The sequence below is a fragment of the Manis pentadactyla genome, chromosome 13 (assembly GCF_030020395.1).
Source record: "Manis pentadactyla isolate mManPen7 chromosome 13, mManPen7.hap1, whole genome shotgun sequence".
NCBI lineage: Eukaryota > Metazoa > Chordata > Mammalia > Pholidota > Manidae > Manis > Manis pentadactyla.
The window spans coordinates 102,353,669-102,475,564 of NC_080031.1; the positions used below are offsets into that span (position 1 = coordinate 102,353,669).

The window sequence follows — 121,896 nt, forward strand, 5'->3', positions numbered from 1 at the left end:
ACGGACTTGAGCTTTTTCAGCAGGAAAATATAACTGACAGCGGGAGAGAGAGGCCGTATTACTCTCTGTTCTCTCTGAATGGAAGCTGGTGTCTCTTGCGGAGGCGTCTGCAACCTCTGGAGTCTGGGAGCCGTTCATTGTTCCTCTGTGTCACCCTCAGGATGATGGGTTGGTGTGTGACCTTCTGAGCCCATCCCTCAAAGGAAGGCTAAGGGACCCAAGCATGCAACCCCATCCAACCTCACGGGAGATCTGCAGGGACACACCGCGTGTACATTCTCCCAGTCAGCTTCACCGAGGCTCAGCGCTGGGGGGACAGTGCTTTATCCCGGGGCCAGGTTGGATCTGTGCAGGAACCCCGCCACCCCCCCTCCTGTGCCTGCTCTGTGGAACAGGAGCCCTAAGAATCTGACAGTAGATAAGTTAAACAAGTAACTACAGTACCAAAGATTCTCCTGTCCTTTGTAGGCTCAGAATGAAGTTTCTTTTACTAGGAAAGCACCTTAATGTGTTTTGAGGATATGCCACGGTAGGCTCAAGAACCTGGTTGGAGGGAAGGTAGAAAGCTGAATACTTCTGCAGTAGAAAGTAACAGGGAATTTCAGAGTGCCTGCTGGGAGTTCTGGGGGGAGAGGCCAAGGAGGGAGGGAAACAACGTGGTATCCTTAGTCTGACGTTAAAGACAGAGGCTGTGAGAATCACTTCTGTGGGTGAAGCACAGGCTGGTCTTGTTCTGAGCCGGGGGTTACTCCCCATCTGCCACCCCCAGGCCTTCAGTAACACCTGCTGTGCCCAACAGCCAGAGTGAGTGGTGACATGGGGTCATGTGTGGGATGGGTGGCACTCCACATGAGGGTGACACAGATGGGGGGGCAGAGAAACCCCCAGAGCAGAGGAGGATCTCAAGTTGGGACTAAACTGGGCACTGACCATGAACTTATCTCTGAAACAGAAGTGAGACCATAAAAGTGTGAAAGTAAGGCTGGGCTGGTGAGGGTGGGGGAGTGGAGGGGCACCCCCAGATGGCCTCCCCTTGTAAGGGTGGACTGGGCCCTCAGATGCCTGCCCTCCCCGGCCACAGAGAGCTACACAGGAACTAGGGAGCCCCCTTGTTAGGACTCTGATCCTGTCCCTGGCCTTTGCTGGTTAGTCCCAGCCTGGGAGCGTCTGCCCTGGGCCAACGAGGCTCTGCCCTCAGACTGCTGGCCTTAGATGGGAGAATCCTTGAGGTCAGGCTGTCTTCCAGGACCCAGGCTGTGAAAAGTGAAATTCGTAGCATCTGTCAGCAGCCAATATCCTGCAAAAAAAAGTTGCACTGCCAGGGGACTGAAGGAGGTTGGAGGCCCGAGAGAGGGAAGGGATGGGGACAGAGTCCTGAATACCTTTGGGCCTCAGGGCCCTCCCTGCATGGCTGCCGGAGGAGCCCTTTTCCCTGAGTTTAGTCTCTGACACTTGCATCCAAACTTGCCCACTGGACATGAAACACCATCTCCTCCCTTTACGTGGACGCCCCTCCCTCTGTAAGTGGGGAGCTTAGACACGGACAGAGGAAAACGTCCACTGTTGGATCGGAGCTGCTCAGCTCCTTTATCTTCACTACACTTACCACCATCCCAAATTATATTTATTGGTTTGTTTACCTGTTTACTTTTATCACCCGTCTCCCCCAGGAAAAATGCAGTTCTATTTCATCCTCTTTATCATGGTATTCCTAGTGCCTGGAACATAGTAGGTGCGCATGAGTCAGTGAATGAAGAAATGGATAAACAAAGACATGAGGCTTGAAATCAGGCCACTGTAGACCCCCTACAAGGTCACAGTTGCAGCATAAAGATCTCGGTGCCAGACCCTAAGTCCTGGATGTTTGGAATATGTGTGTCCAAGTTATCTGCCCACTGGGGCATGCAGGCGTGCAGGGGCCAGGCTGGATTCACAACTGGTACTTCATAAAGCACAGAGAAAGAGCAGAGGCGCCGGCATGACAAAGGGCTTTTGGGGAAGAGAAGTTCAATGGAGATTACAAAGGTTCCCACAGGGTCACGGAATCGAAAGGCTGCTGTAATTAGAAAGCGTAGGCATTCAGAGCTGCCTGGAGGTCAGAGGGGCTGGGCTGGCAGGCTGGGGAGCGTGGGCAGGAAATGGACACGGAGGCACTGCAGTTCTGGGTGACACAGTTGGACAGGGATGGCAGCCAGTTGCCATGGTAGCAGCCAATCCACAGGGCCGCTTATGTGGCAAGGAGTCAGGGTTTCTAAAGAAGGGGCTAAAAACGCTGCCTTTGTTCTCACTCTGAGCAAGTTGCTGTCAGATCCCCGTAGGGGTCGCAAGGCATGGGGCCAGAGCCAACAACTGCTGGCCTCCGGGGCCAGGAGGGGGCCGCGTGAGGGCCCAGGGGCTGCCAGGGGCTGGGGAAGCTGCATGTGTCATTCCAGGTAGCTGTGTGTGCCTCTCAGCACAGAGTGGTGGCCAGTGGCTTGGGTTTCGTCTAAGAGAGCAATGTGCAGATTGAAACTTGGCCTCTTAGAACTGTGACCCCCATGAACGATCGAGCCTCAGTTTCCATACATGTAAAGAGAGACTGTGATACTTTTATCCAGGGCGGTTATGAGGATTGAGAGAACTGATGCGTGTCACACATTCACTTAGTGCGTGGTGAATACTATTGTCTGGTAATGACTATTTTCATTGTTTTAATAAATGGCACAAACTATTTTGCAGCAGGTGCTTCAAAAGTCTCATCTTTTGGGGAGGAAAAGCCAGGTTTTGCTTCTTTAGGGGGACCGAAAGGCAGCCAATAGAGACTTAACAACTCCAGGAGGTGACCAGTTAGACTGACAAAGTGATATTTAAAAAGATAACATTCTGAAGACAGTCTTGAGGGCTGTGAGCCGTCAGAGGATCCTTCTCCTTTGTTCTTCTGGCCGGTTTGCGGGCCTGGACTTGATTCACAGATGAGGCCTTCCACCGCGGGAGAGAGAAAACAGGGGAGAGGACCGACGGAAGGGAACCCTCCTTGGGGTGGGCCGCGGAGGCCAGGGCCGGGCCGCGCAGGGCGCCCGGCTTGGACGCCAGGATGCGGCAGCGGCCCCGGCTCCCCGGAAGCGCCAGGAGATGCAGATGTGCCTCGTTGGACTGCAGCGCAGCCCCCTGTTGCCATGGCAACTCAGTGGGCTCCCTGGTGGGTGGCAGAAGGCAGCGGCCGCGTGGAGCTCAGCCCTGGAGGCACCAGTTCTGCTCTTTTGCAGTCAAGGCATTTCTGAGCAATGGGGGGACACTCGCTCTCTCTTCTCAGGAGGCCGCAGGAGGCCCCTGAGACTTCAGGGCTTTCCCTCCCGGCTCCAGCCTGCACCTGCCTCACGGTGAGGGCCCAGGCTGCGTGGACGGGAGCGCCCTTGGGACCCCTCCCTTGGAGTGTCTCTTCCAACCACATTCCCCTGGAGGCTTCCCCTTCATTTTCCTCCACATTCCTTCAGATACTCCCTGGATATGTTCATGCATGCGTGTGTTCGCCCATTCAGCAAGTATGTACTGTGCGCCTCTGCCCAGGGTGTTGGGGGCGAACAGCGACGGGACAAGACCAGCGCCTGCCCGTGCGGAGCTCACCATTTTGTAGGGCACAGGCAGTGAGCAAGAATAGAGAGGCACTTGGAAGGTAATAAGCAACGCGGTGTGAGCCAGGGAAGCCGGAGGGGGTGGGCTGCTTCCAGTGGGTGGTCGGGGAGGGCCTTTCCGTGCAAAACTGGCCCGCTGAGAAGGAGCCCCTGATGCTGCCGAGGGCGTGGGGCGCATTCCCGGGATGGGCCAGTGCAAGAGCTCAGAGCCTCGGCGCGTTTAGAGGAGGAGAGAGGAGGGCAGTGGTGGGGGCAGCAGAAGGGGGCCTGGAGAAGCAGCAGCGGGCTCGGGTAGAGCAGTGCCAGCCTTGCCGTGGAGCCTGGTTTTCACGCTGAAGGCAACAGGCAGCAGTGGCGTGTGTTAAGCAGGGGAGGGAAGTGATGGGGTTGTAAGTGCCTCGCCAGACTGGTAACCATGGACTGCGGCAGGCGGGAGTGGAGGCAGGGGACCAGCGGAGGCTGCAGCAGTGGCCCGGGGGGAGGAGCTGGGGAAGCTAGGGAATCTGCAGGTAACCCCAACAGGGCTTGCCGGGGGACTGAGGGTGGGCAATAGGAAAATCGGGCGCAGGACTAACTCCCAGGTGCCTGCCCTGAGACCCCAGCAGGGTCGGGCGCCATCTGTGAGGGGAGGGCTGGTAGCAGAGCACAGAGCTGATGCACTGAGTCTCCGCGCTGCGGCCTGGATGAAGCACATTTAAATTGCCCAGGGGCCTCCCTTCGTGCTCACCATGAAGGCCCTGAGAACGAGTGCATTTCATAAGTGACATTTCTAAGGAGTTAAGCTGAAAGGAAGCTTCCTTACAACGCAGTAGTGGGGAAAAATAATTATTTAAAAAACCCACTGCTGGATGTCCTAGGGTGTAGCAGAACTTGCTTAGGGCACTAACTGCTCATTTGAGTCATTTCCCAGCGTGAAAGGTGATATCCTCACGGACATGATATGAACCAGTACACCAGGCACTGCGTAAGTGCTTTAAATACATTCGAATATGACAACCCACCAAAGCTACAGTGGATACTTCTGGGTAGAGTGGGTGGGTTTGGGGAGTAGAAAGGGGTTTTACTTCAACTGTATTGTGTGACCTTTTTTACAGCAGAAATACACTCATGTATTTCATGCGCAATTAAAAATTTTATTCAAAAGTTCTAAAAATAAACTAGTGTCCCTGAGTGATACGCAGAGAAAGGCCGGTGCTTATTGTCTGACCCCAGTTTGGTCCTGTTGCCCCCAGACTTGCCCTTCTCAAAGGATGAGCTTCAGGGTCAGCCTAAGAAATATAGGCCAAACTACCAGCTCCAAGTCAGACAGTTTTGGATTAGCTGGAACCAAATTCTTCATGCCCATGAAAAATCCCAAGGACGTGGCCCATCACAGGTCCTGATGGTCACAGGAACGAAGCTGGGCCTCAAGAGAAACGGAGTGAAAAAGCAAGACGGCGGGGAAGAGCAAGGCACAGGATGTGTGATTAGCATTCCAGTATTTGAATGAAAATAATAGGTGCAAATATTTAGAGTGATATATGCAGAGACTATTTCTAGAAACTAATAACAGCGATCACTTCTGGAGAGGGCATCAGGGTGGCTGAAAGACAGAGCTGGAAAGGTGCCTTATTTATAGGCACTTTTGTGCCTTTGGAATTTTGAAATGTTGTATGTTGCCTAATTTGAAATAAGTACTTTTCTTTTCTGGAAGTTTGTACCTTTTGACTCCCTTTACCCATTTCACCACCCCCACGCCCCCTCCCTCTAGCAATGACCATTCTATTCTCTATATCAATGAGCTTGTTTTTTTTGTTTTGTTTTGTTTAGATTCCACATGTAAGTGAGTTCATGTGGTATTTGTCTTTCTCTCTTGACTTATTTCACTTAGTGTAATGTATTTCACTACACTGCTATGGCAGTTTTCATTCCTTTCTAATGGCTGAATAGTATTCCAGTGTGTGTGTGTGTGTGTGTGTGTGTGTGTGTGTGTGTGTGTGAATGCATGCATATATGCACACATTTTCTTCTTTTTAAGTAGAGTTGATATACAGTCTTATATTAGTTTCAAGTACATACATAGTTAAATCTTCACCCTAACAATAGTGCAGTTACTGTCTGTCAACATAGAAAGATGTTACAGAATCCTTAGCTATACTCTCCATGCTGTACTACCATCCCTGTGACCAACTTATATTATGATTGAGAGTTTTTGTACCCCATTATCCACACTCCCTCTACTCCCCCCAGCCCAAAACCGTATTATCTTTATACATTCATCCATTGATGGACACTTAGGCTGTTTCCATTTCTTGGCTATTGTAAATAATGCTGTAATAACATAGGAATTGCATATGTCTTTTCAAACCAGTGATTTTGCTTTATTTAGGTAAATTCCCAGAACTGGAATTTCTGAGTCATATGGTATTTCTATTTTTAGTCTTTTGAGAAACCTCCATACTGTTGTCCACAGTGGCTGCAGCAATTTTACATTCCCACCAACAACAGGAGGGCTTCCTTTTCTCCACTTCCTTTCCAACAGTGATTACTTCTTGTCTCTGGATGGTGGCCATTCTGACCGGTGTGAGGTGATACCTTATCGTGGTTTTGATTTGCATTTCTTGATGATTAGTGATTTTGAGCATCTTTTCATGTGTCTGTTGGCCATCTGTTGTCTTCTTTGGAAAAATATCTATTCAGATCTTCTGCCCATTTATTTAAAATTTTGAGTTTTTTTTTTTTTACTATTGAGTTGTATGAGTTCTTTATATAATACGGGTATTAACTCCTTATCAGATAAATGATTCACAAATATTTTCTTGCATTCAGTAGGTTGCCTTTTCATTTTGTTGATGGTTTTCTTTGCTGTCAGAAGCTTTTCAGTTTGATGTCTTTCTGCTTGTTTATTTCTTTTTATTGCCTTTGCTTTTGGCATCAAATCTAAAAAATCATCACCAAGAATGATGTCAAGAAGCTTACTGCCTATGTTTTCTTCTAAGAGTTTTATGGTTCTAGGTCTTACGTTCAAAGTCTTTAGTCCATTTTGTGTTAATTTCTGTTGTTGTTAACAGCTTACTACAGTTATTCTCTCTCATATTTATCTACAACTTTTTAATGAAATTTCTGACAATCACAGTAGTGACACTTCACTCCCAATACTTCAGCACTATATCCTAAAAACAAAAATATTTTCTTTCCATAAAACCATAAAAATACCACTATACCCCTAAATTTACTAGTGATACAATAATATCTATAAAAGTGTGTTCAACAGTTCCCCAATGTCCCAGTAATTTATGGCCTTTAAAAAAATTATAGGATCCAATCAAGTATCACACATTGTATTTAGTAATCCTGCTCTTTAGCCTCTTTTAATCGAGAACAGTTCCCCCCTTAGAGAAGGGATTGTCTCATCAGAAATTCTATTGCGTATGTGTGTGTTTAAGTAATGCATGTGTGTGTGTGTGTGTGTGTGTGTGGTATGTGCTTGAATGTCTTGTGACCTTGTTAATCTGGTTTTGGCTGTTTCTCTTGTCTTTCATAACCTTGACATTTTTAAGGAATCCAGAACAGTTTGGTTTTGTTTCTTTGTTTTGGAATGTCCCACACTTTGAATTTGTCTGATTGTTTCCTCATAATTAGATTCTATTTCAACCATTGCGAGCTAATTTTTATATGATGTGTAAGACAGTGGTCCTGTTTCATTCTCTTGCATGTGGTTGTCCAGTTTTCCCAACACCTTCTATTACAGATACTGTCCTTTCTCCATTGCATATTCTTAGCTCCTTTGTTGTAAATTATTTGACCACGTGTGTGGGTTTATGTCTGGACTCTCTTCTGTTCCCTTGTCTATGCATCAGTTTAATTCCAATACCGTATTGTTTTGATGACTTTAGCCTTAAAATACAGTTTGAAATTGGAATGTGATGCCTCCACCTTTGTTCTTTCTCAAAAAAATTCAAAAAGAACTTAAAATAAATACATTTTATATGTATCATATGGGGCCACCAAAGGAAAAAGTATCAGAAGGGGGCTTTTGCTAAATTGTAAGGATATGGTTGCGGGCAGGACCCTTGACTTAGGGACACTGCTAGGATGATATTGACACCCAGGCTACTGCCTTAGGTGATGACTCAGTTCCTCAGAATGTACTTTGGAATGCCCATTGGGTGATCCGGAAATTGTCTTGATGCTGTAGACCTCTGCAACCATCTCATCCCTTAGTTTCCTTTCAGGGTGTTTAGGATAATAAAACACTAGCTTATTATTATTTTACACTGTATTTGATTCATACCACAGGACTGAAGTTTCCAGAACATAGCTGAGAAAGCTTCCTCTTGTTGCCTGCCCAGGAAACATATTGTATACACCCAGCCACTCCAGTTCCTTTATGGAATGAGGCAGGACCTAAATAAATATACATGAATTAATAAATATACCCTGCTGCATATCAAATGGAGCCTATACTAATGTCACGTTTCAGTTTAAATACCATAAACCACCCTCATTTGTGCAAGTGTACATGCACACACACACACACTTTCTCACAAGTTAATGCTCTTTCCACTGAGTAGACTAAGGAATGGGAAACTGTTAAGGCTTTTAAGCAGAGTGACCCGATCAGATTTGCATTATTAAAAGATCTCTGCCAGCCATGTGGAAGTGGAAGGGATCGTGGCGAGGCAAGTGGACAAGGGGAGCAGAGGTGGGAGGGAGGCTGCCACCGTGGTCCAGGCTGGAGGTGATAGTGGTGATGCTGAGCAGGGTGGGCATGGTGAGATAAGAAAAGTGCTTTCACAAAGACTTTTCACTTGTAAAATGCCTTCTGTGAGGACCCGCAACGACCACCCCGAGTCAGTCCCTTGCAGGCATCCCAGGCTCCAGTCCAGGCACAGATGCCAGGCCCTCCTTAGAAACGACTGAGGAAAGGCGGGGAGGAGGGCATGCTCAGGTTGCTGAAGCTCCTGCAGGTCACAGGAAGTGAGAAGGAAACCTGAGTCTGTCCGCGCTGGAGCTCGGAGCAGCTCAGGACTGCAGACCTCTAATGTGTCGGCAGCAACGGGCTTGTGGCAGTGATGTGTGGGTGAAGGCAGAGTGAGGCAGAATTTCAGACAGAGGGGCAGGACTGTCCTCTTTTCCTCGTGTTTATTTCAACCCAGCTCAGCTCTCTGCCTGTGAAGTCCCCCGTGTCCAGCCCACGGCACGCTCGGATGCAGCTGCCGAGGAGGAGACATTGGGCACCCTGTCCCAAGTCAGCAGGAGGAGGCCTGGCTTCTAGTTCTTGACTTTATCGCCAACCATCTGTTGAGAGCGTTGGGCTTATGATGTAACCTCTCTGTTCCTCAGTTTTTGCATCTATAAAAAATGTGTAGAATTATTATCATTCCTCTTGCGGAATTTAATATTAACCAAACAGATTATTAAACGCCATTCTCCTTGTAACACAAAAAGCAGCAGTCTCAGAAGGTGGGGATTTTTCTGGCTCTGCTGCAGTACCCCTAGTGTAGGTGAGCTGAGACTCCAGGCATCTCACTTCCCTGTTTCCACTCTTTAAAATATTGGAATTTTTAGTAAGATTTCATTTGAACAAAGAGTTTTACTGCTAAAATGGTTTTAAAACCACTATAGCAGAGCATTCCTCCCCGGGCAATTCAGACATCTGATCTTAACCCAGGGCTGGCAAACAAACCAATCAGAACATCTGATTCCTGTGCCTGTGGCAGACATCACTAATCGATCACAGGCCCTTTCCTGCCGAACCTTTAACGAAGTCTCAGAATTATTTGCAACGCCACACTTATAGCAGCCACTTCCAAGTGAGCATGTAAGATAAAACCAGTTTCCCACCCTTTTGACTTTTCACTGTAGGTTGACCTCGAGTGTTCAGTTGAACTGGGGACAATAGCTCCTTTAAACTTTATTTGGATAAAGAGGTTTTAAAGCAAAGTTGAAATCTTTGCTTTGGTCTTAGTTTGGGCTGCTACAACAAGATGCCAGAGACTGGGTGGCTTAAACAACAAAGGTATATTTCTCACAGTTCTGGAGGCTACAAGTGTGAGATCAGGGTGGCAACACAGCCAGCCCTCTTCCTGGTTTACAGATGATGCCTTCTTGCTATATCCTCACATGGCAGGTGGAGAGAAACTGCCCCCCTCCTGACTCTCCTTATAAGGGCACTAATCCCATCGTGAGGTTCTACCTTCATGACCTAATTCCTTCCCAAAGGCCCCACCTCCAAATACCCTGTCACTCGGGATTAAAGCTCAGTATATGAATTTTGGGGTGACACATTCAGTCTATAGCAGCTTTCAGAAGCTTGTTTTTCCAACAAGTATATATAGGAAAAAAGATGTTATTTTTGATCAGATATAGTCTGCCCCTTCATCCCAGTATGCCCTGCTGTCCTCTTATTTTACATGTGCAAATTATGCTCATCCTTTAAATCGTAATTCCAATACCACTTAGGTATCTGCTCCATGATGCTAAATTTTCTTTTCTGAGTTTTCGCAGCATTCTATCTGCTTTGCTCATGGTGTTTAATGCCTGGTAGTGTTGTATTGTTCTATAAATGCTGTGTGTTTGCATCTAGACAGCGAGCTCTGTCACGATCCCCATCTTGATAGATACAAGGGATATAGAAGTTAGTATTTGCTTAAAGAATGAACCAACCTAAGAAAATATGAGTACTAGCAGAAAAGGCTATTTTGTTTTGTTACAAACTGAAGCACACTTGTTTCCTGGTCAATTGAAAGGGGTTGCTGAAATGTAAATTCCCTAAGACAGGTGATCTTTTTTGTTTCATGCTTCACTGATGCCTAGAACAGTGCCTGGCCTACAGTTGATCCTCAGTTTACCCTAGTTGAATGAATAATAGAATGAATGAACAAATTATGCTTTGAGAAAAGACTGTAACTTTGCAATGACTTCTCTTGTGTTTGTCTCAAATGATGTAAGGTGTTAAATGATTAACAGGTTTAGTCACTTTTGAAACCAGCTGGACAATTGCCTGGTTCTTTCTATGGAAACTTACTCATTTCACATTTTTCCAAACAGGTAAGAATTAGAGAGAGGGTGCTATGTAATCTTTTTTATTGAAATATATTTGATGTACAATCTTATATTAGTTTCAAGGATACACCACAGTGGTTCAACAGTTACGCATATTATTAAATCCTCATCCCCACTAATGCATTTACTATCTGTCAACATAGGAAGATGTTACAGAATCATTGGCTATACTCTCCATGCTGTGCTACTATCCCTATAACCAACTTATATTATGTTTGAAAATTTTTGTGCCCCTTTAACCCCCTCATCCTCCCTGCACACCCACCTCAACCCCTCCTCCATGGTAACCACCAGTCACTTCTCAGTGTTCATGAGTCTACTGCTATTTTTTATTTTTTTATAAAGCTATCATTGATATACAGTCTTATGAAGGTTTCACATGAGCAACATTGTGGCTACTACATTCACCCGTATTATTGAGTCCCCCCCACACCCCATTGCAGTCACTGTCCATCAGTGTAGTAAGATGCCACAGAGTCACTACCTGTCTTTTCTGTGCTACACTGTCTTCCCCATGACCCCCCTCACACAATGTGTGCCAATCATAATGCCCCTCATTCCCCTTCTCCCTCCCTCCCCATCCGCCCTCCCCAACCCCTCCCCTTTGGTAACCACTAATCCCTACTTGGAGTCTGTGAGTCTGCTGCTGTTTTGTTCCTTCAGTTTTGCTTTGTTGTTATACTCCACAAATGAGGGAAATCATTTGGTGCTTGTCTTTCTCCACCTGGCTTATTTTGCTGAGCATAATATCCTCCAGCTCCATCCATGTTGTTGCAAATGGTAGGATTTGTTTTCTTCTTAGGGCTGAATAATATTCATTGTGTATATGTACCACATCTTCTTTATCCATTCATCTACTGATGGACATTTAGGTTGCTTCCATGTCTTGGCTATTGTAAATAGTGCTGCAGTAAACATAGGGGTGCATATGTCTTTTTGAATCTGGGATCTCATTTTCTTCTGGTAAATTCCTAGGAGTGAATTTCCTGGGTCAAATGGTATTTCTAATTTTAGTTTTTTGAGAAAACCTCCATAGTGCTTTCCACAATGATTGAACTAATTTACATTCGCACCAGCAGTGTAGAAGGGTTCTCCTTTCTCTGCATCCTTGCCATCATTTGTTGTTTCTTGTCTTTTTGATGTTGGCCATCCTCACTGCTGTGAGGTGATATCTCATTGTGGTTTTAATTTGCATTTTCCTGATAATTGGCGATGTGGAGCATCTTTTCATGTGCCTGTTGACCATCTGAATTTCTTCTTTGGAGAAGTGTCTGTTCAGATCCTCAGCCCATTTTGTAATTGGGTTATTTGCTCTTTGTGTGTTGAGGGGTGTGAGTTCTTTATATATTTTGGATGTTAACTCCTTGTCAGATATGTCATTTATGAATATATTCTCCCATACTGTAGGATTCCTTTTTGTTCTACTGATGGTGTTCTTTGCTGTACAGAAGCTTTTTAGTTTGATGTAGTCCCATTTGTTCATTTTTTTGCTTTTGTTTCCTTTGCCCAAGGAGATGTGTTCAGGAAGAAGCTGCTCATGTTTATATTCAAGAGATTTTTGCCTATGTTTTTATTCTAGGAGTTTTATGGTTTCATGACTTACATTCAGGTCTTTGATCCATTTTGAGTTTACTTTTGTGTATGGAGTTAGACAATAGTCCAGTTTCATTCTCTTGCATGTAGCTGTCCATTTTGCCAACACCAGTTGTTGAAAAGCTGTTATTTCCCCATTGTATGTCCATGGCTCCTTTATCATATATAAATTGACCATATATGCTTGGGTTTATACCTGGGCTCTCTATTCTGTTCCACTGATCTATGGGTCTGTTCTTGTTCTAGTGCCAAATTGTCTTGATTACTGTGGCTTTGTAGTAGAGCTTGAAGATGGGGAGCATAATCCCTTCAGCTTTATTCTTTCTTCTCAGGATTGCTTTGGCTATTAGGGGTCTTTTGTGGTTCCATATTAATTTTAGAACTACTTGTTCTAGTTCATTGAAGAATGCTGTTGGCATTTTGATATGGATTGCACTGAATCTTTAGGCTAGGATAGTCATTTTGACAGTATTAATTCTTCCTATCCATGAACATGGGATGTATTTCCATTTATTGATGTCTTCTTTAATTTCTCCCTTGAGTGTCTTGTAGTTTTCAGAGTATAGGTTTTTCACCTCCTTGATTAGGCTTATTCTTAGGTATTTTATTCTTTTTGTTGCAATTGTACATGGAATTGTTTTTCTGATTTCTGTTTCTGCTAGTTCATCATTAGTATATAGAAATGCAACAGATTTCTGTATATTGATTTTGAATCTTTCAACTTTGCTGAATTCAGTTATTAGTTCTAGTAGTTTTGGGTGGATTCTTTAGGGTTTTTATGTGCAATATCATGTCATCTGCAAACTGACAGTTTAACTTCTTTCTTACCAATCTGGATGCCTTTTATTTCTTTGTGTTGTCTGATTGCCATGGCTAGGACTTCCAGTACTATGTTGAATAAAAGTGGGAAGAGTGGGCATCCTTGTCTTGTTCCCAATCTTAAAGGAAAAGCTTTCAGCTTTTTGCTGTCTTGTATAATGTTGGCTGTGGGTTTATCATAGATGGCCTTTATTGTGTTGAGGTACTTGCCCTCTATACCCATTTTATTGAGAGTTTTTATCATGAATGGATGCTGAATTGTCAAATACTTTTTCAGCATCTATGGAGAGGATCATGTGATTTTTGTTCTTCTTTTTGTTGATGTGGTATATGATGTTGATGGATTTTTGAATATTGTACCATCCTGGAATAAATCCCACTTGATCATGATGGATGATCTCTTTTATGTATTTTTGAATTTGATTTGCTAATATTTTGTTGAGTATTTCTGCATCTATGTTGATCAGGGATATTGGTCTGTAATTTTCTTTTTTGGTGGGGTCTTTGCTTGGTTTTGGTATTAGAGTGATGCTGGCCTCATAGAATGAGTTTGGAAGTATTCCCTCCTCTTCTACTTTTTGGAAAACTTTAAGGAGTATGGGTATTAGGTCTTCACTAAATGTTTGATAAAATTCAGCAGTGAAGCCATCTGGTTCAGGAATTTTATTCTTAGGTAGTTTTTTTATTACCAATTCCATTTCGTTGCTGGTAATTGGTCTCTTCAGATTTTCTGTTTCTTCCTTGGTCAGTCTTGGAAGACTGTATTTTTCTAGAAAGTTGTCCATTTCTTCTAGATTATCAAATTTGTTAGCATACAATTTTTCATAGTATTCTCTAATAATTGTTTGTATTTCTGTGGTGTGTGTCATGATTTTTCCTTTCTCATTTCTGATTCTGTTTATGTGTGTAGACTCTCTTTTTTTATTGATAAGTTTGTCTAGGGGTTTATCTGTTTTGTTAATTTTCTTGAAGAACCTGCTTGTGCTTTCATTGATTCTTTCTATTGTTTTATTCTTCTCTATTTTATTTATTTCTGCTCTGATCTTTATTATGTCCCTCCTTCTACTGACTTTGGGTCTCATTTGTTCTTCTTTTTCTAGTTACATTAATTGTGAGTTTAGACTGTTCATATGGGATTGTTCTTCTTTCCTAGGGTAAGCCTGTATTGCAATATACTTCTTTCTTAGCATGGCCTTTACTGAATCCCAGATTTTTGTTGTGTTGAGTTATTGTTTTCATTTGTTGCCATATATTGCTTGATCTCTGTTTTTATTTGGTCATTGATCCATTGATTATTTAGGAACATGTTAAACCTCCATGTGTTTGTGGGCTTTTTTGTTTTCTTTGCATAATTTATTTCTAGTTTCATACCTTTGTGGTCTGAGAAGCTGGTTGGTACAATTTCAATCCGGAATTTACTGAGGCTCTTTTTGTGGCCTAGTATATGATCTATTCTTGAAAATGTTCCATGTGCACTTGAGATGAATGTGTATATTACTGCTTTTGGTTGGAGTGTTCTCCAGTATTAGGTCCATCTGTTCTAATATGTTGTTCAGTGCCTCTGTCTCCTTACTTATTTTCTGTCTGGTTCATCTGTCCTTTGGAGTGAGTGATATGCTGAAGTCTCCTAAAATGAATGCATTGCATTCTATTTCCCTCTTTAATTCTGTTAGTATTTGTTTCACATATGTAGGTCCTCCTATGTTGGGTTTATAGATACTTATAATGGTTATATCCTCTTGTTGGACTGACCTCTTTATCATTATGTAATATCCTTCTTTATCTCTTGTTACTTTCTTTGTTTTCAAGTCTGTTTTGTCTGATACAAGTACTGCAATGCCTGCTTTTTTTTCCCCTATTAGTTGCATGAAATATTGTTTTCCATCCCTTCACTTTTAGTCTTTATATGTCTTTGGGTTTGAAGTGACTCTCTTGTAGGCAGCATATAGATGGGTCTTGTTGTTTTATCCATTCAGTAACTCTTTGTCTTTTGATTGGTGTCTTCAACTCATTTACATTTAGGGTAATTATTGGTAGATATGCACTCATTTGCCATTGCAGGCTTTAGATTCATGTTCAAGGGTAGCTTCTTTACTGTATAACAGTCTAACTTAACTCACTTTGTACACTATTTCCTACACAATCTAAAGGTTCTTTTTTTCCCCCTCCCTTCTTTTTCTTCCTCCTCCACTCTTTATGTATTAGGTGTCATACTCTTTGTGTATCTCTTGAGTGACTTTGGGAGTAGTTGATTTAATTTTTCATTCTTAGTAATCAATTGGTGTACTTATTTACTGTGGTTTTATTTTCTATGGTGATAGCTAATTAACCTTAGGAGCACTTCCATCTAGAGCAGTCTCTCCAAAATACACTGTAGAGACAGTTTGTGAGAGGTAAATTCCCTCAACTTTCACTTATCTGGAAATTGTTTAATCTCTGCTTCAAATTTAAATGATAATTTTGCTAGGTAGAATATTCTTGGTCCCAGGCCCTTCTGTTTCATTTCATTAAATACATCATGCCACTCCCTTCTGGCTGGTAAAGTTTCTGCTGAGAAGTCTGATGATAGCCTGATGGATTTTCCTTTGTTTGTGATCTTTTTTCTCTCTTTGGCTGCTTTTAATGCTCTGTCCTTGTCCTTAATCTTTGCCACTTTAATTATTATATGTCTTAGTGATGTGTTCCTTGGGTTCCTTGTGTTGGGAGATCTGTGCACTTCCATGGCCTGAGAGACTATTTCCTTCCCCAGACTGGGGGAGTTTTCAGCAATTATTTCCTCAAAGACACTTTCTATCCCCTTTTCTCTCTCTTCTTCTGGTACCCCTGTAATGTGAATATTGTTCCATTTGGATTGGTCACACAGTTCTCTTACTATTCTTTCATTCCTTGAGATCCTTTTGTCTCTCTGTGCTTCAGTTTCTTTGTATTCTTGTTCTCTAATTTCTATTACATTTACCGCCTCCTGTACCTCATCTAGTCTGCCTTTAAATCCCTCCATTGTATGTTTCATTTCAGATACATTTTTCAAAGTTTCTCTCTCTTTCTTGAAGTCCTCCCTGAGGTCTTGAGTATTTTCTGTAGCTCTGTGGCCATGTTTCTTTTTATTTTGAAATCTGTATCAGGAAGATTGGTGATCTCAGTTTCACTTGGCCCTCTTTCTGGTGTTAATGGGATTTTGGTTTGTGCCAGGTTCTTTTGCCATTTCGTGTTTGTAATGAATAACATGGAATAATAACTTTGTGTAGACTGCACCTTACACAAAGGTTTCTGTATCACTTCTAACATTGCCATCTTTAATCCTCTCTCTTGTTTTATTTTTATATTCCACAAATGAGTGAAATCATATGGTATTTGTCTTTCTCCACCTGGTTTATTTCACTGATGCCCAGAAGCTCTACTCTCTGGAGCTGCCTAGTACCTGGAGCAATGGCGGGGGTCATAGGCGAGCATTGCTGGTCCCTGCCAGGAGGAAAGAGCCCTTTTCTGCTTCCTGGCTGCCTTGCCTGCCCCCACTGCCAGGGCCAGTGGGCCATGCACACAGATAGGAGCCGCTGTGTCACAGCCCTGTAGCTGTCATAGGTAAGGCCACCCTCTGGCTGGACTGTTGCAATGGTAAGGGCAGCAGATTTGTGAACCAATGCCAGTTTGGAGGAAGGAGCGGCAGGCTGTGTATCATGGTGGGTGCCTTGGTAGGTGTCACCAGGCAGGAGGATGCAGCACCTGAAGCTCCTGAATGTTCCTAACCTGCTGGGCTGAGTGTGCTGGGATAATTTTGTCCACTTGTCCTTTCTCCTGAGCAGCAAGTTCTGTGTAATCCTTGCCACTTTAGCAGCCCTCTTGCTGTTGGGAAGTCTTTCAAAGTGCCCGCCTTTCTTTTGTCCCAGCACAGCTGTTGGTGGGTACCTGTTCTCCACAAGCAGGTGGCATCTCAGTCGCTCCAAGTATCCTGCCTATCTTTGCTTTCCAACCCCACTCATCTCCAGAGCACCATGTAATGTAGGTTTGTGCTCCCAGAGCAGGTCTCCAGGGCTGGGTGTTCAGCAGTCCTAGGCCTCCACCCACTCCCTGCTCTGTTTCTCTTCCTTCCACAGGTGAGCTGTGGTGGGGGGAGGCCTCGGGTCCCGCTGGATCGTGGCTTTGCTACTTTACCCTTTGTGGTGAGATCTTCTCTTTTCCTGAGATGTAGGCCGTCTGTTGCAGTCTTCTCTCTAGTTATTCTCTCAGGATTAGTTTTATTAAATATTTTCATATTATATGTAGTTTTGGGAGAAGGTTTCTGTCTCACTTCTCATATTGCCATCTTTAAGCCTCTCTCTTGTTTTATTTTTATATTCTACAAATAAGTGAAATCATATGGTATTTGTCTTTCTCTGCCTGGCTTATTTCACTGAGCATAATACACTCTAGGTCCTTCCATGTTGTTGAAAGTGGCAGGATTTCTTTTTTTTATGGCTGAATAATATTCCATTGTGTATATGTACCACATCTTCTTTTTCCATTCATCTACTGATGGACACTTAGGTTGCTTCCATAACTTGGCTATTGTAAATAATGCAGCGATAAACATAGGGGTGCATATATCTTTTCAAATCAGGGATTTTGTTTACTTCAGGTAAATTCCTAGAAGTAGAATACTGGGTTGAATAGTATTTCTATTTTTAGTATTTTGAGGAACCTCCGTACTGCTTTCCACAATGGCTGCACCAATTGATTCCCACCAATAGTGTAGGAGGGTTCGGGGTGCTATGTAGTTAGATACGGCTTTCACCTGTAACTGGGCATTTATTTATTCTTACCTAGTGGAAATCTGAATATATGTGGTCTTTTAAAGGATGAAAATATTCTGCATATTTTCAATTTATATTTGTTATCAAAATAGCTTCTGAAAATTCTGCTATTTACATTGTGTTTGGCAAGTGAAGATTTCTGTCTTCCAGGACCATTGTGCCAAGAGAGCTGTTGTCTGATTTTCAATTTCTCTTTGCTATGAAAAATTGTTTGATAGCTTGCTATCAAGCAGTTATTGAACAGTTTGCTAGTTTGCTTTATTGCTGGTTGTACACTTACTGATGGAGAAATCCACATTCACAGTGGTGTGGTAACATTCCCAGTCTCCAGATGAAATACTGACATTGGAGAGGTGGCTTTTCAAGGCCTGCTACTTGTAATACATTGTCTGGTACATAGTAGGTTGAGTAAGCACTGAATTCTTGCAGTTAGTTATTCAACAAATATTTATTCCTGCCTGCCCTCCACCTATCTGCAGTTACCAACATTAAAGTCAGGTTGTAAGAACATTACTGGTGTTATCTCTGCGAGTCACATTGACTAATTAATGTGGGCATGCTATTATTTCCTTGTTTAGGCTAGTACTGCCAAATGCCTCAATTAAAGCAATAAAACTGAAGAGGGCTTGATTTTCTTTGAATATTTATCATGAACAGGGGCTCAGTTCTGTGCTAAAAGCTCTGCGTAAAGATTTTATTGGGACTTTTGCTTATTTAAACCAGTATATAACCATTAACTAGTTAATCCAAATAGGCCCTCTGAGAGGCCTGGCAGAGCCATTATCTTTACATTACTGAAAGCCAGGTGGCTTATTCAAGGCTGCTGAGTAAGGTCAGGGCTGGTTTCGATGGTGGCAGACCGGAGTTCCCTCCCCGGTTTCTGCACATCTAGTTTTATTTTTCCCACATAAGAGGAGCTCCGTTTTGCTGCATTCCAGCCCTGCCCACTGGTGACTTCATTTAGACTATCCTTTCTTCTCCAACACCCTGCCCCAAGAAGCCCTCTGGTGAAAGTGGTGGGTCCTGGAAGAGAGATATATGGCCTCTATTTCAGAAATTATCCTGAACTGTTGTGCAGACCTCAGCAACTAAAGCTTTAGAGTCAGGCAACTAGAGTTCAAATCTTGATTTTATTGCTTAGTAACCATGTGACTTTGGGTAAGTCAATTAACCTTTCTCACATCTCACTTTCTTCCTCTGTAAAATGGGGTGTTAATAATAGTACTTACTGTGGTGGTGTTGCAAAAATTAAATGACACAGTGTCTGTGAGTGCTTAGCACACTGCCTGTCACAACAAGTGCTTGATGCATAATAGCTACCAAATTGCTGGGCAGCTGTTACAAATTGCCTCCAGACAGAAAAATAAGACCCTTCTAAGCCAATTATGTCTGGGCTTTTGAACAAAACTCACTTAAAAAATCTGTATCCCAAATAGAAGCTAGCCTTTCAAAATGAGATGGAGCAGATCTGACTTAGATGCATCTGTGTTGGCTAAAACTTGAGCGAAAATGTATATGTGTAGTGAAAAAGGAATATACCTTGTAGAACCTATTTGCTTGGATGCAGCATATTGAAGAAATGGCAGACACACTTTGGTGAGATGCACTTATTATGTTTGGGAGGCTGAGCTGAAGTGCAGCTGAGCAACCAGGATTTTGACATTTATCTATTTTCCTGATGATTTATGGACTCTATATAATAAACAGTCTAAAACCTTCCTATCAAGGCTGAACAATTTGCTAATAGAGCTGTGGGTTTCTGTGGGCCGTGTGTGTGTGTGTGTGTGTGTGTGTGTGTGTGTGTGTGTGTGTGTGTGTGTGATAAAGAGAGAGAGAGAGAGAGAGAGAGAGGGAGGGAGAAAGAAAGAGGCTTTAATTTCATTTCTGGAATAGAGGAAGTACGAAGACATTAACTCTGAATCGCTCAAAGAAAGAACTCTGTAATTGCAATTTGGCAGCACATGTGCTTGTGGTCTGTGCACTCTAAAACCCAATGATGATTAATCCTGCACATGTTTCTGAGCCCAAAAGCAAATGCACAATAATGACAACTGCATCAGGCAGGAGAATGGTGTTTTCAATCATTACAGACTTGGTCTGCTGGGAGGTGCATGAGTAGCAGAATCAACCAGATCTCAGCCAAGATATGTAGACGTGCACGTCCATTATGGTAGCTACTAGCCACGTGTAGCTCTTGAGAAGTTGAACTGTGGCTCGTCTGAATTGAGATGTGCCATATGTGTAACACACACTGGATTTCAAAGACTTTATATGTAAAAAAGAATGTAAATATTTTTGTATTACGTCTGTTAAAGTAATATTTTGGATATGTTGGGTTAAATAGAAAATACCACTAAAATTAATTGCATCTGCGTCTTTGCACTTCTTCAGTGTCTCTGCTAGAAAAATTTAAGTGGCATATGTGGCTCACATATTTCTGTTGGCTGGTGCTACTCTGAAGTCAGTGACCAGGAGGTGAGGCTCATAACTCTTGGGTTTGCTCTGCAGCTCACAGTGATTCCTCTTTTTCACACCGCGTGTGTCCTGATCTCAGGGTTGAGCGGCCTCCTAGTTGCCATGGTGCTGGTTTTTGACCTGAGGGCAGACACCTGACGCAAGTCTGTTGGCGTGCTTCCCTGGGAAGTGGACTAGAAACTGGTAGTCAGGGCTGTACCATGGAACGTGGATAGCCATGGTTTTCTGCTCCATGGGCCAGAGAAGCACATGGAGCTGGTCTTCAGAGATAATGATAAGAATGAAGCACACGTATAGGTTTTGAAAAGAAGAGGTGAAGCAACAGGGAGTCCTGCTGGTGTCTGAGTCCCAGGTTGCCATCAGCATTTGGCTCCGCTAGATTTTCATCCTTGATTCCTGTCAGATATCCTGGGTCCTTCTCATAAATGTCATCTTATTTCACTCCATGTAACCTAAAGGGGTTTCTGACTACCAAAAGAGCCTGAATAATTTGTACTCGAAATCTACTTTTTTAAATCACTTCAAGTCTAAGTAGGAATAGATCTTCCATGAAGTTCATGAAGCTTAAACTTCAGAGCCATTCACTGGCAAAGGCCTCTTTCAGAGTCCCGAACTGTATTTGTACTTTTTGTATTCTTTTTCCTAAAGACAGTCCCCCAAACTCTTATGTTTCAGGCAGCATAAAATGTGCATTTGCCCTGCATACGCATTCCTCTCTGTGGTTGCAAAAGCAAATGTTCGGTGATTTAAGGAATCACCTTTAACAACAAAGTCATAACTACCCCTAATAGGGCCTTTGACAAGCCTCCCTCTGCCTGCAATGTTCTTCCCCCTGCAGAGCCGGCTCCTTCTTCTGGACTAGGTCTTACCTTCAATGTCACTGCCTCCCACAGGCCTTCCCTGTTTAACCTACCCAAGGAGCTGTTGTGTCTCCATCACACCATCCTCTTATATTTTCATGGCAAATTCTTATATTCATTTATCTGTTTATTGTTCATCTCCTCGTGCTCTTTCTAAAAAGAAAGTACCCTACAAGTAGGAACACTGTCTTGTTCACTGCCGAATTGCTGGCATCTAGAACAGTGCCTGGTGCATTGTAGGCATTCAGTAAACATCTGTTAGGATTATATTTATATATCAAATGTGTGTAAAATGCTTCTTATATACAGGCATGACTCTAAGAACTTTACAAATGAATAAATAAATAAAGTTCCTGACTTTCTATTATTGTCTATGCTGGGACAGATTTTCAATTCCTAATTCCCTCTTACTAGGAAGAAAATTGGAACTCATCAGCAAATATGTCTGGTTATGCCTATGCTCCAGGCACTAGGCTAAGTGCATGACAAATATTATCGTATTTGAATCCTCACAGCAACCATATAAAATAGTATATTTGCTTGGGATGCATTAAGCTGCATGGAACTGAATCCTGCCAACAGTGGCTTACCCCAGGCAAAGTTTAGTTTATTTTTCTCATGTAATATGCAGGATTTGTGTAGCATCTCCATGAAGTCATCAAGGACCTGGTTTCTTCTGCTTTCTTGCTCTGTCATTCGTAGTTGTGAAGGTGCTACTGATCCTTTAAGTGTCGTTTTCTTGCTTTAGGAAGGAACAGGGAAGAGTTAGGTGGCAACGACTATATATCAGCTGAATATCTGTCTTCTGATCATGGACACAGCAGTCTTCTTGGAAGCCCCTTGTAGTGTGTAAGAATACTGCCTATATCTCATTGGTCAAACTGGGTCACATGGCCCTAAGACTTGAGTATTTTTAACTGGGCACATTGGGAAAGATAAAGGGGAGAATAGATACTGTGTAGGGAAATAGCTGTGTTGGCCATGACTAGTTGCATTATTGTGTCCAGGGTCCTAAAGTGTGACAAAGTCTACAAGTACCGTAGGAATTCCATGCATCTGGGAATTCCATGCTTCAATGGAAACACTGAAAGCTGAAACACTGAAGATTGTGTAGGATTTCAGTGATTGGAGAGAGGAAAACACTTTATTTTACAGTTGGAGGAATCAAAACTATAATTGGTGAAGTGTTTTGTTCAAGATAAAGCATTTAAAAGATTGAGAGGGGAACAAAAAGATATAGAACTGAGATTTAAACCCAGGAGTGTCTGAGTCCAAAGCCCATTTCCTTAAGGATTAGGCTTTGTGGACCTTAAATGTAGCTAACTAGTGATTTTCTGGGGCTGAACAAGCCATGTTTTCATGATAGGTTTTCACAGGAATAACATCTACCATCGACTGAGCACTTTCTGTGTGTGACTTTTTATGTGAATTATTTCATTTTAAAAATGGCTTTATGTTTTTTGTAAAAATCATTCCTGTTCATTGTAAAAAAGAAAAAAAAATGGATCCCCCAAATAAACAAACCCAAGCAGTATGGGAAAAAAACTAAGAAAAAAAAATTTCCTGAAACCCCACCCCCAGAGAAAACCAAAATTAACATTTTGGTAAACATCTTTCCAGACACCTCTCTTTGCAGATTAACATCTTAGATATGTGTTGAAATACACAAGTGGGAACGTGCCATATGTTTTCCTGTAGACATAAATTGTTTGGGCTAATCATCCCAACAATTCTATGGGACAGGCATCATTATCTTCATTTTATAGGCTCAGAATGGTTAGGTGACGTGCCTAGGACACACAGTTATCAAGTGGTCCATGGGGCTGGTTTCAATTTTACCTCCACTGATCATCCAATTTCCCTGGCAGAATTGGAATTGGACAAAGCAAAGGTCTCTTGGAGAACTAAAAAAAAAAATCAAAATTCAACTAAGTACATTTGAGAATCTGATTGATTTCATTAAGTGATTCATGAATTGGGCAGCATCCCATCTAGCAAATAGAGAAATGCTCCAAGGAGTTGTACAAAATGGAAGGTTTTTATAGACAGGAGGGTTGGGGGAAGCGTTACTAGCAAAAGAAGAGATTGGGGATCGTTTCAGGCACGGTCCCTGTCCCTTAGGAGGAGCAGGGGGTCCTACGCAGATTACCTCACTAGTGATCAGGAAATTCCAGACTGATGGGCTTACAATTCCACCCCTGGGAGAGGCTGAAGCTGCAATTAAGTTAGGCGCTAAGCCCCAATTTGGTGACTTGGTCCAGCAAAAGTGATCCCATGTTGGGCCCATGTTTTTCTTTTTAACAATAAATAGATATCATTAACATATTATTACATATTAATATGTTAACAATATAATTAACAATATATTAATACGAATTAATATATAATATAATATATATAAATTAAGATGGTCCTAATATTAAGGCACCTTGGTGATAGGAAAGCATGGCTGGCTCAGTGGACTCAGCAACTGTACTGAAAATACCCATTATGAATAAAATAAAGCATTTTCAGTGCTCTAAGTGTCTGAAGCATTGTTAGTCTGAAGTGTGTTTGAAGCAGTGCTGCCCTGATGTCATCTCGGGTGACACCACCTGGCCTTGTCACGTGACTGAGTCTTCCAGCACAGTCGGCGTTACCACGTGTGATCCTTGCAGGTGATCTCCGTTCTGGTGCAGGTGACTTTTCACACCACACCCAGACCCCCGGCTTCGCTCTGTAGCTGTATTTGCCAGGTGTTGTGGACCAGGCTGAACAATCTTTGGAGCTGTAGGATTTTGAATGAATGAAATAGGGATCCTTCCTCTCTTACTGATGAAAAGCATACAAGCTGCCAAGGAGCCCACTGAAGTCTTTAAAAGATGTTTTCCCATTAAGAAGGTACTGGCTAAATAAACGAGGGCACATCCTATGTTGAAAAACCATGCGCTGGTAAAATGAACCACGTGGATGGAGAAAGAACGCCAGGATGTATTAGTAAGAAGAAAAGCAAGGTGCAGAACATGACATACAGCATGATCTCTCTCTCCTGTTTTTTGATTAATTTTTTAAAAACGTATATATATATACACCACATATACTTTTTCTTGAAGGACCCATAAAAAAATATTAATAAATAATAGTTGTTACCATTAGAAAGGGCAGGAATGGGAGTTATCACTTGTGATTTTATACTTTACCCTTTAAAATTTCAAACCTTATAAATGTATTACTATTCTAAAGTTATAATTTTTATCTAATATCAACAGGAGTGATCTGGACAGTGAGAACATGGGCCATTAAATGTTTCCTTCTCTGTAGGCAGATAGTGATTCTGTGGCATCTTGCTGCACTGATGGACAGTGACTGCACTGGGGTGTGGGTGGGGACTTGATAATATGGGTAAATGTAGTAAGCACATTGTTTTTTCATATGAAACCTTCATAAGAGTGTATATCAATAATACCTTAATAAAAAATTAAAAAAAAATGTTTCCTTCTCTGTGATTCTCTGTGGTTAAGAAACATTACAACTTAATTTTAAAAGAGGCTTTCAGAGAGATTTCCTTCCTCCCTGAAAGAACGAGGGCCCTCTCTCCGTATACGCTTCTGATGTGGGGAAATTCGTGAAACAGCCCGAGCAGGGGACATGAGCCGGGCAGCAGTGTGAATGAATTCACTTTGGGAGACAGATTTATTTTTTCTTTTTCAATTATTAAAATATATCAAGCAGGACTGCCAAGTCGTGCCATTTAAGTTCCACTGGTGGGGGCTGCCTGGAGGGCTGAGGAGGGGACCCCAGAGGCCATTCCACAGGTGGGAGTCCGGAGGGCAAGCTCCATGCTGGTGGGTACTGCTCCCCAGGTCAGCCCAGCTCCCCCCAGCCCCAGCCCATCACCTCGTGCTCCCCAGAATGGGCCAGCATCCCAGAGGGGGAAACAAAGTTTAATAGAAACAGGAGAGGACACGAAACCTGATGGTGCAAGAAAATAGCAATGAACGCTGGGAATTGTGCGTCACAGCTCTGTTTGTTCTGGGACAGGGTGAAAATTACAGTAATTTCTTCAGAATTTAATGGGAGCTAATACCAGAGAAAAACTGAGTACACAACTAATGAAAAGGCTCCCCCACCCTTTTAGGTGGTGGCCCTGCCACCCCTCACCCACAGTGAGCTTCTGGGGCCCAGGACAGCTAGAGCGCCCGGCAGGCTGAGAGTGGCAGTAATTCACCTTTGGGGTCTCAAGGTCTCTGTGAGGCGCCAGGGCGGCCCCCACGAGGAGGTGACAAGGGAACTGATGACCAGCAGTACAAAGGAGCTAGCCAGCAGCACATCCCCCAAACGCGGCCTCCAGTCCGGCCGACGCTCTGTTTCTGGGGTTTTTCAGGCACTTGCAGGTAGAACGTGTCACCTCTGGCCTGGCACGTCCACCAAAGTTTAACTAATGAGGGGCAAAGAGGCCTTTCCCTGAAAGGGGCTTTTAAACTTGCCTGCAGTTTGTCTTTGATGTGTCACATGGCTGTCTGGTCCATGAAGGTGCTTCTTGCACAAATCTGCTGCCAGCATCGCCCAGCTGGACTTGGTGCTTAAAATAGCAGCGGCATTGACCAGTCTGCTCATTCCGTTGCTCCCGAAGCGGCCATGAGATGACCCTGAGGAGGCCCGGGAGGAGGGTTAGAGGCTTATCGTTGCTGTGTCTGTTCACCCGCCCAGCCACCTTCGGGACTTGGTCAATTTGATGTAGTATTTAAACTCTTTTATGTTTGTTTGTGTTTCTCAGTAGAAACTCCAAAGTGTGAAGAAATAACTTTGCTTTCAAAATTGGCAGATGAAGGACATGGCCAGGCAGGCTCATTAGGTTTCCTGCCATGGATGCTGCCCTCTCCCTTTCCCCACACGCCAAAGACAGGCTTCCAGCTCTGCCTGCCCTATGTAAGTCATGATCTGTCCTGTACAGCGAGGCGAGGTCTCTGGGGAGGGTGAACAAATGGGTGGGATTAAGTAGGGCCAGGAGGGGAGCAAAGGCTGGGAATCTGAATCTGTACACACCTTCCCTCATCTTTGTTTAATGAAAACAGTTTATTTATGGTGTGCCTACCACAAAGATGTGGTCCTTGCTCTCAAGAACTTGGAGTCTAGTGGGAGAATTGGGTCTGTTAAACTATTGCCTGTTTTGCTGCTGTGATTTTTTTCATTGAACCTTGTCTGTGGCCATCCTATCAATGACAGGATTAATAGGCCAAACCTATTAAATGTTTAAGCTACTTTAAAAACTAAGCCTCTACTACATGAATAAATGAATGAAATTAACCTGGATCCTATTCTTGCAAAGAAAAGAACTTAAGAAGTATAGTGTTAGTGATTTTGGACCTTGCTTTTCAGCATCCCCTCCCCCTGATTGCTGGATCCTTTTGAGCACCCACCTTTGGCTTAATTAATTGAATGTACTTCACTTCATGGTGTTCAAACTGGCGCAGGCTGACAGGATGAAGGCCTCCCCTGATAAAATTACATTTGGCTACAAGGAAAAAACTTTTTAATCTTCCTGAAAAGACTGCTCACAGGACTAGTATTGCGAAGAAGTATGTGACTTCGTGCAAAAAAGGAATGCTCCTTTTAAAAGTGTACATGAGTGTTCATAGCAGTATTATTCATAGTAGCCAAAGAGTGGAAGTGACCAAAATGTCTATCAGCTGCTGAGTGGATATATGAAGTATGGTGTATCCATACTATGGAATATTCAACAGTAAAAGAAATAGAAGTATGGATACATATACTATAATATGGGTGAATTTAAAAAACATTATGCTAAATGAAAGAAGCCAGACACAAAAGGTCACATACTGTATGGTTCTGTTTATATGAAATGCCCAGGCAAGGTAAACCCACAGAGACAGAAAGCTCATTAGTGGTTGCCAAGGTGGGGGTGGGGGTGGAAGGGCAGTTTGGGGAGGAAACAGGGAGTCCTGGCTAATGGAGACAGGGTTTCTTTTTGTTCTAAAATTGATTGTGGCACACGCAAGTATACTGAAAACCACTGAATTGTACATTTTAAATGGATAGATTGTATAGTATGAGAGTTACATGTCAATAAAGCTGTAATATAAGAAAAGGTGTATACATTTAAGTTTTCAAAAAATTAAGTCATTTCAGGGGCAGTTAGGACAGCTTGCTCTAGTCCGAAGAATCCTATGTCCTTAGTTTAACTAGTTAGTTGAGTTTTCTGAAGAGCAGGATCGCAATAAACATATGAACAGAAGAGTGAAAGAAGAGTCAGGGGTCTAGAAATAAGAATACATATATAAGGGAATTTTATATATAATAAAGGAGAGTTTTTAAGTGATTATTCAACAAATGGGATGAGATCTAGCTAGTCATTAAAAAAGAAAAGAGCTGAATTCCTACCATACTCCTTACCCCAAAGTGAACTGAACTTGATCTGATATGTCCATGTAAAAAAGAAAACCATAAAAGTGCTAGGAAAAAAATGTAAGTGAATGTTTTCATGATCTCGGGGGTGAGGAAGATCTTCCTAAATTAAAGCCAGATGTCCTTAAAAAGAAAAAAGAGAGAGACATAGATTTGACTACATTCAAAATAATGCAGACAACTTCAGTACAGCAAATATTCTTCCTCTCTTTTTCTCTCTTCACCCACTCTGCCCAAACTGAATCGATCCTTCAGGGTAAAGCTGGAACTGCCCTGACCTGTGGCATCTTTCCCAACCAATCCAGCACATATGACCATTTCTTCCTTTCCTGAACTTCTGTTGAACTTGGTCAAACACATGGACAGAAAGAGGTGGATGGATTGTATGTTACCCACCAACTCCAGACAACCAGCAGTGACTTCTCTGAGCCCTGCGCTGAGAGCACCCCATAAATACACTGAGGTCCGCAGCTGACCTCAGGGGGAGTGTTGTGATGATGGCTGCTGTCTGTCCTGGGCCTGGGAAAGGGAGCATGAGCCACACGCATTTCCCCTGCCTTTGGGCATCCCATTCTAAGTACCCGAAGCCCAGGCACCACGTCTTAACACTTCTTGTTCTTCTTAAAGTTATGTGTTTGTGTTGTTGTTATTGCTTTTATATTCACTCAGAGTCTGCCACGGAGCTATGCACAAAAGTGCCCAATGAATACTGGAAAAAAAATACTATATAAAGAGTACAATGGCATTCTGAAACTAGTGCTTTCCAAGAGCACAGTGGTTCCCAGGAATAGAAAACATTCCAAAGTGACTTCTACTTCATGGTTTTAGGCAAGGGGAATGGCAGGGAGTGGACGCAATGGAAATATGCGCTTTTCTTTTTTGTATTTAAACAAAATCTGTTTACTTTCAAAGTAAACTCACAGTATGTGGGTGGGAAACAGGAGTTTTTTTAAGCAGAGGAAGTTGCCCATGGAGTAAGAATTAAATACCGATTTGCTGGATGAATGCATGCATGAATAAAACAAAAGAACTGAAAATACCTTTAACATGACAAGGTGTTCTGTGGAACTCAAGCATTGCATGCCCCTATGCAAGCTGGAAAACATGTCTTTGTATTAAGAGCAACTCCAGGTTAGAACAGTGGCAAAGATTCATTTGGGAGGTCCTCCCACCGCTGAACAAGGCTCTCTCCCAGTCTCCTCAATTCTGTTAGCTGACTGAAACTCATTCTAACTTATTCTAACACCCTACATCCCATTTTAGCCAGCATGAGTCCAGCCTCAGAACTGTCTTTTGCAGAGGTCCTAGCTTCTTGCCAGGCAATCCAGAGCGAGGAGATTCCCTGCGTGCTACCTGAGATCTCAACTCTGGAGAGGGTTCTAGACTCTGATTGAGAAAGAATTCATGTGCAGGTCGAGCAGGTAAAAGCAGAGAGTAGTTTAATAAAACGAAGTACACCCTCCAGGAGGGAGTTGCAGGCACGCTCCAGAGATGAGAAGCTCAGGTTGGGAGGTGGGTGGAGGAATGGGCAGTGGGGGAGGGTGTTTCAAGTTGGGTTATCTTATAGCTGGAGTTTAAGCAGGGGCTGGAATATTCATCAGGATAGGTGGGGTTTTCTTGGAATAGGGAGGAGATTTCTGGGGAATAGGGTGACACCCTTTTTTTGTTCTAAGGTGGTCTGCCTCGGAACTGTGAGGGCACCAAAGGGTGTGATTTTTAGTATGCTAATGAGCATAAACTTATTTGAGGCGAAGTCAGGGTCAGTTTCTCCAAGTTGCATCCAGTCAGTTTGGGCAAGTCTGTTATCTATACCCTCACTCCCCACATCCCATGAGAAGAGTTTACGTGGGATGATTAGAATATAAACGAGCATCTAGCCGAATGTAAACATCAGCCACAGTCCCCAGCCCCCTCTCTGCTCCTGTCTGGCTCTACCTACTATAACAATCTCATCTCAGTACCAAGGAGTTACCCACGGAAAGCCCAGGCCAGCAAAACTCTCTGGGTCTCTGCGGCTGGAAAATCTGTGTCACTAGCGGTATCATTAGAGAATTCATCCCTTCCACTCACTCATTTTCAAGGTGCAGGGAACGCGTGCAGAGGCATGTGATGATTCTGGTATTTGCAGTTTACCAAGTACTTTTACATACATTGTTCCATTCAGGAGGTAAAAAAAGGTAGCCAGAGATCCACAGGTTTCCTCCTTGAAGTCAGTGTGCTTTAAAAGAGCAATTTTTGCCAAAGTTCACATAAAGGGTCTTTTTTTTTCCCTGCGGGCTAGGGACACTTCTCTCCCTTCCCCAAGACGGAAGTTTAGTCTCCACGTGTGAGAAAGGCTTATCCTTAGGCAGTTCCTGGGTTGAGAAGGAAGAGCCACACCTGGATAGTGACGTCTGTGTTTTGGAAGGGAAAAGGGAGTGACATTTCTAGGCTGCAAACCTCTTCTGGGAGAGCTGGGGGCAGACCTATTTTTAGATGCATTCTCTGCCACCCACCAAGAACTCAAAAGATAACCAAGCGCCTGGCGGGTTTCTTGTGGGGAAAGTTATTAAGACCAGAGAGCTTCTGCATGTTCTGAGTCACGAAGTTTGACTTCATTATCAATCCGGTGCAGAGAGCACGATGCCCCCACCTCCTTTTCTGAATCATAGTTGGGTTGCATGATGACAGGACACTTGGGAATGGCACAAATCCTCACATCACAAGAGGTTGGGCCACCAACTCACAGAGAACAAGAGGCCAGGGTGATATATATTAACCCCAATTGGTCAATCGGATGGCTCAAGGGTGGAAGGAACCTTGAGTTAGGTGTCGTCTCTGCACTTCCTGGCTAGGTGATCATGGGCATGTGATTTAACCTTTCTGAGCAGTTTTCTCATCTGTAAAATGAAGGATCAAACCAAATGATTTCTAAAGCCCTTTGACTCTAACCTATGACACACACACACACACACACACACACACACACACACACACACACAGAGGCAAGATAACTAACCTCCATGTGACTTGTTCCCTCATCCATAGGAGATAGAAATAGACTCTACCTCATGTATTTACTATGAGTGGTAAAACAGATAATAAATGTAAATTGCTTGTCACAGTCCCCAGCATAAAATAAGTGCTCAATACGTCTGAATTATTGAAGAAGTGTTCTTGGGCCAGTGATATCAATTAAAAATATGCCCTAAACCTTTTTATGGTGAACAGTTTATCATCAGTGAGAATTTAAGCTGGTATTCTGGATGACTTGAAGACTGGTACACTGACCGTGCTTGCATGGGGAGTGACACTGGCTTAACAGGTAAAGGAAAGACAAGGCAAGAGGTCATTTGGTGTTTTCAGAGCCAAGAAGACAACTGCCATACAGTCACTCAGAAGAGGGGCCAAATCACACCACTCAAATTGACATCTGAGGTTTTGTGACCTGTTTTGTCACAATCAACTCCAGAAGGGGTTCCCTGGGCCAGGGCGCCATCCCCCCTTGTACCACAGCCTTCTGGTAGCACTGCGAATCCAGGGGAGGAATCTGGCAAGGAAGGAGGCTTGTCTTTGCTCTGTTAGTTACTGAAGATGTTGTGATGAGCGACAGCCCCACAGGGAAATAATGTTAGAAAGGATCCTGTTCCCCCATAATTTGGCCAGGATTTCAACACTGCATAAATTCCTGGTCTCAAGCTGTACTTTTGCATGAGGCCAGCCCTAAGGCATCAGGGCAGCTCCCTGAAGACCTGTGGCGACCAGCGTGTTTGCGCACAAACTGCTGCTGAGTTTAAGCCAGTACCAGCTTCTGCCAGTGGGAGCTTCCTGGGGGTCGCTTCTCGTCTGTGTCATTATTAGTGCACATTGGTTCTCCCCTGACACACCGAAGGCAGCGCCAGGCTCCCGGCTTTAGGATGCTCCTGGTGTAATTGTGTTTCTTATGATACTCCCAAAACACAGGAAGAAAACTACTGGCCCGGGAAATGAGAGAATCCCTTTTCTTATTTTACTATTCATCTTGAGGGTTGGAGAGTTAAATACTTTTCCTACTTACCTTGTTCTTTCTTCCAAGACACTTAGTTAACACAGTTAGTTGGTACATTGTGTCCAAAGATGAGGATCAGACACTTGATTTCCTTTGCTGGATACTTTGTGCTGTTTCTCCTTCCTTTGATGCTCACAATATCCCTAAATATATTGCGAGCCACTTGTCACGGGAGGGATCACTTACAGACTTTATGGGGTCGCCACCCATGGTTGTGCACACTGTACAACACCCAAATGCAAGTTGGGAGGTGTCGTCTGCATAGACTACAGTGGGATGGTTATCCCTGGAGTGGGACAGTGTGCAATTTGCACAATCAAATGTGGCCATCAATACATGGACCAGCCATAACATCAGTCCTGGCAGGGGGATTCCCAAAACTTAAAGCATATATTCTATTTAGGCCAAAGAGGTTAGTTTAATATCTTTAAAATTAGATGTTAGCCAAGACTCTTGAAAGAAACTTCTCTTTTGGTTTTTGGTATCTTCTTTTATTTAGTTCAGTTTAACTGTCAATTATATAACCAGTCAGGTCCCCACTTTAATTGGGTGCCAAATACATGCTGTGCTTGTAACAGGTATAGCTTCATTTTTGTGTTAACCTGATTTCCGATGCTATTTCAATCCTACACGGGCCTGTTATGTGCCAGGCTCTGTTCACATGGAGACAATGATGAACAAGAAAAGGCAAAGTCTATTTCATGTTGCTATTCTTGTTTTGCTTTTTCTTTCTCATCTACTTCTAATCTGTGATTTCTTTCTATACTATAACCACTTAAATCCTTTTTTTTGGATCAAGACAGTATAAAATAAGCAAGTACTATAAACATACATGTACTTAACAAAGAACACTAAAATATATGAGGCAAAACTGATATGACTGAAGGGATAAATAGACAGTTCAACAATAATAGCTGGTGACTTCAACAATTCACCTTCAGTAATGGCCAGAACAACTAGGCAGAAGATCAACAGGGAAAGAGAAGACTTGAACTATAGCATAAGGCAACCAGACCTAAGAGGCACCTATAGAACACTCTACCCACCAACAGCAGAATATACATTCTCCTCAAGTGGACATGCACCATTCTCCAGGATAGACCACAGACTAGGGCATAAGGCAAACCTCAGTACATTCAAAAGATTGAAATAATAGCAAGGTGTGTTCTACAATGGAATGAAATTAGCAATTAGTAACAGAAGGAAAATTGGGAAATGCACAGATATGTGGAAATTAAACCACACACTACTAAATAACCAATAAGTCCAACAAATCTCCTGGGAAAATAGGTAATCTCAGATAAATGAAATAAAGATATAATGTACCAAAACTTATGATCTGTTAAATAACCACCTGTAGCATTTCTTAATTTCATTTTGGAGAAGAGAAATGAGAAACTGTTTTTTTCACAGTTTTAGGTTCTAGGCAGAAAGCTACAGTGCTTGCCTATATTGGTGCTAAATGAATACTTGTTGAATGAGTGAATCAGTTGCATTCCTGTGGCAAGAAGGTGAACCAAGAAGTTGGTAGTCTCATGTTGGATTCCTATTTGACTAACCCTTTTTCTCTTAGTCTTTTTTTACAAACCACTTATGTTTTAAGATTTTTAATACATGTCCATCCTCTTCTCTGTTTCTTATTCCTCTCCATTAGGTCTTTTCCATTGCTCCATAGTCTAAACTTCCTACTCAAGCTCTTAGCACATAAACTTTTTTGCCCTGCTGGGAAGCTAGGTGTTGGAAAACGGTTGCCTGGGAGCCAAATACAGCCCACCACCTGTTTTTGTACAATCTGAGAGTTAAGAAAAATTTAAAAATTTTTAAATAGTTGCAAAAAATCAAAAGAAGAATATTTCATGACATGTGAAAATGATGCAAAATTCAAATTTCAGAGTCCATAAATAAAATTTTATTGAAACACAGTCCTGCCAGTTTGGGACTATCTATGGCTATGCTCAGGGTACAATAACAAAGTGGAGTCACTGTGCCAGAGCTTGCGGCCCACAAAGCCCCAGGTATTTACTATCTATCCCTTAGGGATGAACGTTTGCCAGCGCCTGTTTTAAGCTTCTGTCGTTACTCATGACTTGGTGCGTCTTCCCCTCTTCCTGTCATGACAAAGCCTTCTTCTCATTCAAAATTCCTTCTTCTCAGGCCTTACCTGATTAGTTAATATAGCCCAACACAGCTGTAGTTAACTTGCAATTTCTATGGTTTAAAAACTATCTTGAATATGTGTATACTATTATCTCTGCTTCATTGTGAAGCCCCTGAGGGTGGGACTGGCCATTCTGTGTCCTGTATTTCCCTCCACACACACAGCAGTCCTCAAGTTTTGTTGTCAGGTATGAATTTCCACTTGATTCCACCACTCACTAGCTGAACAAATGCTGTACGTTTCCTGAACCTCTTCGTCTGCAGAATGGGTTTGTTATGAGGATTAAGGAGTCCAGGAGGTTCTCCACAAACAGTAGTAATTATCAGTGGATAATTTCTTTATTTGTAGTGGGAAGATATTGACTTTGCCCTTAATAAAACTCATGGTGATGCAGTGGGAATTCAAAGAAGTGGGAAGTCCGTAGAAATGGAACTGTATCGTTCAGTTGGAACCCTGTAAAGATTAGCTGGAGACATTCAAGGCCTGAAATTAGATAGTAGACCAATGAGGCTTTGTTTAAAATTTAACAAACCCTTCTTAGTTACTTACCGAGGCTCAGTACTGCCTAGGACAGGCCTCAGGTGAATGTGAAAGACAGAAGATCACATCTGTCCTTCAGATTTTTATCTAAATGTGGGGGGTGGGGAGGGGGACACAGACGTGAGCTATGCTCTTACTTGTGCATAATATTTTCCTCCTCTCTCAGGATAGGTGATTCAGAGTCAGCAATTCACATAAAAACTACCGCACATGGAAAGTATTAACTGTTATTCTGTAGGGAAATAAGTTTCTAAGTGCAGCAATCTGAAATTAATAACTTTCTCTGTGGAAACTCTCTTGACAACATCTCGGGAGGAAGCCAAAGACTGCAATTTTTATAGCCTTGGATTATATTCTCCGTCTGCCTGGCTTGCAGCAGGCACGGATCCGTGAGCCAGAAATTTAGTTTTCCTCTTCACCGTACAATTTACTTGCCAACTGGAGACTGAATACAGCAGTGACTCAGTTTCTCAATTCCTTAATTTACCCATCCATTGATCAACACAAATCATCTCAATTTACTTAATTAAAGGCTTTGGGGAACTCGAAGAAGAAAAAGACCCAAGTCTTTACTGTTAACACAAAACATAGGACATCAGCGAAGGAGTAGGGAAGGGAGATTGGAAGCTGGAGGTCACCTTTTTATTTTTTCTTTTGAGAGAAAATACTCCTGTGCGAAAGCCCAGTATCTTCATAAATATTTATGTCCACATGCAGGGAATGTATAACTATTGAGAGGAAAGTGATTTAAGAAAGAAATAGATGGGAAGGGTAGCAACTTCTTTTCCACAAAAATCACAGGGCTACAGACATGCATACAGGTGGCAGCTGTGGTTCCGTAGCACATGTGACAGCACAGACATGTCTTTTATTCCTTCTTACGTGTAAATTTAGGTAATCTGGGCAAAGAAGTCTGGATTTCTACTTCCCATTAATGAGATTTAAAAAAAATTTCAATTTAGACCTTTTCCCCCTTACGTAAGACCACAAGGTAGGATGTTATGTTTGGTTCACTGCACCTTATTACATTTAAAGGTTGTTTTTCTGGATTAAAAACAACAACTGAGGGACGGAGTAAGGACCATACTACTTTGAGACTCTCGGACTGGCATGTTGCTGGATTTGTTCACTTTCCCAGAAGATGGGTATGTGAGGCTAGCTCTTGGAAATGGGGACAGACATGTAGGAGTTTCTATGCTAGCAGAGAACTCAAAGTGAGGAAGATATATATCAAGAATTTTTGTTGATTACAATTGGTTCCTAAATACAGAAACCTCAGGGTAGGTTCAAAACATAGCTGTGTTTTAAGATATGTAGTTTAACTTAAAAATTAGAAGCTGAAACAAAAATCATATTAATGTCAACCCTAGACTACCAACTTGGAAAGGCAATCAAGAAGAAATGGAAATTGCAACAAGCTTCAAAGATCAAGTTCTTTTTTCTGTGTTAGATCTGTAAAAGCAACTCCAGGTGGCTGACGGTGATAGAAACATCAGACCTCAAATTCCTGCTATATGCTATGGGAAATACCAAATATTTTAAAGACAAATAATTCTCCTCTTCACAAAATTTGTAATTTAGTTGCATGATAATGGTTAAGAAAGCCAGCTTAATATGTTTACATTCCAGCTTTATCCCTTACTAGCTCTGTGTTCTTGGGTTAAGGTCCTTCATCTCTTCAGGCATAATACTCATCTGGGAAACACTGATAACTGTGTCTCCTACGTGGCAGTTAGGCCTGCGTCCTCCCGTTCTCCCACAAGACAAGCTCTCACCTCCCTCGCCACCTTTACATGTGTTCCCACTACTGGAAAGCTCTTAGCATGGCTAAATCTTTGAAGTTTTGCCTGTCATGTCACCTCCTCAAGGATCTTTGGTTCAGAAAATATCTGCTCTGTATCTGCAGATGAGGCTGTTGAAAACACCAAAGGACTGCATAAAATGAGGATTTATTCTTATCACCCAGCCTGAATAGGATCTGAGATCTAAAGAGTCCTGGAGGGTTTAAGTTCAGCAAACTATTTCCGTAAAGGGCCAGGTAGCAAGTCATTTAGGGTTTGCAGGCCATACTAGCCAAATGAGAGCGGCGTGTTCCAATATTAATTTATGGACACTGAAAGGTTAATTTCATATACTTTCCACGGCCACTGGACCGGATTTGGCTTCTACACTTGGTCGACTGACCCCTGATCTCTGAGGATGGCTGACAAGAAAGGAGAGCGTAAGAATAGAGATTGTGCAGCCAGATACCAGGGATCAGACCGCTGCCACGTAAGGCTGTGAACCTCCCCGGGCATCACGACCTCTAAAATGGGGCGCTGGCCCGTGTCCTGGGTGTGGGACGAGGTTTAAATGAAAACATGGAGGGGAGCGCAGGGCTTGGGGCGAGGTGCCCGTCACCGGCGTCGCCCTCCATTTGTGGCCTGTGAGTGGCTCGTCTGCAGTGGGAGCAAACCCGAGCCTCCAGGGCCGGGCGGGGCGCGGGCGGGGGAGGAGGCGCGCTCAGGCCGGGCCGGGGGCGGGGCGGCGGCGCAGCGCCGTCACGTCGTTCCCGCCTCCTCCCCGGGGGCCGCGTCGGAGCGTCGGCGCGTCGGCGGCCGCGGCGGCGCTCACAGCCCGAGCGGACCGGAGCGGCTGGCGCGGAGTCGCGCGGACGTCGGCACCCACCCGAGGCGCCCCCCGGCCTCCCCGCGCGCCCGGGCCGCACGCCCGCCGCCCTACAGCCCGCTCGCTCGCCCCGCTTCCCTGCGGCCGGCTGCGCCATGGCGTTGGCGTTGGCGGCGCTCGCGGCGGTCGAGCCGGCCTGCGGCAGCCGCTACCAGCAGGTGAGCCACGCGGATCCCGCCCCGGAGCCCGGGCCCTCGCCCTGCGCGCCCCGCCGGCCGCCTGCGGCCCCTCCGGGCCCGCCAGTGGCCAGCTCGCCGCCGCGGCTCGGCAGGCCGCGCTGGGCCTGGGCGGGCCCCGGGCTCGTAGTCGAGGCCGCCGCGCGGGCCGGGCCCATCCTTCCGCGGCCTGGGGCGGGACTCGGGCGGTGGAAAAACCTCCGCCCGGCGGCGTTTCCTGCGGTTCCCGAGGCGGGCGGGTTCCCGAGCCAGAACCCGCGACCCTCGGGAGGATCGACCAGGGGGCATTCGGTTTATCATTTTCCGCCTTTGGTTTGATGTCGTCGGAAAGGAAAATAAATAAATAAAAAACAAAGAAGGCAGGCGTGAAATGGAAAAGGAGGCCAGGTAGAGAAGATTAAGATCTCTGCTCCTGCCGCCGACAGCTCCCCGCAGCAGGGCGCGATTCCCCAGGGGTTCAGAGGCTGGTCCGTTTGTCGAAGCCCGTCCCCCTCGCCTCCGCTCTAAGACAGAAGCCAGAATGGGACCAGGGACGGGCCCGCAGTTTGCAAATCTGGAAAAGGCGACATTAAACTGTGATGATGCCCTAAAATGTCGAGCTGCGCCGAAGGCTGCAGGGCGTGTGCCTGCGTGTGTGTTTTAAAAGCTTGGAAATGACGTTTAAAGAGATTTAATAACATAGCTGGGGAGGAATGTCCGGGATGCTTGGATTATTTCAGGTATGATTTATAAATTGAGGCCCAAGGGAAAAGAGCTGCTTGTTTTACTCGCCCCTATTTGTAGCCGGGTTTCTCCTGGAAATTCAGACATTCTGTTGGGCTTTTGGAGGTACTTAATCTATGGAATTGTGGGAATTGAGCCAGGTAGTAAGTAACTGATGTTGATTGGAAACGCAAATAACTTGCTACGTTTTGTCAGGTTTCAAATGCTCTCGGTATCATTTGCATATAGATGTAAATCGTGCTTTTATGAAACTACCCTATCATAGATGATCTACAGATAAATATTTTAGAAATAAGAAAAACCAATACGATTAAAACATCTAGATTAACCCTGGTATATTCGTTACCGGTTTGTTTTGCTGTCATCAGCCCTATGTTGTAATTTCCTCCCTCCACCAGCTGGACTCCAGAAGTGACTGCTAAAGAATTTAGCTTCTTGGTTTCATAAACACGCCCAAATTGTGGCAATGCAGTGTAGTCCTTAGATCTGTCACAGCCTGGGGTCCGCCACATGCTTTTCTCCATGACCTTGGGCAAGACTCTGGGCTCTTTCCTGCTGTAATAAATACAAATGACAGGTGTCACTTAAGTGCCAGTAAGGTGTTGCCAAACCACATGTACCCTTTAGTGTGATCTAATTCATTCTTTTCATCCTGCCTTGGAAGGCAAACAAGCAAAAAGCTGTGGCTTTTCTTTGTACTGCCATCTTCTTGAGCTCTTAGGTAATGCTGACATACTGCTAGAATACAAAATATTTGATGGAATATCAGAATTAATGTATTCCTTGCTGTAGTATTTAATAGCTTTAAATATGCAGAATTGAGGTATGTCAGGCACAGGCCATCTTTATTTTATTTTTAAGATAGTTGTTTTGAAGAAACTATCCTTCAAAAAAGGAGGAAAAAAGCAATCTTTTTAGAAAAATTGCAAGATAAGAAAGCCAAAAAGAAAAGGAAAACCCCCAAAACTCCACAGCAAAAACCTATCACTCATAGATAACAAAGTCAATATTTTGATATGTATCTTTGTGGACTTACAGCTATGTAAATATGCACAAGTATAGATCATGTGTACAGATAAAGAAAAGTATACATGTGTACAGATTAGGAAAGCTAATATTGGTTGAGCTTGTACTATTTGCCTATTATGGTACTAAGTGCTTTACACCCATTATTTCACTAATCCTCACAACACTCTTATGAGGCAAGGTTTGGTACTGTATAGGTGACCAAATCAAGACTCCAAGAGGCTCAGTAACTTGTCAAGGTCACAGCTTCTAAACAGTGATTACTTAGGATAAATACACACCTACTTAAAACACAGGCTCATGGTCCAAATATAGGCATCTGCATTAGCAGATAAAACATTTGAATATGTCTTTGCTTTTGCAGAGGCACATCTTAGTACACACATGTACAATTCCATAGGCCCCTGATTAGATTTGCACACACTTTGTGCATATATGCACAAGTATATGTTTACATATCCCCGTGTGCCCATGTGTATCATGTTCTCAGACACATGTATAGTCACAAATTTGCATATATGTGTGTCACTGCACAGGGATATACAGAGGCACACAATATAGCTATATAATAAGATGGACTCAGACTTGAATGTTTGCATGTAACTACAGGTGAACCATAATTTCAGTTGCCTATTGTAGGTCACTAAGGACATTCATAATTTTTTCATTCACTGAAGTTTATTTTACATACATCCTCAACTATTTCTAGATGTGGAAATACTTGGTGAGAAAATACATATTTAAAGGGCTTTTGAATTATAGAATGTTGGTGAATTTTCCAGGCAACTTGATAAGAGTATGATACTCTGGTTCCAGTCACAAAAGGCCATTCTGACTTCTATTTCAGCTGGTTAATCACATTGAGCCGGTCATCTAGAAAAGTAAATATAATGGAAAGCTGTATGATTCATTCATAAATGCAAACAGTTTTGCCTTTATGGTCTTTTTATTGGTGGTTGAGTATGTGCACAACTTGAATTTAGCATCATGACAGCTACACAGAAAGGCTGGGCTCATAGGGTCCCTGGGCATTATTTTTTCTCCTTGCCTTTGCATTTTGAAACTAAGATTATGTGTCCAAACATTCAGAAGCACTATTTTAGAAAGGCCTAGATAGAATCAGTGTTAGAGAAGTTACGTGTTACGTGTTTCTGTCTGTGGACAGTTAGTCCTGTTTATCCATCCCATTCTCTCTTTACCTCCCTGGAATAGATATTTACCTGTATCGTGAATTTTGCCAAATGCTTCCTGAAGTGTTTTGAAATGTTTGGATCTCATGTAAGTGGGCAGTGATGACATTGCCATAGAGGCTTAATAATAGACGGCAGAGTGTTTAGTTTTAGACTTATCTCGCTGCCTGCTAAAGGAGCTGTTCGCTTGTGAGTGTCAGTAACAAGTTTGTATTGTAGTCTGATGACATTGTAGAGCAGCTTTGGCAATGATAACCTTTTTGGGTAAGTTCTCTCAGGACTATGGAGAAAGATTTTCATAAATCAGGGAAAGAATTTTACATTTGGCAGACCAAACCATATTTATGTACAAGTGTTAGATGTAAAAGTCATGATCCTGGAGGAAGGAGTGAATAGTGCCCATGTGATTTTATTTTTTTAGTTGGCAAAAGTCACTATATATCATGGAATGACCATAGAATGTTATGTCATGATTTTTAGGTTATTTTGCTTTATTTGTGGCCTTTATTGCCAGTGATCAAAGAAAACTTTTATGAAAGTATTGAAATGGGTGTAATGATTTCTTTTTGAAAAGTTTTTAAAAATTGTAAACTAATGTAAAATTTACCATTTTAACCATTTTTGAGTGTACAGTTGGTTCAATGGCAGTGAAGGTATTCACATTGTTGGCAACCATCACCACCATCTGTTTCCAGGATTTTTCATCTTCTCCAGCTGAAACTCCATATTCATTAAACAATAACCCCCCTTTTCTCTCTTCCCCAACCCCTGAGAGCCACAATTCTACTTTCTATGAATTTGCCTACTCTAAGTACCTCATATAAGTGGAATCATAGAGTATTTGTCCTTTTGTGAGTGGTTTATTTCACTTAGAATAATGTTCTCAGGGTTCATCTGTGTTGTAGCATGTCAGAATTTCCTTCCTTTTTAAGGCTGAATAATATTCCATTGTATGTATAGTCCGTGTTTTGCTTATCCACTCATCTGTAATGGACACTTGGGGTGCTTCCACGTTTTGACCACTGTTAATGTGCTGCTGTGAACATGCATGTATCTTTTGAGTTTCAACTTTAAATTCTTTATTTACCCAGAGGTGAAATTGCTGGTTTATATGGTAGTGCTATTTTTAATTTTTTAATTAAAATACTGTTTTAAACTGGTGGTTATCAGAGGAGAGGGATGTTTGGGGGATGGGTAAATTAGGTGAAGGGGGTAAGGAAGTACAAACATATAAATAAGTTAGTCACAGGGATGAAAGTACAGCATTAGAAATACAGTCAATAAATAATATTGTAGTATCTTTGCTGATGGAAAGCAACTACACTTAACTGTGGGGAACATTTAATAATGTATGTAATTATCAAATCACTATGTTATATACACCTGAAACCAATATAATACAGCGTATCAACTAAATTTCAATTGGAAAAAAAAGCTCTTTTCCATAGTGGCTGCACCATTTTACATTCCCACCAGCAATGCATAAGGGTTGCAGTTTATCATATACTAATCAACACTTGTTATTTTCTGTTTGTTTTGATAAAGCCATCCTAATGGATATGAAGTGATACCTCATGGTGGTGTTGATTTGCATTTCCCTAATGATTACTGACATTGAGCATCTTTTTTTATGTGCTTATTGGCCATTTGTCTATCTTTGGAGAAGTGTATATTCAAGTCCTTTGCCCATTTTTGAATTATTCTTTTTTTTGTGTGGTTTAGTTACAGAAGTAGAGCAATTTCTTAATAATGTTTATTCACATTTTCAACCTTTTTACTATGAAAATTTCAAACATGGAAAAAGTATAGTATGATAAACTTTATGTACTCTTCACTCAACCTCAACAGTTATCAACAGATGGCTAATCTGTTGCAGTTAAAGTCCCCACCATTATTTTGAAGCAAACCCTGAAACTTATAATTTCATCCATAAATATTTCTGTGTGTAACTAAAAGATACGATGTTTTAAGCAGGTACTATCACATGAGAAATATAAGAGCACTTCTGTAATCTGTTATGAATATGAAAACAGGATTTCTCAGTGTCAGGCACTGCACATCTGCAGGTGTCATTTGTATTGACTCATTCCTGGTAAGCTTGTGTTGTATACTTCGTGTTGCTTTGTAGCAGTAATGGATTCCTGTTGATCCATTCTTATTTTTTTGCCTGGTTCTACTGGTGACTATTTGTTAGGGAAGATTTAGTTGGTTTAATCGTTCTGTCTTTGCCCTGCAAACATGGCAGAACTCCCTGGTTTGAGAAGAGACCAGGCCCAGTTGACCCTGTTCTAGGAAAAACTAGCATCTACATTTGAGGCCACCTGCTGGTTTACCTGCATATAACTTCAAATTACTTTATCCTGCACACCAATTGTATTTCATTACTTTACATTAAATTACAAACTAAATCTACCATGAGAGTGATTTTGTATTCATATTAATAAAATTTTTTTTAAAAGGCTTGAAGAGACTCAGGTGACATCCTGTGATTTGTTGTTATTTATTTATTAAAATAATTAGTTTCTTAATCATTTATTTTTATGTTGTCTCTGAAGAAGTACAGCTGTTTAGTGGAACCATATTCTTGTAGTGGATGATGGCCATTTAGATGAAGTAACTTTAACACTTTCATTAGAGACTAGTGGTGAAAACCAGCTTGATGTTTTTATCTTTATCCTCCAGTCATTTCTGCCTCTATAGGCAACTGGTAAATAGCATGTATCAAAATTGAGCTTTACATACTCCCATTTTAATTGTTTCTGGTGGCTGTCTGGATAGAAGTGCAGTATATATGTTATTGCCTTTACCAAGTGTGGCAATAAAGCAAATGTTACCAGACATCACTTAGCACATCCTGCTGTTAACGATTAGGCTGACTCATTGTTTCGAATAACATAATTTATATTAAAGGTTCTAAATACTAGCTCTAAATACTGATCAAATTTAAGAACATTTCTAGTGAAATATTTTCTTACTGATTAAAAGCAGTTTTTTTCCACAGGTAAGTTTTTTATAGCCTCCCTCTGCCCCCAGCAATTTAGTATAATCTTTGACAGTTTTTCTTTTAAATTTGTGTATTATGGTAATATCAGTTAGTAGTTAATCAGAGGCTTGAATATGGTTTGGAGGTCTTTCTGGAGATTGGATAATTTATGAATGGAAATATAAGGGTTTAGGGAGTGGCTCCTGTTTAGTAAACAGTTTTATTTTATTTATCAGTGATCAAATGTGGCACTTAAAATTAGACATTTCTTCTTACACAATAATACACATCTATTCTGCATATGCCAGAGTCAAACAGTAGCTTTTAAAGGAAAGCTTGATTTTCCTTTCCTCCCAATCTCTCCTGGGAGGTGTAACTGCACCTCAGCTTTGGTGTGTATCTCCATGCTCTTTAGTTATTTTAACTTTGCCTGTTAAAAAAATTATTAATTTTTAATTTTTAAATTTAATATTTTAAAGTAAACTTGATTTTTTCTAGCACTTTTAGATTTTTGGGGACATTGAGAAGATAGTGTAGTTTCCATAGACCCCAGATCCAGTTTCCCTCATTAACATCTATATTAGTATGGTACATTGTGAGAGTATATGAACCAATACTGATACATTATTATTAACTATAAAGTCCATGCTTTTTTCTGATTTTCATTTTTCACCTTATGTTTTTTGTTCCATGATTCCGTGTAAGTTACCACATTTCATTTGGTAGTCATGTCTCCTCAGACTCCTCTCAGCTGTGACAGTTCTTTCCATTTTCCTTGTTTTTGAAGACCTTTACAATTTTGAGGATTGTTGGTCAGTATTTGTGGAATGGCCCCCAATTGTGACTTTTTCCCTCAGTTTTATTGAGAAACAATTGACATATATCACTGTAAGTACAGCATGATACTTTGATTTACATATACAGTTGACCCTTGAGCAGCACAAGTGTTGGGGCACCAACCCCCTCTGCAGTTGAAAATATGCCTGTAACTTGATTTCCTAAAAATGTAACTACTGATAGCCTGCTGCTGACCAGTAGCCTTACTGATAATGTAAATAGTCAATTAACATATTTTGTATGTTTATCTGTATTATATACTATGTTACAATAAAGTAAGCTAGAGAAAAGAAAATGTTTTTTCAAATTGGGGCAAATCTCCAAAAAATTTTTCAATATATTTATTGAAAAAAATCCATGCATAAGTGGATCTGTGCAGTTCAAAAACCTGTGTTGTTCAAGGGTTAGGTGTATTATGAAATGATTACCACAGTAGGCTCAGCTAACATCCGTCTTCTCACATAATCAATTGGGATTTGTCTGATGCCTTTCTCATGGTTAGACTGGGATTGTGGGTTTTTGGGGAGGAAGACCACAAGAGATCAAGTACCTTTTATCATACTAATAATGCATACTATCAACATAACATCACTGTTGACATTGACCTTGATTACCTGGCTGAAGTAGTGTTTGTCAAGTTTCTCTATTGTAAAATTCATCTTATTTCCTCCCCGTTTCATACTGTTGTTCTCTTTGGAACAGGTCACTGTGTGTAATCCACACTTAAGGATTGGGGAATTGTGCACCACCTTGTTGAGGGCCTAGTATCTGTTAAATTATTTGGAGTTTTTCTGCATGGGACATTGGTCTTTTCTCAATTTATTTATTCATTGATATCAGATTGCACTCATTTATTTTATTCTCTGAGTTATAATCCAATACTAGTTAATTTTGTTGCTCAAAGTATTCCAGTTTTGTCCTTTGATACTCCATTGGCACCTTGTCCCTTTGCCATAACTTCACCATTTTGGTTTTCTTAAGCACTTCCTTACTTTTTGACACCAGGCTCTTTGTGTATATTTCCTGCACCATCCTAGAGTCAGCCATTCCTCCCAGGGGTCCTGGTTCCCCAGAAACCAAGATCTGTGCTCATTGCCAGTAGGGTGTCACTGCATTTAGGCCTTCCAAGCTGACAGAGTAAAGAAATACAGGTGGACACGTATCTGTAAACATTTCTTTGTGTAACCATCTGTATCTATATTAAACTAACCGACTCTAATCATCACTGCATGGATCACTCCCCTTGCTTATCTATAAACTCCCACTCCAACGGGGAGAAACTGGGCTCTCACCACATGCCGTCTATTTACTTAATTCTTCAGTTAGAATACACACGTGTAGTGGTGCCAGCATTGTTAATCCACACCCTTGTGGGAGACCGTTGCACACCTAGAGGACAGCTCACATGTACAGTTTCTTTTGCCTTCAGTGTTGCAGCCTTATATCATAGGTACTTAGGTCAGCACCTTTCCCCCCCACCCTCTTCAGCGGGGTTGTTTCATACATTTATAATATATTTAGATTGTTTGTTTCATTCTGCTTACCATCTTGGGAACTGCCAACCACCTAAATGTTTATTCTTAATTTTACATACATTAAAATTCACTCTTTGCTATAAGCTTCCAAAGGTTTTGACAAATATGTGGGGTCTTTTTTTTTTTTAGGAGCTGCTTTTTTGGCTCCAGTGGTCTTACATTTCACTATGTTGTACCTTAGTATAGACTTTTAAAAAAAATCTATTGTGCTAGGCACACAGTGGGCCCTTTTGGTTTGGAAGCTCATTTGTCAGTTCTGGGAAATTTAAAAAAATATTTGTTTGATTTTTTTTTTTTCCTTCTCTCTCTGCATCTTGGACCCCCTATACTAAATCTTTAATTTTTTTAAGGCTCTTCTCATATTTTTCATCTCTGCCTTTTTGTCTACATTCTATGAGGTTTTCTCAGTTGTATATTTCTTTGGTAAAATTTTTATTTCTGTTACCATTTTTAATTTTCAAAAACTGCTAATTGTTCTTCCTTTTTAAAAGAACTGCACTCTGTAATCATTTTATGGTTCTAATTTATTCTCTTTGATATTATTGAAAGTTTTTTTCTTAAGTTTTCATCTTTCTGTATAATTTGTTTACTCTGCATTGCATTTACTCTCTTTGCTTTGGTCTTTTATGACCTTTCACGCTAGAAGTTTTTGTTAGGTGCGTGGTGATCTTTGCCTACTTGGTTAAGTGCACAATGAGTAAAGCAGTTTGGAAGCTCAGCAAGCGTAAGGGAGCTTCTTGTGAAGGCCTCCGCCAGAGCGTGAACTGAGTAGGCTGTTCATTGGAGTGACAGTGTCTTTAGATCTTTTTCCTTGGGCCGGTCAGTTTCCTCAGAGGACAGTTATGGCCGAGAGATCTCAGCATTCAGTTCATACATCTCACATTTAATCATTCTTTTCAGATAAGCTACCCTTTTTCCTAAACTGTGGTGTCTCCAGCTTAGAACCCTCTGGTTTACTCTCTCCAGAGAATAAACCTCCAGTAAGTTTCTTGGTATCTATGTGTGTTTTAACTGTGTCTCCAACTTTTCTTTCTGCTTTTAAATCTCATTTTCACTCCTACTTCCCTTGGTACCTGATGCCACCAATTCTTAAGGCTTTGGAGGTATAGTTAGGCAGGTTGCTTTCCTGCCTTCTGGTTTAGGGTTCGGTTTTCTTGGGTCTGCTGTGTTAGTTTCCACCCCTCATCCTGCTTCCCGCTTTCATGATTTCATTGCTGCTGCTTTTCCTGGTAATTGTCTTTGTAGTTTTTGGCCTTCAAATTAAGAAAACTTGGCTAAGATTTACATTTAAGAGGGTTTTAGAAGAGATAAGAGCAAATGTGTATGTTTAATCTTTTAAGTGGAACATTATAATTACAGTTACTTCTTTTTATTGTCTTTTCTTTGCTAAACTTACTGAGGTCAGAACACCAGTCGTACTCACTGTTGTGTCCTCAGACAGCACAGATTCACACAGCCTGGCATGTTCATTGAGTGGTATTAAATTAATCTAGCAGTCAATTTAATCTTGTACAGCGGAACATTCTGTGGTGATGGGGTGGAAGGAAAGCTATGAAATGTTGAATGCATCTCCCTGTTTCATAGTTTCTGCACAAGAAGGGGACCACATGGCCGGGCCTAAGTTAAGGCAGACTCTTGAACAGAATTCCTTGTCCCATCCATAGTCTCTGTCCTAGTATGCTGTACTCCAGGCATAATAATAATAATAATAATAATTAATAATAATAATAATAATATAGTAATAAGCAAGCAGAGCTTTTGGAACTTCTCAGCCTGAAAGAGTTCTGGTAGCTCTTGGGGCTAACAGAGCCAGGCAGGCTGCAGTCAGCATGCGTCCCTGGGTTCTAGGCATAGCTCTGTCACTTTCAGTGTCTGTATATTTGACTTTACTACCTTTTAAATGTAAAATACTCCATTTTTTGGATATGCTAATTGTTGTTTCTATAAGGAAAAAAACCTCCTTGGAATTAGTGTGATCAGAATACCAGTTTTCCTTCATATGTGCCGTAAACATTTCTTTTTTATTTTGGTATCATTAATCTACAATTACATGAAAGACATTATGTTTACTAGGCTCCCCCCTTCACTAAGTCCCCCGTAAACATTTCCTGAACACCCATTTGTACCCAGTACACTGTGCTATTATAGGTCAAATACTAAATGCTTATTTCTAAAGAAATAAAGCTGGAGATGTCTGTGTCTCCTGTGTTTCTTACATTTTTGTTTTCATTTCTTTTTAAAATTGGTGACTATAGAACCATAATGTTCTTTTCATTTTTGTTATGCAATATTTGATATACAAATGGCATACATGTGATGCATGTGTACCTTATGAAACATGAAAATAAGTCGAATATTTGTGAGTTTACAACTCAGGTCAGGGCAGTCTTCCTTTGAAAGTTTTTTGTTTTTCATACTTCCTTGCTTTTAGGCCAGTCAGTGAGAGAGCTTACTGTGGTGACTTTGTAAAGCCCGGTCTCTTTTCAGTTCTCTCTGTGGTTTGTGCACTTTTTGTGTTAAGTAGTGAGGGGGATGCCACCTGCTGCTACTTCTTCATGGAGCCATCATTACTGTCCCTTCCACAGATACGGCAGTCACTCCCATGTGGCTACATGCCTAGCCTGTGCATTTATTTGGTGATCTGTAATATGAATACTTTAGAGCAGTGTGAACTGGCAAGTTAAGATGGTATTAAGATGAGCTGCCGAGAGAGGGGCGGAAGATGGCGGCGTGAATAGAGCAGCGGAAATCTCCTCCCAAAACAACATATATCTATGAAAATATAACAAAGACAACCCTTCCTAGAATAAAGACCAGAGGACACAGGACAATATCCAGACCACATCCGCACCTGAGAGAACCCAGCGCCTCGCGAAGGGGGTAAGATACAAGCCCCGGCCCCGCGGGAGCCGAGCGCCCCTCCCCCAAGCTCCCGGCGGGAGAAGAGCAGGCAGAGCGGGAGGGAGACGGAGCCCAGGACTGCCGAGCACCCAGCCCCCGCCATCCGGGCCAGAGTGCAGGGCCCTCGATACTAGGAAAACAGGGCAGCAAGAACAGTGAGCAGGCACTGGAGGCTGGGCGACTGAGGGCATAAGAAAAGCGCGCGACCATTTTTTTTTTTTTTTTGCTTTTTTGCTGTTTTGTTTTGGCGAGTGCTTTTTGGAAGTCTTAAAGGGACAGGGACCCCAATACTAGGGAAACAGGGCAGAAAGACGGGTGAGCAGAGGCCTGAGGCTGGCACCGGAGAATAAAGAAAAACGAACGACCACCTTTTTTTTTTTTTTTTAATTAAAAAAAAAATTTTTTTTTTTTTTTTAATTAAAAAAATTTTTTTTCTTGTTTTTTTTTGTGGTCGTTGTTTTGTTTTGGCGGGTGCTTTTTGGAAGTCTTAAAGGGGCAGGGCGGGTCACTTAATCCAGAGGTAGGGAATCCGGGATCTCTGGGCACCCTAACCCCTGGGCTGCAGGGAGCAGGGAGGCCCCTTACGGAGATAAATAGCCTCCCAGCCGCTCCTGCTCCAACGCGACTCCACCACTTTGGAGCAGCTGCCCGAGCCAGGCCACGCCCACAGCAACAGCGGAGATTAACTCCATAGCAGCCGGGCAGGAAGCAGAAGCCCTGTCTGCGCGCAGCTGCGCAGCACAAGCCACTAGAGGCCGCTGTTCTCCCAGGAGAGGAGGGCCACAAACCAACAAGAAAGGAAGTCCTTCCAGCCGTCACTCGTCCCAGCTCTGCAAACTATTCCTATCACCATGAAAAGGCAAAGCTACAGGCAGACAAAGATCACAGAGACAACACCAGAGATGGAGACAGACCTAACCAGTCTTCCTGACAAAGAATTCAAAATAAGAATCATAAACATGCTGACAGAGATGCAGAGAAATACGCAAGAGAAATGGGATGAAGTCCAGAGGGAGATCACAGATGCCAGAAAGGAGATCGCAGAAATGAAACAAACTCTGGAAGGGTTTATAAGCAGAATGGATAGAATGCAAGAGGCCATTGATGGAATTGAAATCAGAGAACAGGAACGCATAGAAGCTGACATAGAGAGAGACAAAAGGATCTCCAGAAATGAAACAATGTTAAGAGAACTGTGTGACCAATCCAAAAGGAACAATATCCGTATTATAGGGGTCCCAGAAGAAGAAGAGAGAGGAAAAGAGATGGAAAGTATCTTAGAAGAAATAATTGCTGAAAACTTCCCCAAACTGGGGAAGGAAATAATCGAACAGACCACGGAAATACACAGAACCCCCAACAGAAAGGATCCAAGAAGGGCAACACCAAGACACATAATAATTAAAATGGCAAAGATCAAGGACAAGGAAAGAGTGTTAAAGGCAGCTAGAGAGAAAAAGGTCACCTATAAAGGGAAACCCATCAGGCTAACGTCAGATTTCTCAACAGAAACCCTACAGGCCAGAAGAGAATGGCATGATATATTTAATACAATGAAACAGAAGGGCCTTGAACCAAGGATACTGTATCCAGCACGACTATCATTCAAATATGACGGTGGGATTAAACAATTCCCAGACAAACAAAAGCTGAGGGAATTTGTTTTCCACAAACCACCTCTACAGAACATCTTACAGGGACTGCTCTAGATGGGAGCACTCCTAGAAGGAGCACAGCACAAAACACCCAACATATGAAGAATCGAGGAGGAGGAACAAGAAGGGAGAGAAGAAAAGAATCTCCAGACAGTGTATATAACAGCTCAATAAGCGAGCTAAGTTAGGCAGTAAGATACTAAAGAGGCTAACCTTGAACCTTTGGTAACCACGAATTTAAAGCCTGCAATGGCAATAAGTACATATCTTTCAATAGTCACCCTAAATGTTAATGGGTTGAATGCACCAATCAAAAGACACAGAGTAACAGAATGGATAAAAAAGCAAGACCCATCTATATGCTGCTTACAAGAAACTCACCTCAAACCCAAAGACATGTACAGACTAAAAGTCAAGGGATGGAAAAACATATTTCAAGCAAACAACAGTGAGAAGAAAGCAGGGGTTGCAGTACTAATATCAGACAAAATAGACTTCAAAACAAAGAAAGTAACAAGAGATAAAGGACACTACATAATGATAAAGGGCTCAGTCAAACAAGAGGATATAACCATTCTAAATATATATGCACCCAACACAGGAGGACCAGCATATGTGAAACAAATACTAACAGAACTAAAGGGGGATATAGACTGCAATGCATTCATTCTAGGAGACTTCAACACACCACTCACCCCAAAGGATAGATCCACTGGGCAGAAAATAAGTAAGGACACGGAAGCACTGAACAACACAGTAGAGCAGATGGACCTAATAGACATCTATAGAACTCTACATCCAAAAGCAGCGGGATATACATTCTTCTCAAGTGCACATGGAACATTCTCCAGAATAGACCACATACTAGGCCACAAAAAGAGCCTCAGAAAATTCCAAAAAATTGAAATCCTACCAACCAACTTTTCAGACCACAAAGGCATAAAACTAGAAATAAACTGTACAAAGAAAGCAAAGAGGCTCACAAACACATGGAGGCTTAACAACACGCTCCTAAATAACCAATGGATCAATGACCAAATCAAAATGGAGATCCAGCAATATATGGAAACAAATGACAACAACAACACTAAGCCCCAACTTCTGTGGGACACAGCAAAAGCAGTCTTAAGAGGAAAGTATATAGCATTCCAAGCATATTTAAAAAAGGAAGAGCAATCCCAAATGAACGGTCTAATGTCACAATTATCGAAATTGGAAAAAGAAGAACAGATGAGGCCTAAGGTCAGCAGAAGGAGGGACATAATAAAGATCAGAGAAGAAATAAATAAAATTGAGAAGAATAAAACAATAGCAAAAATCAATGAAACCAAGAGCTGGTTCTTCGAGAAAATAAACAAAATAGATAAGCCTCTAGCCAGACTTATTAAGAAGAAAAGAGAGTCAACACAAATCAACAGTATCAGAAACGAGAAAGGAAAAATCACGACGGACCCCACGGAAATGCAAAGAATTATTGGAGAATACTATGAAAACCTATATGCTAACAAGCTGGGAAACCTAGGAGAAATGGACAACTTCCTAGAAAAATATAACCTTCCAAGATTGACCCAGGAAGAAACAGAAAATCTAAACAGACCAATTACCAGCAACGAAATTGAAGAGGTAATCAAAAAACTACCAAAGAACAAAACCCCCGGGCCAGATGGATTTACCTCGGAATTTTATCAGACATACAGGGAAGACATAATACCCATTCTCCTTAAAGTTTTCCAAAAAATAGAGGAGGAGGGGATACTCCCAAACTCATTCTATGAAGCTAACATCACCCTAATACCAAAACCAGGCAAAGACCCCACCAAAAAAGAAAACTACAGACCAATATCCCTGATGAACGTAGATGCAAAAATACTCAACAAAATATTAGCAAACCGAATTCAAAAATACATCAAAAGGATCATACACCATGACCAAGTGGGATTCATCCCAGGGATGCAAGGATGGTACAACATTCGAAAGTCCATCAACATCATCCACCACATCAACAAAAAGAAAGACAAAAACCACATGATCATCTCCATAGATGCTGAAAAAGCATTTGACAAAGTTCAACATCCATTCATGTTAAAAACTCTCAGCAAAATGGGAATAGAGGGCAAGTACCTCAACATAATAAAGGCCATCTATGATAAACCCACAGCCAACATTATATTGAACAGCGAGAAGCTGAAAGCATTTCCTCTGAGATCGGGAACTAGACAGGGATGCCCACTCTCTCCACTGTTATTTAACATAGTACTGGAGGTCCTAGCCACGGCAATCAGACAAAACAAAGAAATACAAGGAATCCAGATTGGTAAAGAAGAAGTTAAACTGTCACTATTTGCAGATGACATGATACTGTACATAAAAAACCCTAAAGACTCCACCCCAAAACTACTAGAACTGATATCGGAATACAGCAAAGTTGCAGGATACAAAATCAACACACAGAAATCTGTGGCTTTCCTATATACTAACAATGAACCAAAAGAAAGAGAAATCAGGAAAACAACTCCATTCACAATTGCATCAAAAAAAATAAAATATCTAGGAATAAACCTAACCAAAGAAGTGAAAGACTTATACTCTGAAAACTACAAGTCACTCTTAAGAGAAATTAAAGGGGACACTAACAGATGGAAACTCATCCCATGCTCGTGGCTAGGAAGAATTAATATCGTTAAAATGGCCATCCTGCCCAAAGCAATATACAGATTTGATGCAATCCCTATGAAACTACCAGCAACATTCTTCAATGAACTGGAACAAATAATTCAAAAATTCATATGGAAACACCAAAGACCCCGAATAGCCAAAGCAATCCTGAGAAAGAAGAATAAAGTAGGGGGGATCTCACTCCCCAACTTCAAGCTCTACTATAAAGCCATAGTAATCAAGACAATTTGGTACTGGCACATGAGCAGAGCCACAGACCAATGGAACAGACTAGAGAATCCAGACATTAACCCAGACATATATGGTCAATTAATATTTGATAAAGGAGCTATGGACATACAATGGCAAAATGACAGTCTCTTCAACAGGTGGTGCTGGCAAAACTGGACAGCTACATGTAGGAGAATGAAACTGGACCATTGTCTAACCCCATATACAAAAGTAAACTCAAAATGGATCAAAGACCTGAATGTAAGCCATGAAACCATTAAACTCTTGGAAGAAAACATAGGCACAAACCTCTTAGACATAAACATGAGTGACCTCTTCTTGAACATATCTCCCTGGGCAAGGAAAACAACAGCAAAAATGAGTAAGTGGGACTATATTAAGCTGAAAAGCTTCTGTACAGCAAAAGACACCATCAATAGGACAAGAAGGATCCCTACAGTATGGGAGAATATATTTGAAAATGACACATCCGATAAAGGCTTGACGTCCAGAATATATAAGGAGCTCTCACGCCTCAACAAACAAAAAACAAATAACCCAATTAAAAAATGGGCAGAGGAACTGAAGAGACAGTTCTCCAAAAAAGAAATACAGATGGCCAACAGACACATGAAAAGATGCTCCACATCGCTAATTATCAGAGAAATGCAAATTAAAACTACAATGAGGTATCACCTCACACCAGTAAGGATGGCTGCCATCCAAAAGACAAACAACAACAAATGTTGGCGAGGCTGTGGAGAAAGGGGAACCCTCCTACACTGCTGGTGGGAATGTAAGTTAGTTCAACCATTGTGGAAAGCAGTATGGAGGTACATCAAAATGCTCAAAACAGACTTACCATTTGACCCAGGAATTCCACTCCTAGGAATTTACCCTAAGAACGCAGCAATCAAGTTTGAGAAAGACAGATGCACCCCTATGTTTATTGCAGCACTATTTACAATAGCCAAGAATTGGAAGCAACCTAAATGTCCATCAATAGATGAATGGATAAAGAAGATGTGGTACATATACACAATGGAATACTACTCAGCCATAAGAAAAGGGCAAATCCAATCATTTGCAGCAACATGGATGGAGCTGGAGGGTATTATGCTCAGTGAAACAAGCCAAGCGGAGAAAGAGAAATACCAAATGATTTCACTTATCTGTGGAATATAAGAACAAAGGAAAAACTGAAGGAACAAAACAGCAGCAGAATCACAGAACTCAAGAATGGACTAACAGGTACCAAAGGGAAAGGGACTGGGGAGGATGGGTGGGTAGGGAGGGATAAGGGGGGGAGAAGTAGGGGGGTATTAAGATTAACATGCATGGGGGGGTAGGAGAAAAGGGAGGGCTGTACAACACAGAGAAGGCAAGTAGTGATTCTACAACATTTTGCTATGCTGATGGACAGTGACTGTAAAGGGGTTTATAGGGGAGAGCCTAGTAAACATAATATTCGTCATGTAAGTGTAGATTAGTGATAGAAAAAAAAAAAAAAAAGGGCAGTTTCTGTGTGGTAACCTCCAACGAGTTCTACACAAGGGTATAAAGGGCATATAAAAGTGTAGGCAAAGGGTCTGTTTGTGTTTATACAGAGGATCAAAGCCTAATTGGGCTACCCCGAAAATGAACTAAGATATGATATGAAAAAGAACTTCCAACATCTGCACTCTCTGGAAGACTCATGCCGGAAGATGATCATCAAAAAACCCCAACAAAGATCTACGCACTGCTACAGCTGTAGATGCACTCATCCCACCAGTTCCTGGACTTGCCATGGGAATGAGGAAGGAGATATCTAAGCTGGCCTGTGCATACAGTAAAACAACAAAATTGGACTGGATCTATACTGTTGGAACTCAACCAAGAATTTGGAGAAGTGCAAATTGTAGCGCTCCAAAGTCTTACAACTACAAACTATTTACTGTTAAAAGAACATATGGCATATGAACAATCCCCAGGAATGGGTTGTTTTAATTTGTCTGATTTCTCTCAGACTGTTCAAGTTCAGTTGGACAATATCCACCATATCATAGATTTCACAAATCATTCACAAATGCCTAAGGTGCCTAACTGGTTTTCTTGGTTTCACTGCAGATGGCTGGTAATCACAGATATGCTTTGGTTATGTAACTATACTCCTATTATGTTAATGTGTGTGTGCAATTTAAGTAGTAGCTTAAAACCTGTACATGCTGAAGTTACTCTACAAGAAGATATATCAAAGAAATAATCAATCTTCCCATGTTTTCTTCCGCCTGCTACTTCTATAGCTTTTCTTCTTCCTTCCTAATTACAACCCTTAAATAGAATTCGTGCCTCATATCAAATTTACCGAGTATCATAATTCTTCCAAGTGGTAAAGATACCTCAAGACAAATGCTGGGCATAGAAGCCACAGGGCATAAATATGCAAAGAAGTAAAAAGCTAACTTTTTCAAACAATAAGGCTTCTCTCTCACTTACCAACTTCACATTTCCCTGTATGGCCCCGGAAGATGACTGGTTAGCCAGAGACGGGTAAGATTCCTCAAGGGAGGAACAACCTAAGACAGGCACAGTCGCAGGGGGGCCATCAGGTGAGAAATTGGGGATCAACAGAGGTGAGGCTTAGAACCTCACCCCCCCGTTGTGAGAGAAATGTTCTGCATACGTGGATGTTTTATTGCCCTGGTCTAGCTTGGATTAACACATAGTCTACAGGCACACACCTGATCATCTACATGTGCTCTCTTACAACACTAAACTATGTTTTCTACCTTTATCTTGTATCTACCTACCACTTCAGCATTTTATTAAAAATCATAATAATAAAGAGAGAAAAGTGGTATCCACATATAAATCAAGTATAAAAACCAAATGAGTATTCATATTTGAACTGACTGTTTAGAGTTCATAATGCATGAGCAAAACCGAAAGTTTCTGTGATGACTGCCCTTGTACTGTTCACTATGTAACTTATTCATTATGTAAGAATTTGTTCTACATGTAAAAACTTGTTTGTTATGCCTCAGAAGATTGGAGACTGACAAAAATTAGGCTTGGGGTGGATTAATGATTGTGCATTGAGCATTGACTCCCCTATACAGAATTTTATTGTCGTTAACAACCATTTGATCAATAAATATGAGAGATGCCCTCACAAAAAAAAAAAAAAAAAAAAAAGGACAGACTTCCAATGGTAAAATAAATAAGTAACCGGGATGTAATGTATAGCATAAGGAATATAGTCAAGATATTGTAACAGCCTGGTAGGGTGATAGCTGGAACCTAGAATTATGTATATAAATGTTCTACCACTGTGTTGTACACTTGAAACTCATGTAATGTAATACTGTGTGTCAACTACCCTTCAATAAAAAATAATTATTTTAAAATAATAATAATAATAATAATTAAAAAAAAAAAAAAAAAGATGAGCTGCCATTTCTTCAGGTAGGTTTCTGTTAAAGCTACACCTCCATGCCTGCATAAGTCAATGTGCACTGACATGGTATCCACAGTGGGCCACTCACTGTTAGGTGCTAGGGTGAGTACAGTGATAAACCATGCTAAGGATCCCAACCTGCAGAGACTCACAGTCTATGTTATGAATCCTCTGCCAGTTCCCTTTTCTCCCCTTCTGAATTGTTAGCGAAGCGTGGTTTATATACAGAAACAAGCACAGATCATAGATCAGGGATTCGCAAGCTGAACATGCACACTTAACTAGTACCCAGATCAAGAACCAGCATTGCGAGCACTCTAGAAGCTCCTGTCAAATGTATTTACAGTTGTCCCCCTTCCCAGGGTAAAAGCTTCTGGGCCTGTTAGGTTTGCCTGGTTTTGATCTTTATATAAATATAAATCACAGTAAATGCTCTTGTGTCTGTGTGATGATGTGCTTAACCCCTTTTGGTTCCCAGACCCAATTCCAGTGTGTGTGTGGAGAGGAGGGATGTCTTCCCACATACACAACACCAAGCAATTCTCCAACACCAGCAGAGAACTCAACTAGATGGTGATGCTGTCTGCCCAGAGACAGCACCAGATTCCCTAGGTTAAGGGCTCAGTCCTACAGGACTGCCTTCTACTGCCACTCCAGACTCCAGTCACAAGCGCCAGGTTGTTAACGTGTGCTTCTGACCTACTGGCTGCAGATTGGAGATTCCCACGACTTCCCCCTTAGGTTTTATTTTGCTAGAACGGCTCACAGAACTCAGAAAAACACTTAGTTTACCAGTTTAATAAAGGATATCCTAAAAGACACAAATTAACAGCCAAATGAAGAGACAGACACACAAGGCAAGGTCCCAAATAAAGGAGCTTCTATCCTCGTGGAGCTTGGGGCCCAGCTTGATGGCACGGGGATGCAGTCCGGTTCCCCAAGCACAGAGCTCTCTCTGGCAAAGCTGCAGGATCCAAGAGAGCAGAGATGGGTATGCTTTTCTCAGGGTGTTTTGGGAAGGCTTCAGTGCATAGTCATGGTTGACTAGATTATTGGCCATTGGCTGATTGAACTTCCAGCCCCTGCCTTTGGGTCAGGGGTCCAGAAGTCTCTTATTAACATGAAAAGATACCCATTTCACCTTTAAAACTGCAGTGTCTTCAAGAACCATGGATGAAGACCCAATTTACCTGGGAAATATATATTTGGTTATATGAATGACCAAATATGTATCTCAAATGACTCATATATCACAGTCTGGCTTCTTTTTCTCAACATTATGTTTGTGAGATTCACCCAAGCTGTTGTGTGTTGTTTGCAGTTTATTCTCTAATGTGGCTGTATAGTTTACCATTTTGTGAAGATATCACAATTTAGTTACCCATACTGCTGTTGATGGGCATTTGGGTAGTTTCGAATTTTATGAATAATATTGCTTGAACATCCTGATATGTCTTTTGGTGAACTTAATGTTTCTGTTCAATATGTAACTAGAGTGGAATTGCTTGGCAGAGTATGTATAAATTCATCTTTACTAGATATTGCCAGTTTTCCAAAAGTGGTTGTATAAATTTATACTCCCAGTTTGAGAGTTCTGGTTGTTATATACCCTCAACACCATTTGGTATTTTCTGCTTTTTTAACTGTCATTATATGTTCTTAATTTGCATCTCTGTGATGACTAATGAAATGGAGCACCTTTTTTGAAAGTTTATTGGCAATTTGGATTATCTTCTTTTGTGAAGTGTCTATTCAAGTATTTTGCCCATTTTTTTCAGTTAGGTGGATTCCTTATTTATTTTTAGACGTTCTTTATATATACTGGATATGAGTCCTTTGAAAAATGTATCTTCTCCAGTTCAGGGTTGTTATTTCATTCTCTTAATGGTGTATTTTAAATGAATAAAAATTATTAATTTGAGACACAAAAATGGGTGAATATCTTCATGTCCTGAAACACAAAAAAAGCCAACCATTTTAAGGAAGAAATTGATAGTCCACTTTTGAAGAACAACAGTAAGATGGATATGTACTACTTCAGGAAATTGCTGGTAAAAATATGCCATCCTCTGTGGTGAACCAAACACTAATCTAACCACAGGGTAGAGAATATTGACATGAAAAACAACTAGAGCTTGGAAGAAACCAGTTACTGTACCTAAGAAACTACTTCCTTTGGTATTTTAGCATAAAGGGTATAGAAATAGTACTTCTGTTAATAGGTTTATTGAAAAACTTATTTTGTCCTTGTTGACAAACTTGTGATTTTAATAATTGCATATAAAGCTTCATTTAACGAATCTTATCAAATTAACTTTTTAACATCCAAAATTATCAGCATAAATAATACTACAGCTTAAAGTACCAACCAATATTTCTAGTAAATCAATGAAAAAATGAAAGTGTTCTTTCAGGAACATTAAGGGAGAACAGTCAAAAACTGGTGGATCCTGGAACTATCTAACTCCATACACAAAAATAAGCTCAAAATGGGTCAAAGGCCTGAATGTAAGATGTGAAACCATAAAAACTCTTAGAAGAAAACATAGGCAAAGCTTTCTTGAACATAAGTATGAGCAATTTTTTCCTGGACTCATCTCCTCAGCAAGGGAAACAAAAAGATGAAAAATGAACAAGTGGGACTACATCAAACTAAAAAGCTTCTGTATAGTAAAGGACACCAGCAGCAGAACAAAAGGGAACCTTCAGTATGAAAGAATATATTTGTAAATGATTTATCTGATAAGGGGTTAACATCCAAAACACATAAAGAACATATTTATATATTCATATGCCTCAACACCTAAAAAACAAATAACCTGATTAATAAATGGGTAGATGACCTGAACAGACATTTCTCCAAAGAAGAAATATGATGGCCAACAGACATATGAAAAGATGCTCCACATTGCTCATCATCAGGGAGGGAAAAGCAAATCAAAACCCCAATGAGATATCACCTCACACCAGTCAAAATGGCCACTGTCCAAAAGAAAAGAAATAACAAGTGTTGGTGATTAAGTGGAGAAATGGGAACCCTCCCACACTGTTGGTGGGAACATCAACTGGTGCAGACACTGTGGAAAGCAGTATGGAGGTTCCTCAAAAAACGAAAAATAGAAATACCTTTTGACCAGTAATTCCACTTCCAGGAATTTATCTGAAGAAAACAAAATCCCTGATTTGAAAAGATATATGCACCCCTATGTTTATTGCCATATTATTACAATAGCCAAGATTATGGGCACAAACTAAGTGTCCATCAATAAATGAATGAATAAAGAAGAGGTGGTGCATATGCAATGGAATATTATTCAACCACACAAAAAAAGAAATCCTACCATTTGCAACAAGGTGGATGTATCTAGAGGGTATTATGCTCAGTGAAATAAGCCAGGTGGAGAAAGACAAATACCATATGATTTCACTTATTTGTGGAGTATAAAAACAAAACAGAATGAACAAAATAACAGTAGACTCATAAACACTGAGAAGTGCCTGGAGGTTACCATAGGGGAGGAGGAGGAGGATAAAGGGGCACAAAAATTCTCAGTCACAATATGAGGTGGTGACAGGGATGGTAGTGCACATGGAGAATACACTCAACGAGTGTAACATCTTCCTAGGTTAACAGACAGCAACCGCGCTAGTGGGAGTGAGGACTGAATAATATGGTAACTGCGGAACCACTGTGGTGTATGTTTGAAACCAGTGAGGTTTTACGTCAACAGTACTTGAAAAAAAAAAAAGGGTAGATCCTGGCATGTATTGTTAGTGCCTGGCAAAATTTCAGTACCCAAATTTGAGACTGTCCATGAGGAAGGAGGTTGTGGGCTGTGGCAGAAGAAAAGGCAGTGGAGAGAATGGAAAGCTTGAATCACAACATACTTATATTTGGTTCTAGGTTACATATTTACATCAGCAGCATTTTCATTTGAAGTCAGTACAGTTCTTTCAGTTACACAAATCAAACGAAATATATTGCTAGATGGGCATACCTTTGCACTGGACTGATTTAAAAGGGTTGACTTTTTTTGTAATTTTAATATTACGTAATTGTTTTACAGGTTAGAATTTTAGAGGAAATAGATGAATGTGAGTTATACACCAACTCCTTTTGGGTTCCCGGACCTAATTCCAGTGTGTGTGTGCGTGTGTGTGTGAAGGGGGGGGGTCTTCCCACACACAATGCCAAGCAATTCTCGAACACCAGCAGGGTGTCCAAGAATTCAACCCAGTTCTGATGCTATCTGCCTGGAGACGGCACCAGATTCCCAGGTTAAGGGCTGTGTCTTACAGGACTTTCCTCCAACCCCCTACTCCAGATGTCTGTCACAAGCCCCAGGCTGTTGTTACCTGTGCTTCTGACCAACGGGCTTCACAGGCTTCAGATGGCAGGTTTCCAACAACCTTCCTCTTAGGTTCCATTAATTTGCTAGAGTGGCACATGGAATGAAATAAAACACTCACATTTACGATTTTAATGAATGGTATCGTAAAGGATACAATTAAATAACCAGATGAACAGATACATAGGACAAGGAGCTTCTATCCTTGTGGAGCTTGGGTAGTGACAGGTGGAAACTCTCCAACCAAGCAGCCAGGATGTAAAAGAGAGATAGGCTCTTCTCTTAAGTTCTTGTGAGGACTTCATTACATAGTCGTGATTGATTGAATCCTTGGCCATTGGCTGATTCAACCTCCAGCCCCCGCCCTTGTGTGGGATCTAACAGTCTCATTAACACGGTAAGACGCCCATTCCAACCTTTAAGGCTCTGAAGTGTTTTCAGGAACTGTGTATGAAGACCAAATATACCTGAGATGCATAACTCATATCACAGTATGTATACTATATGTATCCTTATATAGAAATCTTTCTATATATAAATACATATGTGTATGCATATGTATAAAATCTTAATGGAAGTTAGAAATATTCTCTAAGCCAAATCTAGAATTCTTCCAGTTCTTTTGTGAGTTTATAAATAGGAACAATGATTTTTAAAAATTACTACTGAAATCTAAAAGGGTCTGAATAGATGCGAGTTATAGTCTGTTCTGTTGGGATAACCTCTATATTTTTAGAGAGAGCTTAATGTGTAATTATGCATGGCGAATAATTAGGATTTTGGTTTTGGTTCCATGTTAATATTTTAGAGCCAATATATCTGAGGTGAACACAACATCCTTTTTTTTAAAAATACAAACAGTATTTTAACACTCTTCATTTAAATTATGGACTAGATTTGATATAAATTATTTTAAAATGAATCTGGTCTAGCTACCATTTTCATATTGCTTATTTTAATAACAAAAGATGAGCAGTTTCTGCCGTACTGTCAAAGGCAAGGGAAATAAGCCAGGTGCTTAGTCTCCATTTGAGTTTGTCTTTGCCAGGAGTTTTAATTCCTTCTCGCAGTACTGAACTAAGCCCAAGTTTTCTTATGAAACCAAGAAGTAGAGAAGAGGTAGGATTCGGGATGTGACTGGGGACATGGATTGGTTAATGTAGTCATTTGGATGTACTTCCTAAAAGATATTGCAAACATGGGGCAGAGACTTGCTGTTGCCTATTTGAGAATGTTGTGTGATTGTCCCTCCGTGTTTCCCCAATCTTTATAAAATCATGAAGCATGTGGGTTAGTATCATTAACCCGGAGGCCCTTGGCTATAGATTTTGCTGAAGCTAAGTACCAGAAAACACTGGGAACCATTTACTTGATGGTGTTTTGGGCGAAGCCATCAGTTGTGGAAATACTCGTACCTAAGGCATGGATTCCAGGGGTTGGCAGGTTGGTGACAATTTTATGGTGCCACCCAAAAATCTCACAGTGCCACTGTCACAGCTGTGGTTGGCTAGTATAGTGCCTCCCCACTGGTGAGGAGTGATTTCTCATAATGCCTCGGCTTCTTAGGAAAGTTGAAGTTGGAGGTGGATGGCTTCTATTTTCTGTCTTGCTGCCTTTTCTGGGTGGTACACCTTCTCACGTGTTTCTTGAACCGCAGGTGAAGAATAGAAAGGAGAGCCCTCAAATTGGTGACACAGTTCATAGCATTTGCTGTCATTTCTAAGGATTAAAAAATACTAAGGACTAACTAATATTTTCTCTCCTTCCAAACCAAGTTTGATTCATCTGTTACACAGTTGACCTTTGAACAACACGGGGGTTGGGGAGCTGACCACCTGCGTAATTGAAAATCCATGTTTAACTTTGACTTCCCCAAAATTTAACTAAGCTTGCTGTTGACCAGAAGCCTTGCCAATAACATAAACAGTGGATTAGCACATATTTTGTATATGTATTATATATATATAGTCTTCTTACAATAAAGCTAGAGAAAAAGTTATTAAGAAAATCATGAAGAGAAAATACACTTAAAGTACTGTACAATATTAACTGAAAAAAGAAACGTATAAGTGGACCCCTGCAATTCAAACCTGTGTTGTTCAAGGATCAACTATATGTACATATGTTAACAGTGAGTACCACAAAAATCTTTAAATAGAAAGCTTTACAAACTGATGGCCTTTCTAAGGGGATTTGCTGTAGTATTAGAGTATTATTTTCATCTGTTATTCTGTTAACTTTTTAAAGCATTATTCTGACTACTTTTCCTTTGCTTTGGTGAATTTTTAAAATTGTTCTAATTTTGGTATTAGGAGTTTTATTAATCTTTTTCTTCTGACATGAGACATGTGGGGATAATCTAAACCTGGTGGTTTGTTTATTTTTAAAGTTATCTTTAAGGTAAACTCTTGATGTAGAACACAGACATTCTTTAGCAAGACAATAATGATTTGAAGTGGTTAATTTTCAGTTTTCTTTTAAATAAAATTTATATATGTTTGTATTTTCAAAATTAAGTATACTTAGTTTTTTTGAGATATAATTCATATGCCATAAAATTCGTCCTTTTAAAGTGTGTAATTCAGTGATTTTTGCTGTATTCCCAGGGTTTTGCAACCATTACCACTGCCTAATTCCAAAAATTCTAATTTTCATTACCCCTAAAAAGAAACCTGGCCCTATTAGCAGTTAGTCACTCCCCCTTCTTCCTTTCCCCAGCACCAGGTAACCTTTCTGTCTCTATTAGATTTACCTTTTCTGGACATTTTATATAAATGGAATCATGTTAATATATGGTGTTTTGTGACAGGTTTCTTTTGCTTAGCATAATGTTTTCAAGAGTCATCCATGTAGCTTGTATCAGTATTCATCCATTTTTTGGGGATGGGATGAATTATTCCTTCCATCCTTTTGTATGAACACACATCTCGTTTTTCCATTCATCAGTTGGATAAACATTTTGGCTGTTATAAATAATGCTGCTGTGAACATTCATGCACAAGTTTGTGAAAATATGTTTTCAGTTCTCTTATATACTTACATACTTGGGAGTGGAATTATGGATCTTTTCATAACTTTGTGTTTAACTTTATTTTTGAGGAACTGCCAAACTGTTTTCTTTAGTGGCTACACCACTTTACATTCCTACTGACAGTGTATGAGGCTCCCAGTTTCCCCGCATATTCAACAGCACTTGTTATTTAACTTTATTATTTTTTTTACGGCCATAGTAGTGGTAGCAAATGGTATCTCACAGTTTTGATTTGTATTTCTCTGATAGCTAATGATGTTGAGCATCTTGTGTATACTGGCCAGTTGTATGTCTTCTTTGGAAATAAGTCTTAAAATTCTGTGTCCGTTTCAAAGTTAAATTAGATTGTTTTTTATTTCTGAGTTTCTCTTTGTAAGAATTAACTTATTTTAAATGTCATCTCCTAATTAATAGAAATTTAATAGAGAACTGTTCTTGAATGTAAACAGTTTGGTGATGTTGGAACAACACAATTTACAGTCAATATTCAATGTACCATTAAAAATCTACAGTCTGTATACAGTAGAAAATTTATAGTCCTGCACAAACATTGGCTGTTTATGAACAGCAAAGTAAAATAGCATACTTGGTTGTTTACCTAAAGAAATTTTGCTTGTTTACTTTTTGGTAATTACACTGTCTGATTTGCAAGGCTTTAAAGAGGTAGTGGATTGGTAATGAGAAGTTTAAAAATTGCATTTTAAGGTAGAAGTTTTAGAAATTATCTCTAAAACTAGAAGTAAATAACATTTAAAGCTAGAGTTTAGGCATTGAGACAGGGTTTTTTGAGACTTACTGTTAATAACTTAAGAGATTTAAAACTGACAAGAACTTTTCTACTGTTTAAAAAGGACTCAACTAAGAAAAAAATAAGTGGTATAAATACTTTTAACTTTATGGATTTAATGGATAACTCACCATTATTTTCCACATGCTGATTATTATGTTTGTGTGAATTATGAGGTATATTCTGATAGCTCTTCTGGTGTATAAGGATTTATGGGTGGTTTGTTTTTTTCTTTGTTGCTTAGTAGGGTTTTTTGGTGGCTGCTGTTGTTCTCTCGTTCTTAGTAAGTAGAGAGAAGCAAATGCCTTTAGGGTATTGCCATCTGGTACCGTTGAAAATACCGCCCCTTACTTTGGCCTAATCCTAGCCCTGGCTCTGCTGCTGCTTAAAAACACCTCATTTTAAGTCGAAGATCATCTTTAGAACTACTTAAGTGAATGTAGTGACAAAGCCTTGCTCTGGGGTGAGAACACAAACAAGAATTTAATGCTGTAGTGTATAAGTATCTTTAAATTTGTTAAATTCAAGTTTGCTTCCATTAGAACTAGAGCTATACATGATTTCTATGTGGGAAAGTCTTTAAACTGTTTAGCTAAAATATCGTAATTTCTTTCTAATAGCATTAGTATAGATAGGAGACAGAGGAATGTAGTGAGGTTTATTTTAGATGTGCTGTATTTCCCAGGCTAAATCTAGCGGACAAAACATTATTAGCATGTATTTGTAGGTATATACTGAACAAATAAATTGAGGTGATCAAGGCTAAGAGGCACCACAGCAGATTGTGATGCATCTAAAGTGGCAACATTCAAGAATTTTAGGGTTCTTTTGGGGAGCCATTACAGAGTCTGCTCAGAGTATAGAGAGGAGGATGGAATCAGGAAAGTGAGGGTGAGGGCACAGTTTGGGGTGTGGTACAGAAAAAGGCCATCTGAATTTTCAGAGGATTGGATTATTCCTATCTCAGTGATGGAGACATAGGTAGGTAGTTGTAGGTAGTTCGTACTAAACTTAGTACTTTATATGGCATGCATAGGTAATTGTATAATTTTATTTGGAAAAAATGGGATTTAAACCTCATTTGGAGTTAAGTAAAGTTGATCAGAATTGCTAAAAAAAATTACATGACAGAAAAGAATCCAGTCCCCAGGAGGTATTTATCTGTCAGTTGACACAGAGGATTCCTGCTTCCACCTGCCCGGCAGCACAGTTCAGGGAAAGAGCAGAAGGTCCTACCCCTTTTCGTACCTGCCTCGCACAGTGTCTGTGGCACGTAGGCTGACTAAGGCTCCTGCTGACGCAGTTGATAGAAGAGGCTAGGCATCTTTCCAGTGCCAGCCCTAGAGTGAGAGTGATGCCTATTCTGTGAGAAAGGCCCAGGAGAGAGCCTGCAGATTTCCTGAGCCCTGGGGATGTGGCAGGGAGGGCTGCACAGGAAAGGGGAACCTTAAAACTACCCTGGAGCCAGGTAACCAATTTCATAGCCTTATAGATAAACCCCAGTGCTAGGGTGCATGCAGCCGTCCCCTCCCCCCGCCAGCACCCTTGTCGTGAGTGCCCGATGTGTTTGGCTGGCAGACCCAAATCAGTAGACTTAGATACCTGCAAAGTGCAAAAATGTATACTTAGGGATTCTGTTGTTTTAGCAAATTATTTATTGTTCATTGCAGGTGGTGGTCACTAAGTACTTTTTGAAGGTGTTGCCTCTTTTCTCCCACATTGTAGTATCTTTATTTTAAACACCTTTCTTGTTTGGAGCCTAAATTTATCACCAGCATTATAGAAAACAAGCCAGTTCTAACCCTGAACAGTGAGGTCCTTGGATCTCATTCCAGTGTGTTGAGCCTCCGTAGTCATAGTGGGTGTTTTTGTTGTTTTTGTTTGCAGTTCAAAATAATATTTGTATATGATCTTAGGTGGTGAATTTTAATAGAGCAGAAAACTTGACCTGCAACTGTTTTTTTCCCCTCAGCAAAGAGGAAAATGGAGTGTCTGGAAAGGTTGGAATGTCTTTGCTGTTATATGTTACACTGCTGTGGGATAATGAGATTTCACATTTCCGCGTTGCTGGAGCAGGCTGCCTATCTTGTAGATACTGGCATATAAGGCCTCTTTATTCTTTGGACTTCTGTATTTCTTAGAATTGTCATGCTTCCTTTCGAACTAAATTATGCAGAGGTAACATGATTATTTGACCAAGCTCAGGAAATATAAAACAGGTAAAAAATATCAAGCTAGATTAAATAAAGAGTTACTGGCTATAGTATATTAAGTATACGGTATATTAAGTATATTCTTCAGAAGTCTGTATTTGCCTGTTTTTGCTGCTAACTCTCCTACTTCTTTTTTGCAGCCTTACCAGGGCACAAGAGTGGGAGGCTAAGAATACCCTGTCTAGAGCTTCAGATAATGTTAAAAGTATTCCAAGGGAACTATGGCCCCAAGAACTCTTTTTAAATAAGTTACTGATTTGGTGCCTTGGGAACATTTGGTTTTACTCTAGCTATTTTTCCCATATGCCTTCCTTTAAAAGGAAAGTTCATCTTGGGTTACATGGGAGCATCTTAGGTTTAGTGTTAGATTACCAGCGTTCAAAAATATGTGCCCAGATGGTAGATGTTGACGAAAGTTAGGCACAAGAATTCATTTGAAGTTGAATGGTTTGCAGTATTAGTCAGAAAAGTTTTGTTCACTTCTAATTTTGAACAGCATAGGGATTGGAGACTGAGATGGTTGGTTAAAATTTAAAGAATTAGGGAGCTCTACTTCATGTGACAGCAGGTCAGGCTCTGTTTTCCCATCTCAACTCAAGGTAGGGTTCCTTGTAGCAGGTGGTTTAGAGGCGTGTGTATTTACGAATGGCTCCATTGGCTCTGTGTATCATGGTGGTGTACAGCAGGGACCCCAGACCCCCACGTCAGTTACACTGATAAATACTCTTATTACAGATTGACACTCATTCTTACCCAGTTCATCTTTTAAATGAGCTGTAGCCTATTGTCACACTGGAAAACTTAACTCAAATGTCTTTGTTCTATGAAGTTGAGTCAGGTAACTACCCAGACTGGCAAAGGTAGGAAGACACCCTTTTCCGTGTGAGTTATTTAGTGCAACTGGAGCTGAAGATTTGACCAGCAAGGAGATAGGGAAGAGGGAGATGTATTGATAGAGGTTATGTGTAGAATTAGGTAGAATTTTATGTTTTCATAAATGTCTCAGTTATTTAAGATAAAATTTATATGAGCAAATGGAATGTAATGGTAAACATTGGTTTCCTCTGATTTGCCTTTGGCTTAATAGATAATTATTATTGCATTATTTTTATAACTTAAAAATTGTATGAGTGATAAATATTCATTACAAGAAATTAGAACATATATATAAACAGCAAAAAGGAAAAATTCCCCTACGACTGTATCACCTAGACATAAAAAGGGTAAACTTTAGATGTTTATCATTCTAGACCTTCTTTCCATCACATATTTGTCTTTCAAAACCAAATTAAATGATACATGCAGTTTGGTAAATTAAGCTTTTTCAATGTAACAATACAGCATGCATATCTGTCTGTTTAAGTCATAAAATTTACTTCATTTTCATTTTTATGACTGTTTAGTAGTTCTTTGTGAGATGAACTGTAATTTAATTAATAAGTCCCCTGTGATCGGAATTTAGGTTGTTTCTAATTCTTGCTGCAGTAACTTTTGTATCTGCCTTTTTACCTCTTTGATTATTTCCTTAAGATCAATTCCCGGGACTAGAATGCTTTGTAAAGGATTTGCACATCTTAAGACTTTTGAAACACATAATCAAATAGCTTTCCAGAAAGGCTGTTCCAGTTTTCAGGTTCTCCTCTTGTCTAATTGGCTTTGTACTTGCATTAAAGTGTTAAATTTTTATTTAGTTGCAGAATGAGGAGGAGCCTGGGGAGCCAGAACAGACTGCCAGTGACGCGCCTCCGCCTTACAGCAGCATCTCTGCAGAGGGTGCAGGTAGGTGATGGCGAGGTGATTCCTGAAATCTTGAAGTGCGCTTAGCCATAGACTTTTTTTTTTTTTTTTTGAGAGGGCATCTCTCATATTTATTGATCAAATGGTTGTTAACAACAATAAAATTCTGTATAGGGGCCTCAATGCACAATCATTAATGAACCCCAAGTCTAATTCTCAACAGTCTCCAATCTTCTGAAGCATAACGAACAAGTTCTTACATGGTGAACAAGTTCTTACGTAGTGAATAAGTTCTTACGTGGTGAACAGTGCAAGGGCAGTCATCACAGAAACTTTTGGTTTTGATCACGCATCATGAACTATAAACAATCAAGTCAGATATGATTATCCATTTGATTTTTATACTTGATTTATATGTGAATCCCACATCTCTCCCTTATTTTTTTTTAAAAATAAAGTGCTGAAGTGGTAGGTAGATGGAAGATAAAGGTAGAAAACATGATTTAGCGCTGTAAGAGGGCAAGTGTAGATGATCAGGTCTGTGCCTATAGACTAAGTATTAATCCAAGCTAGACAAGGGCAACAAAACATCCATGGATGCAGAAGATTTCTCTCAAAACAGGGGGGTGAGGTTCTAAGCCTCACCTCTGTTGATCCCCAATTTCTCACCTGATGGCCCCCCTGCGACTGTGCCTGTCTTAGGTTGTTCCTCCCTTGAGGAATCTTACCCGTCTCTGTTAGCCATAGACTTTTGTCTTGGATGTGTTCATTGATGTTTGCTTTGCTTCAGCTTTCCTTAAGAAGTCTTTGACATTATTTTTAGTTTGTAGTCTGAGGTGAAAAAAACTTCTCAGAAACAAATAAGACCCCATTTCAGTGTGATTTTCTAATGGAACTCGAACTCATTCCAACAGTCGTAAAGGAAGTAAAAATTCAGGAACTAGGTGATCACCTGATTTTTGTTCTTTCTGTAGTTTCCTCATCAGTTGTTTTGCTCTTTGTGATTCTAGTAACTGTGACCTAAAATACAGTCTGTTAGATTTATTTTATTCTAGTGAATTCTTAATTTAAAAAACTACAAATCTATCAACTCACCCTCTTCCACATAGTTTAAATGTTCATTGTAGTTAAAACCCTCCTTAATCAACATTTTGTCTTACCCTCATAAGCCAGATTATCTTTTTAATTTTCATCTACATCTATAAAAGGGATGGGGAGAAGAAAATCTCAGTGGTACAGGATTTAGTGACTAGAGCTTCCTGATAATCTTCTTTAATTGCTGAAAGTTGACCAGCTTTAATGGAACCTCTTTCCTTATTCTCTTAAAACAGAACTGTGGCAGAGTAGTGAGTACACAGCCCATGGTCCCCCCCCACTGAACCCAGCCTGCTCCTAGGGTGGGCAAATGGAAGACCATATTCATTGCAAGCAAGCCTCAGAATCCTTTTCAGTACAGCATGTAGGGCAGCTATTGTCAGTTGATGTGAGATTCAATCTCTGGGTGTTCTCTGTGGCCCTGAGACTGCCATTATAATTAAGAGGAATTCAGGTCAGAAAGTGCCTCACCTCCACTCTGGCTTCAAATGCTGAACCCTGTCTCCTTGTATTAAGATTTTTATTTGTAAGCATGTGAAACTAACAATGCTAAATTAAGGTTTTGGAAGAATTCTAGGGTGTCTCATGGAATCAAAAGATGAGAACCCCAAGACTTGGGAAAGAATCACAATTTCATGCCTTATTCACTCTTTTCTACTCAGAATGTAGTACAGGTCTTCCTTTAAATAAATCCCTTCAGTGAAAAGTCCAACTGATTAATAAGAAATTGCATTCCTGTTTTATTAATGATAAAAATCCTTTCTATTTAGCTACCCAGAGTCATTAGGAGGTAATTTTTTTCCCCTGAATATCTGAATTTCTATTTTCTGTAATTGTAAAAACTTTAGAACCATTTTAGAGAGAAATCTTTCTCAAACACTTCTCTCCCTTATTCACTTCATCTCTTATTCTTTGTTTAAATTTTTCCTTATGATTTAGAAGTTACTCAGAAGCATTCTCTGGTAGGTGTTCTGTTTTGTACTGTAGTGATGCCTTTATTTATTGTCACTGCAGAACTTTTTGATTCAAGAATCACATTCCCTGCTTGCTGTCAGATGTCATCTCCTATTGCTGTCAACATGAGGTCCATTTATCCCTTTCTCTTTCATTTTTGTTTATCTTGCTGTGGGCCTCAACAGCAAATGCCAAAACTTCTCAAGATTGGGTATAAGTAAAGGGAAACTTTTTAGAATAAGGTCTAGAAGAACTCTCTCTTGAATAAAGTCTTTTATCTGTGGTATTTCATCTGACTATGCAGAGGCCTTTAAAAAACAAAAACAAAAACATTTAACTTCTGGGTCTCTACTGGGCCTCTTGAGTCCCAGGTAAGTAAAGTGTCAGGGAAATATGTTTTTAGAGATCATAAGTTACTGAGAACATTGGTTTTATATTATTATTAGCTGGGTTTTTTTTCCATTTTTGCTTTTTAAAAATGGAAACCTCTAAAATGGCTTAAGTGGACTTTGCCCCCTTTGTTGTTAAATTTACAATGCTTACTTTGTTAGATAAATGTTGACTTGTGTACCTATTAATCCATTTATGAAAAGAATGATTAGAAACAGAATGGTACATGTCAGCTGGGAATAAAAGAAGCACGAATCATTATTAAAATACTCAATTTACCTATTTTAATTCATGGTATGTAAATTTGAACAGTCTAACAACTACTGAATATTTTTTGTTTTGAATATACTAAGTAAACTTGAAAAGATTGTTATTAAACCTTTCATGGAAACTTAAATTATATGACGTATCATATTGATGGATCCTATTTTAAAACAATCTTTGAAATAAGAAATAAAAGTGTTCTTGATTTCCTTCAACTTAAGGTAGTTGGTGTCAGTTTTATTCATGTATTGAGAATTATTATGATAGTAGGCTAATTCAAATTGTACATGTCAATTTATAATAATGACTTTTAGTATGATTTGAAACGTTAAAAATTTTGTAGGAAGTTGTACAATGTTTTATAAGGTATATATGTACACATGTATACATACATGTGTATGTATATGTGTGTGTGTGTGTGTGTGCACATGCATATATGTTAAATAGTTATTTTGACATGGAGAAAACCAAGTTCCCTCAGTTCAATTAGGTGGTAGCTTTAGTTTCAATAACACATTTTTCTATATTTTTTTCTAAAAGCTCTGATACTTTATTTTTCCCGTTTAGATCTGCATTCCATGTGGGGTTGGGTTTTCTATGCAGTGTGAGATAGTGGTCAAGATTAATTTGTTTTCCTTGTGGATGTCCAGTTGGTTCAGCACCATTTATTGAGAGGACCATTCTTTCTTCACTACGCTGTTTTGTCATAAACCAGGCGACCATGTGTGTGGATCTGTTTCTGGACTCAGTATTCTGTTCTTTGGTCTATTTATCTTCATGCCTGTACTATACTGCCTTAATTCTGGAGCTTTATAATCTTGACATCTGATAATGTAGGTCCTTCAGCTTTTTTGTTCTTCAGTATTGCTTTGATTCTTCTCAAGCTTTTACGTTTCTGTGTACATTTTAGAATCAGTTTGTCAATTTCCATAAAATTAAAACAAAAACCCTGCTTGAGTTTTAGTTGGGATTGCACTAAATCTGTGTATCAGTTTGAATAGAATTAACATCTTTATAATACTGTATCTTCCAGTCCATAAACATGATACATCTTTCCATTTATTAAGATCTTTACTTTTTCTCAATAATAGTTTATAAGTTTCAATATAGAGATCCTGCACATTTCTTATTAGATTTATTGCTAGTTATTTGGTATATTTTGGTGCTATTGTAAATAGTTCTGTATAATTTTATTTTCTATTGCTGGTATATGGAAGTAAAATTGATGGTTTATTTATTGTGTATACAGAGACTTTGCTAAAATTTGTATATTAATTCTAATAGCTTATCTCTAGATACTCTTGGATTTTCTATAGATATACATGTAATCATGTTATCCATGAATAACAATAGTTGTTTCTTCCTTTCCGATCCTTATATCTTCCATTTCCTTTTCTTGCCATATTCCATCAACTAATAGGACCTCTGAGACTGTTTGACTGGCAGTGGTGGCGGTGGGCATTTTTGTTTAATTCTCTAACCTTAGGAGGAGAAAGCTTTTTAATAATTTACTATTAATTATGACTTTTATTCTAAGTTTTTCATAGGGATTTGTGATCAGATTAAGGAAGTTTTATTCCTAATTTGCTAAGTGTTTTTATTATTAGTAGGTGTTCAATTTTATCAGATGCTTTTCACGTGCAAGTGAAGACAATAGAATTTTTCTCCTTTTTCTTGTTAATTAGGTAGATGGTATTAATTGACAGTTTCAGTAATACATTACAGTAAAATTGGAAGTTAATTGCAGTTAACAACCAAAGAGGGAAAAAAGAAATTTAAAAAATGTTAATCTTGATGACTATAAGAATTTTTTCAAAATTCTTAGATTTTTCAAAAATTGTATAGGAATTTAATCCATTTGTAAATAGATCTTTTCTAATAAACATTGAATCTTGAAGTAAATGAGAATAAGTTGCAACACTAAAAAGAGAAATAAAAGATTTAATACAGACAAATAATGGTTCTGTAACTGAATTAGTTACCTTAACTATGTCATAAAAAATAATACATGGCAAAATAATGTCAAAGAATCAAAGTGCTCAAACCTGTGAGAAATTAATTTTAAGGTTTTTTTTTAAGTTGATTTTCATGTTTGCAAGTGGGAAGAAACGATGGTATAGATTTACAAATACACAGATGAAGTATTTTTAGCTTTAATGTTTTCCTTATGCATCTATTAATATTAAATGCCTCTTGGGAACACACCCCGAAACAAAACAATCAAAAAAAGTGTTTGAAAAGTATTTTTTATAACAGTGGAAAAAGTGTTCAAAAGCACTTGGAAGGAAGGGCAAAATGAGTCTGGGACTTAAGTAATTGGGAAATGAGTAAATTTAAAAATCATTCCTAGTTTCTAATATTCATCTAGAACCACTTTTGATTCAGTTATTCTGTATATACGTACTGCCAGAGGAATGGTTGGTTTTTGTTTGCCAGAGTTAGTGGAAATACTCTTTCCTCGGCTTAGCTAGTCATCAGATAATTGTGACTTCTGTTTCATTCTGCAGCATATTTTGACTACAAAGATGAGTCTGGGTTTCCAAAGCCTCCGTCTTACAATGTGGCCACGACACTGCCCACTTACGATGAAGCTGAGAGAACCAAGGCCGAGGCTACTATCCCTTTGGTTCCTGGAAGAGTAAGTCCAGTTCACCATGTTCCTTGGTGGCTGCTTTATGGGAATCTAGCTCTTTTCAGTAGGCACTTATGATTTATTACTTGTGATCATAGTGATCCGTAAAAATACAGCTAATTGTAAACCACTAGGTCGTTTCCTTTTGGGTTAATAGATTCTTACCTCTTCCTGACAATGATAAAAGGTACAAATGAGCAGCAAACCACTAGTTGAGTGAGCGCATTTCCCTGTCTCTACTACTACCACCGCTTTCTCAAGTCTCCTGCGTGGCTGAAATGTCTCGGAGCAGGAGCTGATTTAGGAAATACACTGACTTTGCCTTAATTCTGCAGACTTACATTTTGGTGTTAGGTAGATAGCTGCTAGGAAGATCTATGGAGAGAATAAATAAGTGCAACTTCATAGAATTAAACTTATCAAAGGGTGCTCTCATTATCTAGGTGAACACCATGCCACCAGCAGTCCAGATCATGCCATCTGTGGGGGCATAGTGATTTCACATCCCACCTGGCCTGATGTTCATTCACGGCAGTAGGGTAGGGTGTGATGAAAGCCAGCTGGAGACTTTTGGGTACTCTTTGTCTCTGATGTCAGACCCGTAAGTGATGCAGATGTTGTTTCATAAATATTTATCCAGGTGACTGATGCAGGCAGGGCATTGGACCAGACACTGGGAGAATGAAGAGCAGGGTGCAGTCCCTAGGAATGTGGAGCAGGCAGGGCTCCAGGCCCTAGTCCTATTCAGATAAGGAATCTAGAGTAAAAGATAAGGACAGGAACAGAAGCTCCGCCTGGGTAGTACAATGGCATAGGCCCCAGAATTTCAGGCCTTAAGAGTAGTGGACTGTTCACAGACCATACCTGCTATGAAGGGAAGAGCTCCTAAAACAGCTGTTTGGTAGAAATAGTAGTTTATAAGCCCAGTCCAGGGTGATTCTACATGGGGATGTGCATTGAGTTTTTGTAGATGCCAGAGAGGACCTAAGAACCCTCGTGGAGCTTAGTGTCTAAGGGTAAAACAGCCTTGTTATAATTACCATTGGATGCAAATGACATGCTCAGCACTGTGCTCTGTGCCTTATGTATTTTGTATGTTGTTTCCAGTCCTCACAATAACCTCACAAGACAAAGATGATATTATCTCCATTTTACAGATGCAAAAGTTGAGGTCCAGAGAGATTAATTTGCCCAAAGTCATACAGATAATAAGTATCACTGGTGAGTGTCAAACCCAGATATTTTAGACTCCAAAGTCCTTGTACTCTATAGACCTCTTGGAATATGTGGTAAGTGTCCCATAGAAATAGACCAGGTGATTAGCTCTGATTAATTACAGAACTCTTCAGAATACTTTTATTTGAGAAGTATACTTTTTTAGGAACCTCTTAATGGGTTCTATTATTCAGCATTCATGTATAGAAAACTGTTTTATACAATGTACTATTATGTATTTTCTAGTGGATTAGTAGAAAGCTTTGTCTAAAGCAATGTTCCTGCCATACAAGAGCTTGAAGCCCAGCTGGGGAGAAGGTGCACAAGTACCCATATCTCAGGGGCAGCACTAGAGCAGCAAGGATTAAGACCTGTGGCTTCTTACCATGTGATTGTGGGGAGGATGGAATTTGAAATGGGCCCTGGATTTTAATGGATAAGAACATTCTAGAAGGCAAGTCCAGAAAGGAGATGTGAATTCAGCCAGGTGCAGGGCAGGTTCTGGGGATGTAGTAATTGGTTTTGCTTGAGCAAAGAGTTTGTGACCAGACTTAGGTTGTAGAATTTTGTGAATACTAAGCTGAGGCATTTAGACTTATATGTAGGTCACATAGACTCCTTCAAAGGTCTTGAGCAGGGGTGTGATAAGACAAGTATGGTTTTAGAAACATTAACATGGCAATAACTTGGAGAAGGAAATCATGGTGGTAGGGATACCATGGACAGAACAGATAGAAGGCATTTGCAATACTGTTAGAAAATAATTCCATGTATTTTTATAGAGTATCTTTGAGAAGTTATGCAAAAAACTGAATTGGTTTCTAATTTGGAGAAGCCTTATTTAAACTTCTAATATGAAGTCAGAATATTAGGTATTTAGTATTTTTAGAAACTTAAAACAAACACATTCTTCTAAAAATTTCACACAATAGAGGAAATGTGTTGTTAGAAATGGAAGCCGCCATCACACTTCCCGTTTCTCTAGTTTCCATTCCACAGGGTAACCACTGTTAACAGCTTGTTATGGACTTCTCGGCCCCCTTTCTGTGTAGGGCAAGTTTTGATTGCCCCTAAATTTTTTTTCTTCATTTAAGGAACCCTCATTATATTGTATACAAGCCTATTGCTTTTAAGCATGTATTTATTTATTTTCTAATATCTCAACATATACCCACATTAGTTGAAAAGATAGGCTGCATATGTTGATGTCCATATTGGTCAAGATACGTTCCATCTAGACTTGCAATATTATGTTTCAAATTAGGATAGAAAGGGCTCCTATCTGCCAATAATATTGGAAGTAAGGTTGTTTCAGACCAATATATCAATATAAACAAACGGTAATGGAGTAGAGCAATGGGCAGCCCTATGGACTTTTCATGTATGATCACTCTATTCTTTGTTCTTCCATGATAGGCTCATAAAGCATGTGAGCTAGTCAGTTGTGTTTCCTTAGCAGGCTCTGAATTACTAACACTCTGGGCCCTTAACAGGCCCTGGATTACTGATAATTCTGGAATTTAAGCCAAATGTGTAAGTAAATTTTCTTCTTTTTTCTTTAGATATATGTAAGAGTGAATAGTTCTTCTTAAACTTTGTAATTTTGAAGTGTATCGTTAAAGAATTTGGATTATAAAATGAAAAATTCCTTTCATATAGAAAACTATGGAGATAGGAGAAAGCTATGTATTTTTCTATAATTACATCTTATGAGACAAAATAACATTTTAACACATACTTAGCCTTAATGCTTATAGTTTTGAATTGAGTCAAAGAAGTACATTTTCTTCTTGGTACTCACTTTTGTCTCTTTCTCTGTTTTCCTTGATGTCTTTCCTTTGCTTAGAAATAGTTCCCTGTGAACTTACCTTACTCTTTTTCTTTTCATTTAGGATGAGGATTTTGTGGGTCGGGATGATTTTGATGATGCTGACCAGCTGAGGATAGGAAATGATGGGATTTTCATGTTAACTTTTTTCAGTAAGTATAGACACACAGCAGAACTGCTTCCCACAAACCTGAGTGCTTAAGATTATGACTGAATTATAATTACTAGTTGAGCTAATATTTTAATACGTTGTATTTATTTGATTCCTTATACTGAGATGCTCAGAACTTAATACCCACTTACCTGATACCATTTCTACTCATCTGTTTCTTTGGATGTCTATGGAAAACGTAATTAAAGCAGTTATGGGAATTCTGTAGTTTTACATGAGCTAAGCCTCATCTTTCAGGTCTACAGGGCCCCTTAGTATTGCTCCTACTCATATCTGGCCTCTATGGTAGGAATTAAATGCCTTTGATGAATTTTGTAAGTTTCTATTTTTTAAGTGAGCCTGAGTTTTTTCCTTCTTGATGTTAGTTTCCATTTATCTTTCAATGTGCCTCACTTAGAAGTGAGCAACCACTTCTTTTATTTGCTATATTAAAAAGATCATAAAGGAAATGCAGTGCCTTTAGAGGTGATGTTGTTATGTAAGCCATCAAAATTCATGGAAGCAGGGGGAATGAATGACTTAAATCAGATTATTTGAGGGCATTAATTTCATGTTCAAGGCATTTACTTTATTAGCTGAAGTTAACACATACAGCAAAGGGCAGAGGTCCTAAGTATATATTATATACTGGTTAATGTTAAGGCATTTTTGAGAGCAATAGCAGTAGACATAATGCAGGCATATCTCAGAGATACTTCAGATCCAGTTCCAGATCACAACAATAGTGAACATTGCAATAAAGCAAATAAAATCAATTTTTTAGTTTCCCAGTGCTTATAAAAGTCATATTTATATTATAGTCTGTTAAGTGTACAATAGCATTATGTCTTAAAAAACAATGTACTTACCCTAATTTAAAAATGCTTCACTGCTCAAAAATGCTAAGCATCATCTGAGCTTTTAGTGAGTTGTCATCTTTTTGCTGGTGGAGGGTCTTACCTTGATCTTGCCTGCTGACTGATCATGTTAATGGTTGCTGAAGGTCGGGGTGGCTGTGGCAATTGCTTAAAATAAAGACAACAATGAAGTTTGTCACATCAGTGGACTCTTTCTTTTACAAACAGTTTCTCTTGTTCATGTGATGCTGTTTGATAGCATTTTACGTACAGTAGAACTTCTTTCAAGATTGGAGTTAGTCCTCTCAAATCCTGCCGCTGCTTTACCAACTAAGTTTATGTCATATTCTAAATCCTTTGTTGTCATTTCAACAATCTTCACAGCATCTTTACTAGGAGTAGATTCCATCTCAAGAAACCACTTTCTTTGCTCATCCGTAAGAAGTGCCTTCTCATCTGTTAACATTTTATCATGAGGTGCGGCCTTTCAGCCCCGTCTTCAGGCTCCACTTCTGACTCCAGTTCTCTTGTGTTTCTACTACCTCTGCGGTTACTCCCCCTTGGGCCGCTCCACGTCATCCACGAGGGTTGGAAACAGTTTCTTCCCAACTCCTGCTTATGCTGACATTTGACCTCTTCCCATGAATCATGGATGTTCTTACCGGCACCTAGAATGGTGAATCCTTTCCAGAAGGTTTGCAGTTTAGTTCTCCCAAATCCACCAGAAGAATCACTCTGTGGCAGTTTAGCCTTACGAAATGTATTTCTTTTTTTTTTTTTTTTTTTATTGAAGGGTAGTTGACACACAGTATTACATTAGTTTCAGGTGTACAACACAGTGATTCAACATTTATATACATGATAATTCTAGGTACCAGCTATCACCATACCAAGTTGTTCCAATATTTTGACTATATTCCTTATGCTATACATTACATCCCGGTTACTTACTTATTTTACAATTGGAAGTGCGTGTATGTATATATATATATATATATATATATATATATATTTTTTTTTTTTTTGTGAGGGCATCTCTCATATTTATTGATCAAATGGTTGTTGACAACAATAAAATTCTCTATAGGGGGGTCAGTGCTCAATGCACAATCATTAATCCACCCCAAGCCTAATTACGAAATGTATTTCTTAAATAATAAAACTTGAAAGTTGAAATTGTTCCCTTGATCCGTGGGCTATACAATGGGTGTCATGTTGCAGATATGGAAATGACTTTAATCTTTATATCTCCATCAGAACGTTTGGGTGATCAGGTGCATTGTCAGTGAGCAGTAATGTTTTAAAAGGAATTTTTTTATGAGCAGTAGGTCTAATGATGGGTTTAAAGTATTCAGTAAACCATGTTGTGAATAGATGTGATATCATCCAGGCTTTGTTGTTCCATTTATGGAACACACACATAGTAGATTTAGCATAATTCTTAAGGGCTCTGGGATTTTCAGAATGGTCAATGAACATTGACTTCAACGTAAAGTCACCAGCTACCTTAACCCCTAACAAGAGATTGAGCCTGTCCTTTGAAGCTGTGAAGCTAGGCGTTGACTTCTCTCTAGCTGTAGCAGGCCTAGGTGACATCCTCTGACATAAGGCTGCTTCCTCTAATGGGAAGTCTGTTGTTGAGTGTAGCCACCTTCCTGAATTACCTGAGCTGGATCTCCCACATAACTTGCAGCTTCTGCATCAGCGCTTGCCGCCCCACTTTGCACTGTTATGTTACGGAGACAGCTTCTTTCTTACACCTCATGAACCCGCCTCTCATAGCTTCAGACTCTTCTTCTGCAGCGTCCTCACCTCTCCCGGCCTTCACAGAATTGAAGAAGGTTAGGGTCTTGCTCTGGTTTAGGCTTTGGCTTAAGGGACTGCTGTGGCTGGTTTGATCTTCCATTGTGACCTCTAAAACTTTCTCCATATAAGCAGGAAGTCTTTTTTGCTTTCTGGTCATTCATGGGTTGTTGGAGTAGTGCTTCTCATTTCTTTCAAGAACCTTTCCCTGGCATTCACAGCTTATGGCTAGCTAATACAAGGGGCCTAGCTTTTAGCCTACCGGCTTTTGACTTTCATGCCTTCTTCACTAAGGCAAATCATTTCTGGCTTTTGATTTAAAGGGAGAGATGTGCAGCTCTTCCTTTCACATGAACACTCAGAGGCTATGATGGGGTCATTAATTGGCTTATTTCAGTATAGTTGTGTCTCAGGGAATAGGGAGGCCCAAAGAGAGGTTGAGAGACAGGAATGGCCAGTCTGTGCAACAGTCAGAATGCTAACATCCATCAGTTAAGTTTGCCGTCTTATATGGGCATGGCTTGTGGCACCCCAAAACAATTACAATAGTAACATTAAAGATCACTGATCACAGATCACCATAAGAAATGTAATAATAATAATAAAAGTTTGAAATATTGTTAGAATTACCAAAATGTGACACGGAGACATAAAGTGAGCAAATGCTGTTGGAAACATGTGGCTGCACAGTGTGTTGCCACAAATTTTTAATTTGTAAAAAAAAGCAACACAATATCTGCCAAGTGCAATAAAGGGAAGCACAGTCAAATGAGGTATGCGGCAGTGTAACACCTGATACTCAGGGAGGGTGCTCTTGTTTGCCCTTGGGAGGAAGAGGCTGGGTATCTTGGAGAAGTGGATGGAGAGAGGTGTGGGGGTGTCTGGGCTTTTATCCTTGGGAGAGCCATGTAAGCAGAAGCAAGTGTCGGGAACACCCTTGCTCTTTAGGTACCAGGACATGTCTGACATCTTTTTTCTCTCTGCTTTTACAGTGGCATTCCTTTTTAACTGGATTGGGTTTTTCCTCTCTTTTTGCCTGACTACTTCAGCTGCTGGAAGGTACGGGGCCATTTCAGGATTTGGTCTTTCTCTGATTAAGTGGATCCTGATTGTCAGGGTAAGTTGTATACCAGCTAGACAGACTCTGTAGAGAAACAATAAATAGAATAACTTTTGGATATTTGATTTAAAAATTTATTATTATTTTATTATTATTTTTGCATTATCTGAACATTTAAAGAATTCTTGGTTTGTCTTTCTTCTGGTTTCATGAAGTTGGACCTAAATTGGTTGCAATTGATGAATGCACACAAGTTTTGTAGTCAAATCCAGTGAATATTGGTGGTCTGAGGATATCTACAATTGTTCACCAGCTGCTCTCTTTGTTTTTAATGTTTGTACTATGGTAATATATCTGTTCTAAAATTAGTTGCTTTTATAATAAAAGGAAGAATATCACCTCTCTGCTGTCTCTTTCTTCTTCCCTCTCCCTCGTTTCTTTTCTCCCTTCCTCCTCCTCCTTGTCCTGCTCCCTTCCTCCCTCCCCTGCAGATGGGTCATGAGCAGCGTCATCAGTCATGCAGAACGTTTGGGGGGCCAGACCTGTTTAAGGAGTGCTCTTCCTTAGGGGCTTTATCTCCGAAGTGAATTAGAGATCTTCAGGGAGTTACCAGTTAGTCAGAATTGCATGAAGTAATTTAAATTAAAATTATAAAAGATCTGGCCTCCTAGAGTGTCCTCTGATTTCAGATGAGTTCATTGCTGTTGTCAGCTTCATAGATAAAACCAGTGTTTTCATCATAAGTTGGCATTATTAAGTAATTAATGGGTGTTGACTGGCCACTGGAGTTTGCAAATTTAAGTATTCTAAAGCATTTGTTAACATTTTTAGGATTCCAAGTTCCTTTAAGAATCTGATAATGGGTTTTCCCCCAGACAGATAATATATACTTAACCTAAAACATGGACTTTAGGTTAAGAACCCAAGCTCTAAAGAGGTTTTTCATTCCTTCTCTGAATCTTAATTATTTTGTTATGAAATGAAATACTCCATTTTAGTGCTCAAAGTGTGTTAAACTCTTAGACACCACAGCCCTCAATAGAAGATATAAAATTAGTTACTAATTTTTTAATCTTAATGGTTAACTAAATTGACTAAAATGTTTAACTGCATTGAATGAATCGACTTGTATCAGTTAGGATGGCTGTGTCTGCACGTAACAGAAAAAGAAACAGTGGGAAAATGTATACAAGTCCTGCCCTGTAGGGTAAGTCGGTGTCTCACTGACGTCATCAAGGACAGCTGACGTTTCTGCCCATTGCGCTGGTGTGGCTGCCCCTCCCTCGGGGCTGCCGCCTCCTCAGGCATTACAGCAGAAACACAGTAGGGGGCGACGGAAGAAAGGGACTATTCCTGCTCTTCCCCGGCTCTTCAAGAGCCAGGAAACCTTTCAGCACCCTCGCTTCTGTTGGCCATCCTCGCGTTCCGTGCCCGGCCCAGGAATGGGATGATCACGATGTGCGTGATAAAGCTCCAAAGTCAAGGCCTGGCTGGAGGAGCAGGAACAGAAACAGGGCTCATTAGAAAGGAGGCCGAATAGTTGGTTTTGGCACGGGATAAGCAAAGTAAAATTATCATTAAAACATATTCTAGAAGGACAAATATATGGACCCAAAAAAAAGATTGTTTAAAAAAAAATTGTTTTTGAGCACTTTCAAAACAAGGAGTCTGTGAAGATGAAAGCTGTCATATTTCAAGATTGCTCTTCCTTGGGAGGAAATATATTTGCATATATCATAACCACTGCAAATAAATAATATAGAAAATGCTTTCACTTAAAAAAAAAATTACTGTAAGAGCTAATGACAGCATTTGTATACAAAACAATTTTGTGTGTTCTGGGTCCTTTAAGCTAAAATGTGAAATTTTATCTGCTAAGCTTCTATAAAATGTTCTGCTTTATATTTCAGTTTTCCACCTATTTCCCTGGATATTTTGATGGTCAGTACTGGCTCTGGTGGGTGTTCCTGGTTTTAGGTAAGTGCTTTTAACACTTAACCTAAAGAGAAAAGGTTACGTTAAATTTTAAAATAAAATTACTTTTTGTAAACCCTCATCTTGCTTACTCTACAGTAATATAATATTCAGAAATAATAACTATAATTTTCAAAATACTCCTCTGAAAGCTTAGGCTGTTGTCACCATCAGAATTACATGCATGCTAATAAAATGTCTCTTAGGTCTTTCCTAATGCATTCAGGTACTCAGGTACCCCATGCGTCCAGTGGAGCATGCTGATATGGGGACTTGAGGGTCTAGATTTTTTTTTTCTCCTTGTGAGTTGTTGCCGCAAAGGGTTCCCAAACTCAGCCCCAATTGTTTATAGGCGTATTGTAACCAGTTGAACTACTCATTGAGTGTATGTGGCCCATCTTCGTTGCATCTGTAGGTAGAAAACAGAAAATGTATAACCTTGCTAGATATAACTTCTGGAAGAACCACTATTAAGTTTCCAGAATTCTTAAGTTCACTACTGATGAGAATAAGAACTAATTGGGAGAAGGCCTTTTTTTTTTTTAATATGCCAGGCATTTCAGGTTGTTGGTCTTAAGATTGTATTTTTATATTTTAAAATCTTTTTGAGACATTTTAAAGCAAAGAAGTGAACGTTGGAATGAGTACTTGTTAGCTTCTTCAGTCTTTGTAAGAAAAAAATATATGCTACAATGACAGACCACTCTCACTGCTGTCATTTCTCCAGACAGTGGCAGGGCCATCCTGTAGTCATTAAAGATGGCATGATTGCCTCACTCTGCTTTCTCTGATACCATCTTCTCCTGTCTCTTGTTTTGGGCAGCTTGTTGCCTCCTTATTATGCTCCTAGGTGGTCGTGCTACTAATGGATCTGGCTAGCGGGGCAGCACCCATGTCCAACGGAGGCTTAATACTCATGACCTTCCTGCTTAGCCTTTGGTGACAGAGCCATGCATTGCTGACCTTAATTTTACTTAGGAAGTACAAGTCATCCATCATACCATCTTCCGTTTCCCCCAAAGCATCATCTATTCTATTATTAGTCACTGGAATCCAGGGAAAGGGTAATGATCCTCTATCCCTTGATTACTGAGAAGCTGATAATAACAAGCACACCGGAGAGTTACTTGGGAGGAATAGTTCCTTGGCTTGCCTACTGTGTAAGCTGTGTCTTTAAGAGAAGACCGCCTGCCCCCCTTCCCCCACGCCTAAAGTCCAGGCAGATCCTAAGTGGACCAAAGGAGAGCCATTAAGTATATGTTTAGGTTGATTGGTGGTGGTATGGGTGACTTGAAGTTAATGGATTGATTTCCTCCCTATATTAAAGTTTCATGGGAGATGAATTTATAATACGTTACCACTGATCGTTCTTGATATCTTACTGATTCCTAGTAAGCAAAAAGTGGCAAGAATTTTAATGTATGGAGTGCATTTGGACCCAATGTTTGGGTCATTTTTGGAACTTCTCTTTCAGACAGAAACGATTTGGGGGGAGTTTTTCCTGCAAGGACCAGGTCTACACAGAGCTTTCAAGCTGGCAATTTATAAACTACATCTCACCTATAGTTGTTCCATAGTTGTTTTGAGACATTTTATAAAATGTCTGAATTCCTTTACTTTTCTTAAAAATTAGAATATGCAGCAAAGCTGGCCTGTTCCCACCCTTTGACTGCCGCTGAGTCTTAGCTGTCCCCTCCCTTCAGGTTAGGTGCTCTCTGGTTCACTGGGGTCCCCCCACCCAGCATTTGAGGAGGTGGGTGACTCCTGCTCTATAGTCCCTTGTTGCTTTCGGTGCCAGACAGAATGGTGTTCACTGAGCTCAGCGCTGATGACTCCTGCTTACTGCCAAAAGTCAGTTCTGAATACAGAGTTTTGTACTTAAGTATGTTTTAAAATATATCCAAAAGAAAGTGGTTGCCTAAGACTGGGGAGAAGGAAAGAAGGAGCAGATGAAGGGAGGGGGGATAGGAAACTGTTAATGGGCACAGATTTTTGTTTTAAAGTGTTCTAAAATTAAATTATGGTTTTGGTTGTACAATTTTGTAACTGTACCAAAAACCAGTGAATTGTACATGGACTTAACGGTGAACTGTGAGTTTAGGGGAGTGTAAGAGTTGTTGTAATAGGTAAGGGAATCCTGACATCTAGTGGACAACGTTATGTACTGTCAACAGGAAAAAAAATCCTGTGACGAGACAGGATGAAATGTTTTTTTGAGAAAAAGCTTTTAATCTCTTTATTTTATTTATTAGTTAATTACATTGGGATACTTTTTTAGAACTTGGAAGATACGTTTTGACAATGCTTCAAAATGAAGCTTCCAAATACACATGTTTGGGCTCCATCTTATTTTCTATTTCATTTTTAGATCAATTAGATTCTGATTGTGCAAAAGAGGTTTTTATTTGGCCCTGAGATTATGTATCCTTATTGAGACATGGAAAATTTGGTGTGAAAATCCTTTGGAAATTTTGGAGGAAATTGCTCATGTTTTGATAGCTTTTAGCAGAAAAACGATGCCATGCTATCGAAAGGGATATTTCTGGGGAGAGGACTAATGGGGAAATTATAAATTCATTCTTGACTTTTCTTTTTAAATTAGGTTTTCTCCTGTTTCTCAGAGGATTTATCAATTATGCAAAAGTTCGGAAGATGCCAGAAACTTTTTCGAATCTCCCCAGGACCAGAGTTCTCTTCATTTATTAAAGGTATTAAAGGAAAAGAACCTTAATTCTAGTCCCAGTGTAATTGTGTGATGCATTGCAGATTTCCGCTGTGGTTTAGAGTGTATCCCCTGTGGTGGGAGTATAGAGAAGGTAAAGAAGCTACAGTCTTTGCCTTTTAGCTGTTTCTAGTTTAGTAAGGAGTGTTTCTATAAAAAGCTGTTGAAAAGGCAAGTTAGAAAAACTGCCATAGGAGGAAATGTTATCTCATGTTCTGACGATGCCGAGGAGGCAGAGGATTAGTAGTCATCAGGGAGCTAGGATATTTGGCTGGGACTTAGGGGCCTAGATCTTTGATCTTGAATCCCAAAGTCCTTGCTTACTGTTGTTCCGGTTCCAGAGGACAGTACTGAGAAGGAGCCCTTCAGGCCTAATCACTCCACCTTAATTACACAGGCCCCTGAAACCGAGAACTGGGAAGAGACCACTGGGGAACTTGGGGATCTCCTTTTGCCCGGGCCACTGACAAGCCCCCCGTGGCCTTTGTGTCTCACAATCCATCAGGGAGGTGTTCCTGGTGCCTTCGTTCCGGTTCATACCCTGACGTGCCTATTCCGGTGGTGAGGAGGTCCCAACCCAAGGGAAAGGAGGGGAGAAAGGACCTTTCCCCCCGCTTAGAACAGGAGGACTAAGCCGTGCTGAGACTTGTCTTTGCTTCACAAGTGTTTTTCCTCAGAGGCTATCTCCCTCTTCTGTCAGTAGCTGCAGAAAGGAAAAGATAGGGGGTCTTGGGAAAGAGAATACTGTAGAGGCCTCTCTAGAAACCAGATCCAACAGGCCTTCTGGGGCTTCGCTCCTTACGTAAGAGTATTGAGGATGGGGGGATCGTGGAGGGGCACGTTGAGATACACCATAAATAATAGGTAGAATTTCTGCTAGTGGAAATTTGGGATATGTGGAGAAGAGTTTCAGGATCATCTAGCGCAGAGCGAGAGCAGAGATAGAGGAAAGGAAGCAAGGAGCTTACTCGAGGGGCAGCAGTTTGTGCATAAAGTGGTGCTGAAGGCCAAGGCTGGAAAGTCAGGTCGAGACAGTAATTCTCAAAAGTTTGAGAAGCACATTTGCAGTGGAACCATAGAATTCAAGAGCAGCCCTTTAAACCTAGTGACATGCTGGCTTAATGCAAAGCTAGTCCTATGTGAACATTAATTTGTTCTGTACTTGCTGTTGGGTTATCATAGTTTATATAGGTAATCATACGCTAAGAATGGAGTTCGCTTTTGAACGTACATTCTTCTAGAAAGGAAAGTATCCACCATATTTAATTTGCTCTGTGTTGGGACAGCATTGAAAGTTTTTAAGCAACAGAATAATTTGATGATAACTTCTTGAATGTAACAATTATTTTTAAGTGTAGTATCATGATCATAACAACTAGCATCATCAACTTTTCCATATTTAGATACTATATTAATCACTTTATTTGTATAATTAATTTATTATGTAGCTAACAGGAGATTATAGTGATAGATAAGCTCAAATAAATGTATGGTGGAGTACAATTGAACCTTAATGCAGGTTTTAAGCTGCATAGGTCTACTTATATGCAGTCTAATTTAAATATATTAGACAGTTTTTTCTGAGATCTGTGATAATTTGAAAAAACATTCTTCTCTCGCTGCTTTATTATAAGAATACAGCATTTAATACATATAACAGACAAAATATGCATTAATTGACTGTTCAGGTTATTGGTCAAGTTGTCAGTCAAGAGTAGGCTATTAGAAGGTAAGTTTTGGGGAAGTCAAAAGTTATATGAGGATTTTTGACTGTAAGGGGGTCAGCTCCCCTCAGCACTGTGGTGTTCAAAGGCCATCTTATAAAAGTTGAAGCATACAAAGAACTTAGGCTTGTGTTGGTTAAAGTCAGTTTCTTTCTTCAAGAGACATGTACGTCTATTTGAAAGAAAATTTTAAGAGTACCACTTTTGTTTATGATTTTTTTTTTTAAGAAGGAGAATGGTTTAATTGCATGTTAAAAAATGTGTGGCATGTCCTGAATTTGAATTAGGTGCAAAGTCTGGGCACAGATGGACGTGGACACCGCTGGCCGAGGCTCTGCGCCTGTGTTTGTGTCTAGGACATCCTAACCTCTAGAGGCTTATCAGATGTTCTGTGCAGTTAGGTGCAATTCCATTGTCATCTTTTTCTTTCCTCTACATGTCTGATTGTAATTTATAATTCCTTCTGAGCCTTAGGTTTAACTCTTGCCTACCAAAGATTCAGAAGTTTAATTCTTTTGGTTGCCATAGTTCTTCTTAGAAAAGGCAGTGAAATCACCTACAGATTTCCCTAATCCACTGGAGCCCCAAATGCCCTGAGGGCACAGATTTCTTTTTTTAAATAATAGATTCTGTACACTTAGTCTAATGGTAGCTTTGAATTTCTAAATGGACTGGGATCACACCTCTGTCTATTCTGTTCATCAGTTAGAGGGAAATTTTGATCTTTTTAAAGAGATTGTATACTTCCCTTTTCTTGCTCCTAATACATAACAACAACCAGGTTGGGAGAAAGCCTGAACTCAGAATTATCTACATTGTTAGGAACTTTATTGAGAGGTTTAGTTTACAAAATTTGTTTTGCTTTTTTTTAACTTCTGGAATGTTTTATGGGAATATTCTAAATGTAAAACAAAGCATCTTTTAGGGTTATGTAGGCAGTCCTTAGTAATAATGCTGTTGAACTTGTGAAGGGAGGTTTTGGGCTGCTGTTCTCTGTATTTTGGAGTCAGAAGCCTTATAGTGCTGCAGGATTGTCAGAAACTTAAGGTAGGGTTTCCTTCCTTTTCTAACTTTGATATTCTAGTTGATTTATAGTCATTCCAGACATGCCCAGAGGATCAGAGCTCTAAATTAAGGGTTCAGGGACTTAGAGCAGCATTTAGAATTCTGATGACTTCCTTACTAATTTTCAGTGTCCCTATAGGTGACCTGAAAACCCATAATATCCCGTGGGGCTGAATTCCCTTTGTCCCTTGATGGGGGTAGGAACTGTCCGTTTCGATCCAAATGTAGAGTGTTTTACTTCTCTGGCTCAGAGGAAATTTAGTTTAGTTTGAAGTTGTGTTAGAAAATCATTGTGTAAAGTATGAAGATCTTACTTTCTTTCATTGAGACTTCTTAACTTTTTAAATCAAGATGTCACTAGTTAAAAGCTAGCTAGCTACCACAATGAGATACCACCTCACACCAGTTAGGATGGCCACCATCCAAAAGACAAACAACAACAAATGTTGACGAGGTTGTGGAGAAAGGGGAACCCTCCTACACTGCTGGTGGGAATGTAAACTAGTTCAACCATTGTGGAAAGCAGTATGGAGGTTCCTCAAAAAACTCAAAATAGAAATAACATTTGACCCAGGAATTCCACTTCTAGGAATTTACCCTAAGAATGCAGCAGCCCAGTTTGAAAAAGACAGATGCACCCCTATGTTTATTGCAGCACTATTTACAATAGCCGAGAAATGGAAGCGACCTAAGTGTCCATCAGCAGATGAATGGATAAAGAAGATGTGGTACATAAACACAATGGAGTATTTTTCAGCCAAAGAAGAAAACAAATCCTACCATTTGCAACAACATGGATGGAGCTAGAGGGTATTATGCTCAGTGAAATAAGCCAGGTGGAGAAAGACAAGTACCAAATGATACCCCTCATCTGTGGAGTATAAGAACAAAGCAAAAACTGAAGGAACAAAACAGCAGCAGACTCACAGAACCCAAGAATGGACTAACAGTTACCAAAGGGAAAGGGACTGGGGAGGGTGGGTGGGAAGGGAGGGATAAGTGGGGGGTAAGAAAGGGGGCCTTATGATTAGCATGTGTAGTGTGTGGGGCACGGGGAGGGCTGTGCAGCACAGAGAAGACAAGTAGTGATTCTACAGCATCTTACTACGCTGATGGACAGTGACTGTAATGGGGTTTTGGCGGGGGCTTGGTGATGGGGGGAGTCTAGTAAACATAATGTTCCTCATGTAACTGTAGATTAACGATACCAAAAAAAAAAAAAAAAGCTAGCTAGCTAGGCTTACGTTTTGTCAGAAAGGTACAGGTAGAGAATTTAAAAAATAACTTTGCCATACAGAAAAATAACTCAATTCCTATGCTACTAAGATCTGGCATTTTACTAGCAAAAGTTATTAAGAACAGTGACTTTCTCTTTAGGCTGCCCAAAGTATATAGTACACACAAACCAACAAACTTTGGAATGACCCTAAAAACCCTTTTTCTAATCAGCCAGAGTAGATGTTACAAAAGCCAAACCCTTAAAGCTCATATGCTATTATCAGGGGAGGCAGCTCTCAGGTCCCCCTTCGGAGCACATTTACGCTTGAAAAAGGAAGTCTGGTTTCCTACCCCACAGCAAGAAAAGCCAGAAGAAACTGCTAGAGGTGGGCAGTGACATAAAGTATGTGACTGAGGAAGCAGAGACAAACAAAATGTTCTCTCTGTGTTGTTTAAAAAGAAACAGATGTCTTTTAGAAACATCTTTATCTGAAATGGTAAAAAATGTATTTATACATTTTCTTATCAGTTAACTGGAGAATAGATCCTTATGGAGGACCACTTCTCTGACGCTGCCGTGCAGCTGAGGGGTCAGCTACAGTAGTTGTGAAGTGGTAACTCAGGCAGCCGATAGCCTCGCGTTACTGCAAAGGCACTTGTATATATGAAGCGTAATAGATTTTAAATTCTGTTATTGTAGCCACATCTGAAATAGGAGCGGAGAAAGTTTGTGAGTCCTGGCTTCAACGAGATAGGGCCCTTCATAATCAGGTAGGGATTGCTGTGACCTGGTGCGCTGTACCTTTTAGGCATCAGATATGTTGACTTTTTCCCTGTGATGGTAAGTGGTTTTATTTGTCCCTTTCTATAATCTGCCCCCTCCTCCTTTTTAGCTATTTTTTTTTTCCAGCTATTCTATTTCATTAAAGGAAATCCATCTCAAGTTAAAGTTTGATGTATTGATTTGTGTTATAAGTAGCAGGACAGTAGAAATGTTGGCAGTGGAAGTTTTGCTAAAAAAAATTCATATGTTTAAGAAGAAATGGTTGTCATCCTCTTGAAATTAAATGATCTGTAGGCTGTTGGGTTCCTTTTGTTTCCGAGGCAATCTGATCTACAGTTGATTAATGATGTCCACAGTCCTGTCCTTAAAAGCTGTCTATCCTCTAGCCCGAGTTCATCGTTGTTCTTGAACAACCTGTGAGGCAAGTGGATCTGAACAGGCCTCGAGGTCTTAGCAGGGAGGATCTCTCTGGCAGTCTTTTTCATCTGGACTTTGTATAGTGATTGAGATCACCCATTAGAAACCAATCTAGATCTTGCTCATGGATCTTTAATGTTTGTTGGGAGGTGTCTGACTTAGGGGCCTATTAAAGCTGGTTTACCAGTGTGGAAGCGGCATCAACTAAGGATAGTGGCCAGGCAGTTATCTGGACTGTAGCATGCATTCTTGCAAACTCTGGTGTTTCAGCCTAATAGTAATTATTTCATCAGTTTTCATCTGATAAATGGAAACTGATAAAACTGAGGGTACTTAGGTTTGAAATGAGTGTAGCATCATTGCAAAAATATCCGTTTGATAATGGGTTTACCAGTTTTGTTTTCTTCTGCTTGGCTTTTAGAGCTCCTTATATTCCTGGATCTTTCTATCCCTGCACATTCTGAGGTCTTTGAATTTGAGAAAAAGTTTCTCTTGTGTCAGTATCATTAGTTTACTTCAAATCAGAATACGAAATAAATTTGGAGTTTAGGGAAGTATTTGCAGTTTTAAAAGGACATACTGATTTCCTTCATTGTTGTAGCTCTTCTGCAGTTTGTCAGCCTTCTAAGGATTTGTGCAGTAGTCTAAAAAGAAAAGATATAAAAGGGCTGCTTGTGACTTTTATAGTCATTTGGAAAGATGGCAAAATAAGCTGAGGGCCTGTATATGAGCCCACCCGACCCTCACTGGTGCGGGTGTCACAGAGAAGTTTCTCGTTGAATATTCATTAAGTTTAATGTGTCTCGTTAGTGTTTCTTTTAGCATTAATATAGGGAGTTACTTGTAGTTTTTCCTGTTATTTCTGTGAGAACCAAAATAATTAGTTATGCCAGAGCAGAAATGCCTCAAAAGGATTGGATGAAAATTGCATTTAAAATACAAAATATATGGACATTATCTTGAGAGCATTTATTTCAGTCATGTATGTGTGTATGTATATATATAATGTATGTATATTTTTAAACGTTAGTTTGGGGCTACATATTTTTTCTCCAGAGATATATGCCCAAAATAACATTGCCTTTTTTTCTAACTGATTTTTAAAAAGTATTTGTGATACTGTGAGTTTATAGTCTTTTTTTTTTTGTAACTTTGACAGTTTTAACTGTAGTATGACATAATTGGCAGTCTTCCTTGCATGAGATCTGGCAGAACTGGCAGGATGAACAGTAGCTTCAAGTGTATTTGGAGATTACCAGGGCGCTTAGATTCTACTCTCTTTTTGTCCCCAAGTTTCAGTCACTGCTGTTGAGGTTAAGTGTGGGATGAAGGAACTGTTACCTTCTGGCAGGTATTCTGTTAGGTTTGGAGAGAGACCCCTGACTTCATGGGTTGTATAGAAAGCATTCAAGTTCTTTCTAGTTTGGGAGTCCTTGATAACTTTAAGAATTGAAATTTTAATGTTTATTGAATACTATGATGTCAGTGTATAGTAATCTTAAAGCTATGTTGAAATGTACTTCTTGTGTCTCCAAACATCCTGCCTTCTTTTGTGACTACATCCTTCTCTTAGCCAAAACAACAAGCTAACTAGAGTTTCAATATTCAATATCCTTCTCTGGCAGATGTTTTCTGGCAAAGGCCTTCCTGCGTTTATGAATTCTCTCTCAAGAAGCAAGAGAACACCTGCAGGAAGTGAATCAAGATGCAGAACACAGAGGAATAATCACCTGCTTTAAAAAAATTAAGTACTGTTGAAAAATATCATTTCTCTCTGTTCCTAGGTGTAAAATTTTAATAGTTAATGCAGAATTCTGTAATCATTGAATCATTAGTGGTTAATGTTTGAAAAAGCTCTTGCAATCAAGTCTGTGATGTATTAATAATGCCTTATCTATTGTTTGTAGTCATTTTGAATAGCATGAGCCTTGTCCCTGTAGTCAGTAGGGGGCAATCTTGCTTTATTCATCCTCCATCTCAAAATGAATTTGGAATTAAATATTTCAGTGTAAGATATGTATAATGCTGGCCATTTTAAAGGGGTTTTCTCAAAAGTTAAAACTTTTGTTATCACTGCATTTCTGCACATAATCCATAGTTGCTGTTAAAATTAATCTAGAAATTTATTCAGTCATACTGTGACACCTGGAAGCAAAATCATAGTGCAAAGTACGTTTAAGGTGTGGTCAAGAATATGTTCTTAATTGGTAAAAAGCACTAATTTTTTATAGTCTGTATTCTAAATTTTGCAGTACATTATTGTTCTGTGTTGGGTACCTAAGGGATTGTAAAGATGGTTGTCACTATAAAATAGAGCAAGGACAAATGCAGCTTAATTACTAAAATGCAATTCTTGACATTTTCTTATGATTAGAGTCCCTACCACTTTTTTCTTTTCCTTTTGTCTCCTGATGATTAGGCCAGGGGCTGGGAGGAGGGGGTGGGGGCTAGGTATTAGGAGCAAAGAAAGAATTAGCTTGGAACTTTTGAGATGATCCCTCACGTACTATACTACTAGCTTTTACAGTGTGTTGCAGAAACTGATGTGTTATAAATGTTAGAATGGTGTGCTTTCTGCCAAGTGGTAATTCACCTTGGTCTGCTATGTCGAAACTGTAAATAAAACAGAACATTAATAAACGTCTCTTGTGTAGCAACTTTTGCTGTAGATTAGTGTTTAATTTCTTGTTCTGCATTTGTTGATCGCAAAGCAATTTTTCTGAATTTTCATTCATACAGAATCATTGAGTAAATACAAAAGAATTGATCTTGCGCCAATTTTTTCATCTCTTTCAGCACAGGCAGTTCCCTTCTTTCATATAGTTCTCAATACGTTCCTAAAAATGTGTGTGAAAATTGGTTCTGCAAAAGAGAATGAATTAAAACAGAGAGGAGTTGTAAGTCATTCTGGAATTCCCAATTATGCTTCATTTTTTAGACCTAATTTATTCCTAGTATTTCTGCCTGTTCCCTGCATTTGCCCTTTCTCTGGCTTAAGGCCTGTGTGAGCACCCAGTTGAGGCTATAGATTTCTCATTCTTCCTGACGTCTGCTCTCTTCTCAGTTGTATTTAATTCGGAGACCAGCAGTTTTTACAATATCCGCCATTTGATGTTTTTCCCCCTCTTGCACTTACTCAATATATATATAAAGGAAAAATGGTGCAAGATCGTCAAATAACAACCCAAAGCAGCCCTAGCATGGTACAATAGCTGTAAGTGTTCACTTACCTGCTGCATGTGAATATCTGAGATCAGTTTAGGAAGTCTGTTTAGGGGAACCTGGATGTAAATGCAGAGAAGTGTGTTGTTTGAAAACCAAACAGGAAAATTGAGAGCCTCCTGAATCGACATTTCAATGATCATTCCAACTGTTTTCTTGATTATTACAATAGTATAGTATGTTCCTGTTCAAAAGTTATATTTTGCAGTAGATAGGCAGAGGTTTTTACGAAAGTCTTTGAAGATTTTTAATTTTGAATTAGAGTATACCAACAGTAAAGTTTGGAATTTGATAGCCTATCATACTCTAAGTTTCAGAATGATAGATCTCTAACAATCTGAATAAATGTGGACATGTGCAACAGAGAGAGCTATTTTAATTATCCTACAAGACAAAATAGAAGGGCTGTCTGAGTCACAGTAACTACAACACTGTAGTTGTTTGTGTTTATTCTTTAGGTATTTGTGCCTTATTTGGTTTTGTCTATTTGGAGAACTGAAGTATTTGAGATTCTTATTTCTACATATTTGGTGGGCCTAAGACTTTGTCAAATGAAAACCTACAGTTTGTTTGATATGCTTTAAAAGTCCTTAGAGGAAGGATTTCTTTCTTTTAAATATAAAACTTAGAGTCTTCAGATGCATAAAGTTGGCACCTAGTCTTTACTATTTATTGTGAAAATATTTATACTGCACTGTTATTTTTCTTATTCTTTTGTGTCTCCCTTTGGTAGGCTCATTATTGAGAATAACCATTTCAGATAAAGGATGGGTTTTTAAAATGAATTCTTTGAATGGGATACAGAAGAACCACTGTTAATTTGTCTAAGATTATGGGATAAACGGCTTTGAGCCTGGGCTAGGGGACGACTAGGGCTCACCCGTGAGCACAGAGGTCCCTCATGTCTCTTATTGTTACCATTTGGAATAATGCACTGTGTTGAAAGGGTCCTACATAGCCATTTCTAATTTTTTGTCTTTTTTTTTTCCTTCAGAAAATTAGATTGCTTTGTATGGGAATAAGAGGTGTTACTAAAATGTGTTAAAGATGCTAAAAAATATCTTAATGGGATCAATTTTGTTTATAGAGTTTTGAAGAAACAAGATTTTTAGTGAAGTCAATGGTAATATCCTACTCTTTGGTTATGTTCTTGTTAAGTATGTTTTCTGACCTGAGCTGTGGCCCACCAGGAGTCATTAGTGGCCCAAATGGAATTTCTTTTGGCCTTCACTGTATTCTTATCCTAGAATATACCCCACTTCGCTATAATTTGTTTCTACTTAAAGAAAGAAATAACTACAGAAAGGGAATTTCAGGGCCAGTAGAAGTGATAATTCAGTTTAAGTGGTTGTCTGAGGTGGCAGGGTTCTGGGGTGAGAATCAACAAAAATATACCCCATGAATGGAGTACTTGGCCTCAGCTTTGAATCCCACACTACTACCATTTCCTCGTGTCTGGCCTTGAGGGTTGGCTTAGTAGATACTAAAAAATCACTTGGCCCTGATTTTATGAAAAAGTAATTGTGGCCCCTAATTATGTACCTGAATCTGGTTCTTGGTGAAACCTTGATGGTGATGAATGTAGGTAAGTCATGTGGAAGATATAGTTTAGTAATTTTCAGGTTCTGCTGGTATTTTTCAGCTATTTAGATTTTCCTTTTCAGGTTTTCTGAAGATGGTTTGAATGATGATGAGAGGTGTAGTAAAATGCGGAAATGTTTCCATTGATGACTTGTACATTTAAAAAATCTAGTTTTGCATATATTTATGCCTAAATATTATTTACAGTCTGTAAGGTAGTTAAGATGGATTGAGTGAGAGCATTGATTAAACCACTACTGAAGTACTCTTGGTTTAACTCTCCCTTTTGCATATACCTACAGGCTTTTGTATGTGTGCACAGTAGTACTCAGTTAGAGCACCCACAATACCCTGACAGATCACTCCTCAATACTGGTTACCTGTAGGCTCTGCTACTGGAGTGGACGGCATCTCAGAACCATGCCAGGAATCCCCGAAGGGGAGAGTTAAGTTTAGGTTTGAGAATAAAACTCTTTCAGGAGGGAAAATGAGTTACAGAAACTGACTTTGTATCATCCCCATTCTAAAAAAAAGGCTATTTTATAAGCCAGTTCATTGTATCACCTACAACTTAATGGCCTATGAAAGACCTGCTCTTAACGGAAAATCTTTGAATGGAGAACTGTCCTCCTGAGGACAGTTTCCCTGACTATAAATTTGAAATAGTCCATCTACTTCATTTTGACCCCCTCAGTACTCCAGTTATTCTCAGAATTTGTCACTTGTATAATACACAGATTATTCAAGTTTTGGTTTGATACCCTATTTTTATTTAAAAGTCTGTTTTTTTTCCTTTTACAAAAGCGTTTTCTGATTCTGACAGTGCTAATTCTTAAGTTCATCAATTGGCAAATAGCTAAGATGTAAACTTAAATGCAACCCTATTAAACCCAAATATAGAATATGTGAAATAGGGATCTTGTGTTTATGCAGGAGTTCATCGAGGTCAGAAACAGATGCAGCTGTGTGAAATTGACATCTCCTAAGCCGGCTTTGTGTGTTGTTCCTCCTGCTCTGCAAGTGATTAGTTTTTATCATTTATGTGGGAAGTGAAATGCTTCACAGATTTTTCCCCGTCTGTATGTGACTGCAAGTTTATAGACACCAAAACTGAGAAAAGTGGCTTTCTTTAAGTCTTCCAAAGATGAGTGCTGGAGCTCTGAGAAGAAGATTAGTATTGTTAGTAGTTGTCTGGAATGCTTCACAAGTGGTATATGCAGCCCAGGAAACAAAAAAATGGGTTAAAACCTAAAAATCTCTATCAAATGCAGAAGGTAATTTCTTGATAGTTAAGCATTGCGCACTAAACTACCAAACTAAGGAAGGGCTGCCTTCGGACTGCGAACCCCAGCCCGACTCCTCTGACACCGTCCGGAGCTGCAGTGACTTTTCACCTTACCCAGGTAGGGTTTGCGTTCACGTCCCCACCGAGAGCTGCTTCCTGCACTTAGGCCCGTGGCGTCGTGGCCAAACGGAGGATCAGAGCGGTCCTTCACCGTGACCGGCTGGCGTCACACTTGATGAAATGGCCTTTTCGTTTGCAGAAATGCTTAACATGTTCCCTTAAGTGAGGTTTTAGAATTTTGCCGCCTTCTTCCTGATTCCACATCATTATTTTGACAGAACATTTCATAGGCTGTATTTGGCAGATGCTTGGTTTAGGTGTCATTCTGGTCATTTTGTTTTTTTTCTGTTTATCAACATTAAGGGTTTTACATCCATGATTTATTTCCAGTTTATATTTTAATGTGGGATTGCAGATAAATTAGTAAATGAGCCACTGGTTGGATTAATATTTTCACCAACTCTTACTTACCAGCATCATTTGGAACTATATAGTTCTTTTTGAAAAGTGGGCAGTGGTGGCCCAAAGAAGCAAAACTAGCAGCCCTTGTTTTTCTAGGTTTGACTCAGTGGCTCTCCTACCCTAGATCTGTGCGCTCTGCATCATGTGTATGAGAAAAGCCTTTTTCGGTAGCATGTATGTCATCCCCGAGGCTCCTTGTATGAAATGGGGTTTAATCTCCCATCTGTTTTTGGCCTTAAGCCCTTCTTTGATTTAGCAGTTCCCTACATCTAGGTATTAAGACCTTTTTATGTTTTTCCAGCATCCATCCTGTAAAATTAATACACCTGGTTCCTGAGCTTCCTGATAAAGAAACAGATAAGTTACTCATTCCAAATCTTCACTTTCCAGGGAAGATTTAATAGAAGAAATTAGCAGAGCACATATACTTATGCTTAAAATTATGAGTTGCTTTTTCATGAGACTACTTTCATGGCATTGATTATTGGGTAAAATTAAGAATTACTTTGCTTTTATGTAGGCCTTCTCAAAGTTCGTGGCTGCAGGGTTCTCTTTATGGCAGGACTATGGGCAGGAATGTGTATGCAGAGCAATGGGGAAAGGCCATAGGAAACTTAATTTCTAAATATTTGGCTAAGGATTGTGGGCTTTTCCTTGGAGGTCTTTAAAAATAAGGTAGATCCTCCTCTGCTTGGAATGGTTTAAGGGTAAAGGAAAGGAAAGGGTTAGCAGGCTGCTTAAGTCCCCAAGAGCTGTGCTGGTTTGTATGTAGTCCATGTCGGGGACAGATGGAACAGTGAGTTCAACAGATGTCACGTCTGCTGTTCCCAGGCTGTGCCCCTTTAATGTGGCGGCCTTCTGGGAGCACTGTTCTAAATAGTCTGCAAGAGGGAAAGGAGTGTATCTAAACTTCTGGTAAACCTAACTTGGGTGGCTTATGAGTTTATAATTTAAAACTTACTGCTACATTTTTTTTTAATCCAATGAACAGAAAAGTTGCACTTTATTCAGAATTCCAAAATGAGGGGGGAAGCACCCTCTAGTGTCTGAAGCCATTTTCAAACCTTCGTCTATTCTGAAGGAGTTGCGTTGAGGTGGCAGTCGCCAGTGTTCCCTTCAAGAAGCCGTCCTCTAAGGGACACGGGAGGAAGACAGCGGGAGGTGCAGTGGGTCAGGCGGGCCCAGGAGAAAGCGCTGTCCGACGTGTCAGAAAGGCGGACTGGTGGCGGAGGGCAGCCGACGGGTTCCTTGGGTCCTGTGCTCTGGCTTTAATCCTCAGACTCGCAGGAGGAGATTGCCGGCCAATTGCTAGGCGCCCCTATAAAAGAGGATTGACCTAAGATGAAGAATGACTTTAAAGAGCGGCCAGAATTTTCTTTAATTCCTTCTTTATTTGGGTCACTTTTCTCTGCATATGACTATGTCTGAAAGACATGGTTGGATACACTCTTGAGAGGTTCTTTTTACAGGAAAGAAAGAAAAAAATTTCTGAAGTTCCAGAGACTTCCTCCTCCACTGTCACATTTTATGTAAGAGTTTGAGGAGCTAAATTCACTAGACTGTAGTTTAAACTTAAAAAAACAAAAAGACTAATGTGTTTTATGGTGGCATTTTTATACAAATGACTCCTTGGTAGTATACTGACCATTTTAAAGTGCAGTCTGACCTTTCAGGGGAACACATTTAAATTCTCTTGAGTTTAGACACTGTACTTAGGACAAATTATTGTGTTCAAACCTTGCTGCCAATCTCAGTGATGTCTTCATTGGGTGCTTATTTTCAAATAATACCTGAACCATCCAAAAACAGTAGACTAAAAATTGTCATTAAAAACATACCAAGTTTTAATAGCAAGCCATGGCTACTTTTGCTGCCTTTCATTTATTGCCAGGTGTATTTTATTAGAGGGAAAGGTAAATAAATGTGTTTTGCAGAAAATACGTAGGGTAAGTCAGCCCCAGTAGCAGCAAAGCTACTATTTTTTAACTAGATGGTGGCACATTTACACGGTTTATTAGTTACCTCCTCACAAAAGTTTTAGGAACACAGGGCCAAACAGAGGTCATAAGCTTATCCAAGCTGGCCCTGCGGGGCACTGCTTTGGTGACGCCGGACAGCTGAAGAGAAGCCGAGACGCCTTCCCTGCGTCTTCAGATTCCAAGAGGCCTTGGCTTCACCTCCATCTACAGTATTTTATTCTCCTTGGGAAGAATTTCAGATGAAATTCAGACCATCCCCTGTTAGAAGTGATGAAGTTCCAGTTTTGAAAAATAAAGTTCCCTATATTAAAATACTTGTGCTCTGGCTATTTTATGTTTGTTTTAAACCACTTTGTTGAGACATGACTGACATAGAGAAAGCTGTACATATTTAATGCGTATGTCTAGACCTTGATGCGTTTGGCGATGATTACACGTCTGTGAAACCACCACTGTAGGCTTTGCCATAAACATCTCCATCACCTCCTTCCTTCCCTCTTTACTGTTGTCATCACCATCATTCATCATTTTTTGTGTGTGTGGTAAGAGCACTTAACATAAGATGTACCCTCTTAGTAAATTTTTAAGTACACAATGCAGCATTGTTAACTACAGCACTGTGCTGTGCAGTAGATCGCTAGGGTTTATTTGCCTTGCATAGCTGAAATGCTTTGGCTCGAATATAGATGTTTTAGGCCTTCATTTGGTAAATGTTACTAGCTGATTATGGTAGTGTAACCTTGCGCTGGCGGTGGTGTATGCAAGACCTACCTGTACAAGAGCCTCTGGCCACGAGGAGGCACTGACTGAGGAAGAAGGTTCAGCGGGAAATAAGTGTCCTTTCTTGTCCAAGAAATCTTAATTCGTCATTATTTTCGGTGCCTTGCGTAGAGGTGGAAGGAGTTTTTTTACGCTTTTCAGTTGTGATAACCCGCTCTAATTTTGGTTTTGCCAGAAGGGCAAGAAAGATCTTCATAAAACCAAATACACTCCAAGGGAAGAGATTGCCGCCACCTGGGGAAGCCACCCCCCAAAGAGCGTAGAAGGATGAAGGACCGTGCGTCTCGGGGTGCCGTGAGCCGGACCTGAAGAAGGCACTGTGAGGGGAGAGGCGAGCATCAGTCCGCTGGGAAGCCTTGGCCCTCGCTCGCTGGCTGGGGGACCTTCGGTCGTCCGCTTGCCCTGTCCACGCCTCGCTGTCTGAGTCCGTGTGCCAGACTATTTATTTCCTCACAAGGCCGTTTTCAGTTCTAAACGGGATGATGTGGTTAAGCGCCTGGCACGTGGAAGGCAGCTCTTTGCAGTTCTCCAACCAGGTACAGCGCTGGGTCCAAGGGAAGGACCGGAAAAGCCCACGCGTGTCATTCAAACCAAGGGACCACGGGGCGTTCAGGAGCTCTGCCTCTCCTGAGTCTCTCCCAAAGGCTTTCATTAGACCGTCCCTGATAACTCGGACCACTCCTTCCCTCCTCAGTCCCTGCTGCCCAGATGAGAAGAGGGCTTACCCTTGCTTTTCTGGCAGTACCACCAAGCCTTTATGTAGGACCTTATATCTATATACACATCTATCTGATCCCCACAGACTACTCTAAAAGGGATTATTGCACAGTCTTTACAACCAGGCAACCAAAGCCTCCCTCCCTGTGGCAAATAATTTTTCAACAGTCACATCAAAACGCTCTATAAATCCAATAAACTCTGACTCTCATTTCCTTTCCTGAGTTCTATAGGCTGAAATTCTGGTCTCGTTTTTTCTCGGGCCATTTATATTATATTTCAAGATTTCCCATACACTATCTTTGTGTGGATTAGGTTTTCAGAGCATTCTTTGAACTTTGTATCCTTCTTATTCTTTCTGCACTTGGCTTAAACTCTTTGCTACTTTTCCTGCTCTTGACAGATTGTGCTTGCCTGCCTCTCTGCACGTCCCGTCCCTGATGAGAAGGTCTCCAGTACTCCCTGGATTGATTACTGCCCTTTGCCCTTTCCTGTCCTAAACTCCCACGTCTCTTTCCTACTGTAGATAGAGCCATTTGCTCAGTAGCCGCCTTCCCCTCATCTGCATCTTGCTGGGGCCACGTCACCCCAGTTCCTTTCTGCCCTTCCTTCACCATCCCACTTAGGGCCCCCCAACGAGACAATCACATGCTTTCCTGTCCTTTCTGAAACCTCCAGTTGGCTTCCCTGCTACCCCCAGGTGTTCCAGCCTGGGTGTCTGTGGCTCTTCCTTGCAAACCCAAGTCTGCCCCGTACAACCTGTTTTCTCCTCTGATTTGGGATCTGGGAAACTTCATAGATGGGGCCTTTGTCGCGGTGACCATCGGCTCACCTCTTCCCGTGCCCCTCTGTGTTAGCTTCATTGGCCGTAAATAGAGGGCATCGGTGTGCCCTCTGCTCTCTACACGGACAGAAATGACTTGTGCCGGATCCACGGCGAGCTTCGGGGCTGTGTGAAGAAGCACCTGGCCCTTGGCTAGCCCTTCTTGTTCGAGTCCCTTCAGTGTTTCTGAACTGTCTCCTGGGAAACACTAGGATTCTGTAAGCTTTAAACTGGAATTTTTTCTTCTAGAAGTTTCTTTAACCATGAAGAAATGTAACATGTCTTTATTCAAATTTGTATTCGACCCATGTAGTTATTTGTACTGTAATGCACAGACCCACGTGAAGCAAGGATTAAAATTGAACATATAAACGAATTTACTTAGTAAAAGCAATATTTTATCTGCTTCGGAGATTGGAGTCGCAGTTAGATTTTGTTTACCAAAGGGTTCTACAGCTGAAGAACGAGGCCTGAAAACCACTAGTGGACATCCCACCTCCTCTCATCTTGCTCAAAACCACTGGATGATCTTACATTATTTTCCTCTTGATAAGACAGGGTTTTCAAAAATGCCCTGATTTTGCAAAAAAAAATAAATAACCAACAAATCTAAAAACCACCTCTAGTCTCCCTACCCCTCAAAGCAACTGTTTTTTCTTTCTCAACCTTGTTTTTGTGGATTTATCGTTTTCACTCAGTGTAGTACTAGCCCACTAGTCCAGTCTGGTGAGGTGAGGTTTCTTATTAAGCCATTCTGCTATGACAGACATTAAATTTTTTTACAGTCTTTTTGTTACACTGGAGATTATCTTGCCTTTTCCTACTTTTCTGATGAATCCTAAGTGAGGATATGACTTAACGCCTTTTTAGCCAGCTTCTAATACCTCATTGCTAAGGAGAATGATTCAGCTTTTGCAACAGTTATAACAAAGGCTTCCTACAGTCATAATCTTTCATTGGTAGGGTGTCCAAAAGAGACCCCATTCTCCGTTCATTTGAAATTCACATCAAATTCTTTGGCCCTAGGGACTAAACAGCAAATTGCGTATTGTTGTGTTGCAATGCCCATCAGACAGATAGTAATGGGTACCATTTATCGAGCATTTACCGAGTGCTGGTTTCTCTGTGCTAAGGGCCCTAAGGACGAAGGGAGGCCCAGAGAGGTTGGCGGACCTGCCCCTTAGCGCTCTGAATGGCGAGGCCGAGGCCGCGGTTCGCGCTGTCGGGCGGGAACTCTGAACAGCGACGTGTGCGCACCTGCCCCGCCTGCACGCGCGCCGCTTCCAGCCCCTCTCTTGTCCTGCCTCTTCCTGATCCCCTCTAACTCGCTGCTTTCTCTCCCCGCAGGCTCCCAGCCTGCCCACAGCCTCCCTTCGTTGGATGTGGGAACGGAGGCCCCAGGAGCCGGCAGGGGAAGCTGCTCGGACGTCCTCGGGTCCGTGCGTGCTGACTGGCTCCGGCCTCCGCGGCCTGCGCTGCGGGTTCTTTGCCTTCCCTCTAAGCCGGTGCGGCAGGCCTAGCTGGTGACGCGGGCCTTTCTTCCTGCGGCTCAGGCGCTTTCCGCAGGCTCCTACGGCGAGCGCCCGACAGGGACAGGCGCGGTCCACGTGTCTTCACTCTCTCCAGCGAAATGGCACCTCGAGACGGTGTTTCAGTGCGCATTTCTTATTTACTCTTACATTCATCCAGTACTTACTGTGTCTAAATGCTGTTGTGCTTTTCATGCTTTGTATCTTCTAGTCATACAATAATTCAACAGCAAAAGTGCTATTATCCCCGGTTTACACTGAAGATGCTGGCTCAGAGAAGTCCAGTAACTTGAGTAATGTCACACAGCAGATAGAGCAAGGATACAAACCCAGGCACTCTTGACCACTAATTGATACTTCTTCCCCCTTACCCCCCCCTTTTTTCCTAAAGGTTATCTATGTTCATTATAGAAACATTTCAACTTATTCTTAAAAACCTGCCTTCTGTCAATAATGCTAAATCTGGACTACTTTTTTAACTTCTTATAATGGCACTAATTCTACTGTGTACAGCTGTGAACCTTCATGGGAAGAGCATGTAGTCTTTGAACTGCTAAGAACAATCCTGTGCTCATGTCAGAGGAGGGCATTTGAAGCTGCCCAACTGATGTCATATATACTGAACTATTTGTGAGAAATGTGTCTTCATTTAGATTTGAGAACTGATTACTGAAAACAAAATTGATCATATGCACAAGTCTACTGTTCATCTTATCCTTTCAAATTGAATTTTATTTTTTTATACTCAATATTTAGGTGAAGGTCTGTTGCAAAACTGAAAGGAAATAATCCATATCTTTTACTCTTGTTTCATACACCTTCCAGGAGCTTTGTACATGCTCTCCAGTGCTCTCAAGTTGTGACGTGCATACAGTTGGCTGGGGATCTTGCTAAAGTGCAGACAGATCCCGGCTGAAGAAGTCCAGCCTGGGGCTCGAGACTCTGGGTTCGAAACAAGCGTCCACGCGATGCGCTCCTGATACAGGGGAGCCGTACTTTGAGGAACACAGTTCTCATTCACTTAATATTCAAGAAAGAAATTCAAGTTCAAAACTTTACAAACACTGTTTACTAAATAACTCACGAACTGGTTATTAGAAACAACCTCCGTCTCCGGGCTATATTGCAGTCTGATTTCTTGGAGTTTCCTTGGGCTTGAACTTGACTCCCTTTTGGTTTTATTAGAGCATGCAGGCCGACTCACCAGCTTCCCGGGCCTTGCTCCTTTGTGAGCTGAGTCAGTCATCTTACTACTATTGTGATGTGCATGGGTCATGGCTTGAACTAACCCGTTATGTCCTGCTTGAAGGATTTGCAGTGAATTTTCTAGAAAAAGACTTTCTCAACCTCTTAACCAGTTGTTAAGAGATCTCTGTGAGGTGGGGCAAGGGGCTGGGAGAAAGATTCAGAGCCCCAGGACTGAAGATCAGCTTGGTCCTGCCTGTGTGCATTTAGCTGGTACAGTGCAGGAAGGGTTTGCCGCTCTCCTAACCCACCTCTGCCTTCTCTGAGCCTTGGCCACGTCCAGCATGGACCCTGGATGGCAGTCGTGGATGCTCAGAGCACAAAAGGTTTCTTGTTTGCTCGAAGGTCTATCGGTGTCTAAATAGAACTGGCGGAAGCTCGGGCACACCGTATCGGCAGCTTATCAGGGCCCGTGGGTTCCCATGTATGTTTGCTAGTCACTTGAGTTTATCCAGCTCCATAGGCACTGAGTTTAAAATTGTAAGGCCAGGCTGTACTGCGTTGAGACACCTGGCAGGGAGAAGGAGCCAGTTACTGAGTGTAGGGTAGGGTAGGGGTGTGTGGGTCCTCAAGGCCTCACTGGCATTCTGCCCATGTAGGGAATGAAGATGTGGCGCCTGTGTCTAGCCTGGGAGAACCGGTCTGGTTTAGGAATGCACCCAGAGGAGCGGGGCTCCAGCCTCCCCTCAGCGCAGGGAGCAGGGCGGCCTCGTTACCCTGGCGCTCCGTGGGGTTAAAGGAGGTGTCAGCCGTGGGGTTTCAGTGTTTGCGAGTGTGCATGTATTTCCCTGGGGGCGGATTCATGGCCCAGAGGGCTAACTGTTCTCCTGCTGATCAGGCTGCATCTTCTTGGGAGGAAATGAGGACAGATAGATGGGCAGCTGCTGCAGAAATGAGTCCTCTCCATTGGTAATCCTCATTCCTCCTCTCTAGGTACTTTTACCCTATGCCAAGTGCTATGCTAGCTATTTTATAAGTATCACCTCATTTAATTCTCAGGACAGTCTTAGGAGACAGGAATTTTTATTTCTATTTTACAGATGAAGTAACTGAGACTCGAGTGTTGTGATTTATCCAAGGTCACAGAACTAAAAGATAGAGCTGACCTCTGACTCTGGGCTTTCCGATTCCATTGCTCTTAGCACTGCGGAAGGCTGGCTCTAATGTTTGATATACTTGCCTGAGCTCTTCATATACAGTGGCTAACTTGTCTAACTGGCACCAAATTGCCCCAAACTTCAGCCATCTGAAAACCAGCTTCCTGAATTTTCTATTTATCACCTATATTATTAAATTATTTAATTAAAATGTTATTAAATGTGTTATTACTTCACCTCATCCTAAGCAATATCCATGAAATAACCATTGATGTGATTGTTTTTCTCAAATTCGCACTAAAATAAGTACATAGCCATTAAAATGAAAAATGTAATATTCCCCCTAGCATCATTTGAGGTACCATCAGAGTATTAGTACTGCACGCTGAGCAGTCCTGATGTAAGGTGTAAAGGCTGCCTGTCCGTAGTGCCTCAGAATGTAAGTGAACTAAACCAGCCGTCAACACGCCCACCCCGGGCAGCCTTTCCGGCCCAGGCCCTGCCTCCCGCCTGTACTGAGGCACCGGGAGCTTCGGCGAGGTGGCTGGGCTGATCCCAAGGAAGGTGCTCTCTTGGTGAAGATCACACTGTCTTTTAGGGCTGCTTGTATGGCCTGAAGAGACAAGTGCCAAGAAGCCATTACTTAACTTGCCTTGCAGGGGCTGAAGTATTCCAGGACCAGGGCAAGAATCTGTACGGAGCTGTTGTGTGCTCCTGCTGAAGGGACTGGGTGGGACCCGGGGCTCTGGAGGGAACGGCTTTGCCTGGGGCAGAATTCGGATGGTCAGGGGTCCCAGTCTAGAAGGAAAGAGTCCTCTAAATTCCATTGGTTACCGTTCCAGTCTAACCAAATGTTCCTCCCTAAATTCCATGCCCTCTAGGGCATAAATTAAAGAGAAAATTGGCATTCTATTGTCTGAAATTGTATGTGCATCTGACCTACATTGCTGTGTCTTTAAAACAAGCAGTTAAAGAATAATTCCTCATTTCCTGACTTTGCTGTTTTCACCAAAAAAAAGCACTGAAATCCTCAGGAGCCAAGTACTGTCATTTTTTTCTCCCAATAAAGTTGCATTTTACGTGTTAAAGTTCCCAGTCTTGGACCTTGAGCAATTCTATAATTTGGCAATCCCTCTGACCCGCATGCATGTAAGACCAAGGATGGCAGCAAACCGGTGCCCTGGAGGGTGGGTTCCCGCAGCCTCTCGTCTTTCGCCGACCTAGAGAAATCAGAGTGAGGCCCAGCTGGCCTAGGACCGCTCCGATGAGGCCCGTGCTGACCTGGTGTTTGGCTCAGCCCAGACGCCGTGGTTGCCCGTGGTGATTCGGGCTGTGACTGTTTTCAGTACCAACATGTAAAAACAATCTGCTCAATAGAAAGAAAAGTCTGCCCTCGGGTTGGTCTGGGCGGTTAGCATCCTGACTGTCATCCCTGTGGTTCAGCAGTAGCTGACCCGGGTAAGCCTCCAGGGGCGGCCGCAGTTCTGGTCCTGAACTCAAAGTGCCAGCTCTCTGGGGGTGCGGTTCCTGGTTTCCTCTACTGTCTGCGCCCCCAGCATGGCCTGACCCAGCACTCCCAGCTATGGTGCTTTAAAAAATTGTCTCTTGCCAGCTTTCCACTCCACGGCCTGTTCCCCGGCCCGCCCCTCCTCGCACAGGAGCACCGGGCGCAGAGGGAATGCTGCCAGCCTCGGGAGGCCCTGAGGGAGATAAAAAGCACATCTTTGACCACTTCTTCACCAAACAGCCCTGAGAAGTGTAATTAAAGGCCCCGGACTCTGCTGGAAATAGGTTTAAACTTGAGGTAATCCCTTCTGGCTCTTCCTCTTCCTAATAACCATCAACAAAACTCAAACAAATCCACCTGGCTCCAGCCAGTAAGTCTGTAACCAGCAAAGGTCACAGGAGCAGCGATAAGAGAGGAAAGCGGCCGCAAACAGCGTTACTGGAAACACATGTCGGGACGTGTTAGAGAGTGACTGCGGCCAGACCATCCCGGCCCCGAGACGGGCCTGCTCTGCTGTCGAGAAACTCGCTGTCTAGCGTGAGAAGGAATGTGGGTGCCAGCCCCGGCGGGCAAAGGCGCCTTCGGGGAGCTCGGCGGTGCCGCCTTGCCTTCGCCTCGTCTCTCTGTGAGACGTGCCCCGGCCAGAGAGACTAGAGGTGAGGCAATTTTTAAAGTTCTCCTAGTTTCCTCCTCTTTCCAAAAGTAATACATGGCTGTTGTTGAAAACATGGTTGATAAGCAAAATGAAGAGTCAGTTTATTACCCTCAACACCACCATGTGGTGATTGCCCTGCACGCATGCCGGTGGTCTCCCTCCCGTTCGTTGGTGCGTGCGCGCGTACACAGGTGTGCAGTGAACAGGCGTGGGCACGGGCAAGGTTTTTTAAAGAACTTTGAAAGTTCATGAACTGCACAGACTGTTTTGAGCCTGCTTTTTGTTGTGGTCTATCTAGAGCATCTTTTGTCTAGTCTTGCATCACGTCATTTTAAGTGGCTGAGTTGTATTCTGTCACCTGACTGCCGTAATTTACCTTAATGATCTCCTATTATTGAATGTTTATATTGTGACCCAGTTCCCGCCTCTCTAGTCCCCCCACAAAGCTGTGTTGTGGAAACATCCTGACTGTTGGGTGTTTGGCTGGAAGGGCATGTGTCAGCTGGTCTGAGCCTGCCCAGGGGTGCTCAGCAGCCCCTACCTCAGCGCGGAGGGGAGGAGACTGGGGCTTCCCGGACACAGTGGGACCCTCACGGGGTGGGCCTGTGTCCAGGGCACCTTGAGGACAGCACAGGTAGCAACTGCAGGGGTAGGGGCGAAGCAGGTCCCTCCCTGATGCCCAGGAGATGTTGGCGGTGGAAGCCGAGGTCAGTCAGGGTGATGTGGCTTGTGGGGTGGTGGTTTGCTGAGTGACATGTAGAACTGCATGAGAGCTTTAAAGCACAGAAGGAGCTCCTTCCCTCCTGGGTGTCTGTGGTCACCTGGGCCCAAGTGGTGGGTCCATGCCAGACTGAGGGCCATGTTGCTAAAACATATTTAGGTCACCGGGGAACCTGACCCCCAAGGTTATGCAGACTCTAACCTAAATTTGTTCTGCCCATGTGTTCTCCATCTGTGTCATTTGCAGCAGGGGATTGCAATTAGGGAAAACTGCAAAGTCAGGACAAACCGAACACAATGAGCAGCAAGCCTCTGTATGAGCGCCTACTACGGGTCAGCTTGTGCCTACTACCATCTCCATTTTCCAGGAGGGAACCTCATGCTCAGAATTGTTGAGTCACATGTCCAGGGTCATGTAGCTGGGATGGTGGGGCTGGGATTCCAGCCCAAACCGGTATGCCACACTGTCTCATTATGAAGCATTTACAAGAGCTTTCTAGCTAGGCAGGTTTACAGATATAATTTGATGATGATTAACAAGACAAAATAAGGTTATTGTAAAAAACTGCCATTGTTCAGTGGAGTTTGTCTAACTAGCTTTGTCAAAAGCTGGGGGTTGGGGAAGAGGGCAGGAAGGTCCTGGAAGCATCCTGGTCAGATGAGTTTGTATGAATTGGTCACAACAGGAAGGCCAACAGTGCTAAGTGTGTGCACCTTGGGGTAGGATGCAGCTTCAAATGTTTACTGTTTTTGAACTGAACTTCAGTTTGAATATCTTGAGTGAATATAAATATGTAATCTTAGAATGTTCAATCTAAAATTTGAATATGCATTCCCCAAAGTTGGAGTCTGACTTTAAAAACAAACAAGGGCAGAATTCCAGTTCTGTGCTTTTCAAAATTGTTTTCAGTCTTCAGATTTTTGCCTGGGACACTAATAATTCTGACCTGATTGGCCAAAATGAAAAAAGGCTTTGGAAGTCAAGAATGCACTTGGCAGTATGTGCCTGTTGTAGCATCTAAAAACTGTGTCAACGAGCAGCATACAGTGGAGAAAACCGTGGAGTCATCACAGCCACGTGGGAGCCTGGAAATCATGCATTTCCAGGGCCGTCCCCGGAAAGGAGGGAGGAGATCGTGGCCCCCAAGCAGCTGCCCACACTGAAAATAAACTCCCGGCCCGCAGAGGAGAGGACGTTGGGGAAGGGCTGTTTCCTTGGGAGCAAAGCCTCTTGCCAAGACTCCAGTTTGCCCATCCACACCCCCAGCCGGAAGGACAGTTGCACCAGGCCTGTGAGGGGTTATTTGCCTGCTACAGACCCTTGGGGAACCCATGCCCTTCGGGCCTAAGCGCCAAGGTGCTGTGGCCCAGCAGTGTGTCACCCTCTGGTCCTGCCTGAGCTCAGAGGGCTTGCCGAGGGCGCAGGACTCCCTGGGACATAGTCTCAGCAGCCCCCCGTGCACACAAACAAGGCTTTACCCCTACTCAGGGGCCTCCTGCTGCTGTCTTTGTCCCCTGGCACTAGCCTCAGGGCTGGATGGGAGGCAGTGAGTCCTCCTCACCCATGGGAAAAATTGGGTGGCCTAGAAGCCAGGGGCTGGGGAAACTAGGGACTAGCAGTGACAAGGGACCCACCTGCGTACGGGTGGAGCAGGCAGGCAGGGTGTGGGGCTGGGAGGCGGCCTTTGGTTGGGCAGATTCTCGCAGGGCCCTCAGCATGTGTGCACATGGCCTGTCGGAAGTGACAGCATTACCCCTGACAGCTGGGGAGGAAGGCGAGGGGACCCGGTCCACCTGGAGGGGTTTGGGGAGGCTTGTGGTGGGACGCGGAGCAGAGAGCAGAGTAGGACGATAGGGTGGCTCATCCCCAGGACCCGCCCCGGGTCAGTGAGGTGGGGGATCGGGATGATCGCTGCCCACCTCGTCACCCTCTCCCACCTGCCCGCAACACCGGCCTCACCCTCTCTGGGCCGGCAGCTCTGTAGGTGTTTAGTGGATAAAGACAGGAGCCCACAGCCAGTAGAGCGCAGAGGTCACGAACCCTGTCTAAACCCACCATCACATCGCAGCGTGAGGAGCACAGCGGGCGGAGCTAGCGCCCCAGGCAGTGTTGCTGCAGGTGCCCTCAAGTCTGGTCCATTATTCCTTCTAGTCCCGTCACGTTTCCTAGTGTCGTCCCACAAATGGGTTAGAAGTGCTTTTAGGCAAAGAGACCAGGTTTCTGCCTCTGACACCAGCCTCGCCCAGTTCCAAGTTCACGGTGAGTGGTGGTCAGTGCTTTTAAACTGATCGATCCACCCGCCTGAACTCTGTGGCAAGAGTGGGCATGGGGCTGACGTTTGGAGACGGCAGCCCCGCAGTCTCTGTAGGGGGGGAGGCAGAGAGGCTTCTAGGGCCGGTTAGTTCAGGTTCTGCTTTCTGAAATGCCTGTTTAAAATCTTATCGCACACCAGCTGAGCCACTTTGCGCAAGTCACTTAACCTCTCTGAGGCTGTTTCCTCAGCTGTAGCAGCAGATGACGAGGCCGAGCCACAGCTGGAGAGCTGCCTTAGAACCGTGCCTGGCTGCAGTTGCGTCACAACAAGGCGCAGCCTCTCGGGACTCCAGCCGTCTGAGTCTGTCTTGTTCCATCCGGCTCTGGCCCGTCCTAGAACGACCTCCATTCCGCTGTGACGCAGACTCTGTGAAGGTCCACAAAGGGATCAGCCCTTGAGGTCTACTTTAAAGAAAAAAAGGATTGAAAAAAACAAAAATGCATTGACCTTCTACTGGCTTGTTAAAAAGACTTAGTGGTATAACTCAGAGGAGAGAGACCAGAGGGGTGTTTAGTCTTTTAAAAAATTATTTATTATGAAAACTTTTGAATTAACAGAAAAGTAGAAAGAATGGTGATAGTGTAATGAACACCCACCACCTAAATTTTACTTACTGTGATAAAGTACACATAACATAAAAGTTACCATCTTAATCTTTTTAAAGTGCACAGTTCAGTGGCATTAAATACACTCCCTATGCTGCCCTCCATCTCCACGGCTTCTTGGCTACCAGACTATAACTCTGTACCCATCGGACACTTCCTCTCCCTTCCCCTCCACCAGCCTCTGGTAATCACTAAAGTCAACCATTCTAGGTACCTTATGTAAGTTCACCACCTAAATTTAAAAAATCATTAATGTTTGGCTATTTGTGCCATATCTTTTTCTCACTGCTTTATTTTGAAGTATATTACAGACATCGTATTTCCCTAAATATTTCCATGTGTATCTCTAAGAATATATTCCTAAATAACCTCTATACTGTGTACCACAGCTTATAGAATTTGCATTAATTCCTTAATATCATCTAATACTAAATCCATATTCAAATTTGTTCAAAAAATGTCTCTCATAGCTGGTCTGTTCAAACGAGGACCATATATTGCATCTGGTTGTTACGGCTTTTAAGACCGTTTTATTCCAGAACTTCCCCCTCACTCCCCCTACTCATGACATTGGCCTGTTGAAGAAACCAGGCGGGTTGCCTCCGGAATCCCACCTTCTGGACTGGTCTGATTGTGGACTTGTAGTGATGATTAAGTCCTTCCCTATTTTGGCCACTTTTCTGGTGACCTGAAGTTAGACTAGAACTTGATTCTATTCAGTCAGGTGTGGCCACACTACACACTTCCTTGTCCCTTGGGTCGGAGGGTTCGTGCTGTCTCTGGCCCCATGGTGGGTCCTGGAGCAGAGGCTGGTCTGGGGTAAGGGGCTCCCGACCGACCTTGCCATGTCCACACTGCTACCAGTGACCAGTCTAGGGGGCTGACACTTCAGTGTCGTGGTGAATATCCAGTTCCCTCCAAGTCAGTACATCCATTGATGCCTGCCTGAACCAATTATTTCACTGGGGTTGCAAAAAGATGATTTTCTACTTTTTGTTACTTTTACATTTAATATCTAGAATTTGTAAAGAGCCCTCCTTCCTTGCCTGGCATTTTCTGATTACCCTGAAACACATTTCCTCCTGGAGAGATGGGATAAATGCCTTTTCATTACTAATTTTCAGGGTAAGGAGGTGGGGAAATGTGTTTGGTATCTTTAGGGGGCTGAAGAATAACGTTAGGTTAGGTTTTCCTCTTCCTGCTCCTCCTCCACGCTCTCCTATGATCTCTCAGCTCTTCAGAAATAGGCTGGAAGCGCCACTGTGGGCCAAGGAGCCCCCTGCCTACTTGGAATTTTTCTCATTCCAGGCTGATTCCTTGGGTGGGGTGGGGGAGGGGAAGGGTGAAGAGACTGTAAGCTTCATTTCCAGATTCTGTGCTTTGTCCATTTTTGGAATGAGCTGGGAAGGCCTTTGGAGGGGATTAGTGTCATTATTTCTTAGGGGTTCTTTGTCCTGCATGTAGGAGAGCACAGATTTCACCAGCTTTTTCCTCAATGACAAATGTTTCTAGACTTTAATTTTGCCCTACTTTGTATGATTGACAACAGGCTAATTGGGTCTCAATCCATCATTCACCTCATATTTTTGGAGCCTTGTCTGAATTTCATCCTCAGCCTAACTCCAGAGAGGTGCCCCTTGAAGAGCTCACGGTCTAGTTTGGGTGGAAAGACATGTACACATAGGAAGCAGAGTAGAGAAAAATATCAGCCAAAACAGACTGGTAGAAACAAAGTCCGGTGGATTACCTGGCGCCATAGTGATCATTTATTGAGCACTGGTACTGCACTAGGCACTTACCTTTAAGACCCCAGGAAGATAGGCAGATACGATCATCCTGTATTTCAGATGAGGAAACCAGGGCTCAGAGAGGTTACATAACTTACCCAAGGTGACACAGCTCTCAAATCCAGGAGCTCAGCTTTGTCTCAAAGCCTGTGTCTGTTTGCCACATCAAGGCCATCTGTTACCGAATGTTCAGAGACACAGGAATTTAGAGAAGGGAGGAGACTGACTACAGTTTATTATTTGATAATAAATAACTTGTTTATTAGTAATTCAATTACTTTGGAAATTTTAATTTTTCCCTTTTACATGTAATTGTCAAAATAATATTGTGCTAGCAATGTATTAAGCATAATGGCAATAAAGAAAATCTTAGGAAAATGATATACCCATAATCTCACCACTTCAACAAGTGTTTTTATTTTTGAATGTCTTTCCAATCCAATCTTTGCCCATGGGCATTGATATTCCTACACAGTGTTCATCATAATGCACGTATTATTTCATGCTTTCTTTTTGGCTTTACATACATTATAAACATTTTTATGAAGTCTTTGTTATTTTAAAGACTGGATAATATTGCACTGAAGAAATAAAGCATAATTTATTCGACTAGTCTGTTTTTTTGGGTGTCATCTGGACAGCCTCTAATTTTTGTTATCTAAAAATGCTGAAGTGAGATTCTCTCTGCAATTTTCTTCTTATTCTCTTGGGACTTATTTCATAGGACAGTTCCCAAGAGTCGGTTACCTGGACTTCCAGTTGGTTACCTGGAAAATCCCCAGGAGTTGGTTCAAAGATCTGAACATTGTTTTGGTGCTTGACACATTCTGCAGCACTGCTCCTCGGAGGGGGGAGCTGCACCGGTCCCTGCCTCCTGCAGTGGGTGAGATGTCCATTTGTCCCCAGCCTTGCCAGCCCCAGGCGGTCTCTCGGCTTGCGTTTTACTCTCTGCTGATGTCAAAGGTGTGCCAAGGTCCCGTACAGGTTTCCATGCACATGTTGGGTGGCTATGATTATTGGGTGGCTTGAATACTTGCCCACCATTTGTTTACTATTTTGTTTTTTTTCTATATGAATTGTCTATTCCTAAGCCTTGTCCATCATTTCTTGGGGTCTTTGTAAAAATTTTTTGTTTTGTATAAGATATTTATATATGAGTCAGGTTCTGACACGAAATAGATGGCACACTGAGCTGGGTAGTTTGCAGAAAGTTTAATACAGGGATGGTCTGTGACAGTGAGGGCAGGGTTTGGGGAATCAGAGAGGGTAGAGCAGCCTTCTGTGTGGACATCAGCCTTCCCCAACGGCTCTGCCGTCTCAAGAAGCAGAGAGGGAGCAGGAAGCCCACCCTAGTAAGGGTTGACATATGAAGGGGTTCCCTGCCAGGCGCTGTGACTTTGAGGATGGGATGTGGCCAGCCCAAGATGACTCTGCAGGAAGGCAGCCAGGAGAATAACCCCAGCCCGTTCCAGCCCCCCACCCCCTCACCTGCTGGAGCCCTGGACTCAGACAACTGGCCCCCTGCACCTGTGTTTCCAAGACTGTCCTTTTAGGAGGTCCGTGGAGAAGTTTAATAGTACTATATTAAAATAAGCACACACATATTGATTGCTTGCATCTGATTTATGTAATAACATTTTTATAAAATCCATTATTTCACAGATGTTTATTTTTGGTGTAAGGCCAAACTATATATTTGAGTTTAAAAATGGACTTGAATGGTGGACTGTATAGAACAAAAGAATACAGGTGGTCTGCAGGCTTGGGAAGGCTGACTGAAGTTTGGGGGACGGACTCCTCTGCAGGGACAACCGTACAGCCTCTGCCTCTTTGATCTTCAAGTTCACATACATACACACATCTGAGATCACTATTCTGGCAAGTCAAGAACTCTTGGTCACCAGTGGCCGCTTGTCCCTGATGGCCCAAGGTCACAGAGGGGATGCAGGAATGCCCCAGAAGTTTGCTGAGGCCCCACCTGATCAGTAGGGAAGTCGGAAGGGGAGCCCTGCACCTGCTTGGGCTCGTCAAGTAACGGCCCCAGTGCTGGTGGGCTGCCCCTGAGTCCCCACGGCTCCAAAGTTGGTTAGAGGCCCTGCCTCCCCCACCCCCATCCGCAGCCAGGGGCTCCTGACGGGAACTGGTCAGTAAAACCGCCATTTAGTGTTACCTCCCCCGCTCCCTTGGGAGCGTCCGCTCCACTCCGGGAGGGCCCCGGGCACGTCCCTCTGCGTGGACCATCTCCAGGCGAGACCAGAGGAGGTTAGGCCGCAGTTAGCTTACATTATGATTCATTATGTATCTGATTGTGTTTCTCAGAGAAGTGCTTTGCCAAATCTCTTTGAGAAGTGGCCTTTTCTTTTGGAAAAGTTTGAACAATGATTCCAGGTTTGGCTTTATGCAAACCTGACTTTGGGGAGACAGGTAGAAAGACCTGGCATCCTAGTTTGCGGGGGGCAGGCCCAGCTATGCTTGTTTGACCCCTTTCATTTTAAAAGGTCTCTTCGTTTGGACAATAAATTGTGGCCTCCTGAACTGCAGGTAAAAATGACCAGTCTCCAGAAAGAACAGAGCATTTGAGGGCTGGAAGGGATTTCTAGAGGTTCGTTGGGTTGCTGAAGGTCACAAGCAAAGCCCTGCATCCCCACCCACCCCTTCCATCCAGGGAGGTCCCTGTCTCCCTCACAGGCCCAGGTTCCAGCCCTTTGCAGGTGTCTCAGTGGGAATATCTCCCCCGCGCCTTCTCCCCTCTGCTCAGAGGTCTCTGATAAGAGATTAAAAACAAGATAAGGAAGATAAGAAAATCTCGGACTTCTGGAGGAATGGCCTTGTGTTCAGCCAGGGAGAAAGCCCTTGGGGGCTCGAAGACAAGCCCAGGAGGTAACTTGCTTTCCTGGCCCCCTTGTGATAAATTAATGAGGTCACAGCAAACCCACAGGGGAAAGAGGCCCGGGAGGCTGCAGGGTGGACAGCAGACTGCCAGAGTGGAAGGGCTGCTGGAGGCCCTGTCTGCAGGGTCAGGGCCACGACCACCCAGAGCCCGGATGGCCTTCAGCCCTCTGAGCTTGCCCAGCACCTTGCCCGCCACACTGCCTGCGGAGGGAGGCTGGGGAGGCCACCGCTGGCTCACCCTGAGCCTGGTTCCCTGCCCAGAGCTGTCTGGAGCCTACTTCCTATCTTCTTTCTGCCCCCACCCTCCCCATTGGTCAGCCCCTTCTGGGGAGTAAACAGGGACCCAAACGTGCATGTCCCTGGGCTGGGGCTTACATCTCCATTTCATTATTTGGGGGAAAAATGTGCTTCATTTTACTTAATTATGGGACATTTAACATGTCCCTGCTGGGGTACAAGGCACTGGGTTCTGCCCCTCCCTGTGAGGGCAGCGGGTTTGCAGCTTGGCCCTCCGAGCTGAGGGCACAGGGAAGGGAGCTCATTTTGCTGCGGCTGCAGGTGGGGGGGTGGGGCGCTGCCAGAGGGGGCTGCAGGAAGGAGCAGCATTTGAGCAGTTTGGGAGGGCAAGGGGGGCCTTCACATGGTGGAAAAGTGGGGAAGGGCTCTTCCATGCCGAGGAAAGTGCTTGGCAGAATGTGCTAGGTGCTTGAGGAAGGAGGCAGGTGGGTGGGATTGGAGGCTGGGCGGTTGGGGAGTTGGTGCTCAGACTGGGCTGAGCAAGTGTCTGGAGTGTCACCGACTGGCGGTGTGGCCTTGAGCACGTGACTGCTCTTCTATCAGCCACAGTTTCTTTATCTGTATAATGGGAGTAACATAACCTACTTCATGTGGTAGGTTGTGAGAATTAAAGGATATATTGGATGTAAATCAACCAGCATGGTTGACCATTCTTTTCTGAAACAGATGGCTTGAGTCACTGGAGCGAGCCAGCCAGCCATTCTGCGCTCCCAGCGCGGGCGTGGACTGGTGATCTCTGTGGGAAGGTGCTGTCTGGGGCAGGATGCTGAGGGGAGAATGCGCGTGGCTGGCTTGCTGGGGCTCTGCTGCCACCTTTCTCTGACAGTTGTATTGGTTCAGGAGTGTGGTTCTTGACATTAGTAAATGCATTTATTAATCCCTTTTTATTCCACAGAGAGTTATTGCAAACCTGCTACATGTCAGATCAAGGGTCCAATGTCCTGGTGAAAACATGTAGTGAGGATGATGGAAAAGCAGAGAGAGGAAAGAAAACAGTTCAACTTTTTCTAAAACAAATTTTATAAAATCAGAAATGCGTTTGGGAGCCACAATGTAAGGGCTCTATGTTACCTTGTAACTGGAAACTTGGTGAGGGGGTTGAAAATCCCTTTCTGTGTGTCTCCTTCCCTGGAGGGTGTTTCAGGAGCCGTCACTGTGGGGACCGGGTCACACTTGCCCATTTGGTCGCTCACAGATATTTATTGAGCACCTGCTGTGTGCCTAGCACGATTCTGGGCATAGCTGTTTAAATGGTCTCGGAGATGCGAAGCCCTCTTTTGGGAGAACAGTTACCTCTAAATGATCATTTTCGCTTTAGAAAGAACCGAGCCCGCCTTTTCCTGCCCATTCCTGCTCACATAGGTTGGAAAGAGGAAGGTGGGAAAACCCGTGGACTTGTACTGTGCGTCTGGAACCTGAAACTGCTCAGGGGAGTGATGGGGGGTCGGGCCGGAGCGGGGGGCTCAGCTCCTGGGTCGCAGCTGTCTCTGTGGGCTGTGGGGACCGCTCCCTCCAGGGCAGCTCTGGACCCTCCCTCCAGGAGGTCACATTTCACTCTCTGGGTGGGTGACGGGGTTTGGGGCGAGGTGGGGTGCGGTCAGTCTGTTTATGGAAGGAGCGAATGCTTACCCTGACCTCTCCCACACACACTTTGGAATCGGTCTCTCCAGGAGGAAGTTGAACCCCTTGGATTTCACTGAAGGAAACGGCTGCCTCAGACCCGCTGAGGAGGCTAAAGCGAAATAATGAAACGAATCAAATCGTAGCCATCGCCCTCATTTTTGAGTACTTGTAGTGTTCCAGGCAACAAGTGCTTTTCACACATTTAATCCTCACAACAATGCTTCAGGGTCATACTATCGCCCCATTTCACAGACAGGCAAAGTCGAGACCAAGAGGGGAAGGAACCAGCCCCTTCTCTTCCTCCTTCTCTTCCTTAATGATCCTCCAGTCAACCAAGCCAGGCTTAGAAGACCCCGAAGAGCCTCCCCAAGCAGGGGGGCGCTCCCGGCCAGGCCCGGGCCGAGCTGCGGTGGCTCCCTCGGGCTGGCGCGTCAGGGCTGAAAGCCGTGGCCCTGGGAGGCGGCCATTAGTCCTCCTTTCCAATTAAAAATCTCCCATCCCCTGGCTTTCTTCCTGTGCTGACCAGAAGCGTGTGTGTGTGTGTGTGTGTGTGTGTGTGTGTGTGTGTGTGTGTGTGTGTGTGTGTGTGTATTTGTGCGCACAGCTCTTTATCTCTATTTCCTGTTTCATATTTAATTCAACATTTTTTCCAGTTTGTGGATGTGGAACACGTGTAAGGTTGGGACGCGGTCTGTTAGTAATCACTCCCGTGTTTGGGCGCTGGCTCGCTCCCCCCGAGCCCGACCAGAGGCTGTGGATCCTAATCTTCCTGCCGCACACAAGTCCCTTTGTCCTGCTGGCCCTGGTTTCACAGGGACCGCCTGTGGGGTAGCAGTTTTGCCTTGTGTGTTGCTTTCCAGAAGGTCCAGGATGGTTCTTGTGGAGCAGGGCGGGGGAGGTGGCACGGATGCCGATTAGGGCAGATAAGGCCTGCAGGCTCTGGGACAGACAGCGCCCCACCCGCGGTGGGCGGTGGGTGGGGGAAGGTAGGCAGCCCCGGACCTTTGTTCTTTGTTACCTCTAGGTGGTAGTGGTGGTGAATGTTGTCTGTTCACTTTCTGCCCTTTCTCTGAGGACTGGGGGCCCAGGCCCAGGTGGACTGGACTCTCAGGGGGGTGCCCCTGCTCAGCAGCTTAGCCTCGCAGACCCCATTGTGCGGTGTGGGGTGGAGGCTGCACAGGACGGTGGCACCGGGGACTGGGGAAACTCCGCCTTCCTGTTGGTGCAGGGGTGCAGCAGGGGGTCCGAAGAGGCAGGTGGCAGTCCTGTTGGGCCTTAAGGACCGCATCACGGCTGAGACTTGGGGCTCAGGGCCACTGTTCAGGGGCCTGCCCGAAAGCTTGGTCTCCCCAGGGGTAACGGTTCTCACCCTGCTCACTTGAGCTCCAGTACTCTCCTGTGGGTCTCAGAGCCACTGACATTTTTTTGGAATTAGCCTCTGAGTGCTAAGGGTTATCTCCTGTGTAGAATGGCATCAAAGCAAGTGTAGACTGAGAGCTGAAAGGAAGCTCACCAGTCCGTCTTATCTGGGAAGAACAGAACCTGGGGTCCTTGGAGAGTGGGGGAAAGGAGAGAGGCTTGGGATCCTCAAAGAAGAATAAATCTATGGGGTGTGCACACATGCATTTTTCTGGGGAGAGGGTCCACGGCCTTCAGGAACTTCCCAACGTGTCTGGTCTTCTCCAAACAGTTAAGAATCAGTGGTTTAACCACCTGATCACCTCACCAAAGCCTGCTGTAGAGAAATTCCCAGCAGAATATGGTGGGTGGTGAGGTTCACAGGGCGCAGAGGGGACCTGGGCCTGCCTAAGCCCTTCTGGGTCTCACACTTGAGGGGACTCTTCGGTGGTGGGTGGGGGGACACTCTTAGAAAAGTGGATGAGGTAGAAATAGTTTGTATTTCTTCACTGACAAGTGCAGTCCATTCTTACTTGCCCTCCGCTTTGAGGATGTGCTGTGAAGAGCCTCAGGTATGAAGAATTCTAACCAGCCCAGACTCCCTGATTCTGAATAATCCATTATAAAACTGCAGTTCCTTTATCACAATATTCTTATCTTCTGTTTGTCTCTGAGTGTAACAAAAATGCCCTAAGCTACACCCCCACTCTAGAGTTTCTAGACCAAAGGCTACTGTTTTCTTCCTGCAGGAACCCTGGGGTGTTTGGGGGTTAAAAGGCCTGGACCAGCCATGTGTGTTTAAAAAACAAGGCGGATTCCGCAGCCGGCGGCTCCAGCCTGACTCCATCCTGCTGTTAATGGAGGACAGAGGACCACTTACAGCTTCCTCTCCACCCCGTAACAAATAACCCGGTGCTCCCCCAGGCCTTTCTGCGCCCCCACCCCCACTGCCCTCCTGGTGGCGGCGGCAGAAGGCCTGCTCTGAGTCTGATTTCTCGGCAGGCCCTGCGGTCAGGCCCCGGCAAAGCTCCTCTCTGCGATAAGGCCCCAACTAACCACATTAGCAGGGTGGAGGGCAGGGTCGCCTTGCCTCGGTCTGGTGGAGGCCACGCCAAAGCCTCCAGGGCGGGGTGGAGGCCTTCATCCTGTAAACAAAGCTTGGTCCAGCTTTGAGCACAGGCCCCCGTGGCCCCTCCTGGGGAGGCCTCCCTACTGCTCTGGCCCAGGTGGGTTGCCTCTTTGCTGCATTTGTTTAACACTTAATTTGTCACGCATGCTTTATCACCGCCTATGCATGCACATCTTAACACAGGAGAAATAATAAAAAACGAATTCCCGTTTATTAGAATTCACCATGCATGCAGGTTGTCACCAAGCATCTTACATGAAATGTCTTACCGACTCAGCCCAAGAGTCTCATGAAGTTGGCACCATTGGTATCCTATCTGACAGACATGGAAATTGAGGCCCTTCTGTATTTCCTTTTCTTAGCTTATATCACTCTGTGGTCACATTATTTATTTGGTCGCTTGTTTTATATCTGGCTCCCATATTATCTCATGAGCTCCGTGAGGGTGGACATTTCCCTCTGAGGTGCTGGGGGTCTGGCACAAGCAGTGCCTGGCACCAAGGAGGTACTCAGTCAATGCCTGTTGGGCGGTTGAATAAGACCCAAGAGGCTGTCAACTTGATTGCGGCCTCATAGCTGGTCAGTGGTGGAGCTGGGGTTTGAACCTGGGGGCACAAGGGCAGTTTTCGTATCCAGCGGTGCTTCTCATCTGTGTGAGCTGTTCTTCCCAGCCAGACCCTCAGCCCCTTCGGGCAGGGCCCAGTCTTCCCCAAAAGGGCACCAGGCTTCGGAGTGGGATATACCTGGTGTAAGTCCAGGAAGGGGAAATCCTGGGGCAAAATACCTCTAAAAACCGAAATCAGTCAAAAGGAGAAATAAAGTTTAAAACCCGTTCATTGCTTACAAACTGCAGTCCAGGGCTGTCTCTCTCCTCTGCTCCTGAAGAAGCAAGCCAGCCCCTCCCTTTAACCTCTCAGGTTCAGACACGCCCTCGGTTGCCCAGGTAATTACCCACTGACATGGAGATGAACTTCTCTCCACCCCTGAGGATACGCAGATGCATCAAAGCCAGGCGAGATACTCTGGAAATGTTACGATTTTACCCACACCTGGGTTCAGACACTGGTTGTGCCATTCAGTTGGCTGACCCTTAGAAAGCTATCTGTCCATTCCGAACCTATGTGTCCATATTTCTGAAGTGGGAAAAATAATGCCTGTTTGCCTTGTTGTTGTGAGAATTAGAAATAATACATGGGTTACCTGGTTTACCATAGGTGCTCAGGGAAATGAAGCCAGCATGGAAGTGGGCCTGTCCTCGGTTCTCAGGAAGTTGGTGGACTGGGTTGAAAAGGCTTAGAAATTCATTTGTCATCTTTTCTTAGATTATGAAACTAATACATGACACATGCTCATTGCAAATATATATATATATGTGTGTGTACATATATATATATCAAACAATGCAGAAATCAAAAAGTAGAAAAGTGTTTGCAACTTCCTTTGCCCCCAAGTCCACCTTTCTCCCAAGAAGTAACTACTGTTAATGGTTTAATGTGTATGCACTTACCTCAATAATATGTACTTTACATAAAACCATACTAGCATATTGTTCCAAACTTTACTTCTCTCATTAACCTA

General features: G+C 41.9%; 1 protein-coding gene and 2 long non-coding RNA genes across 3 annotated transcripts; all 3 read left to right on the forward strand.

Annotated features, from left to right (window-relative positions):
* Window positions 1-36,896: 36,896 nt before the first annotated feature.
* Window positions 36,897-93,267, forward strand: NDFIP1 (Nedd4 family interacting protein 1). Its single transcript, XM_036895265.2, has 8 exons — window positions 36,897-37,147; window positions 68,412-68,499; window positions 73,668-73,798; window positions 76,900-76,987; window positions 80,639-80,763; window positions 82,617-82,683; window positions 85,283-85,388; window positions 92,236-93,267. Exons 1-7 carry the CDS (start codon window positions 37,085-37,087, stop codon window positions 85,384-85,386), a joined length of 666 nt encoding a protein of 221 aa, XP_036751160.2. The 5' UTR covers window positions 36,897-37,084; the 3' UTR covers window positions 85,387-85,388; window positions 92,236-93,267.
* Window positions 37,154-42,516, forward strand: LOC130680433 (uncharacterized). Its single transcript, XR_008993458.1, has 2 exons — window positions 37,154-38,679; window positions 38,712-42,516. It is a non-coding gene; the product is annotated as an uncharacterized LOC130680433 (long non-coding RNA).
* A 3,128-nt stretch (window positions 93,268-96,395) lies between the features above and the next one.
* LOC130680434 (uncharacterized) lies at window positions 96,396-99,513 on the forward strand. Its single transcript, XR_008993459.1, has 2 exons — window positions 96,396-96,816; window positions 97,522-99,513. It is a non-coding gene; the product is annotated as an uncharacterized LOC130680434 (long non-coding RNA).
* The last annotated feature ends 22,383 nt before the right edge of the window (window positions 99,514-121,896 follow it).

Bases quoted from the DNA above. Each gene is read 5' to 3' on its own strand.
- NDFIP1 (XM_036895265.2), top strand. From the start codon at position 37,085: ATGGCGTTGGCGTTGGCGGCGCTCGCGGCGGTCGAGCCGGCCTGCGGC. The intron at 76,988-80,638 runs GTAAGTATAGAC...CTGCTTTTACAG, and splicing joins TTTCATGTTAACTTTTTTCA to TGGCATTCCTTTTTAACTGG. The intron at 82,684-85,282 runs GTAAGTGCTTTT...TTTTTAAATTAG, and splicing joins GTGGGTGTTCCTGGTTTTAG to GTTTTCTCCTGTTTCTCAGA.